Below are 114301 nucleotides of genomic sequence, written 5' to 3'. Positions count from 1 at the left end.
GGCCCCCAAGAGATTCCCTTAATTTGCAGAGATTTCCTCACTTTATTTTGACAATGGGACAGGAAGTGAAGTTGTATCTCCCCATTGGCACAAAGAGGGCATAAATAAACCTTACAGGGGCTATAATCCTCCCTTACTCTACCCAAAATAGAAAAAGAAAAAAAATAATAATTGACCCTATAGTTTTACTTTTAAGTAAAGAAAGTATAAGAATGTCAGGCATGGAAAATGCAAAAAAAAAAAAAAAAAAAAAAAAAAAAAAAGAAAAGCCGGGAATAGCAGCGCCTATATTTCTATCGCAACAGGTTCCTGGTAAATACTTCAGACATTATAAAAAAACTCATGCTTAGCTCCAACATATTATATACCCCACAGATCCCAGGTTTTAAATATGCTCACAGATCAATCCAGTACCCTTAAACACAGAGAGACCAATAAGAGTCTGTACGGCCATCTCCACCAAAAACACTGGAGAAAGCTTGAACCCTCTTCGCAGATGGTGGTCACAGGTGACCAGCAATGTTCTCTTCCAGCAAAATCTGAATCATCCTCCTCGTTTATATGGGCAGTCTTTCCAGCAGCAGAACAAGATAATGTCCTCAATACAGAAAGGTCTAATATACTGCAAAGGAGTTGAGGTGTTAGTTTATTAGAGTTCTGTAAATTTCCACCAGGAAAAAACAATCAGTGGAATCATTTGGCAGTCAGTCTGCTGGCAAATACAGAAAAGAATGGTACATTTCCAAAGTTCAGGGTGAAGCCTCGGTCACCTGTGGCTCTTCACTAAGCGGAATGTTGCCTTTCTGCACATCCAGTTCCTCAGCGCTAACCATGGCTGGATCTATAGCTGCATATCTGGTGCCATGGAACTGCCGAAGGTGAATCTGTAAAACAAATTAAGAAAAAGGATTTCAGATGTAAATAATAAAAAAATATATATATATTTAGTCCAAAGAGTGAGGTGCACTACGGCAGTTCAAGCTGGTGCTAGCAACCAGACCTTCCCACAGGTCATATATAGAAAAAAATGAAACGGGGTTGCAGCACGAAAAGTAATTTTATTCCAGATATAAAATTACATACGTGTTTGCTGATACGCATGTCATTTTATATCTGGAATAAAATTACTTTTTGTGCTGCAACCCCGTTTCATTTTTTCGATATATATTATTCTTATTCTCAAGAGCTTCTTTAAAGTGAGACTAAAAGCGTTTGTTACCCCAGCATTTCATATTCCTGATCTGTGGCTGCTGTACCATGTGTTTGTAGGAGAAAGTCTCCTGTTCTCTTTGTTTTGCTTCCTTTGTGTGAAATCTCTGGTGTTCCTGCCAGCCCCTCTGCTTTCCTATTAAAAACTGACCACACTGGGGGGGCGTGTCCGGCCGGCGAGCGTGATGGCCGCATGAACTGAGTGCTCCGGCATCCACCAGACCAAAGCAACTCACAGCGGCTGACGACTTACACTACGAACTCAGTGAACGGCTGTGGAGACTCCCTACACTACCGGGCTACGATGTCCAAGCGCAGAAAGGCGACGAAACCGCCACAACGGCTGACCGACTTCTTCCCGGCGGCGCCGGCTCGGGGTAAGCAAAATGGCGCCGGGCCCGGCGCAGCTCCCGGGCATCAGCGATACAGCGGTGGAGGTGATCCCCTTATGGAGGACATAGCAGACATGGGGACGCTGGAGGAAAGCTCTCCACCCTCCTCTCCCACAACGTCCAGCCCTGCTAAATCGAAGCAACGCCGCAATAGTGGGGATACTTCCCCCTTCACGCAGCGCACCTCAGACAAGGCCCAGAGGCCTCATAGATCCCCAGACCTCTCTATTGACTCGTTCCCTGCATCAGACCAGCCCATATCCGAAGCGACTATGAAGCGGATGCTTCTGTCCTTCAGGAGCACACTCCATGCGGACTTTGATGACATGTTTCATGAAATTAAAGGCAATGTACAGACCAATGAACATAGAATTCATCATTTAGAGACTAAGATGGCGGACCTCTACAACGCGCACAACGACCTTGTAGATGCCTACACTGACCAGGAGACAGAAGTTCAGCGACTTCAAACTAAAATTGCCGACTTAGAAGATCGCTCACGTCGGAATAACATTAAGTTTCGGGGGATCCCTGAAACTGTCCCTCACAGTGAGCTGACCCGCTATGTGCAACGCTTGATGAAGGCACTCCTTCCCGCTCTGAGCGACATTGAGCTATGCGTGGACAGGGCCCACCGAATTCCGAAGCCTAAGTTTCTTCCTGACACAACTCCTAGGGACACTTTGGCCCGCATCCATTACTACCATGTGAAGGAGCGTGTTATGTTGGCAGCAAAGCAGAGCCCAGCAGTGCCCGAGGAATTCATGGGCATCTCCCTCTATACAGATATCTCGCAGCAAACTGCACTTAACCGCAAGAAGCTAGCACCACTCACTAAGATGCTGCGTAATAATAAAGTGATCTACAAGTGGGGATTCCCCACGAAGCTGCTGGTCACCTGGAATGGCAAGACATACCCTATCTACAGTGTGGAGAAAGGAATACAGCTTTTCAAGCAGTGGCACCTTCTACCGGACGAGACCCCGGTACCTACTGTCCCCCCATTGGAACGCCTGCAGAATGAATGGACATGATTCTCTACAGTCCTCTTCTTCCTGCATGAGTCAGATTTTCCAACTATCTGGAGGAATGCCGTGAGCTTCACCGTTTGCTATTTTTGCTGTTTTGCTTTTTATTTTTTCCTCTTGAAGGTTTTTTTTTTTTTTTTTTTTTTTTTTTTTTTTTTCACTGCATTGCCACCAGACTTTTTCCCCCCTGGTGCGTTCTACAAATACTCTGTGACAGCTCAGCATGTTGCTGAGCGTTTGTAGACCCCCCTCAGTCGCAGTGGCTTTTTTGGCTGCCCATCATGCCTGCTTTTTTAGTCAGGCCTTTCTTATCTTTGTGTTGTCTGTCTTGTCTGTCTTGTCGTCCCCCCTTTTTCTTACAGCCTCTGCAAACCTACCCACCACCAGCCTACATCCACATCATCCCTGGTGTGCCCTGATGCCCCAAGTATCTGCTGGATCCGGATATCCCTCCTGCACCTCATCCATCTGGCTGCACGCCACCCTGGTGCCTTCCTGTCTACAAAATCTTTTAGTAAGGTACTGGTCACCACACATAGTGAGACCTATTCTTGGTAGGCCCCTCACTAATCATACATATCCTACCATGTCACCATGACTCTGAAAGTTCTCTCGTTGAACACGAAAGGGCTCAATAGTCCTTATAAGAGATCGGCATTGATTAGAGAAGCCAAACTTCACAAAGCTGACATTCTTTTTGTCCAGGAATCCCACTTTGCAGCCCATAAGTGTCCTATAGTGTCTCTCCCCCATTTCCCCCACGTCTATTTGGCCAATGCTCCGAAAAAGAAGTGTGGTGTTTTTATAGCTGTCAGAGACTCAGTAGCATTTAAGTATATTGACTCTATTGCTGATCCTGAAGGAAGGTTTATTGTGCTGATATGCCAACTGAACAACACTGTATTTACCCTACTTAACCTCTATGCCCCAAATACACAGCAAAGGAAGTTTTTGTCCCCGCTGCTCTCTGTGGCGATGAAAATGTTGCAAGGTACCCTCTTGATTGGAGGGGATTTCAATACGGTCCTGGACCCTGCCATGGACTCCACCTCACAAACCAGGAGGCCCACACAATCTATTGTGTCTTTACTGCAGTCTCATGATTTATATGATGTCTGGCGCTGTTTTAATGGCTCTGAAAGAGATTATACCTTTATGTCCGCACCCCATTCCTCATACTCACGCATAGACCTCTTTCTCACTACGAAGGGGTCCTTGCAGAGTGTGACTAATGCTCGCATTGGCACAATTTCTTGGTCTGACCACGCACCGCTAGTTCTGGAGTTCGATGACAAGTTGCGCAACTCCCCTCCACCGGTGTGGAGGCTGAACTCTGAGTTGCTGGCGGACGAGAAGCTGCGCCAATCGATACTGCAAGAACATAACGATTTCTTTCAATGGAACGATGGCCCTGATGTTAACAGGTTCACTTTATGGAGCACATATAAGGCATACATGCGAGGTGTGTTGATCAAAATGTCTTCTTATTTACGGAAGCAGAGGCGGAGACAAGTTGAGGACTTGCTGAGGTCCATCAATCTCAAAGAGCAAGAAAATAAACTCAATCCCTCCCCCGGTCTTACACAACTTATCGTTTCTGAAAGACAGAAACTAAGGTCTCTCCTCCTGTACAAATATGAAAATCACCTTAAGTACATGAAGGCTCAATTCTATGCACTTAATAACAGAGCAGGGGCTTCGCTGGCTCGGAGGGTCAAATCCAAGCGACTTAAACAGAAAACTCTATCCTTGACCTATCCGACTAAAGCTGACCTCCTGACCAACCCCAAAAACATAGCAGACGCATTCGCGTCTTATTACCAGAAACTATATGACCTCCGCTCTGACAATTCAACACCCCAACCTACTCCGGAGGGCATTGCCGAATTTCTCTCCAAAACAAAATTGCCTGCCCTCTCTCAGGAGCTGCTCCAATCTATATCACAACCCATTTCCTCACATGAAATCTGCTCCGTTATTGCTAAACTCCCTAACAATAAATCTCCTGGAGAAGACGGTTTTTCCAACGACTATTATAAAAGCTTTGCTCCAGAGATTGCCCCTCGATTACGGGACGTCTTCTCTCTTGCCTCCTCCACTGCTTCCTTTCCTCCTGATATGTTACGTGCTGTAATAGTTACCATTCCAAAACCGAATAAGGATCCTTCTCTGCCTGCAAATTATAGACCTATATCACTGCTAAATGTAGATATAAAAATTTATGCCAAGATATTAGCTCTAAGGTTACAGAGGGTACTTCCTCTCCTGATACACCCGGATCAGGTGGGATTTGTCCCTGGCCGTCAGGCCCCTGATGCCACTCGACGTCTTATTGACCTAATATCCCACCTGGGGACCCCTCAAACGCCTTCTCTGCTCCTGTCCTTGGACGCGGAGAAGGCGTTTGACAGAGTCCACTGGGGCTATCTACAACAAGTCCTCGACAAGTTTGGCATTCATAATTGGTTGCGATCTGCCATTTTATCCCTCTATTCTAATCCCTCTGCAGTAGTCCTTACTTCGGGAATTAAGTCCGAACCCCTGCACATTACCAATGGAACCAGACAAGGCTGCCCCCTTTCGCCCATCATTTTTACACTACTTATGGAACCCCTAGCTCAAAGAATCCGTGACTCCCCTTTTATCTCAGGCCCCAAGATTGCTCGTTCTGAGCACAAGATTAGTCTGTTCGCGGACGATGTTTTGCTCATTTTGACCAATCCAGCCAAATCTCTCCCCGCAGTGTATGATTTATTAAATGAATTTAGTGCAGTCTCCTATTATAAACTGAATGCTAGCAAATCCCAAATACTTGCTTTACACTTACCCCCGGCCCTGCGCCAGCTACTATCTCATGATCTACCCTTCACTTGGGTCACAGACTCCTTAGGTTTCCTGGGTATCCAGCTCACCCCAAATCCCTCCAGACTTTATGCCTACAATTTTAAACCCTTACTGGACTCTTTACCACGTACTTTGGCGTCCCTTAAAACGCAGGAATTATCCGTCATGGGTAGAATAGCCACATTTAAGATGATAGTCCTGCCTAAAATTCTGTACTTCCTTCGCACACTGATAATTCCCCTCCCACGTTCTTTCTTCACAGCCCTCCAAAGTATGGTTACCAAATTTATCTGGGACCGCAAACCCTCGAGATGCTCGCTGTATATTATGTCCAGGCACAGGTCCCTAGGGGGGATGGGAGTCCCCAACCTTTACTCATATTATAAAGCATGTGTTCTCGACCAACTCAAGTACTGGTGGACTCCCTCCTCCAACAAATCCTGGTCGCAGATGGAAGGCGATTTAATGCCACATAAGAGCCTCCAACTGCTATTGCTTGCTACTCGAATAGGTGCCAAACCCCCACAATCCACGATCCCTTCGATCCTTTGTTCGGTCCGATTATGGAAAGAACTTCCTCTTACCCTATCGCCTACGGACGGGGGCCAAAAAATTATGCTCCCGCTGAAAGCTTTAGCCTATCTCATTCCCAACCTGGATCTCACGTTGTGGCTGCCTAAGGATGCCCAACCGAGATACGTAAGAGACCTTTTTCAAGGCACCTCACTTTCTACATACACGGACCTAGTGAAAAAATTTAACCTCCCGTTGAAGACCTTTCACACTTATCTCCAAATAAGATCCTATTTACGCTCAGAACCCATACCACACTTCGTTACACTGCCTACTTCCATTCACGAATACCTTCAGGATCTTCCTGGCTCCTCCAAGGGCATAACCCTTTTTTACAAAACACTCACTCAACCAGATCACTTCTCCAAAACACACACCATGATCAAATGGGAACAGACCCTACAGAAAGCATTTCCTAACTCCTACTGGTTGAAGGCCTTCTCATTCACGTACTCGGCCACTAAATGCGTTACACACTGGGAACAGCATGTTAAACTAACCCATCAATGGTATCTAACGCCATATCGGCTTTCCAAAATCTACCCTTCCCACTCGCCCTCGTGTTGGAGGGAATGTGGGGAGTGTGGTACCCTGTTTCACACTATGTGGGCCTGCCTGTCTCTTAGGTCATTCTGGAATAAAATTTTCTGCCTGATATCTGAATTGTGTGACCGGCAGGTGTCCCCTGAACCGGAGTTAGCTCTCTTACACATCCGTATACAGGAATTACGGCCTGCCTCCAGGCAAGTGGTGATTCATCTTCTCTTAGCAGCCAAACTCACCATCACTAGACTGTGGAAGTCCACCACAGCCCCCTTGATAGGAGACACCATTGACACCTTGAACCAACAGTGTGATATGGAACGTATTCTTTCCCGCATTTACCTGAACACCAAAGCATTCCACAGGAAATGGGATATTTGGCTCCAGCACCCTAACTGCACAGTTACCATCTAATGAAATATTGATTGATGTAACATAAGGTGGATTTCATGACCCTGCCCCCTCCACTACCTCCCCAACTTCTTAACCCGCTTTATGTACACCCCTCCCCCCCTTTCGTGTCTTCCCATCCTCCCCCACGCTCACCAACGCCTTTGCCCCTCACCATTGGCAGTTTTTTTCGGCAAGTTCACTTTAGTAGACGATCTATCTACTGTTTATTTGTACTCCAAGGTGGACACCCCCCCTGTGTCACAGGTTGTTCCCATCGGGGTGCCAGGGGTGGAGTGGTCCTCCGTTTCATTGTGCAAGTGTTTTAACACCTTTACTTAAGCTCCATGTGAACGTGTACTGGTAGCTATACTTTATGCCTCATATCTGCATTTTTGACATTGCTATGTACATTTCTTCGTTGTAATGGAGGCACTGTATGTACACTGCTTGTTATGAAGCTTTTGTTTCTGTTTAAATCAATAAAAATCTATTGAAACTAAAAACTGACCACAATAAGCAGAACACACCATGGTCAGTTCTCTAGCTGTGCTTGGAAGTAAGCCTGCACTCCTCCAATGAGAAGACTTGTTCTGATACTGCCACATGGCCTGCCGCCCCCCTTCCCCCTCACAGCCATTCACTAGAAAGCTCAGTGTAATGCAGCTTCTCCTCCCTCCAGCTCTTATACAGCTGAGAACAGAGGGAATGTGAACAGCTTTTTTAAAAAAAAAAAAAAGGGGGGGGGGCGGCATTTATGTTTTATTTATTTATACACAAATGTTTTTGCCTTTCATTTCTTTTTTAAACTGAATGGGTTGTTTTACAAGGTTATCGTTTACAATCACTAACACCACAAAAATGAAAACGGCATTTAAAAAGGGATTGTAAAGTCTCATTTTTTTTTCCCCATTAACCACTTGCCGACCAGTCACGTTGACTGTACTGCGGCAAAGTGGCTCGATTCCGTCCAGCGACGTAGACCTACGTCGCTGGACTCCTCCCCCTGTAGGCGCCGCGCTCCCGCTGTTTTCAGTCACAGCGGGAGTCGGCCAGGGGAGGAGCGGCGGCGATTGCCGCTGCTCTTCCCCAAACGTCGGGGAATCGAGTTTGGAGATCCGCCCGCTTGTGTAAACAGAGCGGGCGGATCTCCTATGTGACAAACAGTGACAGATTGCAGGGTTCAGCATAGCTGAACATGAGATCTGTCCCTGTGTCACTCAGTCACCTCCCCCCCACACACGTCAGTAAGCACCAGGCATACAATAACCCCTCCCTCTCCAATAAAATTATCCCCTTCTATGCCAGTGTTATAGTAACAGTGTATATTTATAGCACTGATTACTGTAGTAATGTCACTGGTACACCCAAAAGTGTCAAAAATGTCAGTCAAGGGTCCGATCTGTCCGCCGCAATGTCGCAGTCCCGCAAAAAAAAAAAAAAAAAAAAAAACGCAGATCACCGCCATTACGCGTTAAAAAAAAAAAAAAAAACACCAAAAATGACAAGAATCTTTCCCTTAGTTAGTAAACGCAATAACTTTTGCGCAAACCAATCAAAATACGCTTATTGTGATTTTTTTTACCAAACATAGGTAGCAGAAAACAAATTGGCCAAAAATGTAAAAAAATTTTGATTTTTATATTTTTTTGGGGGGGAATTTCATATAAAAAAATTTTTAAAAATATTATTTTTTCAAAATAAACGCTCTTTTTTTTGTTTATAGCACAAAAAGTAAAAATCGCACAGGTGATCAAATACCACCAAAAGAAAGCTCTGTTTGTGGGAAAAAAAGGGCGTAAATTTCGTTTGGGTACGGTGTCGCACGATCGCGCAATTGTCAGTTAAAGTCGCACAGCGCCGAATCGCAAAAAGTGGCCCAGACGTAAGACAGCAATATCCTCCGGTGGTAAAGTGGTTAAAAATAAAAAAACATGCTATACTTGGTTTTGCACAGAGCATCCCCAATCTTGGACTCTCCTGGGCCCTCCCTCCTGTAGAGTGCCCCTACAGCAAGTAGCTTGCTATGGGGGCACCTGAGCCAAGTCACAGCTCCGTGTATCCATTCAGACATGGAGCTGTGGTTCGGCCCTGCCCCCTCTCTCTCCTCATTGGCTGATTTTGATTGAATGCACTGGGAGGCAATGGCGCTGCTGCTGTGTCTTAGCCAATGAGGAGGGGAGTACCGGACAGTCGTTGACATCGCTGGATCAAGAGGGGGCTCAGGTAAGCAATGGGGGGGCTGCTGCACACAGGTTTTTTTTATCTTAATGCTTAGAATGAGAAAAAAAAAAAAAAAAAAAACACACCTTCTGACCTTACAACCTCTTTAATTCAATTCATTTTTATCCACTTGCAGATCTACTACAGTAATTATATATAATGGAAAGGAAATCCGCGCTCAGGTTTCAATAATAAAGTCCAAAGATGGGTGGCTGCCAGCAATTTATGGTAAAGACGAATCAGATCAAATAAATTATGTTATGGGTTTGCAGCGCTCAGGTAATAGTCCTTTTGAAGAAATAGGGACAATCCGAACTGCTTACCAGATGAAAGGATAAAATAGACCTGTCAATAGGTAGAGTAGATGCAAAATCTCACTAATCCAGCCAAGCTGGATTAGTGAGATTTTGCATCTACTCTACCTATCGACAGGTCTATTTTATCCTTTCATCTGGTAAGCAGTTTGGATTGTCCCTATTTCTTCAAAAGGACTATTACCTGAGCGCCGCAAACCCATAACACAGTAATTATATACAATTGTGAGTGGTTCTCTGGTGGAAGGTTATGGCAGTAACAAGAAATATATGGCTAAATTAAAAATATGGGACTTTTGACTTACCATAAAATCAATTTCTCTGATGTTCATTGATGGACAAAGCTCCTGATATTCTTAACCATTGGGTTATACTGCCCCCTACAGGAGTAGGACACTAGGCAGAAAAACCGTCTGGCTACACCTATGGGCAGTCCCAGGGGGTATAATCCCTCTCTCTGCTATTAGTTTTGTTACAAGCAGTGTCAGGGAAAATACAACTCCACAGAGGGGTGGGTGCTGTGTTCATTAATGATCATCAGAGAAATGGATTTTACAGCAAGTCAAAAATCCCATTTTCACTTTCGTTCATGGGCGGACAAAGCTCCTGATATTCTAAACTATTGGGACATCCCAAAGCAGTGTTAAACATGAAGGGTGGGAACAAAAAAAAAAAAAAAAAAAGGCTAAAAAACAGTAGCCAACCAGGCAACAGGGGCTCAACCAAAACAACTGGAGCCCGCCTGAAAAAAAAAAAAAAAAAAAAAAAACGATACACCCTCAAAGAGGTCCAAGTCCTCTAAACAGCAGCCTGCAAAACCTTGCATCCAAAAGAGGCATCCGCAGATGCAAACACATCCACTTTATAGAACTTTGTGAAAGTAAGCACCGACGACCAGGTGGCCGCCTTGCAAACCTGCGTTACTGACGCCTGATGACGGAAGGCCCAGGAGGCACTGAGCGCCCAAGTAGAGTGCGCCTTGACAGGGAAAGATGGAACCTGACGCCTGATGGATTAGGCCTGAATCAGTCTGATCCATCTGGGAATGGTCGCAGAGGAAGCGGACAACCCCGTCTGAGACCCAGCTGTAAGCACAAATTAGGAGTCTGACTTCCTAAAAGACTCCATAGCTGCCAGGTAGACCCTAATTGCCCAAAACACATCCAAGGCATGCAAAGCAATTTCCTTTGGATGATTTGAGCCTGGGACACAGGGAAGGCAACACAATGTCTTCATTCATGGTAAACAGACAACCTTTGGAAGGAATGAGGAACAGGGGCGAAGAACCACCTTATCTCTTAACAACCAAATAAGCTGAAAGACAGCATAACGCCACCACCAGTCAACACAATGTCTTCATTCCCACCTTCTGAGACATCGTAAACAAGGGACTCTCCCAAAGAATCTCAAAGGTAAACTTCTGGAGGATCGAAAGCACCAAACTGAGGTCCCAAGGCGGCAATGGAGACCAAATTGGAGGAACCAAATGGCGAACACGAGGAAGAAACGTACATACAAGGAAGTGTGTGGCCAAGGGTCGTTGAAAGCAGACCACCAAAGCCAACACCTGGCCTTTGATGGTACTCCAGGCCAATTTTGGTTTAACCCTCCCGTGAAGGAAGGTCAAGATCCGAGTCACCGAGAAGAAGCGAGGATGAACCTCAAGGGACTCACACCACACAATGCAAGTCTTTCACATACGATGGTAGATCTTCCTAGAAGTAAATTTCCTAGCTTTTAACAGCGTTGGAATCACCAATTCAGAACAACCCCTATCCATTAGTGCCTGACTTTCAACAGCCAAGCCGTCAAAGCCAGCGACTAAAGCAGGGTGGAAGATTGGTCCTCGGTACAGCAGATCCTCCCTAAGGGGTAGCTTCCGAGGAACGTCATCGACCAGCCGCACCAGATCGGTGTACCAAGTCCGGCTAGGCCAGTCCAGGCCACTAAGAGGACGGGAATCCCTTCTGCCTCGAACCAGCGTAGAAGTCTTGGCAGAAGCTTGAGAGGAGGAAAGGCATTAATTTAGACAATACTGACCCCCCACGGGGCCACCAGTGGGTCTTGTGTCCGCCAGAGGATCCCGTGACCGTGCCACGAACCTCTGCACCTTTCTGTTGAGCCGAGACGCCAACAGATCCATCTCGGAGTGCCCCATCGGAGACACAACTGATGAAACACCTCCGGATGAAGAGACCATTCCTACTGTCCAAACGTCTGCCAGTTTTCCATTCTGAGAATGTGTACGGCGGAAAGGGCTGGAACAAACGTTGTGCCTACCTGAGAATGCTGGCTACCTCCGGAGCTGCCAGACCCCCTTGTCAATTGACATAAGCCACAGCTGTGGCATTGTCTGATTGAATGCGCATTGGACATCCTTGGAGATGATCCGTCCAATGTTCCAGGCACAGTCCGATTGCTCGGAGCTCCAGGATATCGATTGGTAGTCTGGATTCTTCCAGGGTTCAGACCCTCTGAGCAGAATTTCTGTAGAGAACGCCTCACCACCCCGAAAGGCTGGCATCTGTGGTGATCATCGTCCAATACAAGGGGAGGAAGGATTTGATTTGCCAAGGCACGAAGCCACCAGATCAGGGACCCTTTTGCCCCCTAGCTCAGCTGGATTTGGTTGTCCAGAGACTGCGGAGTCTTGTACAATTTGACCAGAATCTCCCTTGCAGGGACCTCATATGGAACCGCCTCAAAGGTAAACACCATCAAGCCCAGCACTCGCATGCAAGCCCGGAGGAATGACCATCTGCTGGACAACAGGAGGCAAATTGCAGCCTGCAATTTCTGGAGCTTGTCCAGAGGAACGAGTACTCTGGCTAAGGCCAAGTCCAGAGTCAGACCCAGATAGTCTAGTTTCGTGGAAAGAACCAAGGCAGACTTCTGAAGATTCAGAATCCAGCCGAACTTCCTCAGGGTCCATATGGAGATCTCCAGGTTTTCCACCAGCACAGTAGGAAACTCTGCTCACAGAAGGTGGTCATCTAAGTAGCCCAGGACCACAATCCCCTGCTGACGTAACAATGCTAGCATCAGGGCCAACACTTTCGAGAAGACCCGAGGAGCTGAGGCGAGACCAAAGGGTAACGCCACAAACTGATAATGCTCCTCTCCCACAGCAAAGCGGAGAAGGCTCTGCGGACAGGCAAATATTGGAATGTTAAGGTAAGCATCCTTGATGTTGATGGAGGCAAGAAAATCCCCCTGATGCAAGGAAGCCACCAACATGGGAACAGACTCCATTCTGAACTTCTGCACCTGCACAAGCAGTTTAGCACCTTGAGGTCCAGGATTGAATGCACCTTGCCTGCCTTTCTGGGGACTGTATACAGGTTTAAGTAAAACCCCTGAAAACATTCCAAATTCGGAACCATCACCCCTTGAAGTAAAAGGTGTTGCACCGCCCCAAAGAGCCTGTAAGCATGCCGGGGACAGCCGCACATTGGAAGGAAAGAACCTTTCTAAAGGGCAAAAACGAAACTCGATCTTGTAGCCAGACAGTTGAGGGGGAGGTGCCTAACTGGAAGGAGGGGATCCCAGGGGTCAGACTGTCCCATGTCCACGCCAAACCCTCGAGGGTGAGAGGGGGGGGGGGGGGGGGACAGCTATTCACCATACCAGGAACCAGACGGGCACCGCTCAAGACTGAACCCCGCCATCGAAATGGGGGGGTCTGTTGGCCAGGAGGAATGCTGCGACCCAGTCATATGCGACCTCACGAGGCGTTTAACTCGCAGGCCAGCCCCCGTCTGGTGGGACTATGTCACGGCCGACCTAGCGAGGAGCTGAGGTCTGCACATGCTCGCTGGCCAGACTGGGGTAACCACTGGATCTAGATTATCCAGCCCATCACCCAGTCCGGCAGTTGATTGTAGATCTCACAGGAAAAACCAGAAAAAAAAAAAAAACTATCTAAAAGTACCAATAGCAGAGAGGGAGTATACCCCCTGGGACTGCCCATAGGTGTAGCCAGACTTTTTTTCTGCCTAGTGTCCCACTCCTGTGGGGGGAATAATAACCCAATGGTGAAGAATATCAGGAGCTGTGTCCCATCAATGATCGAAAGAAAACTTATATTATATATATAGCCAGTTTTCCTAGGATAATTAAGAAAAAATAAAACAGGAAATATTCACAACTATTCACTACCAAATTAATTTGTCCTAATAAAATGTGGTATATCTACTTGGATACTTAAAGCAGTTGTGATATGTACACTAACCACGTGTAATGGTTGCAAAATTGTGCTTAGGCATTAAGATTTGTTTTAGCCTTAGGTGTGAAGGGGTTAAGGAACTGCTAGGTGCTAATATTTTATATTCATTTTCTGCCACCTGTTAAAGTAATCCAGTGGCTGTAAAGCTTCTCGTATTACTTTTACTAGAAAGAATCCCAAAAAAAAAAAAAAAAAAAAAAAAAAACTGTAGCTGCAGTCATAATTCAGGTAAAAGCAGTTGGATGTATGGAAATGTGCTTACCTGTACGTAGAGATTCACCTCGGCACTTCTGCACAAGTAGGGGAAGTTGCCTCCGGTTTTCAGGTGGGCTCTCCTGGCGTTAGGAAACAACTTGTACATCTCTTCCTTGGCGTCCGTTGAAAGAGCGCTTTGATCAAATACCTGTCAGAAAAGGCAATGCCATTTAAACCAGCATGCAGCTTATAAACACATGGTGACAAAGGTCCAGGTATACTGTTGAGCAGGGCTTTTTTTCGTCAGATAATAGGTGCAGGAACTCCCCCCTTCGTCTCTGCCCCCTACTCACCTCTGAGCACTGGCTCTACCCCTACCTACCTCCCAGTACTGCCCCTTTTACAGAATACAGAATCAAGTATCATTATGTGCTATTAAGTAATTTGTATGGAATTTGATAGACCCCCACCCCAGCAACAACAGAAGCAATGGATCCCCTACACAACAGCGGACTTCCCCAGCAACAGTAGACCCCCGTAACTAAATACCAACCTAGCAACAATAGACCCCCCGCAGCAAAAACAGATCTTGCAGCATCCAGCATCAATAGACCCTCCAGAAGCCAACAACAATAGACCTCTCCCTCAACAGTTGATCCCTCACAGCAATAATTGACCTCCCATCAACATAAGGCCCTCAACCAACAACGATAGACCTACCCTCTAACGATAGACCCCACAAAAAAACAGATCCCCACCAGCATTAATAGACCCCCCCAAAAAAGACAAAACCGATTCCCACCATTGGCAATAGACCCCCAGCAACCAGCATCAATAGACACACCTTGCCATAAAATACATTGTGTTTGGAGGTGCCGGAACTGCGTTCCCCCACGTTCCTGCAGAAAAAAAGCCCTGCTGTTGAGGCAAATAACATGCACCCATTTTATAAACGTCTGATTTCATACAAACTGTGAAATGCCAGTTATAAAATACTTTATGCTACCTAATAATAATGTTTTAATATACAATACAGAAGTTTAATGTGGTTGTAAACCTCAGACATGAAATATGAACAAAGCATATCCCATAGTGTGTACTTGTCTCCATACAGAGCACCAAATGTCATTTCTGTCTGCTGCTTCCTTCCTCCGCTACCAGCATGACTCACTTCTTACAAGTTTCCTGACACCAAGAGGGAAAAAAAAAAAAAAAGGACAAGGAGGGGAGCTCCAGCACACAACGGGGAGCTGCAGCACAGCCTTCGATTGACAGCCTCGGCTTTCTTCCTGTGTGTTGTGTAAAGGAAGGTGTGTCCCTTCCCTCCAATCAGCTCTCAGATTTCTCCTCGCTAATCTCTGCAGTGTGCAATTTCAGCCCTGCCTTCCCTGTTTTCTGACAGCTCAGAGCAGCTTTATAAAATTCTGGATTTTAAACGTTTTTAAAATTGTATAGAATTCTGACAGTTTATGTCTACACCAAACAAACCTGGGAGAGGGCCCTGACACTCTCCAACACACAGCAGGTGACAGCCTCAGGTGTGCATGTTTCACTATGAAACTGCAGAGCTGGGTGTGTCTTTTCCCTCCACCCAGATCTCAGATTAACACTAAGCTCCCAGCTCTATGCTGTGCCGTGTGAGATCAGATCTCGGTTTTCTCTGTATCATCTGAGGCCAGACACTTCATTAGGTATATGTAAGGGTTTACAACCACTTGATATTCCTCCACAAAGCAATTTCACATCTGAAATGACACCATATTTCTCATAGGACAGGGAGTGTTTTCAACTTAAAGAATGATGATTGTACAGACAATTAAAGCTTCTGTATTGAAAGTTTACTTAACTAGAAATTAGTGGTGGAGAACCTTGAATGGTTATTGAATCCAGATGGGGGCTTATAGAACACAGTAGAATTTACAAGCCACTAAGAGAAATCTAGGAGCCATCTGGAATCAAGGAAGATATAAACACACCAGCCACTTTATTAGGTACACCTTGCAAGTAGCGTGTTGGACCCTTTTGTCTCCATTCTTCGTGGCATAGATACAACAAGGTGTTGGAAACATTCACCAGATAGATTTTGGTCCATAGTGTCAAGATAGCATCACGCAGTTCCTGCAGATTTGTCGGCTGCACATCCATGATGCCAATCTCCGGTTCCACCACAACTCAAAGGTGCTCTATTGGATGAGATGTGGTGAGTGTGGAGGCCATTGGAGGACAGTGACCTCATTGTCATGGTGAAGAAACCAGTGGTGAGATGATTGGAGCTTTGTGACATGGTGCATTATCCTGCTGGAAGGAGCCATCAGAAGATGGGAACACTGTAGTCATAAAGGGATGGACATAGTCAGCAACAATACTCAGGTAGATCGTGGCATTTAAGCAATGTTCAATTGGTACTAAGGGCCCCAAACTGTGCCAAGAAAATATCCCCCACACCATTACACCACCACCAGCCTGAACCGCTGATGGATCCATGCTTTCATGTTGTTTACGCCATATTCTGACCCAACCATTTGAATGTCGCAGCTGAAATGGAGACTCATCAGACCAGGCAACGCTTTTCCAATCTTCTATTGTCCAATTTTGGTGAGTCTGTATGACTTGTGGCCTCAGTTTACAGTTCTTAACTGACAGGAGTGGCACCCAGCGTGGTCTTCATATGCTTCAAGATTCGATGTGTTGTGCGTTCAGAGATTGTATTCTGCATACCTTGGTTGTAACGAGTGACTGAGTTACTGTTGTCTGCCCATTCTCCTCTGACATCAACACACAACCGTTCTCTGTAAACCCGAGAGATGGTTGTGCGTGAAAATCCCAGATCAGCAGTTTTTGAAACACTCAGACCAGCCCGCCTGGCACCAACAACCATGCCTCATTAAGTCACCTAAATACCCTTTTCTTCCCCATTCTGATGCTCGGTTTGAACTTCAGCAAGCAGTCTGCAGCCCGTCTGGATGCCTAAATGCATTGAGTCGTTGCCATGTGATTGGCTGATTAGCAATTTGTGTTACCAAGCAATTGAAGTACCTAATAAATTGGCGGGTGAGCGTACATTCATCATTTAGGAATACAAACGAAGCCCACAAGTTATGGGCCAGTGGGGACTCCATCAAACATTGTTACCCAGAACTCCTGAATGGGAGGCAGCATACACTTACATCCATTATGGTGACAGGGAGGTCCCGGATTTTGTGTGGTTCCACATAAGAATTCTGACAGTTCAGGGTGAGACGAGATGCCAGCTCACTTTGATTCAAGCTTTCCAACTATAAAGGAAAATAGCAATACCTTCATACACAAGTCAGCTACAGCCAGTGATTTGCCCAATTAGACAATATTATGTAGACAGTATTTACATAAGTGTGCATTACAGAGCTCAGTAACCGGATCATTTTACAAACGGCGGCAGCGTCAGCAGCTTTAGGCCCCGTTCACACCTGAGGGATACCTGAGTGACGCTGCCAAGTTGTGCTTTTTGCAGATTTGTGGAGCGGCGCTATTCATTTTTAAGGCAACAGAAAGGACAGCGACAGCGCTATCTGGGGGTTGGGAGTGGGATAAAAGAAGAAAATGGTCGCACACCACCATAGAATCCAATGAAGAAAAGTTTCTTTATTCACACAAGTGGTACAAGGTACAACAGGGTAGGACATTTTCTTCTTTTATGCTTCTCCTGGTGGCAAGCCGAGATTCAGCACCCACCTTAAATCGTGGACTTTGACTAACCTGAGCGGTGTTACCTCTCTTCATGGTGGGGGGGGGTAGGATAATGACCACTATATCCTTATGAATGGTGACGACCAATGCAAAGTCTCAATACACTTTATTGGCAAACAACTGCGTTAAAACCTTTAGTCAATAAAAGCCAATACAATACCGGCCCGTTGGGTCCAGATGTACGAGGGTTGATGGCCACTTGAGCAGGTGTAGCAAGGTGGAACAAAGCCGCCCCTGGTGTGCAGGCTCGCAGCCGCTCACACGGAGCAACGGATGTACGGGAGCCAAGCCAGGTCACACGGGTTGCTCCCGTATGACGTCACCGTAACGCCAAGGCGGAAGTGCTGGACCGGATTGAGATGCCTGTTGGCCAGCCTGGAACGCAGAGGGGAAAACGGTTGCCGTGATGCGTTTCACGTGCATGCGCTGTCAAGTCCTGACAAAGCGCATGAGCGCCAAACACATAATCACAGCAGCTCTTTTCCCCTCTGCGTTCCAGGCTGGTCAGTCTCATTCTGGACTGGCACTTCAGCCTTTGCGCTGCGGTGACGTCATACCCGAGCACCGGTGGGACCCGGCTTGGCTGCCGCATGTCCGTGGCTTCGTGCGAGTGGCTGAAAGCTCGATTTGCTGCTTTGGAGGACAGGGGGGACATTGGGGGACTAATGGACCCCTAATGTTTTCAAAAAGAGTACCTGTCCAAAAGTGATCAAACTTTTTGGCCCCCTAGTGATAGCAATAAAGTTAAAGTGATACTAAAGTCTATTTTTTTTGTAAAAAAATAAAACATGTTTTACTTGCCTGCTCTGTGCAGTTGGTTTTGCACAGAGCAGACCAGATTCTTCTCTTTTCGGGTCCCCCACTGGCACTCCTGGCCCCTCCCTCCTGTTTAGTGCCCCCACAGCAAGCACCTCAGCCGAGTCACAACTCCCTGTGTCCATTCAGACACAGGGCCACATCCTCTTTCTCTCCTCACTGGTTTACTGACTGATTGACAGCAGCAGGAGCCAATGACGCTGCGCTGCCATCTCTGGCCAACGAGGAGGGAGAGTTCCTTGCAGCCGAGACACTCCTGCAACATTGCTGGATGGAGTTGGGCTCAGGTAAGTATTAGGCGGGGCTGCTGCACACAGAAGGCTTTTTATCTTACTGCATAGAATGTATTAAGAAAAAAAAAAAAAAAACCTTCTGATTTTACAAAAACAACAAAACAACAAAAAGGAGTGTTCATTTTTTTTTAAATAAAATAAATTAAACTAGTTAAAGTTTTAAAGCAACCACCTCCCCCACCCCTCCCCAGCATATATATATATATATATATATATATATATATATATATATATATATATATATATATATATATATATATATATATATATATATATATATATATATATATATAGCAGGGGTCTTCAAACTATGGCCCTCCAGTTGTTCAGGAACTACAATTCCCATCATGCCTAGTCATGTCTGTGAATGTCAGAATTTTACAATGCCTCATGGGACGTGTAGTTCCGAAACAGCTTAAGGGCCGCAGTTTGAGGATCCCTGATATATAGCATCGTCTATGAAAAATTGTAGATACCGTAGCTTGTTACTACGTCACTGGCTAGAGCCAATGTGAATATCACCTAAACAAGAATTTTAGGAGATAGATATTGACCATACCTACAGGTAAGACTAATTACAAACTTACCTGTAGGTACCAGTTAAAAATGAGAGTTTACTATCGCTTTCATAGATTTTAAGCTATGCGCGTTTATAATGAGGAAGGTCTTTTTGTAATATTTTCTGGCCAATAGTCTTGTCAGTCGCATAATCCTTAACATACTGAATGTCCAACTACATGTACTCTGACTACGCTTCCACATATTTTTGAAAAGGCATGCAACCAATAGCTCTGTTTTTATTCTTTAAAGAATTTAGACCTCTTCGGTTCATTAGTGCAAACCTCAGTCATCATGTTTATATCCAAACTAAGCTAAACTCTGGAGGGGGCGAATTCCATAAAGCTGCTGCACCGCTTTGCTGACGTTTATTGCCCTCATTAATGTGTTGCACCGATTCCATAAAACATCTGCAACATTTTTGGTTAACAACTAATGTGCCAAATTAAGGTAGTTCTGATTTGTTCCATTCCTACATTACGGCGCAAAAACTGCACCAGATTCAAAATAAAATGCATACAGTTCATATCCAACGAAAATGGAGCCAATTAAGGCCAACGTTGTTTTAAGGTACAGGGATAGAATTTGCGAAAGTGCCTCAAATGTGTTCTAAAAGTGGCACGACATGCACCAAATTCAATTACAAGTTTTAGACAAGGTTAGTGAATTTTTTTTTAAAATGCATGAGAGACATTTTTGCATAATCTGTCTCCATCGATCTTTAAAAAAATTCCAGGGATTGTCATGTGAAAAATGAATAATTCTAAACACATGAAATTTTTCCAAGAAAGACAGCAACAGAATCATATAGAAAAGAAGATTAATTCCTACCCGATCCACCATGAAATCAATGGCATCAGCCATAACTGGATCCACTGGGCCAGATGAAAAGTTTCCTAAAAGGATCTTCTTGAGCATGAATGCAGGCATGAGCCAAAAGCTGAAAAACACAAATCATCTTTACAGCAATAGGGCACAGACACGACTGTACTAGCTCATACTTTGCAAAGCCAAGATGCAAAACATGACAACACTACGACAATAGGGGGGGGGGGGGGTAGAGCATCTTGATTTACAAAATCATTAAAGGCAAGCCATAGATCATGGGTGCCCAACCCTCAGCGGTGGCCCGTGACCTCCTTGCCCTGGGATGGTGGGTTGACAAGCCCAGATGGGGAGTTGCCGACCCGCCATCCCAGAGCATCAGTGTTACAGATGGAGCCAGTGGTGGAGGAAGCAAGCGACTGCGGAGGGGGCAGAGCGGAATAAGCCGATGCTTGCGGTATAGCGCTGGCTCCTGTCCCAGGTAGAGTGATATCAAATTGTGAAGAAATTGTGTGTCAGCGCTAGGTTGGTCAATGTGTGGCAGCGTGCAATGTGTGTAGATTTACAGACACAAATTAATAAGCATAGGAAAATGCAGCGCTCTAAAAAATTTAATACATTTCATCTCTCTCAAATAAACATTGAATTAAAGTGAACATTGCCAATCAATAATGTAGACAAAACTGAAATGACGTGGTATTACACCGCATACATGATGGCCCAAAAAAAAAAAAAAAAAAAAAAAAATATAATATAATATAATATAATATAATATAATATAATATAATATAATATAATATAATATAATATAATATAATATAATATATATATATATATATATATATATATATATATATATATATATATATATATATATATATATATATATATATATATATATATATATATATATATATATATAGTCCTTTAGCGCAGGGTTTCTAAACTTTTTTTTTAGTGAAGGCACCCTTTAAAATTTTGGACAATCTCAAGGCACCCCATTCTAAAATGTAAATTATTTTAATAGTTTTACATAATGCGGCAGCATCGACACACAACGTTAGAGGCGATTTATTCTTACAAAGCAAATGCACTTTTGCAAACTAGTACCGACTAGTATGCCAGTGTTTTTCCTCTCCCTCAGTTTCCCTACATGACTCAGCTAATGTGACCCCAGTGTTGATGGAGAGGGGGGGGGGGGGCAGGGGAGGGTCAAACAAGGACGCTGTGTAGGCACCCAACCTTCTCTTTATTAACACTGACAACATCAATGGTTGTTAGGATGCCGTTGGCTGGAAGATTGAAATGGCGCACAATAAAAACCTGTAGCATTGTGTAACTAAAAAGGAAGGTTTGATCCCCCGCTGGCTTTTATACATTTTTGGGCAATTTTTAGGAATTTTTCCAAGGCACCCTGGTTGAAAAAGGCTGCTTTAACCACTTTACCACCGGAGGATTTTGCGGTCTTACGTCCAGGCCACTTTTTGCGATTCGGCACTGTGCGAATTTAACTGACAATTGCGCGGTCGTGCGACGCTGTACCCAAACGAAATTTACGTCCTTTTTTTCCCCACAAACAGAACTTTCTTTTGGTGGTATTTGATCACCTGTGCGATTTTTACTTTTTGCGCTATAAACAAAAAAAAAGAGCGTACATTTTGAAAAAAATAATATTTTTCACATTTTTTTTTTATATGAATTCCCCCCCCCCCCCCCCCCCCAACAAAAATGTAAAAATCAAAATTTTTTTTAATTTTTTGGCCAATTTGTTTTCTGCTACCTATGTTTGGTAAAAAAAAAAAAAAAAAAAAATCACAATAAGCGTATTTTGATTGGTTTGCGCAAAAATTTATTGCGTTTACTAAGGGAAAGGTTTTTTTTTTTTTTTAACGAGTAATGGCAGCGATCTGCGATTTTTTTTGCAGGACTGCGACATTGCGGCGGACAGATCGGACCCTTGACTGACATTTTTGACACTTTTGGGGGTACCAGTGACATTACTGCAGTAATCAGTGCTATATATATGCACTGTTACTGTAAAAATGACACTGGCAGGGAAGGGGTTAATTTTATTGGAGAGGGAGGGGTTAATGTATGCCTGGTGCTTACTAACGTGTGTGGGGGGAGGTGACTGAGTGACACAGGGACAGATCGCACGTTCAGCTATGCTGAACCCTGCAATCTGTCACTGTTTGTCACTTAGGAGATCCGCCCGCTCTGTTTACACAAGCGGGCGGATCTCCACTCTCGATTCCTCGACAATCGTGGGAAGAGCGGCGGCGATCACCGCTGCTCCTCCCATGGCCCGACTCCCGCTGTGACTGAAAACAGTGGGAGCGAGCCTCCGGCGGCACGCGAGCGCCGCCCACAAGGGGAGGAGTCCAACGACGTAGGTCTACGTCGCTGGACGAAAATCGAGCCACTTTGCCGCAGTACAGTCCCAGTGACTGGTCGGCAAGTGGTTAAAGGAGTTGTAAAGGCAGAAGGTGCATTCTATGTATTAGGATAAAAGCCTTCTGTGTGAAGCAGCCTCCCCAGCACCCCCTAATACTTACCTGAGCCCATCTCTGTCCCTCGGCTGTCCGGGACTTTCCCTCCTGATTGGCAGAGACACAGCCATGGGGCCATTGGCTCAAAGTAAGTTAGCCAATCAGGAGAGAGAGAGAGAGAGAGAGAGAGAGAGAGAGAGAGGGGGCCGGGCCAAACCACAGCTCTATCTGAATGGAGAATAATAATTTCATTATTTTGAGCACTGCATTTTTCTATACTTCAAGTGATATCAAATGAATGGGACTGCAAGACTACAGGCAGAGATGCCTGCAGACTTGCAGAAAGGCGATCCCTGCAGATCAGAGTAATAGGCATAATATCAATATTACCAGCGAGTTACCTGCACTGAACCATAAACTTTTATTATATCCTGCGGGTTTGTTGGGCTTTCTGAAAGTGCACCACACCTGCAAGATATAATAGAAGTCTATGGCAAAGCACAGCTAACCTGCAGGTGCACTGTGCTGCAACTGCAGAGCATCAGTGTGAAAGCAGCCTTATAGGGGGGCTCAGAACAGTAAGGACTCCCTTTACAATTGTGGGTGGGGGGGGCAGTAAAATACCCATTGTTCACTGTAGCCCGTGACAGGTTACCAAATCACTTAAATGGCACTTGTGAGGAGTCGTCCTGGCCGGCAGAACACAAAGATTACTGTTAGCGGCTACAGCTGCTGGCAGTATTCCCAGGTACAAACTCCAACAGGCAAGTTGTACTCAAGCCGATGAATGGTAAAAAAAAAAAAAAAAAAAAAAAAGAAGAAGAGAGCACGGCCGCCCTAGCATAATATAGTTTTTATTGAACAGAAACAGGAAGCTTGTTAAAATGTAACTCACATTTGGAAGTACACTTAGAGCATGTAAAGAATGTGGCATGTAGATCGATATCCCTCTCCTGGATCACCGCTGTAAGAAGCAGACAGCCTTCGCCTCCAACCCCAAGCAGTGACTTCCAGTTTCTCCTATGTAACCTCAGAGCGTGTGCCGGAGTGCGCCCGCGCCCGGACCAGAGGGATATCGGTCTACATGCCGCATTCTTTACATGCTCCAAGTGTACTCCCAAATAAATGGGAGTTGCATTTTAACAAGCTTCCCGTTTCTTTTCAATAAAAACTGTATTATGCTAGGGCCGCCGTGCGCTCTTCTTTTTTACCTTGTATAGTTTGTTGCCCACCGCCCAGTGGAGACTTAGGAGAGCTGCAACGTCCTGGCAATGGAAGCCTGTTTCTTAAAGAGCGATCAGCTCATTGTGATCTGAATTTTGGATCAGTGCATGAACTGAGTGATTTTTATTGTTCTTGATGTACTCAAGTCGATCAATGGATTGATTTGGGTACAATAAGCCTTTCTATATATGGATCAAATCTCAACTCATCCCTGCTGAACTGGCCAAGATTCGATCCATCTATGGCCAGCTTAAGTGATGCTTTAAATTCCTAAATGTCCCGGGACCACAACAAACAAGCAAGAGGTGTGTGTGTGTGCGCCTCAAAAAGCCTTGGTTTGGTATGTCTGCAAGATGCAATGCCAATTATCTTAAAGCATTACAAAACCCACAAAAGTAAAATCAGTGTGTATATGCAGTAAAGTATGCTTGATATACTCACTGTGGAACCTAAGGGGTTAATTATGTGCATTGTGTAAATGTTAAGACCGAGCCTTTGGAGTCACTCTGCACATGTTCAGTTTACCCCGTAGTATTGCTAGAGAGATTTGTTTTCTTGGAAGGGTGTATGTGATCAGCACAGGGCCAATCAGCGCTGTCCAGACAGAGGGTTAGGGGTTTAAAGCTGCTATATACTGCTCATGAGAAAAAGGTATTTAGCAGTTTCTATTTACTAAAATAATTACATCTCCATGTTCTGTATACTGTGGAAGACCAGATATAATGAATGCCGGCTCCTGGGGAGAGCAGATCTAGGGAATGCCGGCTCCTGGGGAGAGCAGATCTAGGGAATGCCGGCTCCTGGGGAGAGCAGATCTAGGGAATGCCGGCTCCTGGGGAGAGCAGATCTAGGGAATGCCGGCTCCTGGGGAGAGCAGATCTAGGGAATGCCGGCTCCTGGGGAGAGCAGATCTAGGGAATGCCGGCTCCTGGGGAGAGCAGATCTAGGGAATGCCGGCTCCTGGGGAGAGCAGATCTAGGGAATGCCGGCTCCTGGGGAGAGCAGATCTAGGGAATGCCGGCTCCTGGGGAGAGCAGATCTAGGGAATGCCGGCTCCTGGGGAGATCAGATCTAGGGAATGCCGGCTCCTGGGGAGATCAGATCTAGGGAATGCAGGCTCCTGGGGAGATCAGATCTAGTGTCTGCAGGCTCCTGGCGAGATCAGATATAGTGACTGCAGGCTCCTGGGGAGATCAGATATAGTGACTGTAGGCTCCTGGGGAGATCAGATATAGTGACTGTAGGCTCCTGGGGAGATCAGATATAGTGACTGTAGGCTCCTGGAGAGATCAGATATAGTGAATGCAGGCTCCTGGGGAGATCCGATATAGTGACTGTAGGCTCCTGGAGAGATCAGATATAGTGAATGCAGGCTCCTGGGGAGATCAGATATAGTGAATGCAGGCTCCTGGGGAGATCAGATATAGTGAATGCAGGCTCCTGGGGAGAACAGATATAGTGAATGCAGGCTCCTGGGGAGATCAGATATAGTGAATGCAGGCTCCTGGGGAGATCAGATATAGTGAATGCAGGCTCCTGGGGAGATCAGATATAGTGAATGCAGGCTCCTGGGGAGATCAGATATAGTGAATGCAGGCTCCTGGGGAGATCAGATATAGTGAATACAGGCTCCTGGGGAGATCAGATATAGTGAATGCAGGCTCCTGGGGAGATCAGATATAGTGAATGCAGGCTCCTGGGGAGATCAGATATAGTGAATACAGGCTCCTGGGGAGATCAGATATAGTGAATACAGGCTCCTGGGGAGATCAGATATAGTGAATACAGGCTCCTGGGGAGATCAGATATAGTGAATACAGGCTCCTGGGGAGATCAGATATAGTGAATACAGGCTCCTGGGGAGATCAGATATAGTGAATACAGGCTCCTGGGGAGATCAGATATAGTGAATGTCGGCTCCTGGGGAGAGCAGATATAATGAATGCAGGCTCCTGGGTTTAGTAACACTTTAAGATATGCAGTTTTAGCTTTTTTTTTATTTTTTAATCATAAAAACATATCTCCTATTACATAGATACATACAGAGTCAGACAGGCAGGATTGTGCTCTACACTCACCCATTTGCAGTCCAGGTTTGGTTGAAGATGGATGTGTCGCTAAAGGCGTTACACAGGATGAGGGACTGAACTCTGGGGGACTTGTGTGTGTACTCTGCAAACTTCTGGGCCAGAAAACCACCAAGAGACGCTCCAAACAAGTGAACCTAGCCATACACAAAAACAGGTACAATCTGATTATTTCCAAATAAGAAAAAAAAAAAAAAAAAAGCAAAAAATTTTAAATTTCTTTAATATTTTTACTCTAAATACTCAGCACCTAGAGCTCAGCTTGACAATTAGCTGTAAAATTAGTGTGAATACAAGCTATATGGCCTCACACAACTGGGTGTCGGGAGGCTTACAAATATGCGCAGCCCAATATTCCAGGCGTTATTTCACCTTGAGATCTGAAGGTGCCACTTGCAGTCTGCCAAACAAGTGAAAGGACGTATGCATGTCAACGTTGATGCTTCTGTGCACTGGCGCGGTTACTCATGCATGCGTGGATAAGCGCCATTGCATGGAAGCCTCAGTGTTTACAGGAGTAGGGCCATATAAAGCCATGCACTTGTATGACAGGCTGTACATTGTACCCGCGGCTTTTTCTAGGCATGAAAGCATCCAGAATTCTATCCTAGGCCTATTTTCAAACTTTCACCATTCATGTGCATGGAGCCTAAAAGACTGATCAATGGGGACCCACTGTAATCTGAGTTCTGTATATGTCACTGGAGCGACATTCTATGAGCTCGGCATATGTGGAATAGGCGAATCAGCTTCCTCATATTTGTGCAACTCTCTCTTCCTCTGCTTTGTGTCCAGCAGTCAGATAAAAAGGCTTGCCCTGCATTCACATTGTCTTGTATGTCAACTTATGCCTTGTACACACGATCAGATAAACGGACGACTTAGCGTTCGCATTTTGTTGCATGATGCTAGTATTGAATTCAACAATGCGTACTTAGCATATGATTTTTTTTTTTCGTACGATTCTGGAAAAGCTTCCTGGTTGCGTAGCTACGTATTAGATAGTGCAAAACAAAAACAATGAGGTTATGTGAAGAGGTGAAAGAAGGGGGGGGGGGGGGTCAAGGAGCTGGATTAGCACAGAGTAATTAGACAAGAGAGCTGGTGTCAGCGGGAGGCATAGCGGCCCCCCCGTCACTGGTGTCAGCGGGAGGCATAGCGGCTCCCCCGTCACTGGTGTCTCAGCGGGAGGCATAGCGCCCCCCCCCCCCGTCACTGGTGTAAGCGGGAGGCATAGCGCCCCCCCCCCGTCACTGGTGTAAGCGGGAGGCATAGCGCCCCCCCCCCCGTCACTGGTGTAAGCGGGAGGCATAGCGCCCCCCCCCCCGTCACTGGTGTCAGCGGGAGGCATAGCGCCCCCCCCCCCGTCACTGGTGTCAGCGGGAGGCATAGCGCCTCCCCCCCGTCACTGGTGTCAGCGGGAGGAATAGCGCCCCATCACTGGTGTCAGTGGGAGGAATAGTGCCCCATCACTGGTGTCAGTGGGAGGAATAGTGCCCCATCACTGGTGTCAGTGGGAGGAATAGTGCCCCATCACTGGTGTCAGTGGGAGGAATAGCGCCCCATCTTTGGTGTCAGAAGAATTTATGCTCCATCATTGGTGTCAGTGGGAAGAATAATACCCTATTGTTGATGTGAGATGGAGGAATAGTGTCTCAAGGGCCGGATAAAGGCCAGCAACGGGCCACAGTTTGGAGACCTCTGCTTTAACTTTTTCAATTTCAATGCAACTAAAAAGGTATATTTAGGGCACACAAATGCAATAAATGACTTAGTTTTTTGGGGGTAAAATATAAAGGACAAGGTTGCACTGAGTAAACAGATACCAAACATGTTAAACCTTAACTTTGTGTGCGCCCGTGCAATGGTGACAAACTTCGCTACCCTATATGTTCCATAGGTGATGCTTTAACCACTTCCCACCCGCCCTATAGGCAAATGACGGCGGGAATGTGGTTGTATTATCCTGACCGTACGTCATATGACGGCGGCAGGATAATACAGCTCTGCGCGCCCCCCGGGGTCAGTCTGACTCCCTGCATCTCCGATCTCGGTAAAGAGCCTACTGACATAGGCGCTTTACCATGTGACCAGCCGTGTCCAATCACGGCTGGTCACATAGTAAACAGGAAGAGCCGCTGTTCGGCTTTCCTTAGTTCGTGCCTGATAGGCACGAGTAAAGGAGCGCCGATCGGCGGCTCCCCTGACCGGGGGGGGGGGGGGGGGGGTCGGCACTGGTAATCAGATCATTGATTACCAGTGCAGACCCTCGGGGGGGGGGGGTGCCACTAGAACCACCAGGGATGCCCACCCATGACCCCAGGGATGCCCACCCATGACCCCAGGGATGCCCACTATGGCCACCAGAGACCAGAGATAGCAATCTATCAGTGCTGCCCACCATTGCCATCTATCAGTGCTGCCCATCAGTGCCGCCCGTCAGTGCCCATCAATGTGCTGCATATCAGTGCCGCCTATCAGTGCCACCCCATCAGTGCAGTCTCATCAGTGCAGGAAAAAAAAACGTATTTATTTACAAAATTGTATAACAAAAAAAAAACGGAATTTTTGTAAAATCTTACCTGTAAAATTCCTTTCTCTGAGTCCTCCGACAGTCGCCGCCTCTTCATATTCGTCACATATGGGGTATTAGACTTTGCTCCGAAGGAGTAGCTAGGCAACAGAATATGTTAACAATAAAGCTTTTAACATATCCCACCCTCAAGGGGTGGTCCCCTCAGTCAATACCCTCCTACTTCCTGCAACCATATCTCAGTTTTAGTGGAATAGCAGTAGAGTATACAACCAAACCCCAAAAGAGGGGCGGGGGCGGCGACTGTCGGAGGACTCAGAGAAAGGAATTTTACAGGTAAGATTTTACAAAAATTCAGTTTTCTCTTACGTCCTCCGACAGTCGCCGCCTCTTCATATTCGTCACATATGGGGACGTCCCAAAGCAGTGCAAACATGAGGGGTGGGAAACGCATCCGCGCCGAAAAGGCAACGCAGTCTCCGCATCAAAGAAAGGAACCTTACCAAAGGAAGGAAACCAGCTGGGCAACAGTAAAAAACAAGTGCTCAACAGGAGCAACAACCCAGGAAAAGACAAAAAACCAGGGGATACAAAAAACTATCCCAACAGCCAGGAGTCCCCAACAAGGGACCCTATGGAACAGCCGCACTAAGAACCTTGCGGCCAAAGGAAGCATCCGCCGATGCCTGAACATCTACTTTGTAGAATTTTGTGAAAGTGTGCACGGTCGACCAGGTCGCCGCCTTACACACCTGGGCTACAGAAGCCCCATGACGACAGGCCCAAGACGTACTCAAAGATCTAGTAGAGTGCGCCTTCACAGGGACAGGAGGAGCCTTACCCTGCAAAGCATAGGCCTGTTCAATGGTCTGCCTGATCCATTTGGCGATGGTAGAGGCCGAAGCCGCCATGCCCTTCCGAGGACCCTCTGGAAGAACAAACAAGGAGTCAGTCTTACGAAAAGACTCAGTCGATTTAAGGTAAACCCTTATCGCCCGAACAACATCCAGAGAATGCAATCTCTCCTCCTTTGGATGTTTAGGCTTCGCGCACAGCGAAGGCAAGACAATATCCTCATTAAGATGGAATTCCGAAACTCGTTTCGGAAGAAAAGAAGGATTAGGTCGCAAGACCACCTTATCCAAATGAATAACCAGGTACGGAGACTTGCAGGACAAAGCCGCCAGCTCCGACACTCTGCGAGCCGAAGTGATCGCCACCAAAAAGGCGACCTTTTTGGACAACATAGACAACGAGATCTCCCTGATCTGTTCAAAAGGAGCACGTTGTAACACAGATAGAACGAGATTCAAGTCCCAAGGGGGCAAAGGATCCCTCCTAGGAGGAACCAGATGCCGCACACCCTGAATAAAAGTGCCAACCAAGGAGTTGGAAGCCACGGGACGTTGAAACAGAACGGCCAGCGCAGACACCTGACCCTTTATCGTAGCCAGCGCCTGATCAACACCCGTCTGAAGAAAAGACAGCACACGGGAAACCGAGTACGTGCGGGGTGAAAACCCCCTGGACTCACACCAGGCAAAATAGGCCTTCCAAGTACGGTAATAAACCTTCCCCGAGGAAGACTTCCTCGCGTTGATCAAAGTATGAACGACCTCTGGAGAGAGACCCTTCTCCTACAGGACCTCTGTCTCAACAGCCAGGCCGTCAAAGCCAGCGACTGTAAAGCAGGATGGTAAATCGGTCCCTGAGACAGTAGATCGTCTCGAAGAGGTAGACGCCAAGGGGCGTCGACTGCCAGATTCACGAGGTCTGCGTACCAGGACCGGCGAGGCCAGTCCGGTGCCACAAGAATCACCGTGCTGCGTTCCGAGAGTAACCTGCGAAGGAACCTGGACAGCAACTGAATCGGTGGGAACGCGTACATCAGCCTGTACTGATGCCACGGGGCCACTAACGCGTCCGACGCGTCTGCCCGAGGGTCGCGCGTCCTTGCCACGAACCTTCTCACCTTGTTGTTGAGACGAGACGCGAACAGGTCCACATCTGGAAGACCCCACTTCGCGCACAACATCTGGAAGACAGCCGGGTGAAGAGACCATTCCCCCTGATCCAGGGTCTGGCGACTCAGATAGTCCGCCTGCCAGTTCTCCACCCCCGGAATGTCAACTGCCGTTATCGCCGGGACATGAGTCTCGGCCCAAGACAGAAGGTCGGCCACTTCTCGAGCCGCCCGGGCACTCCTGGTGCCCCCTTGGTGGTTGATGTAGGCCACCGCCGTGGCATTGTCCGTCTGCACCCGAACCGGGCAGCCCTGCAGCCGGTCCGTCCAGCGATGAAGACAGAGATTTATCGCACGTAATTCCAGAATGTTGATCGGAAGGGAAGACTCTCCCTCCGACCAAGTCCCCTGGGCAGACAGAACGCCCAGAACACCACCCCAGCCCGACAGGCTGGCATCCGTGGTGATCACCGTCCACGAGATAGGACGAAACGACTTGCCCCCGGACACCATCGGGGACTGGAGCCACCACAGAAGGTCTCTTCTGGTGCGATGACTCAACGAGATCTGAAGATCCAGAGATTGAGGTCGCCTGTCCCACTTGGACAGGATCTCCGCTTGGAGACCCCGCGTGTGAAACTGGGCGAAGGGAATCGCCTCGAAGGCCGAGACCATCAATCCCAGACATCTCATGCACGTCCTTAAAGACGAGTGCGGAACGTCCCTGAGGGACCTGACTTCCTCCTGAAGAGTTCTGAGTTTGTCTTCCGGCAGGAAGACCTTCGCTTGTACCGAGTCCAGAATCATTCCCAGGTAGGGAAGACGAACCGACGGACTCAGCGTCGACTTTGGAAAATTTATCGTCCAACCAAACTCCTGCAGAGTTTGCATCGTGACAGACAGGTCCTCCTCCAGACCCTGGCTGGTCGCAGACCGAACCAGGATGTCGTCTAGATACCCCAGGACAGAAATGCCCTGGGCCCTCAACAATGCCAGAACCGGTGCAAGCACCTTGGTGAAGACCCGCGGAGCCGAGGCGAGACCAAAAGGCAACGCCACGAACTGGTAGTGATCCTCCGCAATGGCGAATCGAAGGTACCTCTGGTGACCTTCGAAAATGGGGATGTGGAGGTACGCATCCTTCAAATCGATAGAGGCCATGAATTCCCCCGGAACCAGGGCAGCCACCACCGACCGCAGGGATTCCATGCGGAACTTGCGAACCCGCACAGAGCGGTTCAGAGCCTTCAAGTCCAGAATTGGACGAACCTTGCCCTCCTTCCTGGGCACGGTGAACAGATTGGAATAAAACCCCCGAAATCTGTCCCGATGAGGCACCGGAACCACCACTCCCTGAGCCCTCAGGTCCCGCACCGCCAGGTGCAGGTCCCGCAAACGCTCTGGAGACAGTTGAAGATTTGAGGGAAAAAATCTGCTCTCCGGCCGAGAGAGAAACTCGATCTTGTAACCAGATCGAACGATTTCCTGAACCCATCTGTCCCGCACACGGGCCAACCAGGGCTGAAGAAAACCGAGCAAGCGTCCCCCCACCCCAAAACTGGGTGAGGGCGCCCCTTCAGGCCGCACTGTTATGGGCTGCAGATCCGGATTGGCCGGACTTCTGTTTACCAGACCAGGGCTTCTTCTGAGAGCCTTGACCTTTGAACGGCTTGCCCTTGTAGTGCGGCCGAAAGGCACGAAAGGACCCCTGAGGGGGCCGAAAATTAGCATGCTTCTTCCCAGAAGCCCCCTTAGCTTTGGGGAAATGGGGCAAGAGAGTGCTCTTACCCCCGGTGATCCCCTTAATCAACACATCCAGGGACTCCCCAAAAAGGCGAGACCCATCATAAGGTAGATTGGCTAAGGTCTTACGTGAAGACTGGTCCACCGACCAACATTTTAACCAAATCAGGCGGCGAGACAACACCGCCACACTGTGCACACGTGCAGCCAACGGAACCAGGTCCAGGTCCGCATCACACAGATACATGACACCCTGGTGGATTTGATCCACCATATCCAGGGTCGCCGGTGAGGCCGAATCGGCCACTAGGACGCGCCTAAGCATCTGCGTCCAACTTGCGATCGCCTGGGCCGCCATGAGAGAAGCAAACAGAGCCTTAAGCATAGAACCCGTAACAGAATAAGTATGACGGGTAAGAGACTCCAGTCTCCTATCCGTGGCGTCACGGAACACAGGGGAATCCTCTGCAGGAATCTCAGTGGCTTTGTTTAAAACCGCAATTGCGTGATCCACTGGGGGTGGCACACACCACCTTTCATCAGTGGAAGGTGAAAAAGGATAACGCAGCTTGAATCTACTTGGTACAGCAAAAGGTTTGCGTAGATTGCGCCATTGTTCCTTAACAGCGCGCTGAAAATCATCATTGCAGGGAAAAACCTGCGGCGTCCTGCGTTTTCTCTGCGTCCCATAAGCCGCCAAGGCGGCGGGGGGACACACCTCATCCTGCAAACGCAGCGTTTGCTTTATGGAAGCAATCAACTCATCCATGATTGCAAGCTCTTCAGGCGAGCCAGGGGGAGAATTATCAACCCCCTCAACTTCAGCCTCCACCTCAGACCCTATTAGATCAAGAGAGGAGCGGGACCCCGATAAGGAGGCCCCCGCCATAACAGCCCTATCACCTTCACCCTCAGAATCAGATGAAAGAGCAACTCTGGGCCTTTTAGTAGATTGAGCAGCCACCAGCATCTGCACCTGAGCAGCAAGGCCAGCCACAATAGTGGCCAAATCCCCCCCTGGGGGGGAGACAGCGGTCCCCTGGCTTTCCACCAAGGCTGTAGGAAATTTTCCCTCCTGAGAATCCATTGCCCCTGTAATGCCAGACAACAAAGGGTTAACTGCCCCTTTTAAGCAAGCGCGGCAAGCGCAGCCCACCGCACCACACTCAAGCACAATAAGACCCCCACAGGGAATATGCAAACTGAACACAGGCAATGGATAGCAAGAACAGAAGGGTAAAACCTGAGGAGACACTCGCCGCTGCTGCTGCCTCGATCGGTGTTCCTGGAAAGAGGAAGTGATGCTGCCAGGGCGCTCTATGTAAGCCTATGGAGGCTACAAGAAAATGGCCGCCATGCATGTAAAACATGCGGCCGGAGCGGGTGTATGCAAAATGGCGCAGTTTGGCGCGGAAACCGCCGCTCCACAGTGCAGTAAAAAACACACATTACATTCCAGTATCAGAATACATGTCAGATCGCCGCAGCGATCGCTGTATAGTGCCCAAACATGCCAAAAAACATGCCCCACAGCACACAGCTTCACACACTGATCAGCCTGACACAGACAGTGTCACACATCTCCCCCCCCCCCTTGCAGCCCACAGCATGCAGCCGAGAGACAGGGAGACAAGCAGTGTGATTAAAGGCAGGTTACACAGTCCCAGACTGACACCCCCCCAGACAGACAGGTCCCCACATAAATACACTTACCTCACATGGCGTGGGGAACCCGCACAGGCGAACAAGCCGCTGCACATGAGGCAGGGAGAGTCGCATTCAAGACGCACAAAATGGGGGTTAAGAAACCGCACAGCGTCCAGTGAGGTAGCCACCTCACCAATCATCCCTGCACCGAACAGGGATGGGTCGTTCACTGTGCCAGGAGCGTTACCTGGCTGAACGCTCGATGGCAGACTGGGAAGCCACTGACCCACGACCTGCGATCAGGGGGATCAGCCCGAGACCCAGTCTGCATGATCCTCTTCATCCGAAGAACTAACTAATGCTGACAAAAATAACAGCTAAGTAAAGGTAGAGAGAAAACTCAAACAAAATTTTAAAAAGAAGAAAGAGTCTGGGGCAGAAAGCCCCAGCACAGAAAAAGCCAGCCACTCCTGACAAGCTAGACATTAAAACTGAGATATGGTTGCAGGAAGTAGGAGGGTATTGACTGAGGGGACCACCCCTTGAGGGTGGGATATGTTAAAAGCTTTATTGTTAACATATTCTGTTGCCTAGCTACTCCTTCGGAGCAAAGTCTAATACCCCATATGTGACGAATATGAAGAGGCGGCGACTGTCGGAGGACGTAAGAGAAAAACGTTTTTTTTTTTTCAAACTTTTCGGTCTTTTTTTATTTGTTTAGCAAAAAGAAAAAAACCCAGAGGTGATCAAATACCACCAAAAGAAAGCTCTATTTGTGGGGGGAAAATGACATATTTGGTGTAGGTACAGTGTTGCATGACCGCGCAATTGTCATTCAAAATGCAACAGCGCTAAAAGGGGAAAATTGGCCTGGGCAGGAAGGGGGTGAAAGTGCCCTGTAATGAAGTGGTTAAAAGCCCTCTATAGGTCATCAATTTAGTGATATGAAGGAGGTCTGGGGCTAGAATTATTGCGTGGTGATATGCAAGATGTGTTCTGCAATCCAACGTTTTCATGCGTAGACAGCCTCGGCTCGTGCGTTTATACAGACGTATATGTGGGGAGCCTCAAATTAATTTTGAGGGAGGATTTGATGTGCATGGGTGCAACTTACATTTTTTTACAATTTAAAAAAATGTTTCACTTCTAATTTTTTCATCCTGTGATGAGTTTGTGATGACAGGTTCTTTTTAATGAGACATTTGGATGTCTCACCTGTACTCAAAAAAAAAAAAAAAAAAAAATGTAACACTCTGCAGATCGCACTGCATTACATTCTCTCTCAGCCATGCTGGCCAGGGAAACAGACAGGGGGAGTGACAGCGGAGGCGTCCGTCTCCTTCAATCTGACAGCCAAATGTCGGCTTGTCAGATATACAGACAATCTTGGTGGCTGCAGCCACCAGCAGTCTGTGTGTGTAAAACCCCTGCTGTCAGGTCTGCAAGATGTAGGGACCTGGCAGCAAAAAATTTAAACCGTTCTGAATGTCCAGGGGGTGGGAAGGACCGGTGATCTTGTGACCACTATCACAGTGGTCACATGATCGAAGGCGGAGCCCGATGGCTACTGATCTTTAGTCTGAACTGGGAGCCATCTTTGACAGCTTGGTCTTTGTGCTGGGAACCCATTCTCTGCACAAACATTGGTCGTCCAGTGTTAGGCCAGGTTCACACTGGTGTGACATAGGATCCGACTTGTGAGAGCACAAGCTGCACGACATGTCAAATTAAATGTTTCTCTATGAGATCCATTTTAACTGACCCAACACAAGACGCTCCGACTTTAAAAAAGGTTCCTGCACTACCTTGGTCCGACTTTGATAGGACTTCAATGCCAAAGAGTGTCAGTCAGTCACATTAAGGCTATAAAACAAAAAGAAGGGCGCACCAGCCTAGCGCTCCTAGGCTCTGAGGAAGAGGCATCGTCTCGAAACGCGTCAGCCTTTCGTCTTCACGAGACATTGGACTTCTAATATGGACGTTGTTTACTGGAACTGATATGCTGGTTTATATCGCATGTTTGTGAGTAGCTAATTTTTAATACTTCTTTAACAAAAGCCCACTGAGGATAATGCGCTAAGCTGGTGCGCCCTTCTTTTTGTTTGTTTACAGTGTTTTGTCGACCACCACGGTCGTAGAGGGCAGCAAGGCTTAGCCATAGAGGATGCCAAGTGGGAGTTCCTGGGATAGAGGCAGCCTGAGAACCTAATTCTGAGCACAGGAGCAAGGTGCTCAGCATCGCATTTTTCTTTTTTGGAGTCACATTAAGGCCCCTTTTACAGTTGTGCGACCAGAAAGTTGCACGATTTTGCCACCACTTTGATTGGACTTGAAGCAATACCTGTGTAATCTTGAGGTCTATGGATCTCAAGTCGCATCAGTCAAACCAAAACAGTGCAGGGACTACTTTGAAGTCACAGATATAAAATGGTACTTATTGGAAATCATAGGGTACGACTTGTCATGCGACTTTGCAGTCCAAAGTCACAGGACAAGTTTCACAAGTGTGAAAGGGGCCTAAGTCGAATTAAAGTTGGACTGAAGTTGCAGGGCAAAGTAGCATCTGAAGTCGTGCTACTTTCACGTCGGAGCAATGTGAACAAGGACTTAAGGTCCATCCTTTTGCCGCCTCACAGGTGTTTTGCATTTAAAAAATGGTCCAAAAAAAAAAAAAAAAAGCCTGTACCTTTTCCATCAGAGTTCTCCTCACATCAGAGTCCCCCTTATATCAAGAGTCCACATCAAAATATTTCCTTACATCGGGGTCTTTTTATCAGAGTTCAAATAAGAGACCCCCTTACATCTGAGTACCCATCAGTTCACCAGACCCCCTCCCTTACACCTGCCGCACGAAGCAGGTTTGGACAGAAAAAGTCCTCCTGTAAATGTCAGGGAAAGCCTGTGATTGGTTGCTAGGGCGCTGGTGGTCGTAACAACTAATAAACAGAGGATGATAGCGCAACAAGGGGAAATGGGACTGGAGAGGATAGATGTGGACCTCTGCAGACCTAAACTGAGAACTGTATGAGAGCACAGTGGGCCCCAAGGATACACCACTGACCCTAGCTGTGAGCCTGTGGACCGGTTTTAGAGGACAGTTACAGACACAAAGAGCATTGTGGAATTATTACTCATTGTATGTACAGTTTACTAAGAACCGGTGTACTACTATTCTGCGCACATCAGTCAAACTCACCTTGTCTAAGTGCAAATCATCCAAAAGTTTTCTGAATCCATCACAGAACTCCAAGTGATCCCAGTACACTGGATACTGAAGCTGAAAAGACAACAGAACTACGGTAAGAAAGATAAAGTTAAAGCAGAAGTATAAACTGATAAAAATTATTCCGATTCAAATTCTGTTGTGTGTTCATAAAAAAAAAAAAAAAGGAAATCCCATAATGTTTCTGGTTCGTGAATTAGTGAATCACTGTAGAATCATGTGAGATCCTGCCATTGTCCCGGGGGGTGTAATTTCTCCTGGAGCTGGATGTGAACTATGATCAGGGTCAACCACATGCTGCTCTTACATTAGAATGAAATGTAGCTACGACCGGGGGAGGGGAGTACCCGGTGATCCCTACTATATTATCTGCCATTATATCCCCTTCCTATTCGCTTTATGGGAACTACCAGTGCCATCGCACTTTGTGATCTGAACTACCATCACCTCCTGATCATTTAGAAACCAAAGTTGCAGCATGGAGCACTGGTCTCTGTCATCTCTATAAAACTACAACCCCCAACCTATCCTATATATATATTTATTTATTTTATTTATTTTTTTTTTTGGTAGCAGAGACCCTAGAGAAAAAAAAAAAAAATGGAGATTGTTGCAATACTTTATCTCACACTGTATTTGTGCAGCGGTCTTACAAAACGCAATTATTTGTAAAAAATACACTTTTTTTTTTTTTTTTTTAAATTCAAAAATTAAAGTTAGCCCAATTTTTTTCTAGAATGTAAAAGATGTTATGCCGAGTGAATAGATACCCAAGACGTCATACTTCAAAATTGTACACGCTCGTGGAATGGCGACAAACATTGGTACTTAAAAATCTACATATGCGTCGCTTTAAAAATTTTCTACAGGTTACCAGTTTAGAGTTAGGGGAGGTCTAGGGCAAGAATTATTGTTCTCAACGATCGCGGTGATACCTCATGTGTGGTTTATATAGGTGGGCGCGACTTGCGTATGCGTTCGCTTCTGGGCACAATCTCGGATGGACGGGGCACTAAAAATCTTTTTTTTTTTTCTTATTTTACCTTTATTTTTACACTGTCCCTTAAAAAAAAAAAAAAAAAATGTTTTTTTGATCACCATTATTCCTATTATAAGGAATGTAAACATTGCTTGTAATAGAAATAAGCAGGACAGGTCCTCTTTATTGTGAGATCTGGGGTCAAAAAGACCTCACATCTACACTTTAAAGCAAAAAAAAAAAATAAAAAAAAAAAAATGGGATCTTTTACTTACAGTAAAATCCATTTATCGGATGCTCATTGACGGACACAGCTCCTGATCATCTTAACCATTGGGTTATACTGCCCCCTACAGGAGTAGGACACTAGGCAGAAAAAAAGTCTGGCTACACCTATGGGCAGTCCCAAGGGGGTATACTCCCTCTCTCTGCTATTAGGTACTCAGTTTTGTTACAAGCAGTGTCAAAAGAATTACAACTCCACAGAGGGGTAGGAGCTGTGTAAGTCAATGAACGTCAGAGAAATGAATTTTATGGCAAGTCAAAAATCCCATTTTCTGTTTAGTTCATTGACTGACACAGCTCCTGATCTTCAAAACCAATGGGACGTCCCAAAGCAGTGTTAAACAAGAGGGGTAGGAACAGCGAAAAAGTAATTCCCAAGGCTAAACAGCAGCCAAACCAGGCAACAGGAGCTCACCTGGGAAAAAAAAAAAAAACAATACACCCTCGAAGAGGATCAGGTCCTCTAAACAGCAGCCTACAAAACCTTGCGGCCAAAAGAAGCATCAGCAGATACCAAACATCCACTTTATAGAACTTTGTGAAAGCGTGCACCGACGACCAGGTGGCTGCCTTGGAAACCTGCGTCACCAACGCCTAATGACAGAAGGCCCAGGAGGCACTAAGCGCCCATGTAGAATGCACCTCAACAGGGAAAGGAGGAACCTGACCCTTGATGGAATAGGCCTGAATCACAGTCTGTCTGGACCATCTGGAAATGGTGGCAGAGGAAGCAGACAACCCTTTCCGAGGTCCATCCGTGAGCACAAATAGTGAGTCTGCCTTCCTAAAAGACTAGCTGTCAGGTACACCCTATTGCCCGGACCACATCCAAGGCATGCAAGACAATTTTCTACGGATGTTTCAGCCTGGGACACAGGGAAGGAAACACAAAATCCTCATTCGAGAGAAAAGAAGAGTCAACTTTTGGGAGAAACGACGGAGAGGGGCAAAGAACCACCTTACCTCTGTGAACCACCAGTTAAGGTGAACAACAGGATAACTCTGCCAGTTCCGACACCCTGCGCGTAGAGGTAATAGCCACTTGTCTTGTACCAGGTCCACGGGTCCGGAAACCGATACGGGTGAGGGCGCACCTTCATGCTGAAGGAGCCTTGTCTGCGGGTCCACAGACCAGCATTTGAGCCAAAAAACACAACTAAGGACCACTGCCGAAACAGAGAGCTGAGCCACCAGGGGAGCCGCATCCAAGGAGACATCAGAGATAAACTGCAGCCCCTGGACCAGCTGGTCCGCCAGCTCAGCAAAGGCCGTAGAGAGCGGTTCTCCCTCTAGGTCACGGCGTAAAAGCTTAGCCCACTCGGTCAGAGTTTGCGACACCAGGGCAATGGTGAATACCGGCCTCAGTGCCGAACCAGCCAGAGTGTGCATATTGCGGGCTACAGCCTACGCCCTCCTATCAGCCGAGTCCTCATCAACCAGAATCATGGTGGCCTTGTTCAATCTAGAAAATGGAGGGTCCACCACCAGTAGCACTGTCCACTTCTTAAAGGGACTCCTCATAGGGGTAACCCCTGTAAAATATCTTAGGGGCCCCAAGGGGACGCTTTGGTCATCCCCAGGCTTTAGCGACAATTTTGTCAAAATAGGCGGGGAAAGGAAACACCTTTGCCGCTCTGGACGGCTTGTGAGTGCCAACGGGAACCTGCGCCACCGTGGCAGCTGTGTCCTCCATCTTCAAGGTCTCCGTGCAGAGATACAATCAGTGCGTCCACCAGCGCCTTTTTGTGCACGGTTACAGAGGTGGAGGAATCATCCTGGCTATCAAAGGATTCCAGGCGCGTGGTTGCAGAACCAGCAGGGTGACCCACGTCTGTGGCGGCAGAATCAGATTCAGGATCTGATGGGACCAATAAGGCAGGGGGCGCTTTTTGCTAGCCCGTCGCCCGAAAACCAGCTCCACCTGGGACACAATGGACTCCAGGTCCGTCGCCAGTGCATCGATGGATGGTTGGGAACTGGAGGGCCCCGCAGCCTCAGAGAGGGTTCAGGTGGGGAGATGTGCTCCCAAGACTACATTAGTCACCCAGGGGACCCCCACAAAAAAGGTGTAAAACACTGCAAGGGACAACCCCCACTGCATGCGGTGGCAGCACCACCCGGTCGCCAGGCACAAAGCACCAAGTGATCCTCAGCAGAGAAGGAGAAAACCCCACCAGACTCTCCACCCAGCAGAAACCGGCACCTGCAGTCACCAGGATAATCTGCACTCACGTGCAGTGATCAGGAAGTGAAAGGATCCAGGAGTCAGCACCAGGGGGTGAGAAGGGGCTCCCACTGCCGAAATCACCGCCCAGAGGGCTCAACCATCATGGCCGCAGCAAACCTACACAAACATTGCGCCGTGCATAGAAACACAGGCTACAACAAAATGGTGGCACCATGAGGCTCCCAGGGACCCAGGAGGGACCCCTAGGCCTCAAGGAGCCCTCACCAGGTCCAACCCCCCAACACACACACACAGCTGATCTTCCAGTCCCCAGAAGCGCAACGCCGCAGCCCACATCTCCAGCATACACTCTGCCCCCACCCCTTGGGAGGTGGACCAGACCAGCCAAACCGCCCCAGCATAAGTGGAGGGGGGTTAGATGGGAGACCGAAGAAAAAAAGGGGGTGCCTGACGGGAAGGAGGGGAACCCGGGGGTCCGACCGTCTCAAGGAGGGGCCCACGTCCACCCCAAAAACCCTCCAGGAAGGAGGGGGCGGGACAGCTACTCACCATACCAGAAACTGGGTGGGAACCGCTCCAGACAGAACCCCTCTCCATCGAAATGGGGGGGGGGGGTGTTGGCTAGGAGGACTGCTGCGACTCGGGCCGGAGTCCCGGTCGTATGCGACCTTGCAAGGCGTTTAACTCGCAGGCCAGCCCCCATACAGTCGGGCTATGTCGTGGCCGACCTAGCGCGGAGCTAAGGTCTGTGCGCTCGCTGGCCAGACGGGGGTGACCACTGGATCTAGATTATCCAGCCCGTCGCCCAGTCCGGCAGTTGATTGTAGATCTCACAGATAAAAATCCAGGAAAAAAAATATCTAAAAAGAAAAAAACTGCCAGGACCAGAGATCCCAGCAAGGAACTAGGTCCTTAATCCTGACTAGGCAGAAAAAAAAACTGGCAGGTAAAAAACAAAATACATACAATAAAGTGCAAACGTTTTAGGCAGGTGTAAAGAAATGCTGTACAGTAAAAATGCTTTCAAAAATATATATTTTAACTATTTTTATAAATTTACAAAATAAGCGAACAGAAGAAAAAAATGGAAATCAAATTAATATATTTGGTGTGACCCCTCTTTGGCTTCAAACCAGCATCAGTTCTTAAACTTGCACAAAGTCAGGGATTTTGGAGGATTAGAGTCAAGTATATGATTAATCAATTATATCAAGCAGCTGTTAATCATCAAATTTTATATGTAGGTTGAAACACAGTCATTAACTGAAACAAACAGTTGTGTAGGTGGCTTAAAACATGGTAACAGCCAAACTCTGCTACTAAGGTGAGGTTGTGAAAGCCCGTTTCATGTCACAGGTCATATCATGGCAAGACTGAGCACAGCAACAAGACACAAGGTAGTTCTACTGCATCCACAAGGTCTCTCCCAGGCAGAGATTTCAAAGCAGACTGGAGTATCAAGATGTGCGGTTTAAGGTCTTTTGAAGGAGGGCAAAAACGGACAGCACAGAACTTGCGGAAACCAGAAGGTCCCAGGTACACCTATCCACAAGTCTGGAGAAGTCTGACCAGAAGTGGTCTTCCTAGAAGGATTTTGGTAATAAAAAAAAAAAAAAAAAAAAACATACCTCTGAAGAGGAAACAAGGCTATTTACGAAAAAAATGGATTTTTGTAAAATCTTACCGTAAAATCCTTTTCTCTTAGCTCATTGACAGACGTAGTCCTCGGTGATACACCACCTTCGGGTTATGTTGCCTCCACAGGAGCAGGACTAGACAGGAAATTAAAAAGCTCTGGCCACACCCTAGGGGCAGTCCCAGAGGGTATATCCTCTCTCTCTCTGCCTCAGCAAATCAGTTATGTGAAAAAGCAGTCTTTAGAGATTTTAACCCAACTCAAAAAACAGAGGGGCGGGGACTACGTCTGTCAATGAGCTAAGAGAAAAGGAATTTACGGTAAGATTTTACAAAAATCCATTTTTCTCTAGCGCTCATTGACAGACGTAGTCCTCGGTGATACACCACCTTCGGGACGTCCCAGAGCAGTATCACAACTGAGGGGTGGGAAAATGAAATCAAATCCCAATCTAGAAGGCCCAACCGGTGCCAACTAGAAGTTTACAATGCTCATCCTTAATGATGAGACTCAACAAAAAAAGAGAAAAAATTTTTTTTTTTTTTTTTTTCAAACAGAAAAAAACCCTCGAGGTAGACCACCGGTCTCCTCAAATTGCGGCCTGCAAAACCTTGCGGCCAAATGAGGCATCCGCCGATGCCGTCACATCAATTTTATAGAATTTTGTAAAGGTATGTACCGACGACCAGGTGGCCGCCTTACATACCTGGACCACTGACGCCTGATGGCGAAAGGCCCAAGAAGTACTGAGCGCTCGAGTGGAGTGCGCCCTAACAGGGAACGGAGGACTCTGACCCTTAATAGAATAAGCCTGTACCACCGTTTGTCTAATCCATTTGGCAATGGTCGCGGCAGATGCAGGCAAACCCTTTCTGGGCCATCCGTGATCACAAAAAGTGAATCCGTCTTACGGAAAGATTCCGTAGCTTTCAGGTATACCCTGATTGCCCGAACCACATCTAAGGAATGCAACGCATGTTCCCGATGATGCTTGGGCTGAGGACACAAGGAAGGTAGTACAATATCTTCATTCAGATGAAAATCTGAAACCACCTTAGGAAGAAAAGATGGCTTAGGATGAAGTACTACCTTATCCCTATGAATCACTAGGTATGGGGACTGGCATGATAATGCAGCCAGTTCTGACACCCTGCGAGCAGAAGTAATAGCCACCAAGAAGGCCACCTTCTGGGATAAAGTAAGCAAGGGAATCTCCCTGATGTTTTCAAAGGGAGGTTTCTGTAGAACCGACAAAACCAAATTAAGATCCCAGGGCGGTAAGGGCGCGCGGACTGGAGGAGCCAGGTGCCACACCCCCTGGATGAAATTCCGCACCAAGGATTTGGTAGCTAAAGGCTTCTGAAAGAAGATTGCTAATGCTGAAACTTGACCCTTGATGGTGCTCAAGGCTAGCTTCTGCTCAACCCCTTGTTGCAAAAAGGCCAATATTCGAGTCACCGAATAGGTACGTGGAGGAAATCCTAAAGATTCGCACCACGCAATATAAGTCTTCCATGTGTGATAATAGACTTTGCTGGAAGTCGCTTTCCTTGCTTTAATAAGGGTAGGAATGACTGAAGTAGACAAACCTCTGTCCTTCAGTACTTGGGTCTCAATGGCCAGGCCATTAAACCCAGCGACTGTAAAGCATGATGGTAAATTGGTCCTTGAGACCACAGACACTCCCTGAGACGAAGTTCCCACGGAACGTCTACGACTAACATGTCCAAGTCGGCCAGGCCGGCTTGAGGAGGCCAGCCTAGAATTTCTAGGACCACTGGCGCTGATAGAATCTGAACCAGGCGTCCCTAGAGGTATCTGGCCCCGACCATCCGAGAAAGTCTGGTCGTTTTCTGTTCCCACACATTTATCAGATACCTGATAGTTATCAGGAAAGGTGATCTTTTCTGGTTGGACCTCAGGGACCGAAGTCACCCGACTAGAGGCTACTTGGCCTATCTGGTCAACCAGATTCGATTCCTGTGAGGTATCGGGACTAATCTTAGGAAAAGGTAAAGGAAAAGATCTATTCAGGGAACGGTAACTACCGCTTCCTGTAGTACTTAAATGTTGGAAGGGAAGAATCGCACCGGTAGTAGTGGTTGATGCTCGATCTAATGTCCTGAATACCGGTGAAAACGTCCCCCCACCCTGAAACCGGGTGGGGGCGCACCTTCAGGCTGTGTACTCCTTTGCTTCGGGTTTGGCTGGGTTGGTCCTTTGCTTGTCCGACCAGCCCTTCTTGAACCCTCCTGGAGGAGTCTTGACTTTCCCGCTAGTACCAGCCGGGCGCCCCTTATGGGCGGTAAAGAAAGGTCCTCGCTTGTTGCGAGGTCCCTTAGCTTTAGCAGCCTGTGGCAAAAAAGTGCTCTTGCCCCCAGTGGCATCCTTAATGATTTCATCTAGGTTGGCCCCAAATAGACGATTCCCCTGAAAAGGGAGATTAGTCAAGGTCTTTTTGGAACCTAGGTCAGCTGACCAGCATTTTAACCACAGCACACGTCTGAGGATCACCGCTGACTTAGATGCATGCCCTAATAAGGGAGTAGTGTCCAGGGCTGCGTCACAGATAAACTGTAGCCCTTGTATAATCTGTTCCATCAAATCAGATGTCTCCTGGGGAATATCTTTTCCCCTAAGATCTTGGCGTACCATTCTCGCCCATTCCGTAAGTGTCTGGGAAACTAGACCAATAACAATTACTGGTCTAAATGCTGACCCTATCAGAGAGAAGATGGTGCGGGACTCTGCTTCCATCTTTCGATCCACCGGATCCTTAAAGGACGAAGTGTCCTCCACTGGAATAACCGTGGCTTTATTCAGCCTGGAAATAGGTGGATCCACCACTGGTGGTACCGTCCATTTCTTAATGATGGATTCCTCAAACGGATAGCGTCTAGCAATACGCTTGGAAATAGTAAAGGTACGTTTAGAATGCTCCCATTCTCCTTTAATCTGATTACCGAAACATTTAGGTACAGGAAAAACCTTCACCGTTTTGATGGGCTTATTAGTACCAAAGGGAATCTCTGTTTCAGTTGCCTCTGCCGGTAAAGCCTCAAGTTTTAAGGTTTCCTGCACTGCCACAACTAGTGCGTCCACCAATGCTTCTTCCTGAATTATAGCAGGAGAAGAAGCGTCCTCCTCACTGTCTGAGGGGGCTTTACCTGGGATAACAGCCCTTGCAGAGGAACCTGCAACTGCAGTGACCATCTCTGAATCAGAGTCAGAGGTGTCAGATAGTATAGGGGTAGGCGGGGGTCGCTTCCTTGACCCCCGTCCCTGACAGGCCGCCTCCACCCGAGCCACCATAGACTCCAAAATTGCTGTAAATGACTCTATACTCATAGGGAAACAGGTGGGGGAATATGTGTGGCAGGGTCCATGATAATTCCAGTCACTTCCTGGATAATATAATTCAAAAATAAAAAACTTTTTTTTTTTTTTTTTTTCAGACCCCCAGCGCCACAAAAAGCCCCTTAGTGTTACCTGCTAGGGATCCCTATCGATCGAGAGAGAGAGAGAGATAGACCCCCAGGCTCACCACTTGATGCTCAGAGTTAAACTGCAACAGGTTACAGCGCTGTCTTGACAAACAGGAAGTCTTTTGGCTGGCTGCCCAGGAAGAAAGGAGGCGGCTCCGCCCCTCTGCACGCCTTCCGGCGCCTCCCCCAAGCTCCACGAGGTGTTTGGATCACCTCAAACATGGCCGCCCCCATGCTGGAGACACGAGGCTACGCCAAAATGGCGGCTCGTGCGATCCAGCAAAAAAAATGGCGGCGGCCTGTACTGAATAGCGGTGTGCTGCAGGGCACACAACACTCTCTCTGCATGGGGATATGGCGTGGTTGGCGGTACCGGCCCTGGCGGACCGCATGGCCATTCGGGAGGCCTGCTAATAGCTGGAGATCTGATTAGGAAGGCAGTCTACATGTCCGTGGCTTCTGACTGGTAGGTAGCTTATTCTTAACACCGTAAGATTCCCAGAATGCCACAGATTACATCTTTTTAACATGTATACAATTAGATTGTTAGCTCCCAAACCAAGCCTCCTGGCTTTTTGCACATAAAATCACACTCAAAGTAGGAGGATCTGTGTCATGTTATAGGATAGAGAGGGACTCTATCTTACCATACAGAGAGGGGCCCGCGTTCACCACAAGACCCGTCAGGGGAAAAGGGGGAACATACTACTCACCATACCGGAACCAGGCGGGCACCAACTCCTGACAGTAACCCTCTCCACCGGGGCGGGAGGGCTGTCGACCGATACGGACGCCGTGACTCATGGTCTTTGGCGTTTCAGCGAGACGTTTAACTCGCGTGGACAGTCCTTTAATGGGACTTTGTCGCGGCCGACCCAGCGCGGAGCTATGGCCTGCACGCGCTCGTAGGCTGAACTGGGGTGACCACCGGATCTCAACATCCAGCCCGTCGCCCAGTTCAGCTTTCTTGCTTGAAGATCTCACAGGAACACTGGAGAAAAAAAGCTGTCTAAAAAATCCTTTAAGAAAAAAATTCTTGCCAGGACCTAAGATCCCAGCAAGGTATCTAGGTCCTTACTCCTAACTAGACAGAAAATAACTGATTTGCTGAGGCAGAGAGAGAGAGAGGATATACCCTCTGGGACTGCCCCTAGGGTGTGGCCAGAGCTTTTTAATTTCCTGTCTAGTCCTGCTCCTGTGGAGGCAACATAACCCGAAGGTGGTGTATCACCGAGGACTACGTCTGTCAATGAGCGCTAGAGAAATAGGAACTGGGGTGCAGAAAAATGGCAGAAAATATGAAATATTTGGCTGTAGAAGGCAGTTTGTTGATGAAGGGCTGGAGAGCGGTACAATAATGAGCCTCTGCAAGCAACTTTCAAGCAGGGTGGAGGTTCCTTGCAAGTTTGGGGCTGCATTTCTGCAAACAGTGTTGGAGATTTGGTCAGAATCAACGGGGTCTTCAATTCTAAAAATTAAAGGCAGATACATATCCATCATACCATACCATTAGGGAGGAGTGCGATTGGCCCCAAATTTATTCTGCAGCAGGACAACAACCCCAAACATACAGCCAATGTCATTAAGAACTACCTTCAGTGTAAAGAACAAGGAGTCCTGGAAGTGATGGTTTGGCCCCCACAGAGCCCTGTGGAAATTTCAATATAGCTCACCAGCCAAATAACATCTTTCCTACAGTAAAGCATGGAGGGGGTAATATCCTGGTATGGGGGTGCTTCTCTGCAGCATGGACTGGAGCACTTGTCGGGATAGAAGGAAAAATGGATGGGGAAAAATACCCATCAAATTCTTAAGGAAAATCTGCTGCCCTTTGCCAGAAAGCTGTGAATTTCAAGGTTTACCTTCCAACATGATAAGGATCCAAAGCACACAGCAAAAATGACCACACAGTAGATGGAGAAAAATGTGAATGTCTGAATTGCCTAGTCAGAGGCCAGACTTAAACCCCTTTGAAAATCTGTGGAATGACTTGAAGAGTGCAGTCCACAATCGTTCGCCATCAAATTTAACTGAATTTCAGCAATTCGGCAGTAACGAATGGGCAAATATTGCAAAGTCTAGATGTGCAAACTTAGTAGAGACAAATCCCAACAGACTAAAGGCTGGAATTAAAGCAAAAAGGTGGTTCAACAAAATACTGGTCACAAGGGGGGGTGATCCTTTTTCCAACTCGGTAATTCTGTTTTTGATTTTTTTTTCTGTGTTGGCATGTTTGTGTTCTATCTTTCACTTGGATGTTATAGGTTATACTAAGTAAAAACAGCTGGATAAAACAAACCATGTCTGTCTTCATTTCAGGCTGCAAAGTAACAAAATGTAATTTTATCAATGTGCGATTCTTTTCTATACCCACTGTATGTAAGGGTTTACAATAGTGCTGCAACGATGCGTTGACGTAATCGATTACATCAACTACAGAAATACGTTGACGTGCGTGAAAGGCGTCGACGCGTCACTCGCGACCTCACACGCCCCCATGCTCATGCTCACAGGGCCAGAGACAACCCACAACTCCGCTTTAAGCACTGCCGGCCAGGCCGCTGCATTGATTGGGGCAGCTGAAGGCTGCACTGCCCCGCCCCCGGCCCCGCTCCAGTCCAGAGTGTCCATCTCTTCTACGTCAGCCGCTGTGAGCGGCATGACGTCCCGGAGCGGCTGCGCCTGCGCGGCGGTGCATCAACTGAGCTGACTCTCTGTGGCTGCAGACTGCCACCAACGCTGATGATCCCTCCCACTGTCCCACACAGACGAGATGTCACGCGCCACTCCAGCAGCAGCATGTGATAGCAGGTGAGCCTGAGGGGTCTGCACTGGGAGGGGGGGGGGCTTACTAAGTGGTCTGTACTAGGTGGGAGGGCTTACTGAGGGGTCTGCACTGGGAGGGGGGCTTACTTACACTCAATTATGCAAAAAAAATAAAAATAATCGCTAGATTAGTCGACAGACAAAATAATCGTTAGTTGCAGCCCTAGTTTACAACCACTTTAACTCCCTAGTAACTACCAAAAACTATCAGTTTTGAGTGGGCCGATCCTTTACCATCAAGGCACAAACCTAAGACTAAAGCCCCGTACACACGTACCGAATGTCGGCCAAACGATCGGCCGTCTTTTGTCCGGTGCTGTCCTGTCGGCTGAAAAGTGCTAAAGAATGCACACAAATTTTGTCTGCCAACAACAGCCGACTGCAGAAGTGATGTCATTTGATGGTTTACTTTCCGTGTGTTTTTTCTTTTCTGAGTATGCCCAGTCTTGCTAATCTGCTGTTTGTCGGCCGAATTCTGTACTGACTGGCGAACAATCGGCCGTTCTGGTGACGGGCAACAAAAATTTTAAAGTCTGCACACCAGATTCTGTTCGGCCCGAAAATTTGCTGTCGGTTGTCGGAAGCATCATACTAACAAGCCGATAATCGGCCGAATATATACGGCCGACAATCGCTACGTGTGTACGGGGCTTTACACAAATAATGTTCTATCCAGTGCGGACACTGACTATGCACAGCTAATGGACAGAGGGTCTAAAGTATTTTCAAGAAACTCTCAGAACTCTGTTGTGCAATGAACAGTAATCTGGAAAATCATTTGGCATGCAGGGCAGATGGACAAAGAATGCATTCTTTTACTATGTAAGCTGCTGCGTGAGGAATTTCTACACATAGAAGAATGCAGAATCACGTTTTTGAGTTTATTAGTTTAGAACCACCAACTCTGCAGAGATTGTTGGATATAGGGGGGTGGAATATATTAGGCAGCAAGTGAACATGTTGTTCCTGCAGTTGAAAGCTAAAAAGGGCAAATGGTAAGGATTTGGGACCACCACCATATTGTAACGGCGAGACGAGTGGGTTAGAGCATTTCGAAAACTGCAGCTCTTGTAGGATGTTCCTGGTATGCAGTGGTCAGGACCGGACAAAAAATGGACCAAGGAAGGAAAACCGGCAAAACCAGTGACAGGGTGATGGGCAGCCAAGGCTCATTGATACACCCGGGGAGCAAAGGCTGCCCTGTGTAGTTCAATACAATAGAAGAGCAACTGGAGATCAACTTGCTGAAAATGTTAATGCTGGTTCTGATAGAAAGGTGTCAGAACACACAGAGCATCGCAGTTTGTTGTGTATGGGGCTGTGTAGCTGCAGACTGGTCAGGGTGCCCATGCTGACACATGTTCACAGCCAAAAATGCCTACAATGGGCATGTGAGCATCAGAACTGGACAACAGAGCAATGGAAGAAGGTGGACTGGTCTGATGAATCAGGTTTGCTGTTACATCATGTTGATGGCCGGGTGCATGGGTGTTGCTTTCCTGGGGAAGAGATGGCACCAGGATGCAGTATGGGATGTCCGATCCATGGAGCCCCACTTTGCAACCTGCAGGACTTGCTACTGATGGCTTGGTGCCAAACACAGCATACCTTTAGAGCAGGAGTTGGCAACCTCAATCTATCGGTCGACCGTGGCGTGGACAGGTGACAGGTAGATTGCTATTGAGTCCCAGCCCCGCCGACCTGCAAGTGCTCCCCCCCCCCATTCTTCCTACTGCCTCCCAAACCCCGTTCTCCCTGTCCAATCTGAGAACATTCTACAGTCTGGGACACTGGGCTGAGAGAAGTTTACATATTAAGGGGGACTGAGACCTTCCCATGTACTGAGGACATTCCCATGTGTAGAAGAGTGACAAAAGCAAACATGAGGGAGGGGGTTAGTCCTGGACACGCTGGGACTTGTAGTGTGCAGGCAGCTGAGTGGCCTCTGTGTGACATGAATGGAACCCAACACTGGCGTAGTGTCAGGGATAGCAAAGGCGACCCCACCCATGCTCTAGGGGCCTGTGCGACCACCCTGTCACATTCAGTTTTACACCTGGACAGGAGGGGTGGCACATACAGTTACTGATTTCCTGGATTTTCTTCCTGCAGCCGCTGAAATCCGGCTTCTCCTCCCTCCTACCGGCATTCAGCAGCTGCAGGAGGAAAATACAGGAAATTGGTAACTGCATATGCCATCGCCTGCCTGCGCTCCTGTCCAGATTATGCTCATTTGTGCTGCCCAGGCCCCCTGTGTGCTCCCCTTTTAAAAAGCCATAAAAAATAAAATTGTAAAATATACTCAAATAAAATCACAAAAAAAAAAAAAAACTACTGACACTGCTCTACTGAACCCGTTTCCTGCCCTACTGTCCCCATCCACACGCTATCCACTGCCCTACCACCAACCCCTGCCCTGACACTGTCCCTTTTTAGGGTAGTGTAAATATATAATTTTTATAGTGGCATTTGTTTTATTATATTTTTTTTTTTTAATATTTAGTTAAGCCTTGCTAGTAAATTTCGTAAAAAAAATAAAAATAAAAAGGGTGCCGATCCCCGGTGTTCTTTCAACTCTTTCATGTTGTTCAGGTCGATCTCCATCTCTCAAAAGGTTGCCTACCCTTGCTTTACGTTCCATTCACACTTGTGCAACATCTCATGCAACTTTGGACATCAAAGTTGCATGACAAGTCGCTTCCCATGTTTTCCAATGATAACCATTCATATATGTGTGACTAAAAAGTTGCAGCAACTTCAAGGTAGTTCATACACCACTTTGGTCCAATTTTCATGCAACTTGAGGACCATAGACTTCAATGTTAACACTCAAAAGTTGCATGAAAGTCGTACCTGAATGTTATACAATGCAACTCCAAAGTTGCTGCAGTCAAACAAATGTGAATGGAGCCTAAGAGGTTACATAGTAGTTGAGGTTGAATAAAGACAATAGTCCATCCAGTTCAATCTGTGTAGGTGACAATAATAATTTCCCTGTATATTGTGTTCTTTAACCACTTCTGGGCCGGAAGGTTTTATCCCCTTAAAGAGGAAGTAAACTCTTCCTGTTTTTTTTTTTTCCCCTGCAAAGTAAATGCATAACGAAGCCCGCTGATGGCCGCATCCATCTTCACCCGTCTTCCTTCCGGGTCTGTGGACTCCAGGTGTAATACTGGCCAGAGCCGCATGACGTTACTCCCGCGCATGCGCGTGGGAGTCGCAAGGTCACTGCACAGGGATTTGAAGAAACGGCACCATTTCTTCAGAGAGCATGCGCCAATGACTTCATCGGCGGCATGCAATGTAAATATCCCCTAAACGGTGCATAGGGGATATTTACAATACCTATAGGTAAGCCTTATTAAAGGCTTACCTATAGGTAAAAGTTCTCAAGGTGGGTTTACAACCACTTTAACCAGGCCATTTTTAGTGATACGGCACTATTATTTACCTGTCAATTGCTCAGCATTTGTTATTGCAGTAGATATATACATCTTGAGGTATTTTTTGAGCACATTTTAAAGTAATCGCTCATTTTAATGGATTCTGGGTTGCATTGCCACTTTATTTAACCACTTGCCTCCAGAAGATTTACCCCCCTTCACAACCAGGCCATTTTTTGTGAAAGAGTTACTTTAACTGACAATTGGGTGGTCATGCGACACTGTACCCAAATAAAATCAATGTCCTCCCCCCCACAAATAGAGCTTTCTTTTGGTGGTATTTGATCACCTCTGTGGTTTTTATTTTTTGCACTACAAACAAAAAAGAGCGACAATTCTGGGAAAAAATAAAACATTATATACATTTTTTTTTTTACATTTTTGCTATAAAACAAAGCCAAAAAAAAATCTATTTTTTTTTCACCATTTTAGGGCAATTTGTATCCTGCCACATATTTTTGGTAAAAAAAAATCCCAATAAGTGTATTTTGATTGGTTTGCACAAAAGTTATCACATCTACAAACTAGGGGATATTATTATGGCATTTTAAGTTTATTTTTTTACTAGTAATGGCGGCGATCCGCGATTTTCAGCGGGACTACGACATTGCGGCAGACAGATCGGACACCTGAGGGGACCAGTGACATTATTACAGTAATCAGTGCTAAAAAAATGCACGGTTACTGTACTAATGACACTGGCAGGGGAGATCAAAGGGTTAAGTGTGCTCCTAGGGGGTGTTTTCTAACTGTGTGGGGGATGGACTCACTAGATGAACACAGAGATCCGTTTTCCTAAATAGCAGGAACATGGGATCCGGTGTTCATCTGTGACAGAACGGCGATCTGCCTAGTTTACATCAGCAAACCACCGTTCTGTCTCTACGGGGGAGCAATCGCGGGTGGCCCTCTGATTGGCTCCCCCTTTGGTTAATCAGTGTGCGTGAGCCTCCACTGGCTATTGCATGAAACGACGTACAGGTACGTCGTTTCGCGCAATAGAGCCAACCTGCCGCAGTATATGTGCAGCGGCTGATCGGCAAGTGGTTAAGATGTATGACCAAGAGTCTTTTAAAAATATCAACACTCCCCGCTGACACCACCAATTGTGAGAGAGTTATACATTCTTACCGCCCTTACAGTGAAAAACCATTGCGCAGCATAAGGTTAACCGGCTTCTCCTCCAATCTCATCACATGTCCTCTTACATTACCCAAGACTGAATAGCTTTTTTCCTATGCTGGGATCACCACTTAGGTATTTGTAAAATCGCTATCATGTCCCCTCTCAAGCATCTCTTCTCCAGCGAAAATAAAATTTAGTGCCTTTAGTTGCTCCTCGTAATTTAGGTCCTCCAACCCCCTTAGTTTAGTTGCCCTTCTTTGGACTCTCTCCCATCTCCAGCACATCCCTTCTGAGCACTTGTGACCAGAACTGGACAGAATACTCCAGATTTGGCAGGACCAGAGTTTTATAAAGTGGCAGGATTGTAGTGTTATCTCTGTAGTATATCCTCTTTTTTTATACATGCTAATATTCTGCCGGCTTTGGTAGCTGCAGCTTGACATTGCATGCTATTGTCCAGTCTGTTTTCCACTAGGACCCCCAGATCTTTCTCCAGCCTTGATTCCCCAAGAGGTCCCCCCCTAGTGAGTAGTATGCGTTTGTTTTTAGCCCCCAAGTGCATTACTTTACATTTCTCCACATTAAACCTCATTTGCCACGTAGTTGCCAACCCCATTATTTTATTCAGGTCTTTCAATAAAAATTCTATATCCCGATGTGAAGTTACTGCCGCTCTTTTTTTTTTTTTTTGTGTCTGCAAAAACTGAGATTGAGCTATTTATCCCACCCTCTAGATCATTTATGAATAAATTAAAACAGAATTGGTCCCAACTTAGGTACCCCACTTACCACTCCAGACCATTCTGAGTACACGTTATTTATCACCACCCTTTGGATACGTCTCTGTAAGCAGCTTTCTATCCAAGAAAAAAAACCTTATGGTCGATGCCTGCAGACCTCACCTTGTAGATTAGGCACTTATGGGGAACTGTATCGAATGCCTTTGCAAAATCCAGATGCACAACATCAAAAGGCCTTCCCTTATCTAGATCGCAGCTCACTTTTTTGTAAAATGTTAACAGATTGGTAAACACATGCTGATTACTACTAAGGATATCTTGGATATAGTCCCTTATCCCCTCCAATAATTTACCTACTATTGATGTCAGGCTGACATGCCTGCAGTTTCCAGGAATATGCCTCTGCCCTTTTTTGAATATTGGTACCACACTTGCTTTTCTCCAATCAGCAAATATTAGGAACAATGGTCTAGCTATAACCCAACTGAGTTCTTTGAGGACTCTCGGGTGTAAGCCATCTGGTCCTGGTGATTTACTCTAACAGAGTCCCTGCCTGGAGGGGTCAGGGCTATTTTAGCAGCAAAAAGGGGACCTTCTCAATATTGGGTGAGAGGTCATAGCGTTATGGCTGATCTATGTACATACATAAAACAACTGGATTGAGAATCTCAACAGCTTACAATGTAAATAAGGACAGAAAATAACAGAACAGTTGGAAGGCAATTTAGAAGGAATCTCCATACTCACAGCAATGACTCTATAACCCCAGCTGGTCAGCGCCAGAATCTGGTGGAAGAAAACATCTGCGGTCCCACTAACTGGCGGCAGGAATATAATGGGGCAGCGAACGCTCCGAGGGCCGGCGTCATATAGAGACCATACTTTACTGTCATCATCATCCACAATTATCTGAGAGAAAGAAAAGTAGATAAACATTTGTCTTATGATGCTTTCAAATCTCATTACACCCACTGAGAACAGCGGCTCCTAGAAACAGAATGAAGAACACAGAGACCAAGTGAATACATGTAATGGCAGCTCTCTTTTAGGGAGCACTGAGAACTGGAGTGCTACATTATAAAAAAAAAATACAACTAGAAGCCAGCACTTGCCCCCTCCACTGCTTAATAAAGTCTCAATAACAGGTCAACAGCAAAACAGGAGGCACAATTTGGTAACACCAATTCACGCAAAAATGAGGCCGCTCAGCACCAAGGCCCACCTGCCGAGAGGCCCCATAATTGTGTGCAGCTGGCACCAACTGATTAAATCAGGTAAATTTGTTGCTAGAAAATTGACTTATAACCCCCAAAAATAATTTAAGCAGAGACCCTAGAGAATAAAATGGCAATTATTGCAATTTTTTTATGTTACATGTATCTGCGCAGCACAAACGCAATTTTTTTGAAAGGATACACTAATTAAAAAAAAAAAAAAAAAAAATGCAAGACACATTAGTTAACCCAATTTTTTTGTAGAATGTGAAAGATAATACGTTGAGTAAATAGATACCCAACATGTCACACTTTAAAACTGCACACGCTCGTGAAATAGCAACAAACTACGGTACTTAAAAATCTCCATAGGCCACGCTTTAACGCCTTTACAGGTTACCTGTTTAGACTTACAAGTTTAGCGCCAGAATCATTGCTTTCGCACTAACGCTCGTGGAGATACCTTACGTGTGGTACGAACACAGTTTACATATGCGTTTGCTTCTGCGCGCAGACACAGAGGGATGGGAGCGCTTTACATTTTATTTTTCCTTTTATTTTTACACTGTCCCTTCAATTTCCTTTTTATTCCTATTACAGGGAACGTAAACATCCCTTGTAATAGAAATAATGGATGACAGGTCCTCTTTATGGAGAGATCTGGGGTCAAAAAGACCCCAAATCTCTCCTTTAACATTAAAAGCAAGGCCATAGAGGCAATCAAAGAGTGTTTAACTCTTTGTTAACTCAGTGTTAAGGGGGGGACGTCCCCTCCCCCCACTTCGGAAACCGTACCACCGGCCGCTTGGAACGATTTAAATGAGAAATCCAGCCGTTTGTTGCAAAAAAGGATACTGGGGTTATGGCTGATCTGTTCAGCCCCATAACCCCGGTAAACCATTTGCAAACCGCAATATATTACAATGTGTAAGCTGCGACACAAGATTTTCATGCTGCACAAACGTATGCGCCATTTTTGTTTTTTCATCGACAGGACATTGGGGTGCAGGTGCCAGACATCATTCTTATTAACCAATGACCCCACAAAGTATAAAACACTGCAAAGGGAAAACCCCCACCGTGTTGGCAGCATCATGCAGTCGCCAGGCACAAGCATCAAGCGATCCTCAGCAGAGAGGGAGAGAACCCCACCAGACTCACCACCCAGCAGGCACCTGCAGCCACCAGGGTAATCAGGAAGTGAAAAGATCCAGGAGTCAGCACCGGGGGGGGAGGAGGAGGGGCTCCCACCGGCAAAATCACTGCCTACAGGGTTCCACTGTCATGGCCGTCGCTTTTTTTATTTGCAAACCACCGCAAAATGGTTGCCAAACTACACAAACATGGCCCCTGTGCATAGAAACACACAGGCTACAGCAAAACGGCGGCCCACGCGGCACCACAAAGCCTCCAGGGACCCAGGAGGGATCCCTAGGCCTCAAGGACGGGCCCAGGCAGGAGCCCCCACCAGCTACAACCCCCCTGCCCACAGCAGATTGCCGGCAGCCAGGAGGTGGACCAGATCACCCACACAGCCCCAGCATATGTGGGGGGGGGGTAGAATTGGGGACAGGTGAAAGGGGGGTGCCTGATGGGAAGGAGGTCCGACCTTCCTGAGGAGGGGCCCACGTCAACCCCAAAACCCTCAAGGGGGAGAAAGCTACTCACCACACCAGGAATCAGGTGGGCAAAGATCCAGACAGTACCCCTCGCCAATCGACATCTATAGCACCCTCCTAATCAAGTGCTAGACAGACAGAATCGTTTTTGGCTCTGTCTGCTTAACAGCAGAGCAGCAGGCTAAATCTATGTGCTCCCTGCTTCACAGGGAGCAGGATCTGTTACGCCTGCTCCATGTGTGATTCATGTGGGCTGAGGGAGTGTTCCCACTGTATCCAATGGAGAGGTACATTTGAGGAAACCTAGCCAATGACACACAGGCTTTGATATCTATCCCATGGGTTTGGCACAGAGAGTGCTGCATCATGGGATAGGATATAAAAGCCAAGAGCACATAAGGCAGGGTGTCTTTGGGCAGGAAGCCAGGTCCTAGAAGGAGGGTGATAGCTGTCTCTCCTTCTGTAGCGGAGGATGGTGGTCACAGGCAATCGGCCTGGTGAAGCAGAGTGTGTGGCTGAATCCAGAGGCCCAGGAAAGCTGACTGGTGGAGTTGGGGGCAACAGTAACTCTGGAAAAACAGTGTCCGAGAGTACAGAGGAATTTGCCCTGGGGTCTGCCCAGGAAGCGGAAAACTCCAGAGGATAAAGTCAGTGGACGGGTGTCAGCACACACAGTGAGAGAGAAAGGGGGTGCCGAGTTTAGAACCCTGAAGAGAATTGCAAGCAGGAACACTTAAAAATATCTTCACTTCAGTGGCAGAGTGAAGAAGCGGCCTTGCCGCATCCTAAAGTCAGTTGTCTGCAATACTGTGGATAGTTATTAGTTGGATTATCCCACTCATCCCTTCTCCTATCCAAGTTCTAAATCAAATACAAAACAACATCCCCTGGACTGATTATTGACTGAGCCAAGGACTTAAAGCGGAGTTGCGGCCTCGGAAATGTTTTTTCAATAAAAATACCCCCAGGACACTCAGGGCTAGTACATTCCATAATGGATAGCCTCCGAAACAAGGTCGCACTTACCTTTTAGAAGAAATACTTATGTTGAAAATTTATTCTCCAGCGTTGCCATCGCAGGTGTGGGCAGCTGAAGCCAGCGCGTCCTCTTCTGCGTCCTCTTCCATGTCCTTTTCCGTCCCAGAATGCCCTGCACTGGCCCCGCTCTTCACTTCTGGGGCAGGCGTGTCATCCCTGCACAGCTTCTGGCCATGCCCAGAAGCTGTTTAGCAGGGAATGACACGCCTGCACCGGAACTGACGAACGGGGCTGGTGTAGGCGCATTGACTCCTGGGAGCGATGACGTTCAGCTCCCAGGAGTCATCGCAAGCTGGAAGTAACGGCGTGGGCCACGGCCGAAGAGGGAGGAAGTAGAAGGAAGGCAAGTATACTTTCTTCAAAAACAAGGTAAGTAAAGAAAAAAAAAAATAAAATAAAAATCAGGAGTATCCATTAGTTTTTTAGGGTATTTACAGCAAGCGGACAGGCTAAAGGTGTTTTTGAGCCCGGAACTCCGCTTTAAAGTGATACGTTTCTGCAACCAGTTGCTACGAGTAACCCAAGGGAATACAGAAAGTGTTCTATCCAGCAGTCTTCTAAGGGGCAGTGCTACATACATACGTTCTAAGTAATTTTCTAGCAAAAAATACTGATTTTAACTTCCAAGCAACAAATCTCAGAATTAGGCCTGGTCTTTAAAAAGTGGTTCTAAAGCCTTAAGATTTTTTACCATAATGTCTTCTATGGCATGGCCATTGGCTCCTGCTGCTGTCAATCAAATCCTGTGGCACAGGCGCAGGGGGCGGTTCCGAGTCCTGCTGTCTGTATTAATGGATGCAGCAGCGAACTCAGGAGCTAGCAAGCATGGGTGACCCCATGGAAAGCGGCTTTCTGTGAGGATGAAGAGGAGGGGCCTGAAGTGCCAGCGGGGGACCCAAGAAGAAGATTGGGGCTGCTCTGTGTAAAAGCATTGTACAAAGCAGGCAAGTACAGATAGATTTGTTATTAAAAAAAATAAAAAAATAAAAAAAGCTTTAGATATACTATAGCCTTGCTGTGATAAAACTTTGATCCATCTTATCCTGATCATTTTTATTATAGGGGTGCTTTTAATGAGCAGCTAATCCTGACTAAAACACCTGCAGTAAAAAGTTCTGACAAGGTTGTCTTATTTTAATGCGGACATTATTGGTTGATGCGATCATGACTTTTAGACGTTATTGTTACTGGTTATTATTAAAGCGGTTTTGTAAGGTATATTCTTCCCTGAGGTTCTGTACGCCAGCCCTGATTTAGAGTCAGAAATACATACTTACATACACTGACTGTTTTTTTTAGTGGCTGTATTGAAAGACTTTAAAAATTAGGTTAATAATTAAATAGGAAATCTAAGCCTTGGTCAAGGTAAAGTAAACAGGAAGCCTGGTAGAGACGAGCTCTACTATACCTACATATACACTATATCGCTATATCTCTCTATCTCTCATTATATATATATATATATATATATATATATATATATATATATATATATATATATATATATATACACACACACATATATATATACACATATATATACATACATACATACATACATACATACACACACACACACACACTGTATATAATATATATATATATATATATATATATATATATATATATATATATATATATATACACACACACACACACACATATATCTATCTATCTATCTATCTATCTATCTACACACACGTGTGCATGTGCATATATATATATATATATATATATATATATATATATATATATATATATATATATATATATATATATATATATATATATATATATATATATATATATATATATATATATATATACACATATATACATACACACACACACACACACACACACACACACACATACATACACATATATATATATATATATATATATCACACACACACCAGTGGTGCGACTTCAGGTGCGAAATTCGATTTACAAACTGCACCCAAAGTTGCATCCAATGTCTCCCTATGGCACAGTTTTAATAGGTGCGATTTAAAGTAGCGCGATTTGAAAAATTGTTGCTGCACTATTTTTGGCGACTTCATGTGCGACTTGCATTGACATCTGTGCATGAAATTGCACTGAAGTAGCGAGAATTCAAAGCCGCATTCAGTGTGAGTGGAGGTTGAGGATCTTGGCAAAAAAAAAAAAAAAAACAACACCTGACATTTTCATGTATTTTACAGTAGTTACGACGATGGTAGTCTGAAAAATTCACGACCCGACACGGAAGGAGTGACCACACAAAATGTGAAACTTTATCAGTGCACCGAGCCGCTTTTGCAGATGTTCAGTGCTGAAAATGGTGCTTGCGAGCTGTACAGTTTTAATGAGCTCTAAGCAAACAGTGGGCATCACCGATAGTCCAGTTGAAAATTGAGAAAGTGGAAGAAGGCGGCGGCTTGAAGTGTTCCATCAGCAGACAAAGTCTTCTGGGATTCTGAGGGTGTACAGCAGCGAGCAGAAGACTGTTGGCATCACTTTGCCTGCCGATGGAACATTCCAAGCCTTCCTCAACTTTCTCCATTTTCAACTTGACTATGGTGGGGGGGGGGGGGGGGGGTTCAAATATTTGCAAAGAGCACATGAAATCCTTACAGCGCGCATGCATCATTTTCAGTGCTGAACATCTGAAAGAATAGCTTGGTGCAGTGATAAAGTTTCATGTCAGTGTGGTTAACTCCTTCTGTGTCGGGCCGTGAACTTTTTTGACTACCCTCGTAGTAGGGGGATCTGCCCGTTGTACCCTGATGAGCAGGCAGACGACAACTTATGCAGAGTGGGCACAGTCCGCTCTCCCCAATGGGAGGTCGGATGTAAAAGGACCGCTTGTCTGTTTACATCAGACTGTCATCGGATCTGCCAGATGCAAGAGAAATGCATCCCCCATTTGTCTGTTTTTAGCGGATAGGATCGGATGTCGGCGGGTTTAACACACACCTGTCCATTTACATTCGCCGCTCCATAGAGGGCAATGGATGGTCCACCCGTGTGAAAGGGACCGTATTGTTATTTTATTTGTAGCAAAAGTAGATTAACATTAAATATTGGAGTCTATCCCATTGACATGATCCTGACTCCCAGCTCATTTTATGGCTACGTGGACATTGGTGGTTTGGCCAGTCTCAATCAAATCCCAGTGCTTTCGAGCAACCTGGAAGCACAGAGGCAGCATCCAGCTCCACTGCCAGCAGCCTGCCCAGATAGTACATTCCGAAATTCTGCATTCCAGGTATTCCTCCCTGAATGCATAAGCTCCAAGTAAGAGTACCATATGGTACAGCATCCAGCCGCTGAGAATTTCAGACTATTATTTTTATAGGCTGCTGGCAGTGGGGCTGGGTGCTGCATCTGTGCCTTCTGTGTAAAAATGTCAGGATTTGATGCAAACGGGCCAAACTGCCTGCTAGTATTTAGACTTTAACCACTTCTGGACCGGAAGGATTTGCCACCTCAATGAACAGGCCCAGTTTTTTGCGATTCGGCACTGCGTTACTTTAACTGACAATTGCGCGGTCGAGCAGTGCTGTACCTAAATAAAATTGACGTATTTTTTTCCTCAGAAATAGAGCTTTCTTTTGGTGGTATTTGATCACCTGTGCGTTCTTTATTCTTTGCGCTATAAACAAAGAAAGAGGTTGCCCGGGTCTCCTGGTAGGACGGGAGACCCGGGCGAAAGGGGACATCCCCTCCCGCTCCTTGTAATGACAGCCGAGCGGCTTCTCAGCCGCATCAGTTGTCATTACAAGACAGCCGGCCGTCGGCTATGGATGCCGGTACCGGGGTGATACCACTAGCTGCAGGCATCACTCTGGTACAAGCACTTTCTGAAATATCAGCAATATCGGTAACCTCAGGGACCGATTCCGATATATCGGGGAAAGTGCACATCGGCCCCACCGATAATCGGTCGATCCCCAATTACAACACAGTAGAGATGCAGCGAAAGCTATTGGCCGAAAGTAGGGTTATCTACGTTTTGGCGATAGAGAAAAAGGTGGTGAAAACGGTGCCCAAACGATTTTGGATGGAGCGTTTTTCATAGGTCATGGGCGTCAAAAAGAGCCATCAATTATGTAACATGGCTGTGTTATTGATGCATTCTTGCTGAGTTTTCAATGCATGTCGACGCGGGGGGGGGGGTTGGAGTGTTTTAACTGACCAAAAATGCAGTAAGCAAGATTTTTAACACAACGGAAGTGCAACGGACCAGTGTGAAGACATACATAGAATTTAAAGGGATGCATTTCCCTTGAGCTTTTCTTGCGCTAAAGGTGCCAATAATAAATGCATATTCATTTAAATTCATGATATTAGTTAAAAAGTCGAATGTAATACAATATTATATATAAAAATGTATATACACACACATTTTAAACTGTCATTTTCGGTTTCAGACAAATGCATCCTGAATTTTCGGTACCAAAATTTTCATTTCGGTGCACCACTACCACACAGCACAAATGATATAACATGGTTGTTGGTGTGACTAGGTCCTAAAACAGACTGGAGTGAGGTGACTGTTGCTCACATAAGAGTATTCTCTAATAAGTTAGAACTATATTCTGCGAGAGCAACTTGAATCCTGACATGTGGGGGAGCTATCCAGAAGATTTACCCAACCTTCATGACCAGGCCACTTTTTGCGATATGGCACCACATTAAATTATTATTCTAATAGAGCTTTCTTTTGGTGCTATTTGATCACCTCTTTCCTTTTTTGCCCTGAAAAAAAAAAAAAAAAAAAAATTATATATACATACATACATACATACATACATACATACATACATACATACATACATACATACATACATACATACATACATACATACATACATACATACATACATACATACATACATACATACATACATACATACATACATACATACATACATACATACATACATACATACATACATACATACATAGTAAAACCTTGGTTTGAGAGTAACTTGGTTTGAGAGCGCTTTGCAAGACAAGCAAATGTATTAAATAAATTTTGACTTGATATACAAGCGATGTCTTGATATACAAGTAGCGTCATGTATAAAAAAGAAGAGAGGTGCCTCAAAAGTGTAGCAATATCATTACATTTAATGAAAGTTCAATATTTAGCAACTCACATGGTTGATGATTAAAACAGGCACATCTAAGTATGCAGGCATCTGGGGTAAAGCTGTCCACATAGACCATCCTCTGCACAGCCATCTTCATCATCCCTTCCCCGCTGCGCTCCACGAGTGATTCAAAGCCTCACTTTCAGATCACTCTACTGCAGGCTATTCTTCCCGGTCACGATTGCAGACTGACAGTGGTGAGAGCCGGTGGTTCAGAAGATGGTCTATGTGGACAGCTTTACCCCGGATGCCTGCATACTTAGGTATGCCTATTTTAATCATCAACCATGTGAGTTGCTAAATGTTGAACCTTCATTAAATGTAACCATATTGCTACACTTAGATGCACCTCTCATCTCTCTTATATTCTGTAGCTCTGCTAGATTTTGCTTCTAATCCCCTTGGGAAGTCTGCATATTGTGGATGGACATTTTATGGTTACACAACCAATCACATTGCTATAATCTTTGTATATAGACTATAAACTGAAGGACTTGTGGAACGAATCATCTGAGTTTCCATTATTTCTTATGGGGAAATTTGCTTTGATATAAGAGTGCTTTGGATTACAAGCATTTTTCCAGAACGAATTAGGCTCGCAATCCAAGGTTTTACTGTATATATATATATATATATATATATATATATATATATATATATATATATATATATATATATATAATTTTTTTTTTTTTACATTCTGCTATATAAAACATTCCCAAAAAAAAAAATATTTAAAAATCAAAATTTAACATTTTAGGCCAATTTGTTTTCTGCTACATATTTTTGGTCAAAAACCGCAATAAGCGTATTTTGATTGGTTTGCGCAAAAGTTACTGCGTCTACTAACTACGGGAAAAATTTATGATATTTTTGTTTTTATTACTAGTAATGGTGGGGACCTGCGATTTTTAGCGGGACTGCGATTGCGGCGGACAGATCGGACCCCTGACGTTTTTGACACTTTTGGGGGTACCAGTGACATTACTACAGTAATCAGTGCTAAAAATATGCACTGTTACTGTAATAATGACACTGGCAGAGAAGGGGTTAACAGTAGGTGATAAAGGGGTTAAATGTAAGCCTAGGAGATCACAGAGACCTGTGATCCTACATAGAAGGATCACAGGCGCTCTGTGATCATTCCAGAGAGAAGACCAGTCAGCTGTGTTTACAACAGCTGACCATTGTTCTCTCTCAGCGGGGAATGATCGCGGGTGCCCGGCGGCAATCGCAGGTGCCCGGCGGCAATCGCGGGTGCCGGCCCCGTGCATCGGAGTCTCCGATGCCGAGTGGGGGCGGGAGCACGCTGCTGGCGATGCTTTTGCCCCCTTGCTGAAGGCGCACGACCGACGTACAGTTGTGACGGTTCGCGCAGGAGGGGTTGCCTGCTGCAGTAAATCTGCAGCGGGCGGTCCATAAGTGGTTCTAAAGGCTCAAGGACTTTTACATAAATGCATTTTTTTGCATAAGGCTATGTTCACATATGGGCGTAGCGGATCGAGGGCAGAATCACCGCGATTCTACCCGCGATCCGGAAATCATTGCAAATTGCGGGATGCCTGTGCGATGCCCGTGATTTGCAATGGTACCCCAAACGCTGTGCGATGTTGCCACGATTTCCGCCTGCCGAATCGCGGTAACCGCGCAAACAGAATCGCAGGACACATGACGCACAAAAGAAGCTCTTGTACCTTTTTTAGGCGTCATGCGTCCCGCGATTCTGTTTGCGCGATGTTAATGCGATTCGGCAGGCGGAAATCGCGGCAACATCGCACAGCGTTTGGGGTGCCATTGCAAATCACGGGCATCGCACAGGCGTCCCGCGATTTGCAATCATTTCCGGATCGTGGGCAGAATCGCAGTGATTCTGCCGCAATCCGCTACGCCCACATGTGAACATAGCCTTAGGGTAAAAAACCTTCTGGGTGCAGCTCCGCCCCCCTCGCCAGGGCCCCCCCTCTTATACTTACCTGAGCCCCAATCCCGATTCAGCAATGTGCATGAAAGCAGGGGCTCTCCCGGGTCTCACTCCCCTTATTGGCCCACACAGCAGAGGGGGCCATTGGCTCCTGCTACCGTCAATCACAGTCAGTGAGCCAATAAGGAGAAAGGTGGGGGGGGGTGGCGGGGAGGTTTCTGAATGGACAAACAGAGCATGGCTCTGGAGTGAGCTTGCTGAAGTGGGGACCGGACAAATTTAAAATTCATGCATGGGCAGGCTGGTTATAGCTAATCGATCAAGCCTGTCTGATGTTTCCAGAACGATCAGTGCCACCGGCTATAGCCATCATCACTGATCAGCGCATTCTAAGGGTGGGGAAGGCTCACCACTGTCAGAATACAAAGGCTCATTGGGACATAATCCCCCATCCACATCAAGTGTATGGATGAGGAAACCAGCTCCTTTTTTCCATTCAACCCAGCCTTGTTTGCCTGAGAGGAAGTGGTAATGTGATGGCTACTGTTTGCTTCCTTCTAATCAAATAGGCCAAACAAAAAATGTCATAAAATTCTAAATTTGTGTACATATACCAGATAAGTAGTGTAGTGACAGTAGGACAGTCCATCACTGTATACAGATGCAGACAATGCCCGTTTCAGCACCTAAAGTGTTCCTAGACAGGTTTAAGGGCCCTTTGACAGCAAAATAAGCAGCGTTGAGCAGCCTTGCCCAATGCACAGACAAGACAGTTTGCCTGGTGTCCTGTGGGTTCAGATCACAGCAACGCTTTGTGCATTTTTACTCTAGCATGTTGCCACACACTATGAAGCATCGCAGCATGCTGCATAAGTGCCGGTTCACATTAGTGCGATCACAGAGATTGCATGTAACTTGGAACGCACTGCTCCTAAATTACATGCGATGTCTGTGCGGTGCAGATTTCAGCCATACAGTTTGTATGGCTGAATTGGCACTAAACACGCACATGACCCCTTTTTAAATCCGCAGCAGAATCAAATCGCATGGTGGTTCACACTAGTGCGATCCGATTCTGTGCGAACTTGCGGATTGCACTTCGATATGCAATCTCAACTGGGGGTGTCAACTTTTAAAATGACACCCCTTGCGTATCGCATATGGCAGTGTGAACTGCCAGGGGTGCGGATGTGATGCGGGAACATGCTGTATATTCACAGCATTTCCACATCGCACAAATGTGAACCGGCATTAAAAGGTGAATGAAATGCCATTCTGATATTATACAAAACAAAATTTAAAAAAAAAAAAAAAGATAAACCGTACAATGCATTGCTTTGAATTTAGTGCATTAGCATGGATTACCACTGGTGATCGACCGATGTAGTTTTTTTTAATGCCGATACCGATATTTTGGTCATCGGGTATCGGCCAATATTTTCAGACATGTAAAAAATTATATTTTTTTATTTTTATTTTCACAGATGCTCTTTGTGGAGGGATCTGGGGGTCTAAAAGACCCCAAACCCCTCCTTGGCACTGAAAACCATTGGTTGTTTAGAATTCTGTCAGTTTTTCTAATTTGGCGCCGGTTTTTTGCATGGAGACCCGATCAGAACTGAAATTGGCTTTGCTCGGGCCTTCGGCGACTGTGCAGGCTGGTTGCCCGGGTCTCCTGGTAGGACGGGAGACCCGGGCGAAAGGGGACATCCCCTCCCGCTCCTTGTAATGACAGCCGAGCGGCTTCTCAGCCGCATCAGTTGTCATTACAAGACAGCCAGCCGTCGGCTATGGACGCCGGTACCGGGGTGATACCACTAGCTGCAGGCATCACTCTGGTACAAGCACTTTCTGAAGTATCAGCAATATCGGAAACCTCAGGGACCGATTCCGATATATCGGGGAAAGTGCACATCGGCCCCACCGATAATCGGTCGATCCCCAATTACAACACAGTAGAGATGCAGCGAAAGCTATTGGCCGAAAGTAGGGTTATCTATGTTTTGGCGATAGAGAAAAAGGTGGTGAAAACGGTGCCCAAACGATTTTGGATGGAGCGTTTTTTCATAGGTCATGCGCGTCAAAAAGAGCATCAATTATGTAACATGGCTGTGTTATTGATGCATTCTTGCTGAGTTTTCAATGCATGTCAACGCGGGGGGGTGTTGGAGTGTTTTAACTGACCAAAAATGCAGTAAGCAAGATTTTTAACACTACGGAAGTGCAACAGACCAGTGTGAAGACATACATAGAATTTAAAGGGATGCATTTTACTTGAGCTTTTCTTGCGCTAAAGGTGCCAATAATAAATGCATATTCATTTAAATTCATGATATTAGTTAAAAAGTCGAATGTAATACAATATTATATATAAAAATGTATATACACACACACACACACACACATTTTAAACTGTCATTTTCGGTTTCAGACAAATGCATCCTGAATTTTCGGTACCAAAATTTTCATTTCGGTGCATCACTACCACACAGCACAAATGATATAACATGGTTGTTGGTGTGACTAGGTCCTAAAACAGACTGGAGTGAGGTGACTGTTGCTCACATAAGAGTATTCTCGAAAAAGTTAGAACTATATTCTGCGAGAGCAACTTGAATCCTGACATGTGGGGGGGCTATCCAGAAGATTTACCCCCCCCCCCCCCCCTTCATGACCAGGCCACTTTTTGCGATATGGCACCACATTAAATTATTATTCTAATAGAGCTTTCTTTTGGTGTTATTTGATCACCTCTTTCCTTTTTTGCCCTCTTAAAAAAATATATATATAAAACATACACACACACACACACACACGTGTATGTATGCATGCATGTATGTATGTATACACACACACACACACACACACACACACACACACAGTACAGACCAAAAGTTTGGACACACCTCATTCAAAGAGTTTTATTTTTCATGACTATGAAAATTGTAGAGTCACCCTTCAAGAGGTAGTCACCTGAAATGGTCTTCCTACAGTCTTGAAGGAGTTCCCAGAGATGCTTAGCACTTGTTGGCCCTTTTGCCTTCACTCTGCGGTCCAGCTCACCCCAAACCATCTGGATTGGGTTTAGGTCCGGTGACTGTGGAGGTCATCTGGCGCAGCACCCCATCACTCTCCTTCTTTGTCAAATAGCCCTTACACAGCCTGGAGGTGTGTTTGGGGTCATTGTCCTGTTGAAAAATAAATGATGGTCCAACTAAACACAAACCGGATGGAATAGCATGCCGCTGCAAGATGCTGTGGTAGCCATGCTGGTTCAGTATGCCTTCTATTTTGAATAAATCCCCAAAAGTGTCACCAGCAAAGCACCCCCACACCATCACACCTCCTCCTCCATGCTTCACGGTGGGAACCAGGCATGTAGAGTCCATCTGTTCACCTTTTCTGCGTCGCACAAAGACACGGTGGTTGGAACCAAAGATCTCAAATTTGGACTCAGACCAAAGCACAGATTTCCACTGGACTAATGCCCATTCCTTGTGTTCTTTAGCCCAAACAAGTCTCTTCTGCTTGTTGTCTTTTAGCAGTGGTTTCCTAGCAGATATTCTACCATGAAGGCCTGATTCACACAGTCTCCTCTTATCAGTTGTTCTAGAGATGTGTCTGCTGCTAGAACTCCGTGTGCCATTGACCTGGTCTCTAATCTGAGCTGCTGTTAACCTGCGATTTCTGAGGCTGGTGACTCGGATGAACTTATCCTCCGCAGCAGAGGTGACTCTTAGTCTTCCTTTCCTGGGGCGCTCCGCATGTCAGCCAGTTTCTTTGTATTGCTTGATGGTTTTTGTGACTGCACTTGGGGACACTTTCAAAGTTTTCCCAATTTTTCGGACTGACTGACCTTCATTTCTTAAAGTAATGATTTTCCTGTACTTAGCTGCTTTTTTCTTGCCATAATACAAATTCTAACAGTCTATTCAGTAGGACTATCAGCTGTGTATCCACCTGACTTCTGCACAACACAACTGATGGTCCCAACCCCATTTATAAGGCAAGAAATCACACTTATTACACCTGACAGGGCACACCTGTGAAGTGACAACCATTTCAGGTGACTACCTCTTGAAGTGTGACTCTACAATTTTCATAGTCATGAAAATAAAGAAAACTCTTTGAATGAGAAGGTGTGTCCAAACCTTTGGTCTGTACTGTGTATAGATTCTCTCTCTATCTTTTTTTTTCCCCCACTTTCATCCAATAATAAATAAAAAAAATGTCTTTATATATTTAGGCCAATATGTATTCTGCTACAAACATATTCCCAAAAAAGCATATATTGATTACTTTGTGCAAAAGTTTTAACATCTACAAAAAACTTGGATTATATATATATATATATATATATATATATATATATATATATATATATATATATATATATATATATATATATATATATATCAAAGTTTTTATCACAGCGGATTAGAGCTATGCTACAGTAAATCTGCGTGGGGCGGTAAGCAAATGGTTAAAGGGCCCATTTTTTTTTTTTTTTCTTCTGTGTAGATGTGAGGTCTTTTTGACCCCAGATCTCACATTAAAGAGATCCTGTCATGATTATTTCTATTACAAGGGATGTTAACATTCCTTGTAAAAGGAATAAAAGCGGTCAAAAAAAATATTTTTTTAAAAAGGGACAGTGTAAAAATAAAATGGTAAAATAAATAAAAAAAAAAAATTTACAGCGCCTTGTCCCTCCGAGCTCGCGTGCAGAAGCGAATGCATACGCAAGTCGCGCCCACATATGCAAATGGTGTTCAAACCACACACGTGAGGTATCGCCATGACTGTTAGAGCGAGAGAAATAATTCTAGCCCTAGACCTCCTCTAACTCTAAACAGGTAACCTATACATATTTTTAAAGCGTCACCTATAGAGATTTATAAGTACCAATGTTTATCGCCATTCCATGAGTGTGCGCAATTTTGAAGCATGACATTTTGAGTATCTATTTACTCGGCGTAACATCTTTCACATTATAGGAAAAAAAAAAATTGGGCTAACGTTACGGTTTAGTTTTTTTTAAATGCAGTGCAAAGTATTTTCGTCCCCAAAATAATTGCGTTTGAAAGACCGCTGCGCAAATACCGAGTGACAAAAAATATTGCAACAACCGCCATTTTATTCTCCAGAGTCTTTGCTAAAAACAAATTTGTTTGGGGTTTTCAAGTCATTTTCTAGCAAAAAATACTAATTTTAAATTGTAAACAAAAAGTGTCAGACATAGGCCTGGTCCTAAAGCGGTTAAACCTACTAAGTAAGGAAAAAAATTAAAAAGTCAACATGTAGATGTACTTTAAACATGACAAACCTTTTTTAGTGGGACTGTACTCCGAAACCAGTTGTAGTCCGGGGAGATTTTGATGGCTCCCATAGTGGAGAGAAACGAAACCTGGACAGATCTGTGGGGTGGAGAGGCAGCATGTGATGAGTCAGTATCAGGAGAAGCACATTCTGCAATCACATACAAAGGCCGCCTGTCTGCTATATCCTGCTTACATCTCTTATCTGCCTAACAGAGCACATGAGCAAGGGGAGGGCAAACAAAGCTTACTAAATTGCAAGTGATAAAAGTAGATCAAAAGATTTAAAAAAATTATGTTACATTGTAGTTATTGTAAATGGTGTTTTATCTACCTTCGCCGGAAATATGTAACAAATAAATTCTCAAAGTTAAAGCGTTGTTAAACCCAGGAGCTTGCGTTCATTACATCTGGTCTCCCCCAGGAGCCTGCATTCATTATATCTGGTCTCCCCCAGGAGCCTGCATTCACTATATCTGGTCTCCCCAGGAGCCTGCATTCACTATATCTGATCTCCCCAGGAGCCTGCAGTCACTATATCTGATCTCCCCAGGAGCCTGCATTCACTATATCTGATCTCCCCAGGAGCCTGCATTCACTATATCTGGTCTCCCCAGGAGCCTGCATTCACTATATCTGGTCTCCCCCAGGAGCCTGCATTCACTATATCTGGTCTCCCCAGGAGCCTGCATTCACTATATCTGTTCTCCCCAGGAGCCTGCATTCACTATATCTGGTCTCCCCCAGGAGCCTGCAGTCACTATATCTGGTCTCCCCCAGGAGCCTGCAGTCACTATATCTGGTCTCCCCCAGGAGCCTGCATTCACTATATCTGGTCTCCCCCAGGAGCCTGCATTCACTATATCTGATCTCCCCCAGGAGCCTGCATTCACTATATCTGGTCTCCCCCAGGAGCCTGCAGTCACTATATCTGGTCTCCCCCAGGAGCCTGCATTCACTATATCTGGTCTCCCCAGGAGCCTGCATTCACTATATCTGGTCTCCCCAGGAGCCTGCATTCACTATATCTGATCTCCCCCAGGACTCTGCAGTCACTATATCTGGTCTCCCCAGGAGCCTGCAGTCACTATATCTGATCTCCCCAGGAGCCTGCATTCACTATATCTGATCTCCCCAGGAGCCCGCATTCATTACATCTGGTCTCCCACAGCACACACAACATGGAAATGCTATTATTTTAGTAAATATAAACTGCTAAATACCTCATCAGCAGTATATAGCAGTTTTGTGACTTCTATCAGTGTCTGGTTAAAGCTTGTAGGAGGAGTTTTGGTAGTTATTTCTTTTGCATTTGCGCGCTATTCTTTTTTAATATACATGTCTTATGAGGCTGCAGGACCCGACTGTCTGGACAGTGCTGATTGGCCCTGTGCTGATCACATGCACTCTCCAAAGAGAAAAAAAAAAAAATCTTCAGAAATATACGCCAAACTGAGCATGTGCAGCCTGACTCCTAACGCTCTGTTCTATCCGGAAATGGATAGAAGGGGAGGATCAGAGAAGACAGGATCACTATTCTAGGTTGTAAGCTCTAACGAGCAGGGCCGTCCAATTCCTCCTGTATTGAATTGTATTGTAACTGTATAGTCTTCCCTTATATTGTAAAGTGCTGCGCAAACTGTTGGCGCTATATGAATCCTGTATAATAATAATCACACAGCCTTTATACACAAGGAGGATTAATCCCTTAGGTTCAACAGCGAGTATAACAAGCATGCTTTACTGCATATACAGACTGATTCTACTGTTGTAGGTTGAGTAACACTTTAATACGTAAACTCAACATTTCCTATCCCTGATATGATCAAGAATCAATAATCAGCCTTGTCCCAACACGCCCCCCCCCCCCCTCTCACACAGCCATTCACTGGGCAAATCATTGCACTGCTGTTTCCCCTCCCCCAGCTTTTATGCAGCCGAGAGGGTATGTAATCACTTATGAAAAAAAAAGGGAGGTCGCCTGTACGGCTATTGGAACACTGTGCTGCATACTGTATGTAGCCAGTCCTTCTCTAATGGAAATAAATGGCTTGGGGGAGCTTGAGTCAAATAACCAATTTAAAGAAGAACCCCAACTTTCAAAACACTTTGCATAGTTTGTTTGGGCCAAGCTATGTCCCTCACCAACATGTGAGGCCGCTGGATGTGCGGTATAATACGTATGTAGTTGCGACTTCATACAGCATATTGCATTGTGTCCCGGCTTGGAGCCGAGACTTCTGGTCTCATACCTGAAACCCAGATCAGTCTACAGCTCAGCCACTCAGAGCAAGCAATGTATTCTATCAATCAGTGAATACAAAGCTTCCTCCGATTGGCTGAATCACAGGTTGTGACATCAGCACGCCTCTCTGGCTCAGTCAGATGAAAATTTGTATTTATTGACAGAATACAATCGCTTGCTCTGAGTGGCTGAGCTGCGCTGCTGTAGATTAACCACTTCAATACCGAGCACTTTCACCCCCTTCCTGCCCAGGCCAGTTTTCTCTTGCATTTTGAAAGACAATTGCGCGGTCATGCAAAACTGTACCTAAACCAAATTTATGTATTTTTTCCCCACAAATATAGCTTTCTTTTGGTGGTATTTGATCACTAAGGTTTTTCCTTTTTTGCTAAATAAAAAAAGACGGAAAAGTTTGGAAAAAAAAAAAAAAAAGTTTGTTTATGTTCCAAAATTTGTAAATTAACATGTTTTTTTCCTGCACTGACGGGCGGCACTGATGAGGAGGGCACTGACGGGCATCCCTGGTGGCTCTAGTGGCATCCCCCCCAAGGGTCTGCACTGGTAATCAATGCTCTGCACAGACCCCTCCCTGTCAGGATCGGCTCTCCTCTACTCGTGCCCGTCAGGCGCAAACTGAGGAAAGCCGATCAACGGCTCTTCCTATTTACTATGTGACCAGCTGTGATTGGACACAGCTGGTCAAATGGTAAAAAGCCTAATTCATAGACTCTTTACTGGGATTGGAGACGCGGTGTGTCAGAGTGACACCGCACCACAGATCGCCACTATCCTGCTGGACGTCTTATGATGCCCAGTCAGGATAGTGCAACCACTTTGTGGCCATCATTTTGCTATACGACAAGCGGGAAGTGGTTAATCTGTGTTCCAGGTATGAGACCAGAAGTCTCAGCTTGCACTCGGAACACACCCTCACAGGTTAGCGAGGGACATATTTTGTTTGGGCAAAGCGTTTTGAACAATGGAATTCTTTAACCACTTCAAGACTGCATAACGTGTATATATTATATACACATTCCGACTTTGAAGTGGTCTACCTGGGCTTACGGCTGAAGCGATCTTCCATACCTGTTTTTTTTTTTTACACCTGGCTTTCTCAATAAATGTTCTGAGCAACTCATGAGCCATTGCACTGCTTTCAGAAGCAGCAGGATGAAACATACGCCACCCCCCCCCCCCTCCAGTTGCGCCGGTGTAACGTTAACCACTTGCCGACTGCCGCACGACTATTTACGTCGGCAGTCAGCCCCTCACAGGTAGTACTACGTCGCTAGCCTGTGAGGGTCTAGGGAGCGAGCGAGCGCTCGCTCCTGCTCCCGCGTGGTCACGGACCCCCCCGTGCGTATGACCGGCGGACCCCATGTCCGCGGTCACTCGGCGATCGTCGGTGGAGAGGGAGAAAGGCAGGCGGCTGATGTAAACAAGCTGCCTGTCATTCTCCCCTGTGTAAGAACAGTGATCATACGGTTCTACTATGTAGGACCGTTCATCACTGTTCCTACACCTCAAGCCACAGCCAATCACAGTTAGAATCACGCCCCTAGGGACACACATAACCCCTCCCTCTCAAAAAAGTTAACCCCTTCACTGCCAGTGTAATTTTACAGTAACAGTGCATATATATAGCACTGATTACTGCAGTAATGTCACTGGTAACCCCAAAAGTGTCAAAAATGTCAGTCAAGGGTCCGATCTGTCCGCCGCAATGTCGCAGTCCCGCAAAAAAAAAAAAAAAAAAAAAAAAAAAAAAAAAAAAAAAAATCGCAGATCGCTGCCATTACGTGTTTAAAAAAAAAACACCAAAAAATGACAAAAATCTTTCCCTTTGTTAGTAAACGCGATAACTTTTGCGCAAAATCAAAATACGCTTTTTGCGTTTTTTTTTACCAAACATATGTAGCATAAAACAAATTGGCCGAAAATGTTAAAACATTTTGATTTTTACTTTTTTTTTGGGGGGAATTTCATTTTCAAAAAAAAAAAAAAAAAAAAAAAAAAAAAATCGCACAGGTGATCAAATACCATCAAAAGAAAGCTCTGTTTGTGGGGAAAAAAAAAGGACATCAATTTCGTTTAGGTACAGCGTCGCACGACCACGCAATTGTCCGTTAAAGTCACGCAGTGCCGAATCGCAAAATACCCCCTGGTCTTTTGGGGCTTAAGTGGTTTAAAGTGCATTTTTTCCAAATAAAATAACATTCTCAAAACAGCGGCGCTTATAAAAAATTGCAATGATTGACATTTTTTAGTCTCTAAAAAAATATATGGATTTAACCTTACAAACAAAAAGTGCCAGAAAAAGCCGGGTCTTCAAGTGGTTAAGTCAAAATAAAGCTGGAATTATACTGGAAAAAAATGTGGCTGGCCATAGGTTCACATTAGGGCTTGTCCACACTGATCTGCAGCCCAACCTGCTGTTGTCAAGGATAAAGAGTAGAGAAGGCACCTCTAAGTGCAGTGATCTTGTAAATGCCATTTACATTGGCTGTTATTAAAGGTTTCTAATAGTGCACTTAGGGGCGCCTTCTCCACACTTTATTCTTGCCAGTTGGAGTTGCTTCTACTCTCGGTGTCAGTACAGCACCCCCTATGCCTCTCTGGATAACACTACTTTCCACCTTTGAGGACTGATCTCCTGGACAGAAGCACCCTATGTTCTATGTACAACCCGCTGTTGCCCACACATTCATTTTGGCTGCACAGCAGTGTGCCAGGAGAGGGGGAGGGGGGGCAGTGTTGATGCACATTTGATTGCATCACAAAGCTGCTTTTTTTTTTAAGGGTAACCACTTCCACAGGGAAAAAACAATAACAAGGAATATAGCGTATACAATTGCGAAACAAGTCATATTGTAATTGAGCAATACCTTGCCTTTTCAATCTGCAGCCGCTGTCATTTTCTGATAATGAAATTTACATTTTTGTAAATATTTTATTCTATCTTTTCATGTGACAACACTGAAGAAATGACACTTTGCTACAATGTAAAGTAGTGAGTGTACAGCTTGTATAAGGGTCCTTTCACACGGGCGGTCAGATCAGATCCACCTGTCAGTTTTTTAGGCGGATCTGATCGGATGCCCCATTCAGCCCTATGGACAGCGGATGTCACCGGTGACATGTCCGCTGACACCAGCTGCCATCCGCATCCGATCCTGTCCGTGAAATCCGGACGGATGGAAACCCTATTTTCCATCCGTCCTGGGGATCGGATCGGATGAGAGCGGACAGGCGGTCCACTCTCATCCGATCCGCCATAGAGAGCAGCGGGGGCTGCGACACCTCCCTCTCCGCACTGCAAGCGGAGACGGAGCTGTAATCCGCCGGCTCAGCGGGGATCGCAGATCAATCCCCGCTGAGCAGCACGGATCCGCCTACGGTGGCGGACCGTGTGAAAGAGCCCTAACAGTGTAAATTTGCTGTCCCCTCAAAATAACTCAACACACAGCCATTAATGTCTAAACCGCTGGCAACAAAAGTGAGTACACCCCTATGTGAAAATGTCCAAATTGGGCCTAATAAACCATTCAGTGTTGTCACATGAAAAGATATAATAAAATATTTACAAAAATGTGAGGGGTGTACTCACTTTTGTGAGATACTGTACTCCCAATAGGAAAAACCACCTGAAGGGATGCAGGCCCTGCAGCCAATTGAGAATTATGAAACCACTCCCAATAGACTCACTTAGCACAGAGGAACAAGCAGTGATTTCTTCAGAACAAAAAAAAAAAAAAAAGTAGGAATCTGCAACAAAGTTTGTTAAAATCTTTGCAATGTATATAGATTACCCAGAGGGGAATGTTTATTTCTTAAAGCGGTTGTATCCTAACCCGCCGGACCTTCAGAGTGCATGCGCCGCTGGTGTCAGCGGGTGCATGCAGGGCAAAAATCTCCTAAACCGTGCAGGTTTAGGAGATATTCATTTTACCTACAGGTAAGCCTTATTCTAAAAAGCAGAGTATACTACCGCTATAACAAAAGTGGAGTTTACGCTTTAAACAATGTATTTGAAGTGTACAATGTGACACTTTATTCATGTCATTGCACATATAAGCCCCCGTTCACACTGGGGCGACCTGGTCGCCTCACAGGTCGCCTTCCATAGAGAAGCTGCGGACCCGTTCTAATAGGAGCGACACAAGTCGCTCCGACTTAGAAAAAGGGTCCGGAGCTTCTTTGGGGCGACCCGGCGCGACCGTCAAAGACTTCAATGTTATGAAGTCCGTGCCGGCCGCTCCGAGGTCGCGGCACGCTGCTCGCACCGCGACCTCGGAGGTCGCCCCCCCAAGTCGGATCGCCCCTGTGTGAACGGGGCCTAAGGGTTGCAGTGTGCTACTGTGCCGTTACATGCAGGTCCGAGCAGAACGGTGCCATATTATCCAAACATGTTGCATAATATCGCACTGCTCTGAAACACAGCGCCCCCACCATGAGAACACACTGATTATCGCTAGTGGCTTTTATAGCCACTTGCAGAAATCGCATGTAGAATCCAGCAGGCTAGTTACCCAAGCTGATCGATCAACTTGGGTACATTCAGCCTGCTCATACATTGTTCTAATCTCGGCCGAGATTTGAATGTCAAAAGCCCCGTACACACGATCAGATTATCGAAAGATCTGTCGTCCGTTTTTTGTGGCATGCTAGTCTTAAATGGAAAGTGAAGAGGTTTTTTTCATACGAATTTTCCCGTACGACAGAATTCTACTTCAGAAGTGATGTCATGTGTTGGTTTGCTTTGTGTTCTTTCATCTCTGAGCATGCCCAGTCTTGCTCTTAAGATTTATTTTCCTGTCGAAATCTGTACTAATGAGACGAAAATCGGACGTTGTGTTGACGGACGATAAAACTTTTATAGCCGGCACATCAGGATTTTTTCGGACGAAAAGTTGGAGTCGGCTATCAAATGCACCATACTAACAATCCGAAAATCGGCAGATCAGTCGTTGGGTGATCTTCACCATCAGATTTTCTTATTGTGTGTACGGGGCTTTAAGGCTGGCTGTAGACTTGGTCGACACCAAGAAAGCCCATTTCAGTTTCCTCAAAAAATATAAATGCCCTTTAAATTCCCTTACTGCATGCATGTTTGTAAGCTCTAAGGAGCAGGGCCCTCTGATTCCTCCTGCAGTGAATTGTATTGTAACTGTACTGTCCGCCCCAACGTAATACGCTACGCACGCTGTTGGCGCTAAATAAGTCCTGTATAATATTAACCTCTTGCCGACCGCCCACCGTAGTATTACTGAGGCAGGGCGGCTCGGCTGCACAAAATCACGTAGTACTACGTGATTTCGTGCACAAGGTCTCTTCCATTGTAATAGAAATAAGCAGGACAGGTCCTCTTTAATGGGAGATCTGGGCTCAAAAAGACCTCATATCTACACAAATTAAAAAAAAAAAAAATGGGCCCTTTACCACTTGCCGACTGCCACACACACATATACTGCGGCAGGGCGGCTTGGCTGCGCATAATCATGTGGATCTACGTGATTATGTGCACGCCGTTTCAGCGCGCACGTGCCGCTGGAGCCGTGCTACCGCTGTGTTTATACACAGCGGGAGGCGGGCCACGGGAGGAGCGGCGGCGATTGCCGCCGGCCTCCCACGATCGTCAGATAAACTGACAGAAGACCCGCCTGCTTATGTAAACAAAATAGGCAAGTCTCCTGTCACACAGGCAGGGAGAGATCAGAAGTTTCAGCTAAGCTACAAACCCCGATCTCTCTGTGCCTGTCACAGAACCCGTCCCCCACACAGTCAGTAAGCATTGTTAGGCATACATTAACCCCTTTGATCACCCCCAGTGTTAACCCCTTCCCTGCCAGTGTCATTTATACAGTAACAGTGTACAATATTTAGCACTGATTACTGTATTAATGTCACTGGTCTAGGGCTGAACGATATTCGATGTAACATCGAATATCGTACTGCAGGAGTGGGTGATAGTCACATCGCCGGATCAACGGATATTGGAGACTCACAGTGAAGGAAGGTAGAAGAATACAGCCCAACCGTCCCCCAAGTTCCACAGCACAGTCACACACAGTGTCTTGATTATCTTATTAAAGTGGAGTTCCACCCATTTTAGTAACTTTAGATGTATGTAATCCCCTTTAAAACGACTTTTACCAATGGAAACTTTTTTTTTTTTGCTAGTAAATAACGGAATTTTTGTAAAATCTTACCTGTAAAATTCCTTTCTCTGAGTCCTCCGACAGTCGCCGCCTCTTCATATTCGTCACATATGGGGTATTAGACTTTGCTCCGAAGGAGTAGCTAGGCAACAGAATATGTTAACAATAAAGCTTTAACATATCCCACCCTCAAGGGGTGGTCCCCTCAGTCAATACCCTCCTACTTCCTGCAACCATATCTCAGTTTTAGTGGAATAGCAGTAGAGTATACATTCAAACCCCAAAAGAGGGGCGGGGGCGGCGACTGTCGGAGGACTCAGAGAAAGGAATTTTACAGGTAAGATTTTACAAAAATTCCGTTTTCTCTTACGTCCTCCGACAGTCGCCGCCTCTTCATATTCGTCACATATGGGGACGTCCCAAAGCAGTGCAAACATGAGGGGTGGGAAACGCATCCGCGCCGAAAGGCAACGCAGTCTCCACATCAAAGAAAGGAACCTTACCAAAGGAAGGAAACCAGCTGGGCAACAGCAAAAATAAGTGCTCAACAGGAGCAACAACCCAGGAAAAGACAAAAAACCCGGGGATACAAAACTTATCCCAACAGCCAGGAGTCCCCAACAAGGGACCCTAGGGAACAGCCGCACTAAGAACCTTGCGGCCAAAGGAAGCATCCGCCGATGCCTGAACATCTACTTTGTAGAATTTTGTGAAAGTGTGTACGGTCGACCAAGTCGCCGCCTTACACACCTGGGCTACAGAAGCCCCATGACGACAGGCCCAAGACGTACTCAGAGATCTAGTAGAGTGCGCCTTCACAGGCACAGGGGGAACCTTCCCCTGCAAGGCATAGGCCCGTTCAATGGTCTGCCTGATCCATTTGGCAATGGTAGAGGCGGAAGCCGCCATGCCCTTCCGAGGACCCTCTGGAAGAACAAACAAGGAGTCCGTCTTTCGAAAAGACTCAGTCGATTTAAGGTAAACCCTAATCGCCCGAACAACATCCAGAGAATGCAATCTCACCTCCTTTGGATGTTTAGGCTTCGTGCACAACGAAGGCAAAACAATATCCTCGTTAAGATGGAATTCCGAAACTCGTTTCGGCAGAAAAGAAGGATTAGGTCGCAAGACCACCTTATCCAAATGAACAACCAGGTACGGAGACTTGCAGGACAAAGCCGCCAGTTCCGACACTCTGCGAGCCGAAGTGATCGCCACCAAAAAGGCGACCTTTTTGGACAACATAGACAACGAGATCTCCCTGATCTGTTCAAAAGGAGCACGTTGTAACACAGACAGGACTAGATTCAAGTCCCAAGGGGGCAAAGGATCCCTCCTAGGAGGAACCAGATGCCGCACACCCTGAATAAAAGTGCCAACCAAGGAGTTGGAAGCCACGGGACGTTGAAACAGAACGGCCAGCGCAGACACCTGACCCTTTATCGTAGCCAGCGCCAAACGCTGATCGACACCCGTCTGAAGGAAAGACAGCACACGGGAAACCGAGTACGTGCGGGGTGAAAACCCCCTGGACTCACACCAGGCAAAATAGGCCTTCCAAGTACGGTAATAAACCTTTCCCGAGGAAGACTTCCTCGCGTTGATCAAGGTATGAACAACCTCTGGAGAGAGACCCTTCTCCTTCAGGACCTCGGTCTCAACAGCCAGGCCGTCAAAGCCAGCGATTGTAAAGCAGGATGGTAAATCGGTCCTTGAGACAGTAGATCGTCCCGAAGAGGCAGACGCCAGGGGGCGTCGACCGCCAGATTCACGAGGTCTGCGTACCAGGACCGGCGAGGCCAGTCCGGTGCCACAAGAATCACCGTGCTGCGTTCCGAGTGTAACCTGCGAAGGAACCGGGACAGCAACTGAATCGGTGGAAACGCGTACATCAGCCTGTACTGATGCCACGGGGCCACTAACGCGTCCGACGCGTCTGCCCGAGGGTCGCGCGTCCTTGCCACGAACCTCTTCACCTTGTAGTTGAGGCGAGACGCGAACAGGTCCACATCTGGAAGACCCCACTTCGCGCACAACATCTGGAAGACAGCCGGGTGGAGAGACCATTCCCCCTGATCCAGGGTCTGGCGACTCAGATAGTCCGCCTGCCAGTTCTCCACTCCCGGAATGTGAACCGCCGTTATCGCCGGGACATGAGTCTCGGCCCAAGACAGAATGTCGGCCACTTCTCGAGCCGCTCGGGCACTCCTGGTGCCCCCTTGGTGGTTGATGTAGGCCACCGCCGTGGCATTGTCCGTCTGCACCCGAACCGGGCAGCCCTGCAGCCGGTCCGTCCAGCGATGAAGACAGAGCCTTATCGCACGCAATTCCAGAATGTTGATCGGGAGGGAAGACTCCCCCTCCGACCAGGTCCCCTGGGCGGACAGAACGCCCAGAACACCACCCCAGCCCGACAGGCTGGCATCCGTGGTGATTATCGTCCACGAGATCGGACGAAACGACTTGCCCCCGGACACCAACGGGGACTGGAGCCACCACAGAAGGTTTTCCCTGGTGCGATGACTCAACGAGATCTGAAGATCCAGAGATTGAGGTCGCCCGTCCCACTTGGACAAGATCTCCGCCTGGAGACCCTGCGTGTGAAACTGCGCGAAAGGAATCGCCTCGAAAGCCGAGACCATCAATCCCAGACATCTCATACACGTCCGCAGAGACGAGTTCGGAACGTCCCTGAGGGACCTGACTTCCTCCTGAAGAGTCCTGAGTTTGTCTTCCGGCAGGAAGACCTTCGCCTGCACCGAGTCCAGTATCATACCCAGATAGGGAAGACGAACCGACGGACTCAGTGTCGACTTTGGAACATTTATCGTCCAACCGAACTCCTGCAGAGTTTGCATCGTGACAGACAGGTCCTTCTCCAGACCCTGACTGGTCGCAGACCGAATCAGAATGTCGTCCAGATACCCCAGGACAGAAATGCCCTGGGCTCTCAATAATGCCAGAACCGGTGCAAGCACCTTGGTGAAGACCCGCGGAGCCGAGGCGAGCCCAAAGGGCAACGCCACGAACTGGTAGTGATCCTCCGCAATGGCAAATCGAAGGTATCTCTGATGACCCTCGAATATGGGGATGTGAAGATACGCATCCTTCAAATCGATGGAGGCCATGAATTCCCCCGGAACCAGGGCAGCCACCACCGAGCGCAGGGATTCCATGCGGAACTTGCGAACCCGCACAGAGCGGTTCAGAGCTTTCAAGTCCAGAATTGGACGAACCTTGCCCTCCTTTCTGGGCACGGTGAACAGATTGGAATAAAACCCCCGAAATCTGTCCCGATGAGGCACCGGAACCACCACTCCCTGAGCCCTCAGGTCCCGCACCGCCAGGTGCAGATCCCGCAGGCGCTCTGGAGACAGTTGTAGATTTGAGGGAAAAAATCTGCTCTCTGGCCGAGAGAGAAACTCGATCTTGTAACCAGATCGAACGATTTCCAGAACCCATCTGTCCCGCACACGGGCCAACCAGGGCTGAAGAAAACCGAGCAAGCGTCCCCCCACCCCAAAACTGGGTGAGGGCGCCCCTTCAGGCCGAACTGTTATGGGCCGCAGGTCCGGATTGGCCGGACTTCTGTTTCCCAGACCAGGGTTTCTTCTGAGAGCCCTGGCCCTTGAACGGTTTGCCCTTGTAGTGCGGCCGAAAGGCACGAAAGGACCCCTGAGGGGGCCGAAAATGAGCATGCTTCTTCCCAGAAGCCCCCTTAGCCTTGGGGAAATGGGGCAAGAGAGTGCTCTTACCCCCGGTAATCCCCTTAATCAACACATCCAGGGACTCCCCAAAAAGGCGAGACCCATCATAAGGCAGATTGGCTAAGGTTTTACGTGAAGATTGGTCCACCGACCAACATTTTAACCAAACCAGGCGGCGAGACAACACCGCCACGCTGTGCACACGCGCGGCCAACGGAATCAGGTCCAGGTCCGCATCACACAGATACATGACACCCTGGTGGATCTGATCCACCATATCCAGGGTCGCCGCCGAGGCCGAATCGGCCACTAGGACGCGCCTAAGCATCTGCGTCCAACTTGCGATCGCCTGGGCCGCCATGAGAGAAGCAAACAGAGCCTTAAGCATAGAACCCGTAACAGAATAAGTATGACGGGTAAGAGACTCCAGTCTCCTATCCGTGGCATCACGGAAAACAGGGGATCCCTCTGCAGGGATCGCAGTGGCTTTGTTCAAAACCGCAATAGCATGATCCACTGGCGGAGGCACACACCACCGTTCATCAGTGGCAGGCGAGAAAGGATAACGCAGCTTAAATTTACTTGGTACCGCAAAAGGCTTGCGCAAATCGCGCCATTGGTCCTTAACAGCGCGCTGAAAATCAGCATTGCAGGGAAAAACCTGCGGCGTCCTGCGTTTTCTCTGCGTCCCATAAGCCGCCAAGGCAGCTGGGGGACACACCTCGTCCTGCAAACGTAGCGTCTGCTTAATGGAAGCAATCAACTCATCCATGATTGCAAGCTCTTCAGGCGAGCCAGGGGGAGAATTATCAACCCCCTCAACTTCAGCCTCTACCTCAGACCCCACTAGATCAAGAGAGGAGCGGGACCCCGATAGGGGGGTCCCCGCCAGAACAGCCCCATCACCTTCACCCTCAGAATCAGAGGACAGAGCAACTCTGGGCCGTTTAGTAGATTGAGCAGCCACCAGCATTTGCACCTGTGCAGCAAGGCCAGCCACAATAGTGGCCAAATCCCCCCCTGGGGGGGGAAACAGCGGTCCCCTGGCTTTCCACCAATACTGTGGGAAACTTGCCCTCCTGAGAATCCATTGCCCCTGTATGCCAGACAACCAAGGGTTAACTGCCCCCTTACAGCAAGCGCGGCAAGCGCAGCCCACCGCACCACACTCAGGCACAATGAGACCCCCACAGGGAATATACAGACTGAATACAGGCAATGGAACACAGGAATAGAAGGATAAAACCTGAGGAGACTCCGCTGCTGCTGCTGCCTCGATCGGTGCTTCCAGGAGAGAGGAAGTGATGCTGCCAGGGCGCTCCATGTAAGCCTATGGAGGCTACAAGAAAATGGCCGCCGTGCATGTAAACCATGCGGCCGGAGCGGGCGCCGGTAAAATGGCGCCGTTTGGCGCCGAAATCGCCGCTCCACAGTGCATAAAATCACACACAATATTATCCCATTATATGGATACATGTTAGATCGCCGCAGCGATCGCTGTATATGCCCCAACATGCCATTAAAAACATGCCCCACAGCACACAGCTCCTCACACTGCCCAGCCTGACATACTCAGTGTCATACAGCTCCCCCCCCCCTTGCAGCCCACAGCATGCAGCCGAGATATAGGGAGACAAGCAGTGTGATTAAAGGCAGGTTACACAGTCCCAGACTGAGACCCCCCCCAGACAGACAGGTCCCCACATAGATACACTTACCTCACATGGCGTGGGGAACCCGCACAGGCGAACAAGCCGCTGCACATGAGGCAGGGAGAGTCGCAATTCAAGACGCACACAATGGCGGTTCAGAAACCGCACAGCGTCCGGTGAGGTAGCCACCTCACCAATCATCCCTGCACCGAACAGGGATGGGTCGTTCACCGTGCCAGGAGCGTTACCTGGCTGAACGCTCGATGGCAGACTGGGAAGCCACTGACCCACGAACTGCGACCAGGGGGATCAGCCCGAGACCCAGTCCGCATGATCCTCTTCGTCCGAAGAACTAACTAATGCTGACAAAAATAACAGCTAAGTAAAGGTAGAGAGAAAACTCAAACAAAATATCAAAAAGAAGAAAGAGTCTGGGACAAAAAGTCCCAGCACAGAGAGAGCCAGCCACTCCTGACAAGCTAGACATTAAAACTGAGATATGGTTGCAGGAAGTAGGAGGGTATTGACTGAGGGGACCACCCCTTGAGGGTGGGATATGTTAAAGCTTTATTGTTAACATATTCTGTTGCCTAGCTACTCCTTCGGAGCAAAGTCTAATACCCCATATGTGACGAATATGAAGAGGCGGCGACTGTCGGAGGACGTAAGAGAAACCTTATTTTCTCGTTTATTCCTTCTCTCCTCACTTCCGGGTCCGATCGGCGATGACGTCATTCAGCGATTCGCAGTGTGTGCTGGGATGTATTCCATGCCAGAAATCTCGCAGTATTACCCAGGAGCTGAGCTGTACTGAGCCGTGACCTGCCCCGCCTCCTCTCAGTGAGTTGTACTGTATGCATTGTATTCAGCCCGTGCTCTGCCCCGCCTCCTCTCAGTGAGTTGTACTGTATGCATTGTATTCAGCCCGTGCTCTGCCCCACCTCCGCCCCGCCTCCTCTCAGTGAGTTGTACTGTATGCATTGTATTCAGCCCGTGCTCTGCCCCGCCTCCTCTCAGTGAGTTGTACTGTATGCATTGTATTCAGCCCGTGCTCTGCCCCACCTCCTCTCAGTGAGTTGTACTGTATGCATTGTATTCAGCCCGTGCTCTGCCCCGCCTCCGCCCCGCCTCCTCTCAGTGAGTGAGGACTGAAAGCATTATATCCTCACTGAGCTCACTGAGAGGAGGCGGGGCGGAGGCAGGGCAGAGCACGGCCTGAATACAATGCATACAGTACAACTCACTGAGAGGAGGCGGGGCGGAGGCGGGGCAGGTCACGGCCTAAATACACACAGTACAGCTCAGCTCCTGGGTAATACTGCGAGATTTCTAGCATGGAATACATCCCAGCACACACTGCGAATTGCCGAATGACGTCATCGCCGATTGGACCCGGAAGTGAGGAGAGGAGGAATAAACGAGAAAATAAGGTATTTACTAGCATAAAAAAAAAAAAAAAAAAAAGTTTCCATTGGTAAAAGTCGTTTTAAAGGGGGGATTTACATACATCTATGTAATCCAACATATTAAAAATGGGTGGAACTCCACTTTAACCTGCAGTTCCCAACATTACCATTAACCCTGGCCTGCCCTGTATGGTGCAACTGCAATGACATTTAGAAGAAGGCTGCTGCACTACTTCCCAAATCCTACTACAGTAACATTAACCCTGGCTTGCCCTGTAGTACAATCAGAAGAAGACTGCTGCAGTGAATCACTACAGTAACATTAACCCTGTATTTAGCCTGGATTGATGGCTCTCTCAATAATCGCAATATATATCGTTGGAAAAAAAAAAAATATTGCAATGTACTTTTTTCCAATATCGTGCAGCCCTACACTGGTCCCCAAAAAGTTAAAAAAAATGTAATTTCCGATCTGTCCGCCGCAATGTCGCAGTCCCGCTAAAAAAAACGCTGATCCCCGCCATTACCAATAATAACAATAAAATAAAATTATATCCCGTAGTTTGTAAACGCTATAACTTTTGCGTAAACCAATTAAAATACACCTTTTGGGATTTTTATTTTACCAAAAATATGTACCAGAATACAAATTGGCCTAAACTGATAAAAAAAAAATTTGATTTTTAAATTTTTTTTATTGGGAATGTTTTATAGCAGAAAGTAAAAAAAATATGGCGTTTTTTTTTTTTTTTTCAAAATTGTCGCTCTTTTTTTGTTTAACCACTTTGATTTTGCTGTCTTACGCCCAGGCCACTTTTTGCGATTCGGCACTGTGCAACTTTGACAATTGCGCGGTCGTGCGACGCCGTACCCAAACAAAATTTACGTCCTTTTTTTGCCACAAACAGAGCTTTCTTTTGGTGGTATTTGATCACCTGTGCGATTTTTACTTTTTGCGCTATAAACAAAAAAAAAAAAAAAAGAGCGTACATTTTGAGAAAACAACAATATTTTTCACATTTTTTTATATGAAATTCCCCCCCAAAAAAAATGTTTTAAATTTTTGGCCAATTTGTTTTCTGCTACCTATGTTTGGTAAAAAAAAAAAAAAAAAAATCACAAAAAGCGTATTTTGATTGGTTTGCGCAAAAGTTATTGCGTTTACTAACTAAGGGAAAGATTTCTGTCATTTTTGGTGGGTTTTTTTTTTTTTTTTTTACGAGTAACGGCAGCGATCTGCGATTTTTTTTGCGGGACTGCGACATTGCGGCGGACAGATCGGACCCTTGACTGACATTTTTGACACTTTTGGGGGTACCAGTGACATTTCTACAGTAATCAGTGCTATAAATATGCACTGTTACTGTAAAAATGACACTGGCAGTGAAGGGGTTAATTTTATTGGAGAGGGAGGGGTTAATGTATGCCTGGTGCTTACTGACGTGTGTGGGGGGAGGTGACTGAGTGACACAGGGACAGATCGCATGTTGAGCTATGCTGAACCCTGCAATCTGTCACTGTTTGTCACCTAGGATATCCGCCCGCTCTGTTTACACAAGCGGGCGGATCTCCAGACTCGATTCCCCGACGATCGGGGAAGAGCAGTGGCGATCGCCGCCGCTCCTCCCCTAGCCCGACTCCCGCTGTGACTGAAAACAGCGGGAGCGAACCTCCGGCGGCGCCGCCCACAAGGGGAGGAGTCCAGCGACGTAGGTCTACATCGCTGGACGGAATCGAGCCACTTTGCCGCAGTAGAGGCCCAGTGACTGGTCGGCAAGTGGTTATAGCGCAAAATCTAAAAACAGCAGAGGTGATCAAATTCCCTATTTGTGGGGAAAAAAAAGGACATCAATTGTATCCAGGTACAGCATCGCACGACAGCGCAATTTTTCGTTAAAGTAACGCAGTGCCGAATCACAAAAAATGGCCTGGTCATTAAAGGGGGTAAGACCTTCCTGAGCTGAAATGGTCAATAATAATGAAGCAGCAAACATCTTGCATGGGGGGGGGGGGGGGGGACACACTTTAGTTATGTGAAGGATACAACCACAGAAGGCAGAATTTCACAGTTTATATGCATTAGGATCATTGTCTTTGAATATTAATAATTGAAGGCCGCTCATTAAAAATCTAATAAGAGCTGCCTATGTAAAACAAGAATCAGCACAGATGGAGGCCTACTAGTCACAACAGGAAGTAAAATGCAGAAGTGATAAAATGAGAAACGTTATACTAAAGCACATTGCTATACACAAGAAGCCACAAAATGAGTGACAGCACACACACTTTCATTATACAACAGTGCCATTGTAATAATAACAATAATAAAATAAACAATAGTTATATCTGACAATCCAGTATAGGCGGCCTTGAAAATATCCTTCAATGTTGTGAGTGCTGCTTGTCTGCTAGCCGTCTCTTTCCATAAGAAAGATTCCCAGCTTCTCCTTCATTTCTAAAAGGACTACATATCCCATGGTACCTTGCTGCCTGCAAGCAGCGATTCCTGTACTGACTCCTCTCAGCAGCTCTGTAGTTCAAAAGGCGGGCTCTGCGAAATGTGTGACACAACAGTGCCCAATCACAGGTCACAGTGACTGCTAGAGATGGGCTCACTAACAAACTGCCTCCTGCTACAGACAAATATTTCATATTAACTACTTAAGCCCTGGAAGATTTTACCCCCTTCCTGACCAGGGGGTATTTTGCGATTCGGCACTGCGTGATTTTAACGGACAATTGCACGGCCGTGCGACGCTGTACCTAAACGAATTTGATGTTCTTTTTTCCCCACAAAACAGAGCTTTCTTTTGGTGGTATTTGATCACCTGTGCGATTTTTACTTTTTGCGCTATAAACAAAAAAAAGAGCGTCAATTTTGCAAAAATAATATTTTTCACATTTTTTTTTATATGAAATTCCCCCCAAAAAAATTAAAAAATCAAAATTTAACATTTTTGGCCAATTTGTTTTCGGCTACATATGTTTGGTAAAAAAAAAAAAAATCGCAAAAAGCATATTTTGATTGGTTTGCGCAAATGTTATCGTGTTTACTAACAACAGGAAAGATTTTTGTCATTTTTGTTGTTTTTTTTTTTTTTAACGCGTAATGGCGGCGATCTGCGATTTTTTTTGCGGTACTGCGGCGTACAGATCAGACCCTTGACTGACATTTTTGACACTTTTGGGGTTACCAGTGACATTACTGCAGTAATCAGTGCTATAAATATGCACTGTTACTGTAAAATTACACTGGCAGTGAAGGGGTTAACTTTTTTGAGAGGGAGGGGCTATGTGTGTCCCTAGGGGTGTGATTCTAACTGTGATTGGCTGTGGCTTGATGTGTAGGAACAATGATCAACGGTCCTACATAGTAGAACCGTATGATCACTGTTTCTACACAGGGGAGAATGACAGGCGGCTTGTTTACATTAGCCGCCTGCCTTTCTCCCACTGTACCAACGATCGCCGAGTGACCGCCGGACATCGGGTCCGCCGGTCACACGCGCGGGGGGGGGGGGGTCCGTGACCGCGCGCTCGCTCCCTAGACCCTCACAGACTAGCGACGTAGACCTACGTCGCTCTGCCTGTGAGGGGCCGACCGCCGCAGTAAGTAGTCGTGCGGCGGTCGGCAAGCGGTTAAGAACTCATCAGTTCAGAGCACCATATCCTAATTCTACCTGCATAGTTGAGTCGCTTAGCCTTGTTTCCATGTCCTATACATGAAAACATAAGAACTGGAGTTTCCTACAGTTACTTCCTGGAATTCTGTGACATGTAGGTACTAGAGATGGACTCAGGAGTTTTCGGGATTCTAGTCCCAACCCACCTGCCCGATCCCACCAGGAAGTCAACACTGAACACCGCCAATCACAGGCAGTGAGACATTTCCCGGTCTCCAGCTGTTCACTGCCTGTGATTAGCGGTGTGCAGTATGAGCTTCCAGGTGGCATCAAGCAAGTGGGTTGGAACTACGAACCCGAACACTCCTGAGTCCATCTCTAGTAACTACATGTCACAGAATTCCAGGAAGTAACCATAGGAAACTCCAGTTCCTAGGTTTTCATGTATAGGACATGGAAACAAGGCTAAGCGACTCAACTATGCAGGAAGAAATAGGAAAGGAGGTGCAGAAAAATGGCAGCAGGTGCTCTGAACTGAAGAGTAAAATATATAAAATATTTGGCTGTAGCAGGAGGCAGTTTTGTTGGTGAAGGGCTGAAGAGTGGGACAATAATAAGTGTCTGCAGGCAACTGTGAAGCATGGTGAAGAATCATTGCAAGTTTGGGGCTGAATTTCTGCAAATGGAGTTGGAGATTTGGTCAGGATCAATGGTGTCCTCAAGGCAGATACTTCATCATGCCATTCCATCAGGGAACCGTGCGATTGCCCCCAAATTTATTCTGCAGCAGAACAATGACCCCAACATACAGCCAATGTCATTAAGAATTATCTTCAATGCAAAGAAGATTGAGGAGTACTGGAAGTGATGGTTTGGCCCCCACAGAGCCCTGATCTTATCATGGAGTCTGTCTGGGATGACATGAAGAGACAGAAGGATGAGGCAGCCGACATCCACAGAAGATCTGTGCTTACTTCTCCAAGATGTTTGGAACAACCTACCTGCAGAGTTCCTCCAAAAACTTGAAATTTTCTCTAAACATGAAAGCATGGATCCATCCTACCTTGTATCAACGGTTCAGGCTGCTGGTGGTGGTTTAATGGTGTGGGGGATATTTTCTAGGCACATTAGAAGATGGGGACACTACAGTGTCCCCATGTTCTAATAATTCCTTTGAAAAACACACACACACACAGTATATATTCAGGGGGTGGGATTTAGTGGTATTCTAGACCTAATATGGCCAATGAACCATCTTTGGTCAATGACATTGTCCAATCGTGGCTATATTAGGTCAATGATGTCACCAGCATCCCTGACCATTTGTTATGTGCGGCCACAAGGTAGGGAATTCCCTGACCAAAGCTGATTGGGTGGCCTGTCATCACGTGACCGCTTCCTGTGGGCTGGAGGTAAAACCATAGCTTATTTTTGCCACCTGCACGTACCCGCTCAGATGAGAGGATACACTCTAGCTGCAGCATCTGCCATTGATTTACACAGGTGGCCACACTGCTGCAGTTCTTACACGTTGTGTGTAAGGGGATGTTTCTTTACTGACAAGAAACCGAGTCTTCTCTGGGGGCTGCCTGTGTAAATGCAGCCTTAAGGCTCGTTCACATGTTCTTTGATCTACAAAGAGTGATACGCATTCAGATTGCTCTTCAAGGAGCACTTGCCTGGCGGTGAGGAGGCTTTGTATCCAGGGCCGATGCTAGATTATTTGCGCGCCCTAGGAAAGACTATCACCTGTGCAAGCAAAGAGAAATAGGGCGCTTTAATTTTTTTTTTTTTTTTTTTTTACACTGTTCCTTTATTTTTTATTTTTTTTTAAGGGGTGAAAATATATTTTTATTAATGTAGAAAAGTTTTAAACAATAAACAAATCAAGTACGAGTGTCGGTTCACACTAAGGCCTCTTTCACACGGCCGCTCCGCTGATTTTCTCCGCTTCGGGACTTTTTTTTTTTTTCACGGAGCGGATGACACTTGTGTCATCCGCTCCGTATGTCTGCATATCATCCCATCCGTTTGTGGATAATATACGGACATAATGTAAGTCTATGGGCATTGCGGATGTCAGCGGATGACACCGCTGACATCAGATTTTCCTTCCTTTCTGTTTTTTGAACGGAGGAAAAATAGGGTTCTGTTCCGTTCCAAAAAACGGAACATTTTTAACCAAAGGTGCAGTTTGTCAGGCAGTACCACCTGTCTTACTTGCCTATTGAGTTTAATGAGAACATGCCGCAAATGTGTGCAGTGCATTATATGGACAAATCAGGCAATGAGGAGGTGTGATGATTCCTTCTCACCACCTTTTAAATGCCCTCTGAAAAGCAATCTGAACATGGATTACTGTTCAAAGGGCATCACAGGTCTAAATGAACCCTTAGTAACATTACAAAGTAAACATACACACAGGTGAACAGACGCTACACCTTTAACCACTTAAGCCCCGGAAGATTTTACCCCCTTCCTGACCAGGCCCTATTTTGCGATTCGGCACTGCGTGACTTTAACGGACAATTGCGCGGTGGTGTGACACTGTACCCAAATGAAATTGACGTCCTTTTTTCCCCACAGAGCTTTCTTTTGGTGGCATTTGATCACCTGTGCAATTTTTACTTTTTGCGCTATAAACAAAAAAAAGAGCGACAATTCTGAAAAAACAACAATATTTTTCACATTTTTTATATGAAATTCCCAAAAAAAAAAAAAAAAGAAAATGTAAAAATCAAAATTTAACATTTTTGGCCAATTTGTTTTCTGCTACATATGTTTGGTAAAAAAAAAAAAAAAAAAAAAAAAAAAAAAAAAAAAGATTTCTGTCATTTTTGGTGTTTTTTTAATGAGTAATGGCGGCGATCTGCGATTTTTTTTGCGGGACTGCGACATTGCAGTGGACAGATCGGACCCTTGACTGACATTTTTGACACTTTTGGGGGTACCAGTGACATTTCTACAGTAATCAGTGCTATACATATGCACTGTTACTGTAGAAATTACACTGGCAGGGAAGGGGTTAACTTTATTGGTGATGCAGGGGTTAGGTGTGTCCCTAGGGGCGTGCTTCTAACTGTAAAGGGGTGTGGCTAGTGATGTAACCACAGAGACATACGATCCTACATAGCAGGATCGTATGATCTCTGCAGTTAGATCAGGGAGAATGACAGGCGGCTTTGTTTACATCAGACGCCTGCCTTTCTCCCTCTCCACGGGGAGATAGCGAGTAACCGGCGGACCCGCATGCGTGGACATGTTAGGGAACGAGCAGGGGTGGGATGGCGCCTCCGGCGGCACGCGCTCGCCCCCTAGAGGCTCACAGGCTAGCGACGTAGCACTACGTCACTTTGCCTGTACGGGGCTGACCGCCGCAGTAAATAGGCGTGCGGCGGTCGGCAAGTGGTTAATACACCACTACTGCACAGCAAAGTAGTACAATTCTGGAATGCACCATAACAATATTGCTGTAGGGTTCAGCTGCTTGCGTCCTAGCAACCAATGACATGTGGCATCATTAGCTGCTAGGAGGATGGTGGTGCCTAGGCCAGACCGCATCATCGGTTTTTACGTTGAAACCATAAAAACCAATCAGGCTATAAAGGCTCAACTGTCTTCAGCCTAGCAACCAATGACACATAAGAGGTTCACTGGTTCTTATTTTGAACTCAATCGATGCTGTGCAGCTCACTTGCATGCATCTTAGCAACCATGATGTTGTGAAGCCCAGCTGCCAATATCCTAGCAACCAATGACACATAGCAATACAGTTTGCTAGGATGACCATGGCAGCTGGGCCAGAGTGTCATTGGTTGCTACGGTGCACCATAACACCCAATGATGCAGTTCAGCCCAGCTGCCTGCAGCCTAGCAACCAACACATAGTGTCATTCGTTTCTGGGATGCTGGTAGCCAGGCCACAACATCCTTGTTAGCAACAACCAATAACGCTATACAGTTCAGCCACTTGCCCCCTAACAACAAATGACACTGTGTGGCTTAGCGGCCAGTGCCCTAGCAATCAATGACACACAGCATCATTGGCTGCTAGTATGCTGGGCCAGACAACGCTATTGGCTATGAGGCATCATCACAATCAGTGATGCTGTACTGCTCATCTCCCTGAGCATACCAATGACGCTGTGTGGGCCAGCTGACAGCTTCGTAGCAACCAATTACACATCATTGGTTGCTAAGATGCTGGTGATGGCTGCGCCAGACAGCGCCATTGGTTGTTATAGGGCACCATCACATTCAGTGATGCTGTACTGCTCAGCTACCTGAGCACTAGCAACAAACAATGCTGTGTGGGGCAGCTGCCAGAATCCTAACAACCAATGACACAACATAATTGGTTGCTTGGATGCGGGTGTAGCTAGGCCAGACAGCGTCATTGGCTGTTATAGTGCACCATCAGTGATGCTGTACTGCTCATCTGCCTGTGCACTAGCAACCAATGATGCTGTGTGGGCCAGCTGAAAGAATCCTAGCAACCAATGACAGTGACACATACCATCATTGGTTGCTAGTATGCAGGTGGTAGCTGGGACAGAGAGCACCATTGGTTGTTATGGTCCACAATAACAACCAAGCTTGCTATATAGCTCAGCTGCCTGCAGCCTGGCAACTAATGACACTGTGCAGTTCAACCACCAGCATCCTAGCAACCAATGACATATAGCATTGGCTGATAGGACGCTGGTGTAGCTTTGCCAGACAGCGTCAGAGGCTGAAATGGAGTCCTGTAACAAATGATGGTGCACAGCTCTGCTACTTGCAACCTACCAACCTCAGTTTCTTGCAACCTACCAACCTCAGTTTCTTGCAACCTACCAACCTCAGTTTCTTGCAACCTACCAACCTCAGTTTCTTGCAACCTACCAACCTCAGTTTCTTGCAACCTACCAACCTCAGTTACTTGCACCCTACCAACCTCAGTTACTTGCACCCTACCAACCTCAGTTACTTGCACCTTACCAACCTCAGTTACTTGCACCTTACCAACCTCAGTTACTGAAAGAGTGTATCAACGTGCCTTACTGAAATATTATATTTCATAATACATTTCAGCTCATGCCCACTTTCCAATGGAATGTGGTCCATTGCAATTACATATTAACGAGTCAGACTAACACATCTCATTCACACACCCTGGACACTTGGATATTTTGCATATAGACGACAGACAACACCTGAACACAATTGCTTACATTAACACATCAGACAGCTGAACACAGACGGAGCGGCTTTCCCACAAAACACAATTTTGACAGAGATGTATGGGAACACAAGGGCCTTTTCATGTATTGTTTCTGTGAGATATGTTCTATTGATAAGTTGACCCATGAATTGTAACTGGTTTAAACGGGCTTTTGCCGCCCAAATTTCCTTTAAATGTGCGAGCGAAACTTGAAATAAACTAGATGTCTACGCTATGCTTAAGTTGCTATGTGTCGTCGCATCTCCTGGCCAGCAGACGGAGAATTCACTACACAGGGGGAGTTAGCACTGAAGGGTCGTAAATCATCTTATACCTGCCTCCTGACAAGATTGAGCTAACAGTTACTTGCACCCTACCAACCTCAGTTACTTGCACCCTACCAACCTCAGTTACTTGCACCCTACCAACCTCAGTTACTTGCACCCTACCAACCTCAGTTACTTGCACCCTTACCAACCTCAGTTACTTGCAACCTTACCAACCTCAGTTACTTGCAACCTACCAACCTCAGTTACTTGCAACCTACCAACCTCAGTTACTTGCAACCTACCAACCTCAGTTACTTGCAACCTACCAACCTCAGTTACTTGCAACCTTACCAACCTCAGTTACTTGCAACCTTACCAACCTCAGTTACTTGCAACCTTACCAACCTCAGTTACTTGCAACCTTACCAACCTCAGTTACTTGCAACCTTACCAACCTCAGTTACTTGCAACCTTACCAACCTCAGTTACTTGCAACCTTACCAACCTCAGTTACTTGCAACCTTACCAACCTCAGTTACTTGCAACCTTACCAACCTCAGTTACTTGCAACCTTACCAACCTCAGTTACTTGCAACCTTACCAACCTCAGTTACTTGCAACCTTACCAACCTCAGTTACTTGCAACCTTACCAACCTCAGTTACTTGCAACCTTACCAACCTCAGTTACTTGCAACCTTACCAACCTCAGTTACTTGCACCCTACCAACCTCAGTTACTTGCACCCTCCCAACCTCAGTTACTTGCAACCTACCAACCTCAGTTACTTGCAACCTTACCAACCTCAGTTACTTGCAACCTACCAACCTCAGTTACTTGCAACCTACCAACCTCAGTTACTTGCAACCTACCAACCTCAGTTACTTGCAACCTACCAACCTCAGTTACTTGCAACCTTACCAACCTCAGTTACTTGCAACCTTACCAACCTCAGTTACTTGCACCTTACCAACCTCAGTTACTTGCACCTTACCAACCTCAGTTACTTGCACCCTAGGAAACCAAAGACGCTGTACGGTCCAGCTGCCAGTTTCCCAGCAACACCAAAAGTAATTTGACCATAAACACAATGTTTTACAATGTAACATTTCCTTCTTTTACATCAAAGGAATGAACTTCCGTCTGTAAGTGAGGGCAGTTTAACCTCTTAAAGGCTAAGGCCCTGTTCACACCTGAGCGGTTTTCAGCTTGTAAAACGCTCATTTCCGACGTCTCAAAACGCCCAGCAAGCAAAATCCCATTCATTTCAATGACCCCTGTTTACATGAGTGTTTTGTCGCCTGAAGCTCAAAAAAGTACATGAGCTTGTTTTTTGGCAGATTACAAGCGTTTTTGTTAGAGGCCAATGCCTGCCTCTGAACACCTGCAAAAAAAGGCAGAAAAAAAACACAAAAAAAAAAAAAATGCCTTAAAAAAAACAAGCCCCAAAAAACACGCCTGAAAACTTTACACTCAGGTGTGAATGGAGCCTAAAACGCTAATTTCTGAAGTCTCAAAACGCCCAAGAAGCAAAATCCCATTCATTTCAAAGGCTTCTGTTCACATATGAGTGTTTTGTTGCATGAAGCACAACGCCTGAAGCTCAAAACAGTACATGAGCTTCTTTTTTGGCAGATTACAGGCGTTTTTGTTAGATGTCAATGCCTGCCTCCAAACGCCTGCAAAAAACGCCTGCAAAAAACGCCTGCAAAAAACGCCTGCAAAAAACGCCTGCAAAAAACGCCTGCAAAAAACGCCTGCAAAAAACGCCTGCAAAAAACGCCTGCAAAAAACGCCTGCAAAAAACGCCTGCAAAAAACGCCTGCAAAAAACGCCTGCAAAAAACGCCTGCAAAAAACGCCTGCAAAAAACGCCTGCAAAAAACGCCTGCAAAAAACGCCTGCAAAAAACGCCTGCAAAAAACGCCTGCAAAAAACGCCTGCAAAAAACGCGCTCAGGTATGAATGGAGCCGGACCCTTTCACACGGGCTTTCCAGATCAGGACCTGATCGGAGGCTCCATGCATCCCTGTGGAGGGGCAGATGTCAGCGGAAACATGTCTGCCGACACCCGCTGCTATCCGATCCTGTCTGTGAAATCCAGATGGATGGAAATCCTATTATCCATCGGTCTGGAGGATCGGATGAGAATGGACAGGCGGTCCGTTATACCAATTTTCCATAGAGGAGAGCGGGGCTCTGACAGCTCCATCACTGCAAAGTAAGTGGAGACGGAGCCGTCATCCGCCTGCTCAGCGGGGATCGGCGGATCGATCCCTGCTGAGCAAAATGGAGTCCGCCAGGTGCACCGCCCCTGTGAAAGGGGCCGAAGCCTTTTTCTGACACTTGTCGCTTACAAGTTAACCACTTAAGCCCCAGAAGATTTTACCCCCTTCCTGACCAGGGGGTATTTTGCGATTCGGCACTGTGTGAATTTAACGGACAATTGCGCGGTCGTGCGACGCTGTACCTAAACAAATTTGGCGTCCTTTTTTTCCCACAAACAGAGCTTTCTTTTGGTGGTATTTGATCACCTGTGTGATTTTTTGATCATGCGCTATAAACAAAAAATGAGCGTCAATTTTGCAAAAATAACAATATTTTTCACATTTTTTATATGAAATTCCCCCCCAAAAAAAAAAATGTAAAAATCAAAATTTAACATTTTCGGCCAATTTGTTTTATGCTACATATGTTTGGTAAAAATCACAAAAAGCGTATTTTGATTGGTTTGCGCAAAAGTTATCGCGTTTACTAACAAAGGGAAAGATTTTTGTCATTTTTGTTGTTTTTTTTTTTTTTAACGCGTAATGGCGGCGATCCGCGATTTTTTTTGCGGTACTGCGACATTGCGGCGGACAGATCGGACCCTTGACTGACATTTTTGGGGTTACCAGTGACATTACTGCAGTAATCAGTGCTATACATATGCACTGTTACTGCAAAATGACACTGGTAGTGAAGGGGTTAACTTTATTTGAGAGGGAGGTGCTGTGTGTGTCCCTAGGGGCGTGATTCTAACTGTGATTGGCTGTGGCTTGAAGTGTAGGAACAATGATCAACGGTCCTACATATTAGAACCGTGTGATCAGTGTTTCTACACAGGGGAGAATGACAGGCGGCTTGTTTACACTAGCCGCCTGACTTTCTCCCTCTGCAGTGACGATCGCTGAGTGACCGGCGGACATCGGGTCCGCCGGTCACACGCGGGGGGGGGGTCTGTGACCACGCAGGAGCGCGCCTCCGGCGGCACGCGCTCGCTCCCTAGACCCTCACAGGCTAGCGACGTAGATCTACGTCACTTTGCCTGGGAGGGGCTGACCGCCGACGTAAATCGTCGTTAGGCAGTCGGCAAGTGGTTAAAATCAGTATCTTTTGCTAGAAAATTACTTCGAACCCCCCCAACATTATGTATATTTTTTTTTTCTTTAGCAGAGACCCTAGAGAATAAAATGGCGATCGTTGAAATCTTTTAGGTCACACTGTATTTGCGCAGAAGTCTTTCAAACGCAGTTTTTTGGGAAAAAATACACTTTAATTAATTTTCTTTTTAAAAAAAAAACAGTAAAGTTGGCCAAATTTGTTGTATAATGTTACGCCGAGAGTCGTGATTTTTATTCCAAGCAAAAAAAAATTTGTGATTCTCATTTTATCCAGAATCGCACAGCTCTAGACTACGCCCATGCAAACGGGGGCCCAGGAACCGTTTACACCGGCACCGTTGACCCCCATGACCCAGCGATCCCCTTCACGTCCTATTGTTTCAGCGCACACCAAAAACGTAGGTCGTGGAGAACGTTTGTGCAGCGCGTTGCATCCACTATAGTGCACTCCAATGTAAATAGAAGGAATGTAGTGTCAGGTTCAATAAAGTTGGAAAAAAAAAAAAAAAACAGCGATGCTTTTTACAATGCTTTACACAGCATGGGCACCTTGTGAGAATGAGCCCCTAAACTGGCCTGTCTGTAGGGTTGGTCATACCGTATACACAGGAGGCCGCCCTCCCCGTCACATCCCCAGCTCCCCTCACTCATTACCTCCCCAGCTCCGGAGCTTCTTCTCCGCTCCTCTCACACCTCCGCCGCCCGCTCTCTCAACCGGGCCGCCTGACGTCAAGATCATATGACCGGGGCTAAGGGGTGGGCGGAGCGTCCAGTCACATGAGAGAGATTTACTTCCTGGTTGCGTTGCTTGAAACGTCGCCATGGAGACCAGAATGTCCTCCACTTCCTGTTATGCTGTTTCCATGTCTGTCCAATACTGTGTGCTTCTTCCATGATCTCCCACCTCACCTGAATACAATTATTATTATGATAATAAAGTATATATATTTATAGTCCGTGGTCATTGTCTGTATATGCTAAAAAAAAAAAAAAAAAACACATGCCAGTCTATGGAGTCCATCCTTGTTCGCCTTTGATCCCAATTTTCATCTACATCGCTCGGCTTCCTAGCACTGATATCCTGCACAGACATCAAATTTAAAATAGGAGTGTGTCTCCTTAACCACTTAAGCCCCGGAGGATTTGGCTGCTCAAAGACCAGGGCCTATTTTGCGATTCGGCACTGCGTGACTTTAACGGACAATTGCGCGGACGTGCGACGCTGTACCCAAATGAATTTGACGTCCTTTTTTTCCCACAAACAGAGCTTTCTTTTGGTGGTATTTGATCACCTGTGCAATTTTTTGATCATGCACTATAAACAAAAAAAGTGCATCAATTTTGCAAAAATAACAATATTTTTCACATTTTTTTATATGAAATTCCCCAAAAAAATGTAAAAATACAATTTTTTTAACATTTTAGGCCAATTTGTTTTATGCTACCTATGTTTGGTAAACAAAAAAAAAAATCACAAAAAGCGTATTTTGATTGGTTTGCGCAAAAGTTATTGCGTTTACTAAAGATTTTTGTCATTTTTGTTGGTTTTTTTTTTTTAACGAGTAATGGCGGCGATCTGCGATTTTTTTTTGCGGGCGGACAGATCGGACCCTTGACTGACATTTTTGACACTTTTGGGGGTACCAGTGACATTACTACAGTAATCAGTGCTATACATATGCACTGTTACTGTAAAATTACACTGGCAGTGAAGGGGTTAACTTTTTTTGAGAGGGAGGGGTTAAGTGTGTCCCAGGGGGCGTGATTCTAACTGTGATTGGATGTGGCTTGAGGTGTAAGAACAGAGATCAACGGTCCTACATAGTAGAACCGTGTGATCTCCATTCTTACACAGGGAAGAATGACAGGCGGCTTTGTTTACATTAGCCACCTGCCTTTCTCCCACTGTAACGGACAATCGCGAGTGCCCGGCGGACATCGGGTCCGCCGGGCACACGTGCGGGGGGGTTCGTGAGCGAGCGGGAACGCGCCTCCAGCGTCGCGCGCTTGCTCCCTAGAGCCTCACAGGCTACCGACGTAGTCCTACGTCACTTTGCCTGCGAGTGGCTGACCGCCGCTGTAAATAGTCATGCGGCGGTCAGCAAGTGGTTAACCACTTTACCACCGGAGGATTTTCCTGCTTTACGTACAGGCCACTTTTTGCAACTTGGCACTGCGTGACTTTAACTTTGCAAGGTCATGCAACCCTGTACCCAAACAAAATTTACGTTCTTTTTATCCCACAAACACAGCTTTCTTTTGGTGGTATTTGATCACCTATGTGCTTTTTATTTTTTGCGATATTAATAAAAAAAGAGCGAAAATTTTGCGAAAAAATTGACATTTTCTACTTTGACAGTTAAAAAATATCCAATATATTCAATTTTTGGTCATATATTTAGGCCAAAATGTATTTAGCTACATGTCTTTGACAAAAAAAATCCTCAATGAGTGTATTTTTAACCATTTTAAGACCGGAAGATTTTACCCCCTTCCTGACCAGGCTATATTTTGCAATTCGGCACTGCGTTTCTTTAAGGACAATTGCGCGGTCGTGCGACACTGTACCCAAATTAAATTTATGTCCCTTTTTCCCCACAAATAGAGCTTTCTTTTGGTGGTTTTTGATTACCTGTGCGATTTTTAATTTTTGAAAAAAAGAGCTACACTTTTGAAAAAAAAAAACAATATTTTTTTCTGATATATAATATTCCCCCCAAAAAATGTAAAAATCTAAATTTTTTAACATTTTAGGCCAATTTGTTTTCTGCTACATATTTATGATAAAAAAAAAATCACAATAAGCGTATTTTGATTGGTTTGCGCAAAAGTTATTGCGTTTACTAACTATGGGAAAGATTTGCCATTTTTTATTGTCTATTTTTTTACTAGTAATGGTGGCGATCTGCGATTTTTTTTGCGGGACTGCGACATTGCGGCAGACAGATCGGACCCCTAACTGACATTTTTGACACTTTTGGGGTTACCAGTGACATTACTACAGTAATCAGTGCTAAAAATATGCACTGTTACTGTAATAATGACACTGGCAGGGAAGGGGTTAACTTTATTGGTGATCAAGGGGTTAAATGTATGCCTCATGCTTACTGACATGTATGGGGGGAGGGGACTGTGTGACACAGACACAGATCGCAAGTTCAGCTATGCTGAATCCTGTGATCTGTCCCTGCCTGTCACAGAGGAGATCCGCCCGCTTTGTTTACACAAGTGGGCGGATTTCTACACTCAATCCCAGACGATCGGGGAAGAGCAGCGGTGATCACCGCCTCTCCTCCCCTGGCCCGACTCCCGCTGTGTCTGAATACAGCGGGAGTGAGCCTCCAGCGGCGCGCGCGCACGCGCCGCCGAGAGGGGACGTTGTCCAGCGACGTAAGTCTATGTCGCTGGACGATAACGAGCCACTTTGCCGCAGTACCCTCAACGTGAGCGGTCAGCAAGTGGTTAAATTCAATCATAATTATCACCCAATATGAGTAATTTACCATAAATTAGTGGTATAAATGTGTATAAACATAAATATAGTGCTCAATAATAAATAATGAATGATGAATATAGAAAATTAATAGTCCAATAAAGTCTCTGTGATAGATCCGAACCAAGAAAATGGAAAATCCACCTTCTGTGTTTATCCACAAATATAGTAAGGTGCATATAAAGCTGAGAAAATCACCAACGTGCTAATCCACCACCAGTATAGAATCTGATTACCAGATACTGGTTATATAGTGCGCCTGTAGGCTGGCAGGAGAGTCGCTTCAATTCCAATTAGACCCAGGGGACAACCAGAAACTGGTATGTAATACACATGTAGATCGAGCAGAGGAATGGCATCAACTCCAATTGGACCCAGGGGACAGCCTGATACCCCACGGTGTTAGCTACAGATCAGCACAAATTGTATGAACGGTCACCATGTATTAACCACCTTATCCACCTAGGTGTGTATATATATATATATATATATATATATATATATATATATATATATATTATAGCCCCTGGTCATTGTCTCTATATGCTAAAAAAAAAAAACACATGCCAGTCTATGGAGTCCATCCTTGTTCGCCTTTGATCCCAATTTTCACCTTCGTCCCTCGGCTTTCTTGCGCTGATATCCTGCACCTGCACAGACATCAAATTTGGTGTGATGGCAGACATTGCGTGTTATTTGGACCGCATTGCTGTGCAGATCACCTGCGATGTCTGTGCAATGCGATTTCAGCCTTACAAACCGTCCCGTCCCCCGTAGACGTCATTGGTGACGAAACGCGTCAGAATTGGCTTGGAGGTGACGTAACCACGCATGCAGAGCCGCGAACACGAGAGCGGTGTTTGTTTAGCCAACAGCTTGTTGGAATTTTTATCTGCTGTATACTGACCTTCTTGATGTAATTGCATATTTATTTTTAATAAACATCACATTCATTTTGATGGACTTCACTATGGGACTTTGTTTAGTCATTTATGTCTGAGTCTATATGGAATCCCATACCTGCAGTCAACATTTCCATCTGTGAGATCCACCTGCCGGTTTAAGCGCATTTGACCATTATAACCTATGGTCTCTTGATTAGTGATGAGCCAAACACCCCCCTTTTCAGTTCGCACCAGAACACCGCAAACAGAGGAAAAGTTTGTGCGAACAAACTAACCCCATTGAAGTCTATGGGACTCGAACATCGAAAATCAAACAGCCTCATTTTGAAGGCTTAAATGCAAGTTATTGCCCCAAAAATGTGTATGGGGGTCCGGGTCCTGACCTGGGGAACATGTAGCAATGAAAAGGAAGTTGTTATAAACTTTCACCCTCTTCCTGCCCAGGCCAATTTTCAGCTTTTAGCACTGTCACATTTTGAATGACAATTGCGCGGTCATGCTATACTGTACCCATATGAAATTTTTATCATTTTTTTCACACAAATAGAGCTTTCTTTTGGTGGTATTTAATCACCTATAATAATAGATAAAAATTCAGCGCAACTGTATAAAATAATATAATAGAAAGCTGCTATGCACTAAAGGATCAATAAACCAAAAGTCCCAATAACAAATATATAACAAAAAGTGCAGCGCTATCAAATATGGATTATGAAGAAGATATCGAGGAGAGCAGTCCACAGGTGAAAATTATGGTGAAGCATGCACAAGATATAAACATTCAGTGCTCTTCAATGTGCTGGTAATCCTCCACCCAGTCTCATTAGCCTCTCACCTCACACTTAGCCCCTGTGTCACCAGACGGGCTAGTAAGACAAACTTTCTCCAAGGATATCACCAATATAGATCAAATCAGTATTCCTCTTCATCAGAAGATAAGGCTCACAGGTAACAGATCACAGGTCCATAAAGCGGGTCACAGGTCCATAGGAAAACAAAGGTCCGGACATAGTGCATTACCGCAATAAATGACTTTATTGAACATAGCATAAAATCATAAAAATTACCTTGTAAAGCACTATACAAGTGCATGTGATGAGCAGATTGTATTACACACAGCGGTCTCGACCGCAATGGATGGCGGGTGACGTCAACAGCCCCTCCCCCTTCGCACGCGTTACGTCCCACTGCACGGGACTTCCTCAGCTGAGGAAGTCCCGTGCAGTGGGACGTAACGCGTGCGAAGGGGGAGGGGCTGTTGACGTCACCCGCCATCCATTGCGGTCGAGACCGCTGTGTGTAATACAATCTGCTCATCACATGCACTTGTATAGTGCTTTACAAGGTAATTTTTATGATTTTATGCTATGTTCAATAAAGTCATTTATTGCGGTAATGCACTATGTCCGGACCTTTGTTTTCCTATGGACCTGTAACCCGCTTTATGGACCTGTGATCTGTTACCTGTGAGCCTTATCTTCTGATGAAGAGGAATACTGATTTGATCTATATTGGTGATATCCTTGGAGAAAGTTTGTCTTACTAGCCCGTCTGGTGACACAGGGGCTAAGTGTGAGGTGAGAGGCTAATGAGACTGGGTGGAGGTATTTAATCACCGCTGAGTTTTTTATTTCTTACAAAAAAAAAAAGAAAAAGACAGAAAATTTTGAAAAAAAAAAAGGTTTTTCTTATTATCTGTGAGTATATTTTGAAAATAAATAATTTTTATCCTTCACTGATGTGCGCTGATGAGGCGGCACTGATGGGCACTGATAGGCTGCACTGATGAGCACTGATGAGGTGGCACTGATGAGGAGGTACTAATATGCTGCACTGATGGGCACTGATAGGTGGCACTGATGAGCACTAATAGGCGGCACTGAAAGGTGGCACTGATGGGAACTGAGAGGTGGCACTGACAGGGGCACTGATGGGCACTGATGGGCGGCACTGAAGGGCACTGATAGGCAGCGCCATCAGTGCCCACAATCAGTACCCATAGTGCTGTCAGTCAGTGCCAATCAGTGCCTAGATTAGCAGGCACCGATGGGCACTGACTGGCAGCACTATGAGCACCGATTTTGGGCACTGATGGTGGACACTGTGGGCACTGATGGTGGGCATTGATTGGCACTTTATTTCACTTTTGTGTAATCAGGGCACTGATGAGCAGTGCTTTGATTACCTGTCTTTGTCTCCCCTGTGAGGAGGAGCCACTGATCAGCTCTCCTCGCCTCACACTCTGACAGTGTGAGGCGAGGAGAGCCGAAAAACGGCACTTCCTCATTTACATGTGACCGGCTGTGATTGTCATTGACTCTTTACCGAGATCGGGGTCGCGACGTGTCCTAGCAACACGGCACGGCCACGATCTCCGCTCTGCGCGCCTCCGAGAGCGCGCGGGAGAGGCAGTACTGGTAATCCGTCATGTAACGGTGTCCCAGAACAATGGAGGTGGGTAAGAAGTAGTAAAAGAAGCAGTGATTTACTGATTTTAATGAGGCTTAAACAGACTTGTATAAAGTACTCGAAATTTCTACTTGAGTAAAAGTACAAGTGCTCGATCAAAAAATTACTTGAGTAGAAGTGGAAGTGCTCGCAGAAAAAGTTACTTAAGTAGAAGTACTAAAGTATTCAACATTTTTTTTACTTAAGTATTGCAAGTAGTTTTTTCAAAAAATTTGCTACTTAAGTACTAAAAGTAAAAAGTACCAGTAGTTTTGAAAAAAAAATTCTACTCAAGTACTGAAAGTAGAAGTACAAGTACTGTGTTATGTAGTTGTTATTAAAGAAAGAAGTCAAAAGTTTGAACATCATATTGTTTTTATTATTTCAAATGATTTATTCAAATGATTAACCTGTGTTTGTTAGTAGTTTCTTGATGCACTTTAAGCGCTGTAGCACCATTTATTTGTTTGTTTCATATTTTCTTTTTATTGGAAAGATTTGGTATAGCAGCTTTTATTATACACAGCCTTTATTTTCGTATGCGCTGATTTACAAATGACATTATACACATTTTTTTGAGCTTTATGCAACCTGCCATCTACTGTTCTGGCAGTGGTAATTTTTTTAAAAGTAACGAGTAACTATGCAGCACAAAAAAAAAAATACTTGAGTAGAAGTATCGAAATCATCGAAAAAATGTAGTGAAGTAAAAGTAGAAGTAGGAGAAAAAAATTCTATTCTAGGAAAGTACAGATACTGCATTTCGGTACTTAAGTACAGTACTTAAGTAGTTCTACTTCGTTACTATACATCTCTGGGCTTAAAGTGAAACTATAAAAATGAAAAATTCCTTCAAATATCGTGCCTGGGGGGTCCCCTTAATGTGCCTGTAAAGTAGTGCATCTCTACGATGTATGTAGCCTGCTGCAGCAATACTGACATTTCTAAAGCAAAAAATGTCATATACATGTAGTAACCTCCTAGACAGGTGCTAGGTAAATGCATTTATTACTCCTGCTGCTTATAAGGGGAGTTTGATCTGTTAGTTTGCCTGTCATATGTTTCCAGGTGTGATTTACTGGTTCTGAGGGAGTGTCCCCACTGTATCCAATGAGGGAGCTTGTTGGACAGTGGAGGAAACCTAACCAGTAGCACATCAGGGTTTATGGCTGTCTCAGTGGGTTGGCATTCCTGCAATGCATCCTTGGATTGGCCATAAATACTGAGGGAGCATGTGACAGGGTGGTCTTTTGGCAGGAGCAAAGTCCCAGGAGGAGGTGGATGGCTGTCTCTCACTCCTGCAGATGTGAGGAAAGTGGTTCAGGCGGTCGGCCTAGTGAACCAGGTGTGGAGCTGAGCTGCAGAGGATCCAGAGCGCTGGCAAGTGGAGCTGCTGGCAGAGTCTTTTGGGAAAAACAGTATTGTGAGTACCAGGAGATTTGCCGAAGGGTCTGCCTCAGAAAGGGGACCACTACAGAGAAGTCAGGGGGATCAAGCAGCCAGCTCACACAGGAAGTTTAACAGTAAAAGGGGTGCCGTGTAGTTGACCCTTAAGAATAGGAACAAATAGGAAGGACCCTGAAGTTGTTCTGCAGTACAGTACAGTTTACCTCAGGAAGCTTACTTAATTCTACTTCACAGCTGCGGCCTAGCCGTGACTAGTGTTACTCAGCGTTACTCAGCATTTTTAACAACTTTACCACCAGAGGATTTTGCTGTTTTCCGTCCAGGCCACTTTTTGCGATTCGGCGCTGTGCGACTTTAACTGACAATTGCGCGGTCGTGCGACGCCGTACCCAAACGAAATTTACGTCCTTTTTTTCCCACAAACAGAGCTTTCTTTTGGTGGTATTTGATCACCTGTGCAATTTTTACTTTTTGCGCTATAAACAAAAAAAGAGCGTTTATTTTGAAAAAATAACAATATTTTTCACATTTTTTTATAAGAAATTCCCCCCAAAAAAAATGTAAAAATCAAAATCAAATTTTTTTAAAATTTTTGGCCAATTTGTTTTATGCTACCTATGTTTAGTAAAAAAAATCGCAATAAGCGTATTTAGATTAGGTTTGCGCAAAAGTTATTGCGTTTACTAACTAAGGGAAAGATTTCTGTCATTTTTGGTGTTTTTTTTTTAACGCGTAATGGCGGTGATCTGCGATTTTTTTTGCGGGACTGTGACATTGCGGCGGACAGATCGGACCCTTGACTGACATTTTTGACACTTTGGGGGGTACCAGTGACATTTCTACAGTAATCAGTGCTATACATATGCACTGTTACTGTAAAAATGACACTGGAAGGGAAGGGGTTAATTTTATTGGAGAGTGAGGGGTTAATGTATGCCTGGTGCTTACTGACGTGTGAGGGGGGAGGTGACTGTGTGACAGAAGGACAGATCGCATGTTCAGCTATGCTGAACACTCCGATCTGTCAGTCCCTGTCACTATGGAGATCCGCCCGCTGTGTTTACACACAGCGGGCGGATCTCCAGACTCGATCCCCGACGATCGGGGCAGAGCAGCGGAAATCGCCGCTGCTCCTCCCCTGGCCCGACTCCCGCTGTGAATGAACACAGCGGGAGCGAGCCTCCGGCGGCGCGCGAGCGCCGCCCACAAGGGGTGGAGTCCAGCGACGTAGGTCTACGTCGCTGGACGGGATCGCGGCACTTTGCCGCAGTAGCCTCCATGTGAGCGGGGCTAAAGTGGTTAAGTCGTCCCAGCCAATTGTGCATAGTTGTATAAAGTTGGAGTATCACACTCATTCCATTCTCCTACCCAAGCTCTAAATAAAAACACTTGGGAAATGTTGAACTGTCATGTCGTTCCTAATGATAACCCAGGGGAACCCGTAATCAGCAGCTCCCAAGAGAGTAGTGCTACATACAAATATACATACAAATTTCAAATGGCATGTACTTGTCATACAGGTGCAGAAAAATTGGGCCTTGGTTGTTGGTGGTGCCTGAACACCGTAACCCCTCGCAGTTACTCTTGCTGGGCGCAGGAACGGGCCCTGCTACTAAAAAATCCATACAAATTTGAAATCGCATGTACTTGTCATACAGGTGCAGAATAATTGGGCCTTGGTTGTTGGTGGTGCCTGAACACTGCAACCCCTCGCAGTTACTCTTACTGGGCACAGGAACAGGCCCTGCTGGTAAAATTTTTTATACCAATTTGAAATTGGCAAAGATCAAGTGTTGTATGTGTTCTTATCAGTGATCTAGTGGGGGGGCTGTGCTATCATCTGACCTGGACAAGGTTGGGGGGCCGCTTTGCAAACTGGCTGGAGTGATGGGGACCTGGAAGGTTAGTATCGGCAGGAACTGAAACTGAAATTGGGCCTTGGTTGTTGAAGTGGCCTGAACACCGCAACCCCTCGCAGTTACTCTGGCTTGGCGCAGGAATGGGACCTGCTGGTAAGAATTCCATACGGATTTGAAATAGCATGTACTTGTCATACAGGTCCCAAAAATTGGGCCTTTGGTGTTGCTGGTGCCTGAACACCATAACTAACCCCTGACAGTTACTCTTGCTGCGCGCAGGAACGTGACCTGCTGTTAAGCATTCCATACAAATTTGAAATTGCATTTACTATACAGGTGCCAAAAATTGGGCCTTTGGTGTTGCTGGTGCCTAAACACCGTAACCAACCCCTCACAGTTACTCTTGCTGCACGCAGGAATGGGACCTGTTGGTAAGAATTCCATACAAATTAGAAATGGCATGTACTTGTAATAAAGGTGTAAAAAATATTGGGCCTTTGGTGTTGGTGGTGCCTGAACACCGTAACCCCTCATAGTTAGCAGGGCACAGGGACTGTTGTTAAAAATGACATACGACATTTAAATTGTATGCACCTGCTCAAGAAACGCTGCACCACCAGATTCAGAACATGTGCCAAGCATGGAACATGTGTCAAGTGTCCCTGTCGGAGGGCGGAGAGAAGGTTGGTGCCATTGTTGCATACAACCATTCCTGGCTCAAGCTGTCGTGGTGTCAACCATCTATGAGCCTGCCCCTGCAGAGCTGACAGAATCTCTGCACCGGTGTGACTCCTATCCCCTAGACAGACCAACTGAAGGACAGCATGGTATCTTTTAGCCTGACTGCTTGCGTGAACGCTTAGGAATCACTGCTGCTTCAGAGGACAATTGAGCAGAAGAGGACAAGGAGGAGGTGGAGGTGGTGGAGTAGCCAGATGTGGCAGAACCAGCACCAGGTTTTTGGAGGCGTGGTGGCAAAACAAGTTGCAACACCAAACCCTGTCCTGCATCCTTCCCAGCTGTCAGCAGAGTTAACCAGTGCTCTGTAAATGAAATGTAACGTCCCTGTCCATGCCTGCTTGACCAAGAGTCAGCAGTAATGTGCACCTTCCTCCTGACCGCTCTGTCCAACGAGGCCAAAACACTACCTTACACATGACAGTAGAGAGCCGGAGTTGCCTTACGCAAAAAGGAATGCCTTTTTGGGACCTGCCACTGTGGTGCAGCACATTCCACAAATTCGTAAAGGGGAGCAAAGTCTACCAGATGAAAAGGCAGCAATTGTAATGCTAGCAATTTGGCCAAGCTAACACTAAGACGCGGAGCATGTGGATGGCTGGGACAGTATTTCTTTCTACGGTTCATCAACTGGGGTAGTGAAATTTGCCTGCTTTTCAAATCAAGCGGTGGTGTACTGCTAGCAGATTGGGTGCAAGTCTTTGTGGCACTCATTGCTATACCATCATCCCTCTCAATGCTGGTATTTGAGAAGGCATGAGGTATAGTAGGGTTAGAGATCACAGATGAGGAGCAAGGTGATGTATGCTTGTTTTGATCTGGTGCCTCTTTCAGGTGCCATTGCCAACAAACTGCATGGCGGTTTGTCCTATGCCTTGTCAAGCATGTGGTGCCCAAGTGGCTGGTGTTCTGACCACGCTTGACCTGCTTCAGACACATGTTGCAAACAGCAACGCTGCGGTCTACTGCACATGTGCTGAAAAAAGCCCAGACTAATGAACTTTTGGGAGTCTGCGGGGAGTTTGCAGCACCCTGCACCTGTGGAGCTCTGTGCTGTGATGCAATAGGTTGGCTACTGCTATGGCACCTGCTATGGCCCCTGGAGCAGATCCTGCCTTGTTGGAGTTGTGCGTCCTCCTCCTCCCCTCCTCCTCTATCCTGTCAGGCACCCAAGTACAATCAGTGACCTCATCATCCCCTCCCTCCTCGTCACTGGAGCAAACTTGGCAATATGCTTCAGCTGTGGCAACATAACTGCTGGTTTCTTGTTTGTCATTGTCACTAGTGATGTCGCGAACCTAAAATTCACCGTTCGCGAACGGCGAACGCGAACATCGGCAAATGTTCGCGAACCGGCGAACCGCCATAGAGTTCAATAGGCAGGCGAATTTTAAAACACACAGGGACTCTTTCTGGCCACAATAGTGATGGAAAAGTTGTTTCAAGGGGACTAACACCTGGACTGTGGCATGCCGGAGGGGGATCCATGGCAAAACTCCCATGGAAAATTACGTAGTTGACGCAGAGTCGGATTTTGATCCATAAAGGGCATAAATCACCTAACATTCCTAAATTTTTTGGAATAACGTGCTTTAAAACATCCAGTGTGTGAATACGATCAGGTATGATGTTTTATCGGTCAAGTAGTGTAAGGGTTACGCCCGCTTCACAGTGACAGACCAAACTCTGACAGACCAAACTCCCCGTTTAACAACAGTCAGTCAGTCCATTTGCACAACCGCAAACTCCCCATTTGCACAAGGTTGGATACCAAGCTAGCCATGTCCCGTTCCTTGTCCTCACTGACATCATTGAAGGTCTCTTCCTCCACCCAGTCATGTACAACACCAAGGGTCCCCGAAAGGTGAGAACAAGCCCCCTGGGACGCCTGCTGTGGCTGGTATTCCACCTCCTCAAAGCCACCTTCCTCCTCTGACTTCTCTTCTTCAGACTCCTCTCTCTGCGTTGCCACAGGTCCAGCAATTGACAACGACAAGGCTGCTTCTGGTGGTGATGGGGACCACAACTCTTCCTCTTCATGCTCATCTACAGCCTGATCCAGTACTCTTCGCAGGGCACGCTCCAGAAAAAACGCATATGGGATGAGGTCGATGATGTTGCCTTGGGTTCGACTGACCACCAGGGTTGTCACCTCCGCAAAAGGACGCATGAGCCTACAGCCATTGTTCATGAGCATTCAGTAACGTGGCCAAAAAATACCCAGCTCCGCAGAAAGAATGAAAGAAAATGAATGTTTTTTCTATGAAAAATTATCCTGCGGATCGCTTTTGGTCTGTTCACAATGAAGCAACGACCTTATCATCTGGGGTGATCGCTTCATTGTGATACGCAAGCCCCTTCACCACGACAAGGTAACGATCATGAAGGGGAATTGACAAATGTATGTGCCTTTTTTTTTGTTTTTTGTTTTTTTGCAGCCACAGTGTAGCACCAGAGGCCAGAAAAATTAGGCATGTACACATGCATGAAAAAGTAGGTATTGTTGCAGCCGCTGCTGTAGCAGCGGCCTGAAAAATTGAGGTTTTCAAGGCAGAAAGTGCACTAAAACATTGCGGCTTGAACCGTAGTTGGTTAGAGAATGATTAAATACAGCAGCGTCACGTCACCCCCCCCCCCCCTCTCTCTAGGCTCACGTTATTATCTTCATCAACCTTCAAACCAACATCACAGCTTTCAAATTGCTGCGCATCCTCCAGCAGCATGTCACAGACACTATGATCTAATAGTTTAGATGACTCCTCCGTATATGATGGTCGGGCGACAGAAGGAGTAGCTGTGGAGAAGGAGCCTGTGGAACGGGCCGCTTTGGCAGCTGTGGTAGAAGGCAAACTACGGTGAGCGTGGGTGTCAGAGGAAGAGGAGGATGAGGACGGCTTATTGATCCACTCCACCAACCCTTCCACATGTTATGGCTGAATAACACGGGCAGCGCCGGAAATAAAGGACGGGCGTGCCCCGCCTGCAGAGGATGCACTATGTTGACTGTGACCACTGACCACCACTTTGCACAATGGACACAGAGGCTGCTTACCCTCTTTTCGTGGTCTTTGAGCGTCTGCCTCTCCTTGTCGGCCTTTCGGACATGATGTTGATAGAGATCAATATAGGGTATACGCTACTGACAGATAGATACTCAATGACCTGATATGATGCATTCAATAGCCCTGTATATAGATAGAGATGTAATGGGAATAGGGTATACGCAAGTGACCGATTAAAATATTCTATCTATCACCTGATATGATCTAATCCAGCCCTCAAAAATTCATCTCGCCTGCTCGCATTTTGCGAGTGAATTGATGAGCTGGGCGAGTAAGAACAGGGCTGTACTGTAGGGGGAATATGCAGCTGTGTGTGTGTGTTTCATAGCCCAGTGAGCAGCTTCCCCCCCCCCTCTACAGGAATGGGAGAGGCTGAATCTGCTCTGCTTTCTCCCGCCCCTCTCTCTCTCTCCCTGTGCCCGCCCACACACTCAGTGCAATCCGTGTTGTGTGAAGATGTGGGCGGGAAAGTTTAATTAGCAGCCAGCAGCTACATGAACATGTCTGAGTGAGTATAAGATGACCGGACTTACTCCTCCCTACCCTCTCACCCCCCTCTCTGTCCCTGTCATCTTCCTCTCTGTCCCTCTGTCACATGCTATATGTGCCTGTTCCATGAAAGTGGGGAGGCATCTATTTCTGGGGAGTCTAAAATCCATTCTCTCTCTCTGTGTCACCCACCCTCTCTCTCTCTCTCTCTCTCTCTCTCTCTCTCTCTCTCTGTGTCACCCACCCTCTCTCTCTCGCTCTCTGTCACCCACCCTCTCTCTCTCTGTCACCCACCCTCTCTCTCTCTCTCTCTCTCTGTCACCCACCCTCTCTCTCTCTCTCTCTGTCACCCACCCTCTCTCTCTCTCTGTCACCCGCCCTCTCTCTCTCTGTGTCACCCACCCTCTCTCTCTGTGTCACCCACCCTCTCTCTCTCTCCGTGTCACCCACCCTCTCTCTCTCCCTCTCTGTGTCACTCACCCTCTCTCTGTGTCACCCACCCTCTCTCTCTCTCTCTCTGTGTCACCCACCCACCCTCTCTCTCTCTCTCTCTCTCTCTCTCTCTCTCTCTGTCACCCACCCTCTCTCTCTCTCTCTCTCTCTCTCTCTCTCTGTGTCACCCACCCTCTCTCTCTAATTCTCTCTCTGTGTCACCCACCCTCTCTCTCTCTGTGTCACCCACCCTCTCTCTCTCTGTGTCACCCACCCTCTCTCTCTCTGTGTCACCCACCCTCTCTCTCTCTGTGTCACCCACCCTCTCTCTCTCTCTCTGTGTCATCCACCCTCTCTCTCTCTCTGTGTCATCCACCCTCTCTCTCTCTCTGTGTCACCCACCCTCTCTCTCTCTCTCTCTCCTGTCACCCACCCTCTCTCTCTCTCTCTCTGTGTCACCCACCCTCTCTCTCTCTCTGTCACCCACTCGCGCTCTCTCTCTCTCTCTCTCTCTCTGTCACCCACTCGCGCTCTCTCTCTGTCACCCACTCGCGCTCTCTCTCTCTCTCTCTCTCTCTGTCACCCACTCGCGCTCTCTCTCTCTCTCTCTGTCACCCACTCGCGCTCTCTCTCTCTCTCTCTCATTCTCTCTCCGTGTCACCCACCCTCTCTCTCTCTCTCTCTCTCTGTGTCACCCACCCTCTCTCTCTCTCTGTGTCACCCACCCTCTCTCTCTCTCTCTCTTCTCTCTCTGTGTCACCCACCCTCTCTCTGTGTCACCCACCCTCTCTCTCTCTCTCTGTGTCACCCACCCTCTCTCTCTCTCTCTGTGTCACCCACCCTCTCTCTCTCTCTCTGTGTCACCCACCCTCTCTCTCTCTCTCTGTGTCACCCACCCTCTCTCTCTCTCTCTCTCTTTCCCTCTCTCTCTCTCTCTTTCCCTCTCCCTCTCTGTGTCACCCACCCTCTCTCTCTCTCTCTCTGTGTCACCCACCCTCTCTCTCTGTGTCACCCACCCTCTCTCTCTCTCTGTGTGTCTCCCACCCTCTCTCTCTCGCTCTCTGTCACCCACCCTCTCTCGCTCTCTGTCACCCACCCTCTCTCGCTCTCTGTCACCCACCCTCTCTCTCTCTCTGTCACCCACCCTCTCTCTCTCTCTGTCACCCACCCTCTCTCTCTCTCTCTCTCTCTCTCTCTCTCTCTCTCTCTCTCTCTCTCTGTCACCCACCCTCTCTCTCTCTCTCTCTCTCTCTCTCTGTCACCCACCCTCTCTCTCTCTATCTCTCTCTCTTCTCTCTCTGTCACCCACCCTCTCTCTCTCTCTCTCTCTGTCACCCACCCTCTCTCTCTCTCTCTCTCTCTGTCACCCACCCTCTCTCTCTCTCTCTCTGTCACCCACTCTCTCTCTCTCTCTCTGTCACCCACCCTCTCTCTCTGTCACCCACCCTCTCTCTCTCTCTCTCTGTCACCCACCCTCTCTCTCTCTCTCTCTCTCTCCTCTCTCTCTCTCTCTCACCCACTCTCTCTCTTCCGTGTCACCCACCCCTCTCTCTCTCTCTCTGTCACCCACCCTCTCTCTCTCTCTCTCTGTCACCCACCCTCTCTCTCTCTCTCTGTCACCCACCCTCTCTCTCTCTCTGTCACCCACTCTCTCTCTCCTCTCTCTCTGTCACCCACTCTCTCTCTCTCTCTCTCTTGTGTCACCCACTCTCTCTCTCTCTGTCACCCACTCTCTCTCTCTCCTCTCTCTCTCTGTGTCACCCACTCTCTCTCTCTCTCTCTCTCTCTCTCTCTGTGTCACCCA

The 114301-nt window shown here is 46.4% G+C and overlaps 1 protein-coding gene across 1 annotated transcript; it reads right to left on the bottom strand.

Annotated features, from left to right (window-relative positions):
- Positions 1-364: 364 nt before the first annotated feature.
- SPG21 (SPG21 abhydrolase domain containing, maspardin) lies at positions 365-98420 on the bottom strand. Its single transcript, XM_082253194.1, has 9 exons — positions 98319-98420; positions 70030-70120; positions 54518-54679; positions 37037-37117; positions 25946-26091; positions 20161-20269; positions 17104-17211; positions 14004-14144; positions 365-884 (listed from the first exon to the last, which is right to left on the bottom strand). Exons 2-9 carry the CDS (start codon positions 70090-70092, stop codon positions 750-752), a joined length of 945 nt encoding a protein of 314 aa, XP_082109320.1. The 5' UTR covers positions 70093-70120; positions 98319-98420; the 3' UTR covers positions 365-749.
- Positions 98421-114301: the final 15881 nt, after the last annotated feature.

The sequence above is a fragment of the Pelophylax lessonae genome, assembly GCF_965119305.1.
Source record: "Pelophylax lessonae genome assembly, chromosome: 4".
NCBI lineage: Eukaryota > Metazoa > Chordata > Amphibia > Anura > Ranidae > Pelophylax > Pelophylax lessonae.
Note: the sequence above shows the minus strand (reverse complement) of the source record. Positions and strands in the feature narration are given on the sequence as shown.

Bases quoted from the DNA above. Each gene is read 5' to 3' on its own strand.
- SPG21 (XM_082253194.1), bottom strand. From the start codon at position 70,092: ATGGGAGCCATCAAAATCTCCCCGGACTACAACTGGTTTCGGAGTACA. The intron at 54,680-70,029 runs GTTTGTCATGTT...TCTTTCTCTCAG, and splicing joins GTACAGTCCCACTAAAAAAG to ATAATTGTGGATGATGATGA. The intron at 37,118-54,517 runs GTGAGTATGGAG...TTGTCTTTTCAG, and splicing joins GGGGTTATAGAGTCATTGCT to CTTCAGTATCCAGTGTACTG.